The sequence below is a fragment of the Macadamia integrifolia genome, chromosome 5 (genome assembly GCF_013358625.1).
Source record: "Macadamia integrifolia cultivar HAES 741 chromosome 5, SCU_Mint_v3, whole genome shotgun sequence".
Lineage (NCBI taxonomy): Eukaryota > Viridiplantae > Streptophyta > Magnoliopsida > Proteales > Proteaceae > Macadamia > Macadamia integrifolia.
The window spans coordinates 30,738,722-30,848,625 of NC_056561.1; the positions used below are offsets into that span (position 1 = coordinate 30,738,722).

General features: G+C 39.2%; 2 protein-coding genes, 1 long non-coding RNA gene and 2 pseudogenes across 5 annotated transcripts; 1 reads left to right on the forward strand and 4 right to left on the reverse strand.

Annotated features, from left to right (window-relative positions):
- Window positions 1-4,661: 4,661 nt before the first annotated feature.
- Window positions 4,662-5,411, reverse strand: LOC122078002 (uncharacterized mitochondrial protein AtMg00810-like). Its single transcript, XM_042643881.1, has 2 exons — window positions 4,864-5,411; window positions 4,662-4,779 (listed from the first exon to the last, which is right to left on the reverse strand). Exons 1-2 carry the CDS (start codon window positions 5,409-5,411, stop codon window positions 4,662-4,664), a joined length of 666 nt encoding a protein of 221 aa, XP_042499815.1.
- Window positions 5,412-29,975: 24,564 nt separating this feature from the next.
- On the reverse strand, window positions 29,976-73,728 carry LOC122079777 (annotated as a pseudogene).
- LOC122079776 lies at window positions 68,489-69,662 on the reverse strand (annotated as a pseudogene).
- Window positions 73,729-77,405: 3,677 nt separating the features above from the next.
- On the forward strand, window positions 77,406-83,523 carry LOC122079639. 3 transcript variants are annotated; one of them, XR_006140479.1, is made up of 2 exons: window positions 77,406-77,994; window positions 78,099-83,523. It is a non-coding gene; the product is annotated as an uncharacterized LOC122079639 (long non-coding RNA). The 3 variants fall into 3 exon arrangements; XR_006140478.1 differs by having other exon boundaries at window positions 77,406-77,708; window positions 77,887-83,523; XR_006140477.1 differs by having other exon boundaries at window positions 77,406-77,708.
- A 23,205-nt stretch (window positions 83,524-106,728) lies between these two features.
- Window positions 106,729-109,676, reverse strand: LOC122078003 (sodium/calcium exchanger NCL2-like). Its single transcript, XM_042643882.1, has 7 exons — window positions 109,277-109,676; window positions 108,962-109,180; window positions 108,662-108,843; window positions 108,203-108,276; window positions 107,780-108,044; window positions 107,421-107,702; window positions 106,729-106,803 (listed from the first exon to the last, which is right to left on the reverse strand). The coding sequence occupies exons 1-7, from the start codon at window positions 109,674-109,676 to the stop codon at window positions 106,780-106,782; spliced, it is 1,446 nt and encodes a 481-aa protein (XP_042499816.1). The 3' UTR covers window positions 106,729-106,779.
- Window positions 109,677-109,904: the final 228 nt, after the last annotated feature.

Sequence of the window (109,904 nt, forward strand, 5' to 3'; positions counted from 1 at the left end):
CTTGTCTAAGTTTTAATGTAAACAAAATTGTTCACATTGGCAAAACAAAGCATTGAACAAATTCAAGTGGATGCTAGGACTACAGGGTTGCATAGATACATGGGAAATATGCCTTTTTTATGGGAGAGTATGTTATTAAATTTGAATATAAAATTTGGCATATGATCAAAGCATAATATTTTCTTAATATACAATAGGCGGAATTACCACATCATTTCTTTATATGATAAACTTAAAGGTGCTCACATTTCGTGAATGTATACTTTTCATCATCCCCAAGTTAAAAATGCTCCATCTTCTTGGGATTGTGTCATCCGCCTCACACCTTCGGCAAAATTGGGAGGCTCAAAACAGCACCATCTTCATTCCTATACACTCAAATGTATCTTATGTAGAAACGTAACCCTAAAACGATGCAAAAGATAATGGAAAAACAAGAACAAGAGATGCACACAGATTTTACGAGGTTCGGCAAGATTGCCTACGTCCCTAGTGAGATGAGATCTTGCTTCACTATCAATGGAGAATAGCGCTCAACCCTCACACTTCTCAGTATTGCTTGCATTACAGAAAAAGGAACCCTTACTACAAATATATAGCGAAAAGTCCTAATCCAGAAAGTACACAACTGCCCTCAAATAAAAAATTCGAGCGGGGGGCTGAGCCCCCTACACCCCCTGTTATGTAGGGGGCCTCCTGCCCCCCTTGCAACCCCCACGGCCCGCTAACCGGCTAGAGGGATTGCTATCCTGCCTATCGAGGTGTTGCACCAGTACTTCCTATAGATTAAACTGTGACGGAATACAAGACATCGTACACCAACATCTTCTACCATGCGAGCATTTCATCATACAATGATAGATGAGTGAACTGGTTAGTGGACATCTTTTGAACACCTATCTTACTCTCTTGTGCACTCAAGCCCTTTTTCTCCTGTCAAGACCTTGAGAGTTCTGACAAGACTAGAAGAGCTTTCTAGGAGTTGGAGATTGATTCACAAGAACACTTTGCACCATAGGGTTGAATACAATCTTAATGACAGTGATCGGTTGCACAACTCAGTTCCACCCTCACTTTGATATCCTTAGTTTTTGTTTCAATGATAAATTGAAAATCAATTTCAATTGTTCATCAAGTGGAGCCTTCACTTTCATTATATCAATAAATGTTTCAACTACTTTGTTTGGTCTACTGTTTTACTAGTTTCTCAAAACATCTAATTTTCTATTATAATCTACTAAGGACATATACTTTTTCCCCTTCTGTCCCTTTTGGTTCATTAAATTTGAATATAAAATTTGGCATATGATCAAAGCATAATATTTTCTTAATATACAATAGTCGGAATTACCACATCATTTCTTTATATGATAAACTTAAAGGTGCTCACATTTCATGAATGTATGCTTTTCATCATCCCCAAGTTAAAAATGCTCCATCTTCTTGGGACTGTGACATCCGCCTCACACCTTCGGCCAAATTGGGAGGCTCAAAACAACACCATCTTCATTTATATACACTCAAATGTATCTTATGTAGAAACGTAACCCTAAAACGATGCAAAAGATAATGGAAAAACAAGAACAAACGATACACACAGATTTTACGAGGTTCGGCAAGATTGCCTACGTCCCTAGTGAGATGAGATCTTGCTTCACTATCAATGGAGAATAGGGTTACAACGCTCATCCCTCACACTTCTCAGTATTGCTTGCATTACAGAGAAAGGAACCCTTGCTACAAATATATAGCGAAAAATCCTAATCCAGAAAGTACACAACTGCCCTCAAATAAAAAATTCGAGCGGGGGCTGAGCCCCCTACACCCCTGTTATGCAGGGGGCCTCTTGCCCCCTTGCAACCCCCACGGCCCGCTAACCGGCTAGAGGGATCGCTATCCTGCCTATCGAGGTGCTGCACCAGTACTTCCTATAGATTAAACTGTGACGGAATACAAGACATCGTACACCAACATCTTCTACCATGCGAGCATTTCATCATACAATGATAGATGAGTGAACTGGTTAGTGGACATCTTTTGAACACCTATCTTACTCTCTTGTGCACTCAAGCCCTTTTTCTCCTGTCAAGACCTTGAGAGTTCTAACAAGACTAGAAGGGCTTTCTAGGAGTTGGAGATTGATTCACAAGAACACTTTGCACCATAGGGTTGAATACAATCTTAATGACAGTGATCGGTTGCACAAATCAGCTCCACCCTCACTTTGATATCCTTTGTTTTTGTTACAATGATAAATTGAAAATCAATTTCAATTTTTCATCAAGTGGAGCCTTCACTTTCACTATATCAATAAATGTTTCAACTACTTTGTTTGGTCTACTGTTTTACTAGTTTCTCAAAACATCTAATTTTCTATTATAATCTACTAAGGACACATACTTTTTCCCCTTCTGTCCCTTTTGGTTCATTATCGGTAACACCTTTATGCTTTGAGGTTCCATCAGATATGTTTCAATATTTACCGATGATGCTTGGAAGATGAAGTACATGATTGGAGGTCAGGGAGAGATCATCAACGATAACAATGGTGTCTTTTGTTGGATAGTTAGACATTTGATGTGTGTCAATCAAGTCCGATTTAATTTGATTAAAAAATTAATTACAATTTATAATTTAATGGTCGTGTTTATAATCATGTCATGTGCAACAGCCTATTACTTACAGTTTATTTGTTCACAACTATGGACAAACTTGGGCAATATGTTTTAGGGTTGCCACATTTTATATTTCCCCAATAAAAAATTGGCTTTCAGAATATATGCAGTTACTTTTGTGTGCGGAAGGTTAATCTGTAGAGTTTCCTAAATGGTTGACAGCTAGTTGTATTTACCAACATGAATCTCTAGGTTTTTCTTATACTCGAGAGGCACCCACTATTGGATTTATGTCTTGTGCATCTGTGAAGTATCAATGGTTGATGCATATTGACAAGACTAGCTCTATATCAGGTGCTCGGTGTTCAGGGTATGAATGTGAGAGGGTGGTACTCAATAAGGTTTCCCTTGCCCTTTTCGAGAGAGTGCACAATTGAGTGAGTTGTCGACTATGTTTGGTCCAAATCAAGAGCCTGGTACTTGTGTTTGTGAAAGAATTATATTGAGCAATCTTCTTTTGAAAAGTGTTTTCAATGGTATTATGTCCAGTCATTGCTCTTGATACTCCCATATTTATGTACAATGGATTGGGTTTATGGAAACCTATGTCTACAAAGTCCATTTTGGATGTTGTGTGCGGGAGGGAAAATGTAATGAAAGTTTTTACCACTAGGGAGTTTTCGGGCTATGCCTTTAGTAAGATCATTCTTTAGTGAGATTAAGGACTACTTAAATACTATCTTTTAGGATCACACCACTTGGGTAGATCATGTCATTTGGAATGTGATATCCATTGATAAATTTTATTACAAAAGAGCTAAAGGCTGAAACCTTATTTGCACAACACATTATTAAATTATATTGAGATTGGAGAGGAGAGGATAATCTCTTCATTTTCAACCTTGGGGTTTAGCCATAGGGAAAGGAGCACGCCATCAATGTGTTATACGTGACCACCACTCCCAGTTATTAATTCATGTGGTTGCGTTCGTCAAGCTCCACTATTGGAATTTTTTCATGCTATGCTTGGCCGGCTAATATGTCCCCTACTATTTTGAAAGGGCCAAATTGCCTCTCATTTCCACCTCTGATTGGTTCTCTCTCTCTCTCTCTCTCTCTCTCTCTCTCTCTCTCTCTTGATTTTTTTTCTTTACTCAACAACAATATTTTTAAGTTTTATTCATTCCTCCTCCTCTTCTTCTTGTTCTTATTCTTTCTTAGTAAAACACAGTTGCTCATGGGAACCATCCCCTCTTTTGGTTGTGCCCCCACCCCACCCTTGTTGCAACCCCTCGACCACACCCCACTCACCCTAGCTACAAATCCCGCAACCCCACCCTATCATCCTCTACCCCCTCTATAAACCATCTCCTCCCTCTTTGTTCAATTTCTCTCTCTCTCTCTCTGGCTGTATAAGAAGCCCTTATTTGGATACTTGAGACTCATATTCATGATCCTCTATTGATTGGGAGAGTAGGAGACAAACATTATTGATGAATGTAGAACTAGATATCTTACTTCTCATTATCTTGCCAACAGTATATATACAAGTGCATAAACCCTAACCGACTCTAGTGTTTGGATTACAATGAATTACAATGAGATAGTGATAGTGAGGTCTTTGAATTACACTCAAGTACATCTCATGTATATCCTAAGCGTTAGAGTTCAGGTATGTTAAAGTTATATCACAAGCTAGATAGAGTCCCATAAGCTGGTGTCACATGAGATATAGAGTCCTATGCTCAATGCACCCCTTCAAGTGGAAGGTGGAGGCTTGCAAACCTTCAACTTTCCTTGAGGAACTAGAAGCGTGTAGTGGACAGTGCCTTTGTTAGAGCATTTGCAAATTGATCAGTGGTGGAGATGAACTGGATGGACAATTGACAGTTGGCAACCCATTCACGAACAAAATGAATGTCTATCTTTGCATGCTTGGTGTGTGCATAAAAGACAGGGTTGGCGGAGAGGTAAGTGGCACCAATGTTATCACACCATAAGATGGGAGGAACCATGGATTGGAAACCCTAACTCACGAAAGCGCGACTATAGCCAAATGAACTTAGCAGATGCATCAGCAAGGGCTTTGTACTCGGATTCAGTAGAAGAGTAGGCAACTGTATTTTGCTTGCGTGATGAACGCATATCTGTGGAGTTGCCAGCCCTGTTAGCGTCAGAGAAGGCTTAAAGGGATACATTGGCAGAACGTTCTACAAGGAGGCCATGAGTGCAGCTGTGCTTGAGGTACCGAAGGATCCTTTTGACGAGGATCCAGTGGTCATCTGTGGGATCATGCATGTGTTGACATGCCCTATTAACAGTGAATGAAACATCAGGGTGTGTGAGAGTGGCATATTGGAGTGGCCCAGTAATAGATTTGTAGCGAGGTGGATCATCAAATGGAGCATCCCCTGAAGAAGACGTTGATGGAGTGGGGGCTATGGGAGTGCAGACAGGGTTATAGTCAGTCATACCAAAGCAAGCCAGTAGGTCTGTGATGTAGAGTGACTGAGAGAGGAGAACACCCTTGGGATGGGGAACCACTTCAATGCCCAAAAAGAAATGCAATGGACTAAGATCTTTAATGGAGAATTTAGCTGCAAGTTTAATTAGTAAGCCTTGAACCTGGATGGCAAAATCATCTGTGATAAGAATATCATCAACATACATAAGTATGTAAACATTTTGACCACCCTGGTTGAAGATGAATAGGGATGGATCAGGTCGTAAATCCCAATTGGAGTAAAAGGGATGAGAGTCTATGAAACCACGCCCTTGGAGCCTATTTGAGGCCATAAAGAGAGCGGTGAAGGCATGGTCAGGGCAAGGGGATCAGTAAAACCCTGTGGCTGAGCCATAAAAACCTCCTCATGAAGGATCCCATGCAAAAAGGCATTGTGCACGTCAAGCTAATGAATGGACCATCTGTGAGAGATAGAAATAGCAAGGATGGACCTAATTATAGTTGGCTTGACAACATGACTGAAAGTGTCAGTGTAGTCTACACCCTCTTGTTGATGAAACCCTTTGACCACTAATCTGGCCTTATATCGCTCAAGAAAGCCATCGACCTTCCATTTAATACGATAAACCCATTTGCAGCCAATAAGATTCATATGTGATGATCATGAGACAAGCTACTAGGTGCCATTTTTTTTTTATCAAGGCATTGAATTCCTCGGTCATGGTAGTAGAAAAATAGGTAGGTTCAAGGGATGGGGAGGCGGTGATGGTAAAGGCATGAGGAGTGTCTGAGGGAGGTGGTGCAGTCTTCACGTGGGATCGAAGTTGCATGGGGTGTAGGCAAGGAGGGGGGTGCGATGGAATTGGTTGAGGGTTGGGTGGTTGAGGTTGGTTACTCAGTGGTGGGGGCTGTGGTGGTAATGGAGATGAGAGGATGTCCTAAAGAGAGGGTGTGTGCGAAGTGGAGGGGATCGCGAGATGGATAAGGGTAAAGAGGATGAGGTGGAGGGCGGTGAGGGCTATGAGGGTGGAGACGATGACAGTGGCAGCAATGGGGAAGGGGGTTGGTTGGCGGTGAATGGAAGGATGGTGAAGGCAGAGGAACTGGTTGAGGATGGGAGGGAGAAAGTTTAGTAGGAACAGCCGGGATGGGGAGGGGGTAGGGGAGGTGGGGGAAGGGATGGTGGGAGAGGAGAGGAGAAAGGAAAAACTGTCTCATCAAAGTGAACATGACGAGCCACATAGAGTTAGTTGGCAGAAACGTCAAGACACCGATAACTGGTGTGAGAGGGGAAATAACCAAGGAAGACAAGGAGTGGACCAAAAATCCATCTTGTGTTGGTTGTAGGGACGTAAATAGGTGAAGCACATGCAACCAAATACCCTAAGGAACGAGTAGTCAGGGGGCTTGTGATGGACAAGCAGAAAAGGAGTGACACAATGAGAGACCCGTGCAGACATTTTGTTAGTGAGATAACGAAAGTCTCATAGGCAAAGTGCCAATAACGTGGAGGGATGGAACCCTGAGCTAATAATGTGAGGCCTGTTTCAACAATATGCCGATGACAGCGTTCAACAAAACCCTATTGTTCATGAGTGTGGGGGCAGGATACCCTATGAGAGATACCCAATTTTTTAAAAACGAGAGGTAATGTATGATATTTTCCACCCAAATCATTTTGGACAACCTTGATCTTATGAGAAAATTGATGTTCAACATGTACTTGGAAGTTGTGAAAAGTTGAAAATACATCAGATTTAGAATGCATTGGATAAAACCAAACAAATCTATTATTATCATCAACGAAAATTACAAAATAACGATGGCCAACAATGGATGGAGTTGCAGATGGCCCCCATACATCATTGTGAATCAAGACCAATGAAAATAAACTTCTAGAAAATGTCTGATGTAAAGGTAAATGACTAGGCTTGCCTAATTGGCAGTAGGACACAAAGACTGATTTTTAGTAGAATGACATGGTAGTTGATTAACTCCTATCATGAATTTGAGAAGACCTTCATAGGGATGGCCTAGCCTTTGATGCCAACCATCAATGGAGGTACGCTCAGTGATGTGGACACTGGGGGAAAAGGATGGTGGATAGGAGAGAGTGTAGAGACCCCTGCTACTTGGTCTAGAAAGAAATATTTTCTTGGTTTCCAATTCCTTCACAAAGAAATGAGAGGGGTGAAATTAAAAAAATATGTTATTATCACGAGCAAAATGCTGGACAGAGAGAAGATGTTTAGTAATGGAGAGAACATAGAGAATATCACAAAGATTAAAGGAGTGAGAAGGAGAAGAGCTAGATGAAATAGTAGAAGAGCCAGTATGTAACACCCCAGCTCCATTAACATTGCACAATATTATCCTCTTTGACACATGGGCCTCAAGGCTTTAAAATGCGTTGTGCCATGTTAAGAAGGTTAGAGGTTATTAACTAGTCTAGAAATTTCTCCCTAGACGATGTGGGACTAAAGTTTACACATCCTCACTAATCTCCCAAACCCTCTGGTACTTGTTGTATTCTTGGTGGAGACAAATCACCGATCTCCCAGGCGGGTCCGATACTTATTGTATTCTTGGGTCTTACAAATTTTCTCTCTTTGGCACAACATCCCCATTGTGGCCCCACACGCTGTCGGGGTTTGCTCTGATACCATTTGTTATGCCCTGGCCCCATTAACCTTACACAATATTGTTTTCTTTGGCCTATGGGCCCCAAGACTTTAAAACGTATTGTGTCATGTTAAAGAGGCTAGAGGTTATTAACTAGTCTAGGTATCTCCCTAAGCGATGTGGGACTAAAGTTTGCACACCTTCATCGATCTCCTAAATCCCCTGGTACTTACCATATTCTTGGTGGGGACACCTCACCGATCTCCCAAGCGGGTCCGGTACTTGCCGTATTCTTGGGTCTCACACAGTACGTGAGATGGGAAGACCCTCACCATAACTGACATAAAGTTGATCAGTGCCACTGTAGTCGTTATAGGATGAGAGGGAATGGATATTAAGGCTTACATGATGGGTTCTGCCTATGTTTGGATACCACGTGAGAGATGTAGAGGGATTATAGTAAGGGGGTGAGGTGGGGTGGGTAGGAGAGGGGGAGTGTTAAAGTGGGTTGTTGGTTGCATAGCTGATGGAAGGACACTGTATGGGGGATTAGGGTAGCCAGGGTAGGATGGGGGACGGTAGAAACATGTGTTGGCATTGTGATTGGTTTTGTTAAAAATAGAGCACCACAAGCGATTATCTTATTGATTTCGATCACCACGACCACGACCACGGCCACCACGACCCCCCTTACTCGACTGTGAGAAGGTAGGAGAGGTAGAGGAGTCTCGTTGGGCATTATTAGTAGATGGAGCATCACTGGAGGCAGCCTTGTCAGTCAGCCAAGGTATGTTCAACAACTTTGTTTATGAATTCATGGCTGAGAAGGATGCCGAGAAGATCATAGTATGTTAAGGGCTCAAGGTGAGCCAACAAGGTGGGTACAATACCACGGAGGTCCTTGCGTAGAGCACGCAGTACGTGAAGACACAGATCAACTTGCTTGAGAGGAGAACCAACTGCAGCAAGTTCATCAACTATTGATTTGCCACAATGCATCAGGGCAGCAACAGGTTCATCAGGTTTTTGAGAGAGCTCTTGAAGAATAAGGATAAAAGACATAATGTGGGTGTTGGAGGCAAACCCGTAAGTGGAAGTGAGGGAGTCACATATGTCTTTATTAGTTTCTTTGTCAATAATAAGAGGAAGAGCTTCATCGGACAGGGAAGAGATCAATAGACTCATGATCATAGCATCCTGGTCTTCCCAGTCAGAGGTAGCAAGGGATAGTGCCAGTGGGATAGCCAATGAGTTTCTGGCCTTTGAGGAATGGCTTGGTCTGAGCGCGTCAAAATAAGAAGTTTTTGGATGTGAGTTTGAGGAGACAAAGTGACACGCACCCATAATGTTAGGATGTGTCGACTTGGCTGGTGCAGAGGCCGGTGTGATCACAGTAGGTGAATCTTGTGACATGGTGAGATGCGTTGGGAGAGAGAGAGTCGACTAGGGTTGAAGAGAAGACGAGAAAGAAAGAGGGGCATCGGCCCTTTGGGTCACTGATACCATGTAGAACTAGATATCTTACTTCTCATTATCTTGTCAAGAGTATATAGACAAGTGTATAAACCCTAACCGACTCTAGTGTTTGGATTACAATGAATTACAATGAGATAGTGATAGTGAGGTCTTTGAATTACTCTCAAGTACATCTCATCTATCTCCTAAGCGTTAGAGTTCAGATTAACAAAGGTTATATCACATGCGAGATAGAGTCCCATAAGTTGGTGTCACATGCAATATAGAGTCCTACGCTCAATAAGGAACATGAAGATGGTGTCGTTGACAATGATGAAAACTGATGAGGTTTACATCGGAAAATCGAACTATATGGGAAGATGTTTTGAGAAATGCATCTTCTATGACAAAGGAAGGATTTCTTGATTCTGTGTGTAGAACATGGAAATTAAATTAAGGCTTTAATTGCTGCAATGGGTTCTTATTGTTTGGTTGAAGTTATTCGGAGAGGAGTTGATTTGCGTGATTCTTGGGCTATAGTTTATTTAGGTGGGCCAAGCAAATTGTCATAGAGCAATTAATTAGAGATCATCTCTTGCCTTGGTAATTTTCTCGATTATGCTATTGTATTTCCCAGCACTTGGCAATTTCAATTTTGTTTGATCATAAGTTCGTTGATGTCAAGACTTTCACAAAGACAATTGAGGGGGCAGAATGAGAATGTGTAACAAGGGTGGGTTGGGGGGAGCTAGGGTGGAGGGGGTTAGGTGAGCATGGTGGGGTGGGTGAGAGGGAGAGAGAGGGGGATGGTTTGTGAAGAGGGTACAGAAGGGTGGGACGGGTAGTGGTATTTGCAAGGTAGGTGGGGTGATCACAAAGAGGGTATAAGTAGGGTAGGATTTGCAAGGTGAGTGTGGGCAATTGTGGGATTGCAGTATGGATGGGGTGCCGGCACAGTTAGAAGAGGAGGGGATGGTTTTATCAAGCAATTGCATTCTACAACGAAAAATGAAAAATAAGAAGAGAAGGAAGAAGGCATAAAATAATTTAAAAAAAATATTGCTATTGAACAAAGAAACAAAATCAAGAAGAAAAAGAAAGAGTGGGAATCGTTTAATTTGACCATTTCAATACAGCAAGGGAGAAGGGGAGGTAAGCTCACTTTTTTAGGGGATGAAACTTCTGACCGAAATTTTTTAATAAATTGGAAATAAGTTTAAGAGAGTAAGAGAAATTTTCCTTTCCTTTATAAAAGTTTTATAAATTACGTAGCACTGTTGATAGATTCATCATATCGATTAATTTGACCATTTCAAAACAGGAGGGGAGAAGGAGAGGAAAGTTCACATTTTTTAGGGGATGAAACTTCTGTCCGGAAAATTTGAGTAAATAGGGAATAAGTTTAAGAGGGTAAGAGAAATTTTCCTTTCCTTTATGAAAGTTTTATAAATTACATAGCATTGTTGATGGATTTATCATATCACACTCTTTCTATTTTCCATCCTCATTTTGTAGGGACCCATATATGCCAAACAGAGTTTGAACCAGAAAAAAATGGTAAAAAAAAAAATAATAATAATTCAGAAGCAATTAAGTTAGTTTGTATGTCGGCAATCTTCTTTTTTGGTCGGTCAAGGTGGTTACACCAAACATGCTTTGATTTTGAAAGGCAGTTGGAAACTTCGGATGGAAAAATGATAGAGAGGTCTAGCGGAAAAAGAAGGGAGAAGAAAAAGGATATAGTGTTGTGGTTTGCTGTGCACCACGTAACGCATCAACAGCCGAATCTTACATATATTTTGTATCATCGAGAGTTTGGATTGGTATGATCACCTAGAGATACATGTGAACATTCAATATTGGTCACATTTTCTGTCATTACAAGGGTGAAGAGGGATATATTCGAAAACAAAAAGAATAGGTATTGGATGCTCACATGTAAAGCCAGATACTCATATGAGAAGCAGATCCAAATTCTATCATTCGAAGGATATTTTCCATGCCAAATCAGTAGTGTAAGAGGAAGGCATCCCTCATAAAGTCACACTTTGTATATAAAGGAGGCCCACTTTGTCAAGCAAAAGAGAGAGTAGGGTTGCAACAGGTTGGGTTGGGCCAGGATTTTAATTATCCCAGCTCAATCCTGAGTCCCTTTAATTGATTAGCTCAAGTTAAAAAAAGGTTTGAAAAATACAACCCCGTCTCATCTTTAGGGCCGAGCCAGGTTGACCCTGATTGGCTCTCATCTTTGAAAATGGGAAGAAAGATACAAGGGCTAGAAAATCATCTGCATGTTGTGAGGCTAAAGCAAGCGGTTCTGTCGTAGTCTTTTGAAGGTTAATCAAGCAACCTGGAGCTGAGCAATCTATAACGAAAGTTACAAACAAGAAGGTTAGCTTGAAATTGGTAAAAGACGGGAGACAATTAAAAATATGCAAGCTAGTTCAGGTGCTCGTATTCAATTGATACCATTGCATTTGCCTCCCAAAGATACATCAACAGAGAAAACTGTTCAGATAGATGGCACAAAAGAACAGACTGTATCTGCAAAGCAATGGAACACTGAAGTGACCAGTGAGTTATGGCTTGTAGCCCTTAGTATATCTTGGGTTTGCTTCAAATAGAACTTACTGAAGTAGATGTTACGGGGTAAAAGAGGGGTAAAAGTGGAGCTATGCCAGGGTTTCTTGTTAAAATTTGTTATTTTTCCTGTACTGATCCGTATGCTAGATGTAAACTGTTTTTACTTTCTTAGTTGCATTTTTAAATTCACGCTGCACTTCTAGTTGTAAGACTTCTTCTTACTTTATTAGTTGTAACAAACTGTGTTGTCTAATACCATGGTCACTGTATTTCCTTTCAATTGTATCACACGCACTCCTAATTCACTAATTATGAACTGCCCAGATATTTATGGATATGCAGATAATTTCTAGTCCCGCTTTGCAAGCAGGATTAGATGCAGTTATTATATGGTCCCGGTCTGACCCTGACTATGGGCCAGAAATTTTTAGCTCTCACCCGCACTCAAAGCCAAAGTATCACAGACCAGGCCTTGTTAGGGTTCAAGGCGGATGGTTCGATAGGACCAAAGTTGCACCCCTAAGAGAGAGTGCGAGAGCACGCATGCATTACCGGTAGCATGTACATCACTTCCCCCAAATTATTTTTAAAAAAATAATAGAAAAATCTCTTATATAAGTTCGGTTATTCTATTTTCCTTCGTTCATCTCGAACAGGGTTTTAAATATCGGCTGCATCGTATTGGTATCGACTTGAATTGGGTATTAATGTCGTAACAAGAGTAAATTCCTTAAAACCCCTTTTTTTCATGAAACATAAAAATAAAATCGATATATTCAAATCAATATTTGATTGATATTAGCTTAGACCAATACTGATCCAATTCCCAAGATGTAAATCTCTACTCTCAACGCACTTGGAGGTCTCATCATCCCAAAACAATTCTTATCAATCGTTTGTACTCGGGCAACTATCAAGTTCTGTCTGGTCCAGTTTCAGGTTTACATGTATGCATAAGGAAATTAAAGAGAAAATATTAACTTCTTCTAATATTGCTATTGGGCTCTAGCAATTTGACTATGGGAAGTACTCAATCTCTTAATGGGCTGGATTTGCCAAAATCAGAAAAAGACTTTGGGCCCCCCTCAAACACCCCTGGTACCTTACCACCTGGGCTGAACATTAATACTTCTCCTTTTCGGGCCTCAACTGGGATTATGAAGCATTTAGTTGAAAACCTAGGCTTATCAACCGTTCCAGATGAGAGTCTTGGGGCCCGTTTGATAACGTTTCTGCTGTTTCTGTTTCAAGAAACGGTAGAAACATAAATTTCCGTTTCTAAAAACAGAAACGGAATTGAAGGTGTTTGATAAGTCATGTTTTTAGAAGTCGATAGTAACCAATGAAAGAATGGCCACAAGTCGTTTTCAGAAACGGCGAAACAAGTTCAACTTGTTTCGCCTAGGTCGTTTCTTGAACCATAAATAAGTAAAAATTTCTATTTCTATTTTTGAAAATAAGTGAAACGAAACAGTTTTATCAAACGCTTTTTACTCCGTTTCTACTGTTTCTAGAAACAGAAACGGCAGAAACGCGTTTCTTGAAACGTTATCAAACGGCCCTTGCTTACCCTAAAGACCTCAACCCTAAGAGACTTTCCCCTCTTTGTTCTGAAAGAGGATTGCAGAATGTTAGTGAGAGTTCATCTCGAACTGCGGTTGATTATGGAGATGAGAATTCTGAGAGTTTACCATTGGCAAAGGCCTCAAAGATTATTTTGGTTGCTACTGAGGTAAATTCCTTTCATGCAGACACAACTTCTTCTGTAGTGATTGAGGAACTACCATCACCACCCAGATCTCCGGCTGCTATGCTATTAAAACGACCAGCAAGAGAGATCCCTAGTCCTGTGCTACATCAATTCAAGAGACTACACATATCTAATGTGTTGGGGGAGAGCCCTGTGAATAGATCAGCCATTCTGGGATGGCATCCTCGCCAACATACTAAAGGTCGTGCTCGAAGGAAACATCTTAATTTCTCTGGGAATTCAGTTTCCTCTTCTGAAAGGGTGTGGGTGGCTGCCCTTCCACAGCCCCCCAAGGGGCAATGAGTCTTCTTTGCTAGAATTGTCAGAGATGTGGTCGGCCCCTGACAGTTCAATACTTAAGCAAATTATGCTTAAGTGTTCAACCTACTGTGGTTTTCTTAATTGAAACAAAACAGCAAGAGGGGTACATGCGAAATCTCCAACAATGGTTAGGCGTTACAAACTCTTTCTTTGTTAATCCTTTGGGCTTATCTGGTGGTTTAGCTTTATTTTGGGATAATTGTGTATCTCCAACCATTTTATCTTCCTCTCGCAGATTGGTGGATGTTACTATCAAAACCTTTTTTATTGTTTCCTCTTTATGTTTGACCTTTGTCTATGATGATCCGAAAACAGAACTCCGGCCTGCACTTTGGCAGGAATTAATTCAACTAAGCCACTTTGTATCCACCCCTTGGCTTTGTCTAGGGGATTTTAATGAAATTCTATCTGTGGAAGAGAAAGCGGGAGGACGTAGCAAGAGTTTGTTCCAGATCTCAGAGTTTCTTTCTGCCATAAATGACTGTAATCTAATAGAGCTTCCATTTTCAGGTCCTAGATTCTCATGGTCCAACAAACGCTAAGGAAATAATCTCATAATGGCCAGCATTGATAAGGTGTTCGGTAATGCTGCTTTTCTTCGGGATCAGGGCCTCATAGCTGTATATCGACATGCCATGGTGGCTTCTGACCACACTCCAATTTCGGTGAGATTTCTATCCTACTTTAAACCAAGCAAAAACAGTTTTATTTTGAATTAAAATGGGTGGGGCACCCAGAATTAAGCCAAGTTGTGTCCTAAGCTTGGAATGCCTCTTTTTTTGGATCGGTTTCTTACCAATTATTTCAAAAGCTTAAAACTTGTGGGTTTAAACTTTGGGTTTGGGGTTCACATACTTTTAAGAATGGGCAGAAGGAATTGGAACGCTTAACTCAAGAGCTTGAGAAAATCCAGCAACATTCTCAGCGTATATCCCTCCAAAATGATGAAACCAAACCCGAGGTCAGCTTGAGGTTATCTTTAATCAAGAGGAGCAGCATTGGGCCTAAAGATCTTGGGTCCAATGGTTGAAAGAGGGAGATAGGAATACAGGTTTTTTTCATCTATCTGCAGTGAGGCATAGGTAGTTTAATAACATTTCTAAACTTCGAAATCCTAATGGAGATTGGATATCAACAAACTCAGGTATGTCTCAACTTGTTATTTCTCATTATAAAAATTTGTTTACATCATCAAATCCTGATAACATTCCTGATTTCATTGATTGCATTGATACTAGAATATCAGATTCTCAAAACCAGAATTTATGTCATCCTTTTTCTTTTAATGAAATTAAAAGCGCAATGTTTCAAATTGGGGCTTTTAAGGCTCTAGGAATTGATGGATTGCCTGCAAAAATTTTTCAATTACATTGGAATGTTATTGGTATGGATGTAGTTAATGTGGTGCAATGGTTTTCAATTCTGGACATATGTTGTGTAGCTTTAATAGAATTGTTATTGTTTTGATTTCCAAAAATAATCACCCCAATGAGATGAACCACTTTAGGCCTATCAGCCTATGCACTGTTATATACAAGATTATAGCCAAATGTCTTGTAAATAGGCTTAAACCCATTTTGAGTTCTTTAATAAGCCCTTTCCAAAGTGCTTTTATCCTTCCATGAGCCATTTTTGATAATGTTTATGTGGCCCATGAAGTTCTTCACAAAATGAAGGGTTCTAAAAATAAGGATGGGTTTATGGCACTTAAACTTGATCTTAGTAAAACATATGATAAGGTAGAGTGGCCTTCTCTTAGGCTTGTTCGATCAAATTTGGGTTTCATCCTACATGGGTGAATTGGGTTATGCAATGTGTGTCCATAGCCTCCTTCCATATAAAGCTTAATGGAGTCCTTCTTGATCCAATTACCCCTCAAAGGGGGCACCGACAAGGCTGCCCCCTTAGTCCCTATCTCTTCATCCTTTGTCAAGAGGCTTTCTCTTCTTATTTCTTAAGAGCTGAGCATCTTAGAATAATTTCTGGAGTGAAAATATGTAGAAATGGACCTTCTATTTCCTACCTCCTATTTGCTGATGATTGTTTAATGTTTTCAAAGGCTGGGAAAGAGGAAGGGCAAACTATTATTCAATTTATTGGAAATTACTGTTTAGTTTCTGATAAAAATCTTAATATGAATAAATCAAACATTTGGTTCAGCCCATGTACCCCTATTTCCATTCAGAATGAAACTTCTCTAGCTACAGGTTTTCAACCTGTTTCTGATTTGGGGAAATACTTGGGCTTACCGACCAGCTTTGGGCGATCTAAAAAGACTCTGTTTTCTTATATTACTGAAAGGGTTCAATCTAAGCTTTCAGGGTGCAAGGGGAACCTCCTTAGTGCTGCTGGTAAGGAAATTTTGATTAAATTTGTAGCTTTCCCACTTATACAATGTCAATGTTACTTCTACCCACTGGGTTATGCAAAGACTTGAACAAAGTGATTAAACAAATCTGGTGGAAGGATAATAATGGGAAAGGGGTTTTCTGGGTTAGTTGGGAAAAGCTCTGTCAAAATAAGAAGTGGGGGGGGGGGGGGGTCTTTGGTTTCCGTGATTTTAACTACTTTAATAATGCTCTTCAAATAATAGTGATGCTTTATGGGTTAAGGTACTAAAAGGGAAGTATTTCCCTAACTCAACTTTTCCTGGAGCCAGCCTTAAGAGCAACTGTTCTTGGGGCTGGAGTGAAAGAAAGTATCCACGGAAGCGATTTAGATGGTCTTACCGGTAGTATCGACCATTCAATATTTAATTAATTTGAGGGTTCCGATCATTACCTAGAACTCCATAAGTACAGAGCTTCTACGCGATATTAGTCTTTTCACAGTGAGTCCTTCTCATACGTACAACTTTGCGTTCCCTTGGATCCAAGCTCCTCTACAATAGTTAGAGTTTTCATAAAACCCTAATCATCATATTCGATCACTAAAAGAGGAAGAGGCATTTTTAGAGGAGGGTGAGAACCGTGAGAACTGTTCTTTCGTCTCACTTTGTTTTGGTTTAGTCAATCTAATATATTCTTGGTCAATCAGAATCCCCTATTAGTTAATGTTTTAGTAACATCCAACTAAGTAATGAGTTTCCTATTTAGAGCCAATAACTAAAACCAAACCAATCTTATCATATAAGATAAGATTAATTTATTAGGAAAATAAATAATATAAAATTCTTTTCCTACCATTAGGAAGATAAATAATATAAAATTCTTTTCCTACCATTAAGAAAATAAATAATATAAAATTCTTTTTCCTAACAATCTCCTCCATCCTAATATGAGATCTCATCTCTTATGAGGATTCAAAATCTTAGATCACAAAAAGAATTCATGACCATTAAAATGTTGTACATGTAGGTTAAATTTATAGGAAAGGGGTAGGATCCCATTGGGATTCCACCTAACATGCTATGCATCTTAACAATACTATATTCATAATACAGTCTTAATCAACATATGTGATGTCTTGTAGAAGTAACAATTATTACCCAATTTAAGTAGATCATTATGCACAAGTCCCTCCACAATACAATATCACATTATAGACTATAAGGCATGTGTATACTGTCATATCCTAGTCTATAGAAATTTTTTCAGAGATTCTGTAATTCTGATTGGACTAAAGAAAATATTTTTCAAAATATTTTACCAAAATAAATATTAATAAATAATATTAATTTTAAAAACTTTGCAAACTATTTACAAAAATGCCATCGGTACCGGATTTATGTCCAATCAAGTACAGTAATTCTCTCTCATTGATATTCTCCCAATAAGGGTAGTGGATTCATTGTTAGGAATTTCTTTCGAATACGATCAAAAAACATGAATCCAGTACACCGATATATAGTTAGGATGACATTAACCTTTGGTGCACCAAAATTCATAATGTGTGATCGCATCGATAAGAACCCCTCAGGTAAAAGGACCGACCATACACTACTCACGAGAATTTCATTTCAAATCAATAGACAGTGACACACACTTGAAATTTTCTCGTATGATTCGGTTCAATGTACACACTGTATGTACACTCGCACTTATGCACTGGAATCTCCATTCCTAGGTACCCAAAATACGACGACCATTTACACAAGATGTCCAGTCCCATCCCTAGTCGTGAACAGTTTTAGGTTAAAACGTAAGGACCTACCAAAGCCCGTTGTTAAATTATGCAAATTAATTAGACTTACCAAAGCCCGTTATTAAATTATGCAAATTAATTTATATAATTTCCATATAAATATGGATTGAAGATGAAACATTTCCAACAAACTCACACTTGTACATCAAAGTCATCAAGTTGTCTTACATGTTCTCAACATAGTCACATCTTACATCAATCCCTTAGTAAAGAGATTTGGAAAAACTATTCCTCTGAGCTAATCTCATCAGCTGCCTAGAATCTTTCTACAGGATGCAACTTGAATTCTTTATTCAAGTGTAAAACATTCTCATTATCACATATCTGGACAATAAGTAGTTTTACAAGCTTATAAATAGTCTCTTATTTAGTTAAGGACTTTTATCAACCAAACAACTTGACTAATTGCCAAACATTCCACTACTATAGTAAAATTCAAGATAAATTACTCTTTGGAACTATTCTAAAATATAACACCATCACTTAAATGCAAAATCCTAAATATTATAGATTATCTGTCACACTTGTCAAATTTTTAAATAATCAAATATTACTTAAATTGACATATAGTAATATTACGAACTTAGGTCCATTTCTTAGCAATGCTCAATTACTAAAGCTTGACAACAATCCAACTATTTTATCCTGAAAAATATTTGTATTCTCACTGACCATTTGGTCCATTCAAAAATTGATCCAAATAAACAATTTGTTATTTGATCAAATGTGAATGTTTTAGATAATAGAAACTTTGAAAAGATCGATTAGATCTCAATGAAATGCACTCTTCTCCTATTAACAGTTGAATTTGTGACTATCACAGTGTACATCTGTCAACAATGAAACCTTGAGTGTATATCATTCGTCAACAATCATGCTTTGAATTTTTCCTTTATTTCAATATTTTCTTTCATCTTTATATATATCCACTTACATTCATTGGACATACGCCTTATAGTGGATCTATAAAAATCCAGACTTGGTAAGAATGAAAAGAGATTATTTCAAAGCTCAATATTCTATTATCTTTTGTGTCTACATCCTATACAACATTAACAAAAGTCTGTTTGATTTTAAAGAACCACACGTATTTGTAGAACTTTTCTACATAATCATCATCCTTTATATAGAATGTATAGTTAATACGAAGTAAAATTATCCTTATATAATATTGAGACATTCAAAGATATTACACAAAACATGTGAGTTACAAATATTGATTTAGTTAGTATACATAGAACTATTCTATGCCCTCAGAAATATATCACAATGTAATATAATTCTCTTAAAGAAAAATCAGCCAAATAGGATTATCAAACCCTATGCTATTCATTGTTGTATTTCATCTCATCTGTCAACTGCTTTTGTATTTAGGCTAAACGATTTCTATACTTTAAGAAATTGTAGAATAAGTTTTCACACATGCTATTATTCATAAGGCACCTTAGGTACAAATTTAGATAATACTTATTCAAAATAAATACTGCTATTTTAAAAGTACAATGCTAATAAAACAGCTGTCAAACATTGTCTTACAATGTCCAATTCAATCTTTTTATTACATCATACAATATGATGTCTCCGGATATCTCAATTAGAGATCTTACACTGTTTTAGATAATTCAAAGAATATATGATAAATACTCTCACTTGATTTAATCAAGAGTTAACACTCATACCTTTATCATGTAGAGTATTTACTGGATGATCTACATTAGTATAAATTAACTCTAAAACACAAATAACTCTACAGTCTTTTTTAGAAAAAGACTTGGTCATATGTCCTCATAAATAAGACTTATAAGTTGACATAAGATTTTCCGTCAGACATTTTAGATGCTTATCCCTTTCAACTTATAAATTCTATTAATTATATACAACCTTACAACAAGTGCCAAAAGTGTGAAATTAACTAGAGCACACATAAAAACTTTTTTTTTTCATTACCGTATCATGGTAACTGCTCTAGTCCCAGTTAAAAGATGATTCTTAGTTTTCATAAAACATTCTTATCATATTTGAACTATACAATTAGTTTATAAACATGCATGAGGAACCGGAGTCCATACATATCATGCAATTGTCGATCATACCAACACAGTATATTCAAATAGGACAAGTGTTTTATAAAAAATTTTCATCCAACTACTTTCATAAGGTGGCTAGATAAAGCTGACAATTCTTTGTATCATTCTTTCCCATATTACTTGACACATGGGTTACACCCACGCATTCCTTCTTTTTGTTTTAACCATTAGGCATTGAACATGAAGAGAAAACTTCAAACGTCATTACTATTGCCCTGACTTTTCATAAGCAAAAGATTTCACCAATTACATTAGATGTAGTTGGTGACATGATTAAGTCATTAAAATAAGTATCCATAATTAACTTAAGGAATTCCAATCTCATAGAGTGACCTATCAGTATTATGACATAGTCAAGAATTTGAGAACCTTAAGCCATTTTGGGTAATATAATAGACCTTAGTTGACGATCAATGAGCATCTTTAGTTTACTCATCAAAACATCTCCTTAACATCCTCATCAAGTCTATAACCCTTGGCAATTATAAAGAGTATCATAGAGTCAATTAGGGAAAGAATATTATCTCTTAGGATAAACCAATTTACTCAAATAGCATGAGTAAATAGTTTTGTCTATTCCAAACAATTAGATCAGACAAAGGGTCAACATTATAATAATTTGTGGGTTAGTAATGAAAAAATGAACAATGATGTACAATTAATTTACAGATACATACCATTGAATATAAGTGGATGAAGCTCAATCAATGGTTTTTTACACCTTAAGCTTCCCTCAAAGCTTTGGGGTGTGAATTGAAATAATTCAACTCTTACATGCACAACTTAGCTTATCGGAGTTCATTGTACACGTGTTGATTGATTGGACTGATTCTATCCATCATAAAGACTTTCAATTACTTTGACCACCTAAGTACCATGTCCATTCCTATCGGCTGACACATACTCAAGTCAAGTGTATACCCATCGTCTCAGAGTGAATCATGGCATCATGAGCTAGTGTCTACTATCGCAGTACACCTTTCACTGACCATATCCTTTACTTATCACATAGGAGATAAGTATAGACCGTTCATTGATCAATCACAAGCATTATCCTATCGACATTTGTCAGAACTGACCTATGAAACTTCTACCTTCACCGACCATGGGAGGCCATGAGAATCTCATCAGTTAGGGTTTCCCATATCACACTTGTTTTATAATGAGGGGAACAAGAATGCATATACATAGATAAACATACATTCAATGCATTGTCATACATTCCATTATATGTATTTAAACTAACTTCATATCACATGTAATAAAGCAAGCATTTATGTTAAACAATTGATATAAGGATCACATGTAAATTATTAACTATAGTGGTTACGGAATGGCATTCGGAGTCAAATTGACTTTACATCTCATGCAAGTTAGCTTGATTCCAAGATGTGTGAGAATAATATAGTCTTATTAGCTACTCCCACTCTACCTAAGTTAAGTGATAATGTAAATGCAAATTACATAAAAATAACTATTACATTGGAAATAATAAAATAAAAATTTTTTATCTTGATGTTGGCCGCTTCCTTCAAGCAATCAACACCTCCGATCAACCCTTGACCAACTTCTCCGATCGTCATCAATTTTTTCTCGATCATCACATGATAAAATAAAATCTTAATTCTATTTTATATTTTCTTTATTAAAGAAACCTTGGGAAACCAACCCACTAATTGGGCTGCCCAAGGGGAGTACATTACTTTAAAAAAAAGAACGGAGGAGAGAGAGAGAGTAAACAGATAATAGGAGACAAATTTCAAAACTACAGATATACATGTTATCCACATAAAAATCCATCAACATGGTTCATTTTAAATCTCATAACCACTAAAGAATGCATGCATTTGATCCTTTCATTTCATTTATGTGGAAATAAAGATTTACAAAACCATATTTTAAATTACCAACTTTTGACAATTCTTTCGCATATTGTTTTTCTTTTAATCCACTCTTTTACATTAAGATGTTTAATGTTTTGGATTTGTTTAAGTGTTTTAAGAGTTAAAACCCATATTAAACATGTGAAGGTTGTGGGTCCTATTATTAGTGCCCACCCACTTCTATTTTATTTTAAAATTTTACATTAAAGCATTTAATGTTGTGTGGACTATAGAGATAACATTTCAAAAGATGAAATGGTGTTTTTCATGAATTATAGTAAGATGAGTGTGCCTGTGTGAGGTGGATTGCACCATGGGCCAAGAATATTATATTATACATAGAGCCCAAATAGGCTTATAACTTAAAGTGTTAAGTACTATCTTCAGAAAATAGTGCCCATTAAGCTAATTTGTACATTTATATATTCTTTGAGTTTCTTAAAACTTTAGTGGACCCATGGGCCCTTAAACCCGTATAATTAAATATGATTTAATATTTGGTTTTAGGGGTGTAATATTTTAATGTACAAATGGGTTTAAATTAAAACACTTTTTAAGTCAATGTTCAATTTTGAAGCCCATGTGGATTTTAAGAAAAAACATTTTTAACTAAACCCACATAGCTATGCAAATTTCTAAAATAAAACACATTTTATTTTAAAGACCTATATGTATATACATAACGTTGGTTTTTTGATAGGGACAATATAAATCATTACGTAGCTTCTTAATTAACAGGGCTTATTTGGGCTTATCGTTAAAATAAGCAACTAAGCCCAACAACCAAATGGTTTTCTATGTAAAATCAATCCAAGCCCAAAACTTTAAAAAAAGATTTCCTTAAAAAAAAAAAAAAAAAAATAAGCTCAATTTGGGCTTCAACTATAAAGCCCAAGAAGCAAATCATAGCATGACTTAACTCCAAGGGCATATCATTTGAGGTTTAAAAAAAAAAAACAAAAAAAAAAACAAACCTACATCAAATGCCTTCATCTTCCTCGTGAATCCATCCATCTGCCAGCCGCCAAGCCTGCAACTCCTTGCGGCTTGGCCTCTCTCCTTCATTTTTTTTTTTTTTTTTAAATTTAATATCGAAGATTCACTTGAGTCACATGAGGAGGCCAAGAAAGTCCCCGGGCCCAATACCGCAGAGATGCTGCCTCGGAAACAAGGGAACTTTGGATGGGTGAAATCGGTTCGCCTATGGCGGCGAAGGGGCTGAGACAGGTGTGGAGCCTTCGATTTACCACGAAGATATTTGGTAAATGGTGTAACAGTTAATCACTCGATCCAACGGATCACTTGAAGGAGCACCAGGCATCTCATGCCAAGGCGCAGGGTGGAAAAACTAACGAAACTTCTCAAGTTTCAGTTATTTTATTATATATATATTTTTTTAAATAAAATTTTAGGATCAAAAGATGCAGTAATCATTATAATAAGTGAAGGTCCTCCCACTGGTAGGGAGGCTCAGATACCACTGAAAGAGAGTATTCATGGAAGCAATTTGGATCGTCCTACCGGTAGGATCGACCATTCAATATTTAATTAATACGAGGGTTCCATTCAATATTTAATTAATACGAGGGTTTCGATCATTACCTGGAACTCCACAAGTGCAGAACATCCACATGATCTTAACTCTTTCACAGTGAGTCCATCCCACACGTACAACTTTACATTCACTTGGATCCAAGCTCCTCCACAATAGTTAGGATTTTCATAAGACCCTAATCATCATACTCGATCACTCAAAGAGGAAGAGAGAGATGGTAGAGGCGTTTTCTAGAGGAGGGTGAGAACCGTGAGAACTGTTCTCTCATCTCACTTTGTTTTAGTTTAGTCAATCTAATATATTCTTAGTCAATCAGAATAACTTATTAGTTAGTGTTTTAATAACATTCAACTAAGTAATGGGTTTCTTATTTAGAGCCAACAACTAAACTGAAACCAATCTTATCATATAAGATAAGATCAAATTTATTCAGAAAATAAATAATATAAAATTCTTTTTCCTAACATGGAGAAGTTTGTTGGATGGTAGAGAGATCTTGATCAAGGGACTTAGAAGGAAAATAGGTAATGGTGCTACAACTTGTATTTTTACTGATCAGTGGGTTCCCTCATTACCTGGAGGGACTATTTCTAGTATTTCTTCTCACCCATTTGTAAATAAAGTGGCTGATCTTATTATTCCTTCATCCAAACAATGGAATGTTCCTTTAATACGATCCTTATTTTCTCATTTGGAGACTTTGGCTATTACTCAAATTCTCCTTTGCATCAATGATAAAGAGGACAATTGGTATTGGGGCTTTACTAGGTCTGGTTTGTTTACAGTTAAATCTGCTTATTATTGCTCTCTTTCTCCAGCTGGTCCTTCTACTTCTACCCCTGACCCTTTTTGGAGTGTTTTATGGAAGTTGCCTTTAATCCCAAAAGTTAAATTGTTCATTTGGAGGTGTTGTGTGAACTCAATAGCAGTTAGACAACAATTGTTTAAAAGGAAATTGTTGTCTCATGCTCTGTGTCCTATTTGTGCAAATGTTGAGGAGTCTATTATTCATGCATTATTTCAATGCTCATTTGCCTCTACTGTTTGGCTTGCTTCTGCGCTGCATTTTAACACTGCTGATTTCAATGGCAGGGATATTAAGGACTAGCTTAATTTCCTCTTTGTACGATATAAAGATGTTCCTTGTCTAATGGATTTCCACATTGCCTGGTCCTCTACAATTTGGCAGATCTGGAAGGCTAGAAACAATGTGGTATTCAACCATGGGGATCCCAACCTTCATAGTACAATGTCTTGCATTGCTGCTTCTATTGTAGAGGGGAACATCTGTCTAGCATCTCAAAGTTCAACTGTTGGGTGTCCTCCTGCTGATAATTTGCCTTTTTGAACTCCGGAAGTTCATTTTGTTATATCCGCAGATGGTGCTTGGTGATCTACAACTCACAATGGGGGGACGTGGTGTTGTGATTAGAGACCATGAGGGCAGGTTTATTATAGCCAAAAGCAAGACTGGGACTAGCGCTTCTACTGCAGCTATGGAAGCTAAGGCTTTGCAGGATGGAATTCTTCTTGCCCATATGTTACATCTTCCTGCTTTAGTTGTTCTAAGTGACTGTCAATCTATCATCAAGGGTTTGACTTGTAATATCTCCTCCCTTGACTGGGCAACGAGAGTAATAGTTGAGGACATCATGTCTTTGATGTCTTTCTTTAGTTTTGTTGATTTTCTTTTCTTTCCCCGATCAAATAATTGAGAAGCTCATACTTTAGCCAGGGGTGCTTCTTTGTTGGGAATTTCCCGGGTTTGGTGACTCAATCCACTAATCTGTCTTGTAAATAACTGTACTCCTAGAAGGACTTTGTCCTCCCTTGATTTTCTCTAATAAATAGTGTTTCTTTCTTGTTAAAAAAAAAAAAAAAAAGAGAAAATATTGATTTTTTTTGGGTTTTCTATTTCTTATCGAGTTAGTATCGATCTGATCTTGGTTTTCTTACGGGGCTTGGTAATTGAATTTGGTTAGACCGGTTCAATTTCTACTGGTTCCATAAAATCCCAACCTAAAATCAAATCAATAAGAGGTTAGTCTGGCTGAATTGGTCGGTTTTGATCAATCCAACTGATTTGGGCTGAATTTTTACCCTTCACCTCTCTTTTCCCCTAACCCGGATCAAGAGATGATGGCTTTGTGGTGTGGTGTGGTGTGGTGTGGTGTGGGGTGGGGTGGGGTGGGGTGAACTCATTCAAGCCATATCCAGGCTTTAAAAACTGCTTCTAGGCAGTCTTTATGCCCTGCAAAGAGTAACAAACATAAGAGAGTGAGCGCCGAGCTGATCCGACGGGGACTCTTCGATGCCTAAGTCAAACTCTTCACAAACATATAGTTTCAGTAAGAATGAAAAAATATCGGTCCCCTGGAAAGAGGTTTACCTGGGTTTTATAACCGAAGATGATGGTCATTGGTTGAGAGTCCTGCTTTGGTAGTATTTTGTCTGGATATAGCAGGAATTATAGTAAGAAAGTGAATATTATAGGCATTGCCACTATGGGAATTTCTTTTATGACCATATCCCGGAGAATATGGTAAGATTTTCTTCCTTCGAGGGAAGATTAGATGCTCTAGTGAGAGTCCTACTAGGATTCGTCCCATAACTTGTGGCCTGTGGGTTAAGTTTGGCCAGCTCCCTGTGGGGCATATCTTGACGGCGGTCTATCAAGGTTTTGGGCCGAACGGCCAGGGATAAATGGCGCAGTTACCAAACTACTTGCACCAAGTGACAGATTGTAAAGGGGGTTTCATATCGGGATAGAGGATCTAAAGAAGGAAGGGACATGTGGATCGGGTTGTATGGGATCGAAATCCGATTTGTAGGAGTGTCTTCTCTCTTTGAATTTGAGCCGTCCACGTCAACGACGTCACATGTCGCTTTTTGCAGGTAGAAATGCAAAGAATTGTAGACGATCTCGGTCCATCATATTGTCTCTGAGCCGCATCTCCACCCCGGCAACTGTAGTTCGAAATGATATAAACAAAAAATTTCAATTCGATCTAATGAATTGAATCCCACGCAATATAGGGTATTTGAATCAAAACATTTTTTTGAAAAAAAAAAATCAAACATTTTAAATAGAGTTTATTTTATCTCTTCCGTACTACAAATGAGCACCTTTAATGATTCACAACACCAATCTGTACTTAATCCTTGATGAAGAAAAACAAAGTAGAATCTTCCCCTGAACTTGAACTAGGGGTGTCAACCGATTAGGCTGGTCTGGTTTTGGTCGGGCTTAATCGGGCTTGAAGATTTTCAAAGGCTACACCGTGTCCGCCCATTTAACTAATCGGGCTTAGTTATTGAGGGCATGGTACACTTTATATTCGGTCGGTCGGCCTCGGGCTATAATTGGGCTACCTTAATCGGGCTTTAGTCGGGCCTTAATCGGGCTACGGACATGTTTAATGTTAAACGGGCTTTAACCGGTTTTTAAACGGGCCCTCTTTAAAATGTGCTCTTATATTCCGGCCCACTCATGTAAGCCCAAAAAAATGACAATAAATGATACCAAATATAACCAATATTTAAAATGTGAACATGTCTTTACCTTTTAGTTTTTATTCTTTAATTTGGGGGGTAAAATAGGTATTCTACAATCATTAAAGGGTCGGGCCAAGTAGGTGCACAATAGGCCGGCCTCGGTCGGACGTTATTCGGTCGGTCTAGGTCTGGCGCCCGATAGTCCAAGTAGCAAAACCGAGACCGACCATTTATAAACGGGCCGGGCTCAAGCTCGACACGTTTAATAAATGGTCCGAGCCGGGCCGGTCTATAAACGATCGGTCCCGATCGGTTTAGTCAGGTCGGGCCACGAATTGACACCCCTACCCTGAACCGATCGGTTTAATCGGGTCGGGCCACGAATTGACACCCCTACCCTGAACAATGGTTACCCAGAGAGAGAGAGAGAGAGAGAGAGAGAGAGTAATGACTTGAGTCTTATTTCTCTCTCCTTAAAGCTATTATTATATAAGGAAACAAAGATTCCTTTCCTTCTTAAGATTGTCAGTGCCAAGTAGTTAAGCATCTCATTTACTAAAAAAAAAAAAAAAAAAATTTAATATCTCACTCGTACAATTTTAGCTTATAATGAGTAGTGGAAATATCTAAAATTACAAAATATGTCGGTTCTTATTATATATTCATCTTCAATTTTGGTAATTTTACTAAAGCTTTAAATCAAAGTTTGAGTAACTTTCATTCCTTTCTTAGACTCAATTTTTTCCAATGAGATATATGTAAAGGTCCTCCATCACATGGCCTAACCTATAAATGTATGACCTGGTGGAAAATAGTGAAGCGTTATACTTCACTAAGCATAGTGATAGCCAGAAAGACCTATAATACAAGCATGGTATCCTACACCCTTTCATGTTGTTGTTTTTTATTTTGTTTTGTTTTTGTTTTTTTTGTTTTTTTATAAATTATTGTTCCTCTCTTCTTAAAATAATTAATATAATAATGAATTTTAGGAGGCACAATGTATGCCTTAGGTTCAGAGAGCCTTAGAGATGGCTTGGTATTGTGTAAGGATCTGGGTCTCTCTGACTTTTTTTTATTAATTCTGAGTCCTTCCTGATTGTGGGACTTATCTCTCAAAGATCATGTACCTTGTAGAGTTGCTGGTATTGGTTTCAAGAAGTAATCAACCTCTGCGATTCCCTGAGAGCTCGTATATACTTTTCATTTTGGGAAAGCAACCACGCAGCGGATTGGTTAACTAACTTTGCATGTGAATCTACTATAAATTTGGTTTTCCATGATGATAATGCTTTCTCATCTAATATTAGTTACATCATTCAGGAGGATAAAGTGGGATTACCAATTTTTAGAATGTAATCTTTCCTCTTTCGCAGGTTTTTCTTTTGGGTTTTATTAGTATTAGAGTGATTTGTATCTCATGGGTTGGGGTTAGGCAGGTTATGTCCCCCCTTTTGTTTCTTCATTATTCTATTTCTATTATTTAATAAATTTTTAGAGACTTTCCCGATCCCAGATAATATTCGAGTATGACAAAAAAAAAAAAAAAAAAGGTTCAGAGAGCCTTTTTCCATATGTTACTGTATATTGGAATATCTGAACTGATCGAAAAACCTTATTTATTTATTTTAATTCAAATCTTGTAGATCATGTAGAATGACTTGCATAGTTAGAATAACGTCCAAGAAGGCCGATGTTGATGGTGATGTAGCAACCTGAATGCTCCAGATGGGTCGTACTAGTTTGTTTTTTAGTTTGGAAAATTTTCATTTGATAAAATTTTACAAGAGGTCTACCCTTTATGGAAAGTTGAATGAAAAATTTACACTAAAATTTGTTGGTAAAACAACTTTGGAAAATCTATGGGGGGCTGAGAGACTTCAGACTCAGCTTTCTCATCTCCTCCTTCCATCTTCCTTGCCGATCATCTGTAGACTCTCGTTCTCATCTCAGAGTCGATCTCAAACTCTTCTTCTTTATTATCTGAGAGCTGATCTCCTTCTCATTGCAGAGTGGAGAACTCTCGACTGGGATCCCAAGTGATGTCGATGCGACCTGTGAATTTCCATGCAGATCAATGATTGGGTCTTCTCATTTTGTGCATTCCATAATCCATCTTTGCAATGTATCGAGTGAAAGTTTTGGTTTCGATCTTCGATGTTCTAAGGTTTATTAGTTTCATTAAATGCGTGGATCAAGTGTGAGAGAGCTTTATTAGCGTTTGTGGAAAATAAGAGTAAGAGGATTAGCCAATTAGGACCGAATGGGGATATAGACCTTACTTTTTTAATATAAAAAAATATTGTTAGATTGGCAAAAAAATCGAAAAAGAATATAGAATGTTATACATAAAATGAAAATGTTTTTGAATTTCAAATTCAAAATCAGGTACTTCAGACTAGACATGTGGTGAAGGAAAATTCTGTGATTGGGTTATGGCCCATGCCCTATTGGTTATTGAAATGAGGTCGAAATATACTTATGGCATCAGATTAAGCTTTAGAAACCTTTTGAGATTTTTTAAATATAAACATATGGGTTCACCTTTTTGCCTTTTATTAAAATTATCCAAACATGAGCCTGTCATATGGATATTGTTAGGTTAATTCTTGCGGGTTGTGATGCAATTTTTGTGCATATTTCCCAGTCCTTTGATAGAGAGGCTCATTACCTGGCCATTCCACATGGGTGTAACGAGTGGAACTTTCTCATGTTCGGTGGCTATCTTCGAATCAGGTTCTTCTCCTTTGCAGATAATCACCACATCTAATCTCACACCGTCCACCAGGTGTGGGGCGCAGGTTCTTCTCCCCTGTAGGTAACCAACCCACCTAATCTCGCACATCCACAAGGTGTGGTCTCTGCACCCCAAAGGTGTCCCCACACCCCATGGACAGTGTGAGATGGGATGGAGTGGTTACCACCACTCCTTTTGTATCTCCTTTTGTTGCTGGGTAGAGGTTTGCCTCTCCCATGCTAATGAATAAAAAGCTTGTCAATTGGACAATTGAAAATAGATTAAGCTGTTTCGTACCAAGGTCAGTTACAACTAGAAAAACCCAAATTAAAAAGCATTGATAGTTGTCCGATGTGCCCTAATTCCTTGAGGAGGAGATATGCATCTGCTTCTTTCGTGACTTTACGTTCACAACTGTCTATGACCAACCGATAACATAGGCAAGAAAATAAACCAGCACTAGGCTGATTGGGAAAAGCGCATAGGCCACTAAGCATGTCCATAGAGGGAAGGTGGTGTGAAAGCTGGCAAAGAGACCCATCACAAGACAAACAATAAGAATGATTAGCACTTCAGATGAGAAGTCCCATGTCAACTCCCTCACATAAACAAGGGCTAGGATGACAATCAGAGAAACGATGTTCATGGTCACTACACCATATATCTGCAGAAGGGAAAAAAGAAGAACAGAGATAAGTATCACATTGGCAATGCATGTCCCACAAACAGTGTTACATGCTAGTATTATAATTTATACTTATATTTTCAACACTTCACTACATAGAGCCTAAAGCCTAGCATTGGAATACCCCAAATATGCATATCAGTAATTCACCCAAAAAAAAAACATATCAGTAGATCACTATAATTAGATAGATGTCGTCAAGGGATAATCAATTGAGAAGCAACAAATTATATGAGATGTTTAGGAGGAGAGACACCATCAAGTTATAGCATATGATATGATCCTTAGAATGCTTAAATCTTTCTTAAAATATTGGTGGAACCTATCATAAAAGAGTTTATGGAATGAAAACATCATTCCATGGGTGACAATATATGTCGTGTTGGGTTTTTGTCTTTTATTATTAGGTTTGTATATGTTTTGAGTCGGATTTTGGGTTCATCATACATGTTAAAATTATACTTGCGTGGGGATCAGGTTATGAGGGTTTCCTATATATTGTTTGAGATGCATAAAAATGACCCACCTATAAGCGGTCAACATGTGGCACAGGATCAGTCGAGAAGAAGAGACTAAGTTGAGGTGACCCGTTCATAAATGAACTCCTTGTTGGTAGAGCCACAATAAGACTTGGACTCTCTGTGGAGATTAAACTCCTCGATAGCTGTCACATTGGGAATAGACTGTTCGTTGTTGTATGCATAGTAGTCAAGGCGTCGCCTAGGCGACGACTAGGAGTCCAGGCAGTTTGCTTGGGGCCTAGGCGACAGCCGCCTTGTTGCACTGCATGTCGCCTTGTGTTTCGGCACTTATTTATGCCAAATATCATTCAAGTAAATGTTTTTAATATTCATTTACTTAAGATATTATTCATAAATAAACAAATACCCCCTATTTGAATCCAATAAAAATAGTTTAAAAATCAAATTCCAAAAGGATAAAAGTCAACCCCCCAGTCCAAGAACAAAAACTGGATTTTGGTTATAGGGACGATTTTCAACTTTTAAATGCTAGGGTTTTTCTCAATTATGAAAATTTTATAAATTCTATCATATTAAAACATTGCTAAAAATCAAAAGTCCGGTAAAAAAATATTTTGTTTTGATATTCATAAAATTATTTTCATTCAGACGATTTTAACAGTATTCGCGCACTTAAAAATAAGTTTGACTGAAGCATAACTTTGTCATTGCAACTCAGATTTAAATAATATTAAACTTGTTAGAAAGTTGGTTTTATGTTATAGCTAATACAAAAAGTCTCATGTAAAAATAAGATCATTTGACCAGTCAAACTTATTATAGAATAAGAGCATTTATCTAAATGTTGATTTTTTATAACTTAATATGACTTAATGTTAATTTTTTATGATTTGATGTGGCTAAATGTTGATTTTTAATGACTTGATGTGGCTTAATCTTGATTTTTTATGATACAAGGTATATATAACTTACTAAATAATGTTAGAAAATAGGAAAAATAAAAAATAACACTTGTTCGCCTTGTTCGCCTTAAGGCGGACGCCTTCTCGCCTAAACGCTTAGACAACCCTCCACCGCCTTTGTTCGCCTTGGCGCCGTGACAACTATGGTTGTATGGATAAGGGGCGTGTGACTTAACACCCTATCTGGGAAGAATTCCGCTATTCAAGCCGGAGTCTACCTCATCCCTTTCTTTAAATAATGAGGTAGGGCCCTAGGCATGGACACTTCACCATCTCATATTCTATTGCTCTCTCCACACCCTCATCTTACTGCTATTGCTTGGATCTGACTTAAGCATCAGAGAGTCCCCCCTCGGAGTCTACTCCAAGTCTCTATACTTAGCTCTTGGTGTGCAGGGCATCCATCCAATTGCAACAGATTGGCCTTGTCTATGGGAAAAGAGAGAGCCATGGAAGCTACCAAAGGAGAGACATCATTAGCTAAAAATCCCACCGTATTTGTCAAACCCCAGTAGCTAGCAAACCCACCGCAGGATCCCAAAATTGGAACCTTATGAACAATTAGATGCCACTCTCTCCTTTGAAGAGGGATTACCTCCATCTCCTCATCATAATTCGTGCTACCGACCTGTAGACACCTCATATTTCACCCCTAGAAGCTGCTTGGACAATGATATCCTTTGAAGCATAAGGATCCTATATCTATAGACTTGACACTCTGAAAAAGCATCCATGTTAAATGACAAAAAAACTCCTGAGTGGGAAATCTTATCTGAGATGTGGTTCTCAATCTGCAGAGTTGCTGGGATGCACTAATGTCAGATTTTTTTTTTGTCATACCCTCCCAATTTGGCAAGGAATTGAGTTCATTTGCCCACTATCTAAGAAAAGATTCTATTTTGATGATCAAGATTTTTCCTTGGAAGCAGTCCCTGTTGGCCATTACCATCCCTAATCCCTGTGCCCAGTCGAGGTATATAAAATATGTGAAAAAATGATTTTTGAATCATTCAATCCGACTCAGCCTCATTGATCTCTCTCCCCTGGCATGGATGTAAATTTACTTGGTCTAATAATAGGAGACTGGGCAATGTTAGGGCCGTCTTGGATAGAAGTCTTGGCAATGAGGAGTGGTTGAATTCTTTCCCTGGCTGTTCTCAATGGGTTCTTACCTGTAGCTACTCTGATCATTCTCCGATTATAATTGCTTGTGCTGGTATCCCTCGCCCTGTTAATACTCCATTTAGAATGCACCGTTTTTGGGCAGAGCACCCAAATTTTCTTGAGGTGGTATGGCTCCTATTCGTGGAACTCCTATTTATGTGGTTGCAAGAAAGCTCAAAAGATTGAAATATCATCTATGAAATTGGGCATCTACTGCTTTCCCTTATGCAGATGAGGAAGTTCATAAAACCAAGCTGATTTTGGATGAGATTCAAGGTTGTATTGAGGCTGAGGGTTTCTCAGAGGATCTATTTGATAAGGAGTTGGCGGCAAAAGACAATTATTCAAATGCTTTAGAGTTGCAGGAGAAGGTTTGGTTGGAAAAATCTAGGATTTGATGGCTGCGGGATGGCGATCGAAATTCTAAATTTTTCCACATGACTACTAAAATAAAAAGAGGAAGGAATGTGATTCGTTCAATTCAAGGTGATGATGGTATTATGATTATGGATCCAGGTGAAATCGGTCTTCATGCTTCTCATTTTGAAACTTTTCGTAAGAAAGATGATACATTTGCTTGGCCAGAGAATCTTTCATGTATTCTTGAGATCATCACTTCTGATGCCAATGTCATGCTATCTGCGTTCCCCTCAGCGGTGGAAATTAAAGCGACGGTCTTCGACTTAGACCCTTCTAGTGCCCCAGGCCCTGATCGCTTCCCAGGTACATTCTATCGTTGTTGTTGGGACATTGTGGGTGGAGAGGTATGCTTAGCCATTCCGAATTTTTTTAAAGAAGGAATTATCACAAAAGGGATAAATTCTAATTTTCTCACTCTTATTCCAAAAGTGGAATCAACCTCCAAGGTTACTCAAGTTAGACCAATATGTCTTGGGAATTTCTTTTTTAAGCTAATCCAAAAGGCTTAGCTTCCCGTGTTTCTACTATTTTGCCTAGATTGATTTCAGGAAAGCAAGGGGCTTTTCAATAGGGAAAGATTATTTTTTAAAATATTTGTGTTGCATCGGAGCTAACGAACATGATGCATGTTAAATCTTTTGGAGGTAGCCTGGGTTTAAAGTTGGATATTCAAAAGGCTTTTGATACGTTTGATTGGAATTTTCTGTTTGATGTTCACCACAAATTTGGTTTCGCTCAAGTCTGGATCGACCGTGTTCACCAAATTCTCAAATCAACCAAGCTCTCGGTCCTAATCAATGGTGGGCCGGTAGGTTTCTTCGGAGTTGAGCGAGGGTTGCGACAAGGGGACCTTTTATCTCCTCTTCTTTTTATCATTGCAGAGGAGGTGTTGTGTCGTGGTATTAGAGATCTTATTGATAAGAGGTTGATTAAACCTTTATCTGGTCCAAGGAATGTCACCACTCCTTCCCATCTGTTATATGCAAATGATATATTGATTTTTATGAATGCTGATATAAGAGGGATTCGCAAGCTAAAATATTTTCTAGATCATTATCAATCTTATTCTGGTCAAATGATTAATTTAGACAAGTCTAAGATTTTTCTGGGAAATTTTGCAGCTCCTAGAAAGAGGAAAATTAAGGATATTCTGAACATCCCTGAATGTAGCTTCCCAATCCAATATCTTGGTGTGGATAAATTCAAATCGAGATTGGCAGGCTGGAAGGGTAAGCTTCTCTTTATGGCAGGAAGAATTGAGCTGGTTAAATCTGTGATGTGCAGCATTCCAATTCATAATTTCTCAGTTTATCTCTGGCCAGCCTCTGCTATCTCTATTATGGAGAGATGGATTAGGAATTTTATATGGAGTGGTGAAGCTGAGAACTCTAAGGCTGTTACTGTAAGGTGGGATGTGTTATGTAAGCCTAAGAGGGAAGGAGGCCTTGGTGTTCGAAGACTGAAGGATTTAAATCTGGCTTTACTTGCCAAATTATGTTCGTATGTAAAGAATGATGGCTCTCAATTCTCTGCTTTCTTGCGAGGTCGGTTTCTGACAGGCAATGGTCTTCTGAAGTCTTCCCCAATCTCTTCTTCCATATTGCCGGGCATAAGGAAGGTTTGGGATTTTGTGAATCTCCATGAGAGATGTTTGGTTGGTAATAGTAGAAATATTAGTTTTTGGAGGGATAGGTGGTTGTATGATGATCCAATTTCTCATATCATTTCTATTGATCCTCATCTTGTGTCATCTCTATTGGCACCTGTATCTGATTTCATAGATGGTGGAAGGTAGTGCTTTCCAGAAGTTCAGTCATTGATCATGCAGAATGTCTGTGAAAAAGCTCGTGCTTACCTATTACCTTTGATCAATCTAGAAGACAGGAGGGTGTGGTCTCTCTCCCAATCGGGTAATTTTACTATGAGGTCGGCTTGGGAAGGATTTCGTCAGAAATCCACTATTGTTCAATGGGCTAATATGGTCTGGTCAAAGGGCCTATCGCCTAGAACTTCTTCTTTTGCTTGGCGTCTCATCCATGGTGGTCTTCCAACAGATGAGAAGGTGTGCAAAAGAGCTGTGCCTTTGGCATCTCAGTGCAACTTATGTTATGCTAATGGTGGGACTTCAAATCATATTTTCTTTGATTGCAATTTCTCGCAGTAGGTGTGGTTGGCCTTCTTAAATTTTTTCGATCTTAGGTGGTCTAGTTTCCCTTCCATTTAAGAACTTTTCTCTTGGTGGAAGAGGAAGGCAATTATGGTCCCAATTAAATCTGTTTAGCAGGTAGCAACTATCATTATCCCTTATTAGCTCTGGAGGGAGAGGAATCTGTGCAGGATCGAGAATATTTGTAGAGATGTGAAGATGGTGAGTCGAGCTATTGTGAATGAGATTCAAGGATTTTCTTCTTGTAATATGATTCATATAAGATCCATGGCTGACCTTCTCTTATCCAGGAAGTTGTGGCTTTCTTGTTCTTCGCAACCCCACAAAGGTATTTTTGAAGTTCGTTGGGCTCATCTGGAAGAGGGTTGTATTAAGATCAATTTTGATGGATATTCTAGGGGTAATCCAGGTCATTCGGGAGTGGGTGGTGTCCTAAGGAATCATTCGGGAAGTCCTCTTCGATGCTTTGCAATTTATGAAGTTATTGCTACCAACTTTTGGGTAGAGTTTGCTGCGTTCTTTGAAGGAATCAAATTGGCAATGAACATGAATTTGGATGTTATTTGGGTGGAAGGGGATTCAGAGCATTAGGAATGGTAATATCCCATGGTGTTTCTAACAAAGATGGATCCACTACAAAAGCTATCTAGATCGAATCTCATGGAGAATTACTCATAATTTTCGGGAAGCAAATTCAGTTGCGGATGGTTTAGCAAATCATGCAGCGGCAACAAGAACCTCAATGACTTGGATGAATCCTCCTCGTTTTTCTTTGGAGAATCTTAGTTGGGATGCTCAAGACCATCTGAAATTTAGATTCAACTGATCTATTTTTTATTTTCTCTGCTAGTTGATTTAGATTGTTAGTTTGCTGATGGCCATGCCGAAGGTGGACTGCAATCTAAATTTGTTTTCTTCTATGGTATCATTATGTATTGCATTCATTCTTTTAATAATATTCTTTACTGATCTTTAGCAAAAAAAAAAGCCTAAGTCATAGGCATTCCAAGTTTATAATCCTTATGCTAGATAGGCTACCCTAGCCCAGTTCTCCTTAGAACTAGCCTAGTTAAGAAGTGAATTGACTAAAGCGGGAAAAAGTGCATAAAGAGACACCCTACTAGAATTGACACAGAGATGGGACCATGTTAATATCGAGGATTAGGTCTATCGATGTCAACTCCTTGCAGTGCGAGTATCAACCAAAACCTTGTGAATGTCAACTGAAATCAATTCTCTAATCGACACTTAGAAGCCTTTGTTAGACAAAGACAGAGCATCTGTCGATATCGATGCACCCTCACCTTGATGTGAACATAAGCCATATCAATGTTGATTATTTGGGTAATTCCAGATGTACAAGTACTCTTTTTCCTTGGATTTGATGAAGCATAAGCAGTTTCAACCTCTTTTCTAAGGTTGGGAACTCATCTAAGTTCATTCCTAAGTCTTCATGTGTCTCATGGGCATGATAAACACCCCCACTAATTGGATAGAATTTTATCAAGTGTGTTGCTCTATTTTGCACCATTGGTGAGATGATTCTCTCTTGGATACTCCATGGATGGTTTCCCTAAACCCTAAAATGTGTGAAGAGGGTTGTGATCGCTCTAAAGTCTATAAATATAGGGTTATTCAAGTTGAGATGGATCCTTTCGACTAAAATTTGGTACATGGAGTCTCTCCTTGACTAGAGTGTGTTCAAAAGAGCAAGTTTTGAAGCCCTAAGTGCTTGGGCAAGTGGAACTTTTTGTGTTGAAGCTTTTCTCACGAGTCTAGAGCAGCCTTTAACTTTCTTTTATATCTTCTTTACTTATTATTGGCTCTTCTTTACAAGGTATGTCTTCTTCACTTGTTTATTGTTTTCACTATTGTTTTCTTTGCTTGATTTTGGATATTTTTAAAGGGTGTGTGATCCTACCTTTTTGGGTGGTGGTCATACAGTCACATAAAATGTTGTTTAGGTTTTATTTCAAAATTTTGATCTTCATATGTTCATCGTTTCCATGTTATGAGTCTGTTGGTGTCTTCTCGTAAAATATATCATCTTTCTTCTTCTCTTTCACATGATAGGGATATAATAGTATGCTCGTGATATGTTTCATGGTGTTCTATTATTATTTTCCCCATGGGACTATTTTTCTTTTTTTCTTTTTGGTATTTTTAGGGATTTCTCTAGATTTCTAGGTTTTTTTGGGACCTAGGGAATTTTTGTAAATTTTTATATATTAATAGGCACGAATTTTCATGATTATTTTATCGTATTTTCATAATGATAAGTATGATTTTTTTCATCTTGTATGATCCTTTAACATTGTTAGAATTTGCCAAGTTAGGATTTATGGCTTCCCTCACTATTTTTTTCGCTAGAAGATCAGATTGTATTAAAGGAATAGAAAAATAAAAATATATTACAAGAGCAAGCTAAGAGGCACCACCTTCGGCAATGCCATCAACAGAGACTCAGAGCTGCTACCTCAAAGTGTTTAGGAATCTAAATCTAGAACGACCATCAATGTTTAATTGCAGCTCTCTAGCAGCGTGAGAGGGGAGCTGCACATCATCGCTGTTGATCCCTGCCTTTGCCGCATCCTTGGCCAAAATATCAGCCACGGGGTTTGCTTCTCTGAAGCAGTGGGATTTCTTCCATTTAATGGAGTTAAGGAACTTTGAAAGTGTAGACCATTCCTGAAGGATAACCCAGGGAATGAGTCTATGCTGAAAAATGAAGACCGCTGCCGAAGAGTCTGACTCAATCCACAAACGATTGATGTTCATCTCACATGCCAATCACATACCCTTGATGATACTCCAAATCTCTGCTAAGAAACTGGTTGAAATTCCCAAGTAGAAACTGCAGCAGCGAATTTTCCTGCCATTATGATCTCTAAAAATTCCGCCTCCACCAACTCTGCCTCATTGCCAAGCGAGCATCCGTCCACGTTTAACTTTATTCGGGAAGGGAAAGGCTTGCACCAGTGCACCTCCAATATAGATCACTCTCTGTGAGGGGAAGAGGAGAGGTTGAACTTTTTGCAAATTAACAAATCAGCTGCATTTCTAAGAGAGACTTTCATATGGGAGCATATGAAGCTAATTTCCCCTTGGATGGCACAAATGATCCTCACATGACTGCGAGCATTCCCCTCAGATCTTCTTTGTTTTCTTTCGAACCAGATAGCATCGATTACCAAGAAAAGATTGATCTCCCAGAGGTTTTTCAAGCACCAACCATGAACTTTATTCTTCCACCAGGCAATAAGAGCATTCGAGGAGTTGCAACTTGGCCAGGAAAAATTAAAAAAATCCAGAACACCTTTTCAAACTCCAATAGAGAGATCACACTCAAAGAAGAGATGGGCAAAGGATTCAGATGGCGCACCACACAACTCGCATCTGGAAGAGAGAGGGATACCTTTAGCTTGAATCATGTCGTCAGTAGGGAATTTGCCGTAGACCCATCACCATCCCAGCAGGGAGAGTCTCGGGGGAAGGAATTTACTCCAAACCAGCCCCGCCCCAGGGACCTGTAGGAGACCGAGATCTGAGGCCTCCCAGGCAGATTTCACAGAGAACACCCCCATAGTATGAAGACCCCATAGGCAACGATCATTTGAATTTGAGGAGGGTAGCTTAATTTCTTTAATAATTACAAAAGTATCCTTCAGCGTAGTAGAATCAACATGAGGAAGACACCACTGGTCATTCTTTATGAAATCAGCTACAGATTGGTTGAGAGACGAGAAAACCTCATCTGGCAGCTCTGCAAGCTCTCTAATAGACTTTTTGCCCCACCAGTTATCACGCCAAAAATCAATGCTATGCCCATTGCCAATAAACCATTTTTCATTATCTGTCACAAAAGACCATAGTCTCTTCACTCCCGACCAGATTGAGGATTTTTTATAGCCACTTTTAAACGCTCCAGAACTAGAGATAAATCTAGCTCTGATCAGAGAACTCAGCTGCGAACTTTCATTTTTTATTTTCCAAGCGAGCTTCGAAATCAAGGCCATGTTCACATCCCTAAGTCTTCTCAGACCAAGACCGCCTTCCTTCTTTGGTTTGCATACCTGATCCCATCTGACAGAAATGGCTTTGGAGGTGTCTATCTCCCCAGTCCAGATGAAGTTTCGCATCCATTGTTCTAGCCGTTTAATCAAGGGGGAAGGCCACCAGTAGACAGAGAAGCTATGCAGGGGTATTCCACAGATAACAGATTTTACTAATTCAACCCAACCAGCCATTGAAAGAAGCTTACCCTTCCAACCTTTACGCTTGCTTTTAATTCTATCCATCATCGGGATAAGAGGATCGTGCTTAACTCTGCCATGAAAGATTTCCACGCCCAAATATTTGGTTGGAAAATTACATATGGGAATATTTAATTCCTCTACTAGCCATTGCTTCATAATTGGAGGAATTCGACCCAAGAAAAGTTTGCTCTTTTCAAGATTGAAAAATTGCCCAGAACAATTTTGGTAACAATCTAGAAAGATCTTCAAGTTTCTAATGTATTTCTTGGATGCATTCGAGAAAATGAATACATAATCAGCAAATAAAAGATGAGTCGGAATGTCTGCACCCCGAGGACCAGCAATGGACTTAATAAAGCCTTTGGTAGCTAACTCCTTAAGACCATGACACAATACCTCTTTCGCAATAATAAAGAGAATTAGGGATACAGGATCTCCCTGCCGTAGGCCTCTACTGACTGGAAAGAAACCAATAGGCCCCCCATTTAGAAGCACTGAAATACGAGGAGATTCTAACAGGGTGTGGATCCAACCAATCATAGTGTCAGAGAATCCAAACTTGTACAGAACTTGATATAAAAGGCCCCTCCTCTAGCATAATTACTCATGAGGTTAGCTAGCTCAGAAGCTAAACCAATATTCGTCTGAATAAATTTTCCTTTCTAGAAGGCTCCTTGCTCAGGAGAAATAAGCATAGGGAGAAGAGTAGAGATACGAGAGGCCATAATTTTTACAGAACCTTGCAGAAAAAATTCCCCATGCAGAGAGGGTGAAATTTCCCAAGGGTCCTGCCTCCATCTACCTTAGGGATTAAAATCAAAAAATTGTTATTAATTCCTTTGGGAAGAATACTTGAAGAGAAGAAGCCCCTGACAGCTCTACAAACATCGAAGCCTATAATCTCCTAGCATGTCCTGAAGAATATTCTTGAAAAACCATCTGGACCTGGAGAGCTATCAGGGTCAAGATCCCAAACCGCTCTCTTAATTTCATCTTCCAGAGGAATAGAATCCAAAACCAAGCGATCAAAGTCCTGAAGAATTCTAGGGATGCAATTAAATAAATCTGGATGGCTGGCTAGGTCCACGCACCTATGAATTCCTTTATAATACTGAGCAATATGGTTACCCAGATGATCCTGATCAGAAATAGTCTCACCATCTTCCTTAACAATGCTAGAGATGTAATTCTTAGCCCTCTTCACTTTGGCCATGACATGAAAAAATCTCGAGCATTTATCGCCATCTTATTCTAGATTTTTTCCTGCATAGCTTCTCCTGGTATTCAGAGGCTTTTAAGAGTCTTGTTTTGGCCTCAAGATCAAACAACTCCTCAGAATGCCCCTCTTCCTCAATTATTTTCAAAATTTGATCTGGCTAAGACTGAGAGATGGCAACCTCATGGTCTAAGTGAGGGAAGGTCTCTTGCGACCACGATTTCATAGCAAATTTTAATCTTTTGAGCTTTTGGGCTAGAATAAAAGTGTATGATGCAGTTATGCTAGGCCTCCAAGAGTTACGAACCATATCAAAAAAAGTAGGATGATCCATCCAGAAGTTATTGATGCAAAAGGGGCGGTTCTGAGGCTTTGTTGTCATACCTAAACATATAAGCAAAGGCGCATGGTCAGAGGCCACTAGCTGGAGAACTTGCTGAGTACTGTTATCAAATATCTCTAGCCAAACTTCCTTCATAAAAGTCCTATCCAGGATAGCTGATACATTCCCTCTTCTTCTATTATTGGACCAGGTGAATTTTCTACCAGTAGATGGAGCCTGAATCATTGAAGTAGCATCAACCATAGCTCCGAATTCAGTAGCCGCCCTTAAGCAGAATCTTCTCGGCCCCCTCTCATGATCAACTAGGACTGCATTGAAGTCACCAATGATCATTCTTGAATTCCCTGTCAAACCTGTCACCAAGTCCGTCCATAACGATCTGCGCTTAGCTCTCAAGCATTTGGCATGAACCACAGAGAGCTTAAGAACTAATCCCTTCCAATCCAATAGCAGAGAAATCTATTGATCAGACATGGAAGTAACCCATGGAGTAATTGTGCCCTGTCTCCAAATCACCCATAGATTTGGGTTCATATTACGCTTATCGTTGGAAATAACATCAGCAGCAAATCTAAGACTGTTAAAAAACATCTTTGGAAACTTAGAAACTGGAAGCATGGGTTCAGCCAGACAAATCAAGTCTGGGAGATGAACATACACTAAATTGCTTAAGGCCACCTGAGCAGCAGCCTTCTTCAACCCGCGAATGTTCCAAAACAACACATGCATGATCACATGTGGGAATTTTGGTGATCAACGCTCGACTGATCCTTCTTACTCCCCTGCTTCCCCTTTTTTTTTCGCGCTTGGGTCGACCTATTCTGAGCTTCCTCTCTGCACGCCGTCGCAGTGTCAACTCTCCCAACACCTTCCATTGCAAAAATTGGAGGAATAAGGCCACGCCGATCAGGTTGGGTAGCACTTGGTTGGCTCGCCCTATGGATAGGGACGATGGTTAGATGTAGAGTGGGTTGCACCATGATCCAGGTCCCCCACTTGATTGGAGCCATCGCTAGCACCTAGGAGCACTTCTAACCAAGGTTGGATTTGAAGATTTGAATTTGAGTTTGATATTGAGTCAATCTCTCTATTATTGGCAGTTACATTCCTAGCTGCTCCAAAAGGGGAAGGCCTCCTTGACTGAGGCGTACAAGATCTCTCAACGGACTGATTCTCAATCGAATTCAAATCCTTGATAGCATCTCCTTCCAAATCAGGAATATTTCCGTAAGAATCTCTCCTCCTTCCTGATTTGGCTCTCCACCACCGTTTCTGGCTTCACCACCGTGAGTTGGCTGGTCTCCTTCCTGATCATGGTCGCCCCTTGTAGCAAGAATAGGGGATTTGTCGGCGTAAACGGCTCCTGGGATACCTCCAACCTCTTACGGCGCATCTCTCAGATCATCGGCTTTTTTTTTCTCTGCAATCTCCAATCACGTGTCCAATTTTTTTGCAGTATCCGCACTTACCTAATGAATCTTCATAAACAATGGGTTGCGTGAACCAGAAGAGATTAGTGGAACCAGGTTGACGGCATTCGACCTGGATCTCTTCTAGTCGTTCCCCTCCCATCTTAATCTCCACTAGAACTCTAGCATAATTTCCAAAGACCACGTTCTTGACGTGTTGATCGAGCGCAATAGGGTGACCAGCAGCCTTTGCCATCGTCAAGAGCACCTTTTCGTGCCAGTATTCGAGTGGTAGATCAGGGAAGCGAACCCAGACCAATGATTTGTTAACATATTTTTCGTTCACATTGAAGTCTGGATGCCATCTCTAGAAGCGTAGGTATTGCTTTCCCACACGGACAGGGCTTCTTCTCCACATAGAAGCCATATCACCATCAGAATCAAACTAGAAAATTGTGAAACCTTTGCCCATAGGCACCATCTTCACATTCCCCTTTAAGTTCCATGATTCCTTTGCTTGCCGTCGCACCTCATCTAATGATAAATATCTGAAGTTTAATTTTCCAATCAAGGCAAAACGATATATAGATAATCTATCCTCGTATTCATCCTAAGGAATAATGACTTTGGTGAATCTCCCTGCATTTATCGGCTCAGGTAGGTCACTCACTTCAGGGAGCACCGAGCCAACGGCCCTTGCATAAGTTTTCCTCAGAGCAGGATGAATTGAAGGCTCTCCACCTTCGCGGACAACAACCACTGATTCATCCGCAAGAGGTTCATCCACCCGCACAGGGAAACCTCCACCTGGATCTTGGCCATCCCCCAAAACGCCAACCTCCTTAGCATCCCTATCTCCCTCTCCTCTCCCAATGCTCTCCATCAGGAAATCTCTCTCTATCGACCATGAGATTCGATCTTCTAGCTTCCCTCACTATTATCTTGTTTATATTCAGTATACTAACCATTGTTCTGCAACCGAACCTCTAAGTATGTGATTCTGAACCCTATCTCTTTTATTTTAAGTATTTTATTCCTTCATAGTTTAAGAGTACTTATCATGTATTAGATATATATTTTAGCCACGTAATAGGAAGACCGATTCATATCGAGCAGACCTGGGTGCCTAACACCTTCCCTGGACCGTAACTTAGACCCTTACTCAGATTGATGGTTCGACCAATTCCCCATTGGGTGGTTGTAGATTCAATCTTTGGTTTAGTGGATCTTAAACCCTAACTCTAGGTGGTGACTCTTATTTGGTCATCTCTCTCTTTTCCCAAGAGATGAAATGGAGGAGAAGCACTTTTTTCGCTAGAAAATCATGTATATTAAATATAAAGGAGAAAAATTACAAATATAATACATCAAGAAGAGGAAGAGCAGAACAACCCAAGCCTCTCAAAAACAGGAAGAGAAGGGAAAGTACAAGTTCCACCTACGGCATTGCCATCAGTAGAACAAGACAAACCACAGACTCAACCACCCAAAAGCAAACAGTAAAATCACCTAACTAGATCTATAGCGAGGACAACCAGATGCATCCATGTCTAAATCCATCTTCTTCAGCGATGGCCAGACTGAGACCGATGAAGAGACTTCAAAACGAGCCGCTGATTTTGACAAGTAATCATCGACAAAATTCACTTCCCAATGGCAGTGGGTAATTTTCCACTCCACCGCTTCCAAAAAAGACAAACAATTTAACCATCTTTGACGAGCTTTCCACAGAGGTTTCCTCTTAAGAAAAAGAATAACAGTTGTAACAGAGGCACACTCTATCCACAAGCGTTGAATTCTCAGATTCTGAGCAACCTCAATCCCAATCATCAATGCCAAAAACTCTGCCTCAAAATTTGTTTGGCCGCTGAGAAAATTTCTGAAGTTAGCAACTACCTCAACCTTATCATTCCTGAGGACAAGCACGTATACCCTTTCTCATTGGGCTGGGATATACCTATATGTTCCTTATAGGACCTTTAGTTCCAATACCTACTTCTCTTCTTAGTTCTTTGATTGGCAAACGTCTGCCCTGTGACCATAGCGGCAATTTGTAGCGCATTTGATAGGAGGACTTTCAAAAACTATAGGTTGTTTGGAAATAAATGATTCTATAGAGCCATACTGATCACTCTCAACATACAGTTCCTCCACCCTTGGAATGGAGTCATCAATGTCAACACACACACACAAGCAAAATAGATGAATAGAGACTCACGAATCTTCCAGTCAAATAGAAATAGGACTTCCCACTACCTTCGTCAAAGAGAGAATAATCTCCTCATCTTAATATTCCTGAGGAAAATTAGGAAAAAAAAAAATCCATGTAAGCTCATGTGTCCTATCTTGATTATTAACATTAAAAGTTGTCCATCCACTAGCATAGGATCATTCTTCCAAATTGAATCTATACATGTCTCAGTCTTAAATTGAAATAAGATAAACCTTTGCCAAGTGATTATAGATTTTCCAGATGCTCAAGAACCCAGCAATCCTTTACATACGTCCGCAAAACATTCATAGAGATAGAATGAAAGTTAACTCGACCTAACAAAGAATATCGATGCTTTACCAATTGTTTATCATAAGCCATAGTGGAATCTTAATGCACGTAAATGTACAATCCTTAACTGTAATAGTAAGGCTATCCACAACCGAGAGAGTGCCCCCCCCCCCACTGAAGCAAAAGAACTCCCCATAGGAGTGTTGAAACACAACCCTAAAATGATGCAGAAAAATAAATGGAAATAGCAGACAACAGTTACACAAAGAATGCAAATATTTATGTGGTTTGGCCAGATTGCCTACATCTATGGTGAGATGAGATCTTGTTTTATTATCAATGAAGAATAGGGTTACAACCACTCATCCTCACAGCTCTCTTAGATTGCTTACAGAGAAAGAATCCTCACTACAAATCTATAGCGAACCCTATACAGGAAATTTACCGAAATACCCATATAGCTCCTGAAAGTCCAAAATTGCTTGAAGTAAACGATTCCCAAAAACTATTTCAGGCAGAGGGCTTCAACCTCCTACACCCTCATTATTTAGGAAAAATCACTAGTACTTCCTAAATTAAATTGAGATAAGGAATAAGCCCACTTTTGCAAGCGACTGAATACAACACATCATACCTCAACAAGGAGGAACTGTAGCTATTTACCGAACATCCAAGTTTCCTTCCCCCAATGAAGATGGGGAAAATGATGCCTTTGTTTGTCTCACTGGAATCGAATGATTTTCCCCCCATCAAGAAAGGATCAAAAATCCAACGATCAAGCACCTCCAGTAGCCTCCAACCCTTGCGCGTTAGAAACACTACCCACTTCCAGTTCTGGATAGGGGAAACCTTATCCACACTCACACTCATGGTCCTCTCTCTCATTCACATACCCATCGGTTGATCTCTCAAGCATAAAACCAAGTTGGTTATCTATAATACTAGTATCTTGTCTCAAGTGAACTTTAATTATTGTCTTCTATAAATTCATAGAATGACTATATTCCTCTATAAATATTACAACTTTGAATATCACCTTTACTTTTATAAATCGATACCACATTGCTTCTTCTCCATTCATCCATTTTTTTTAGGTGCTAAAAATCTTATCGAATAACCTAGTTAACCACGATAATCCACAAATTCCTACACTCTTCCAATCTTTATCAGGATACCATCTAGACCTACTACTTTACCTATTTTAATATTTTTTAAGGCTTTTTTACTTCAACCACCCTAATTGTTCATATATATCAAGATTTGTAGTTTCTTAGTGGTTAGTATAGCCTTCTAAGATATTGTTACCTGTATTGTTTTCATTTAATAAACTATATAAATAGCTATTCCACTTCTCATTAATCTCCTCATCGTTTATTATTACCATCCTCACTTTTTTTCCCTAAAGATCCAAGAAAATTTATTGAAAATCAGAAAAAAAGGAAAAAAGATGCAAGAGTGGATCTGGAAATTCCCCACCTTCGGCATTGCCATCAACAGGGAAAACCCACGCACTAATTATGGAATCTAAATCGAAGTCTAGATAAAGCAACATGCATCATCTCATCCCTGATATATGAGGGGAAGGAGATGAAAATACCCGAGGAATCATTTTTAGTCGCATTCTTAGCAAGGAAGTCAGCAATGACATTTGCTTCCCTGAAGCAATGAGAGACCTTCCACTGAATTGAGTCAAGATAGTGATTAATACGAATCCATTCTTGCAGATTGAACCAAGTAATGTAATTTCTCTAAACTGCCACCACCAAAGCTTTAGAGTCAGCTTCTATCCAAAGTCTCAAAATGCCAAGGGATTTCACTCTATAAAGACCTTCCATAAAACCACGAAACTCAGCATAATAGTTAGTTTGAACACACAATGAAATGTTAAAAGCTTCAATGGAATGGCCAGTGTTGTCCCTGAACAGACTCCCAGCGCCAACCTTTCCTGGGTTGCCAAGTGAGCAACATCTACATTGAGTTTCACCCATCCAACGGATGGCTTACACCCGAAAACTTCCAGAATGGATTGGCGATTTTCGGGAATACCCTGAAGACCAAGAGTTCTGCATATAATAAGATCTGAAATACAATTCACTACTCTCTGCAAGTTTAGAGAAGACTCATTGAGGTCTCTCTTAACCATATTGAATATATAGCTAGGATTTTTAAACTCATTTTGAAATCGCCTAGTGTTCCTTTCCCTCCATATGTGATCTGTAATTAGCACAAAACCAGCTAACCATGGGTACTTAACAGAGATCAACCTGCATTTTCTGAGCCACCATTTTACCAGGTCTGATATACTTGACTGGTAGCACCAAGTCATACCAAAGCAAGAGAGAAACCTATTCCGAACTTCCTTCGAGAAGCTACAATCTAAGAATAAATGATTAAGCGATCCTCAAACTTCAGGCAAAAGGAGCACTGGGAAGAAAGAGGGATGCCCTTGGCTTTAATCTGATCATCAGTGGGCATCTTACCATTCATAAGCAGCCACCCAAAAGTTTTTTGCCTTGGCTGCAAATGAGTTTCCCTTCTTTTGGCTGCAAATTACCACCCTCACTTTTAATGCATCTAATATGGTTTAAATATCTACTCTTCCTTTTCCTCAATTTGGTTAGTTTATAAATATCTTGTTCCCCTTCATTTTGCCCTTTGTGCCTCACATGGTATAGAGATTGTCATAATTTGTAGCCTTTGCATTCGCTATTATTTTCCTAACTTCATTTCTATTGAATTTATACATTTTGAATTCCTGTTCATCATTTGTACTTTGGAAAGTTTTAAATTGGATTTTTTAGCCTTAACTATTGTTTGAACTTCCTCACCCACTACCAAGTCTTCCTAGATAAGGTCATATTCGTTCAAATTCACCTAGAATATCAATAGTCATATTTCTAAGCATGCAACAGTAACTCGAGTTTCTACGATCTGAGAGGTGATACCTAAATTTATTTTATATGATATAAGTTGGGATGCCCAAATATGGTCTTGGTATAGATTTAGTTAATTGGGGGGGGGGGGGGGCACTATGAGCCCTCTCCCATTTCTTTGGTCTTTCAAATTATGTTTTGTTGGGTTGCTTATCTAATGATGGCCAAACCAAAGGTGGATTAGTAGCCCAATTTTACTTTATTTTTTATTTGGTCCTATCTCATAGTCTTTTAATTCTTTTTAATAATTCCTTTTGCTGATTTCTAATAAAAAAAAAAAATTATAGTTGTATTTCTAATATAAGTAACCATCTCATCCCACAATATTAGGGCCATCATCTAAATCCCATATTCTTTATGATACTAATTTATCAGTATATGTCGACCACCATATCCTAGGGAAAATAATCTCACAACTCTTACAATTTGAATTTTAAAAAACATATTTAAGGTCATTAATCTATGTTACGTGGCTAAGCTCTCCCTTGGTATAGTCTTACAATCTTTACATGATAACCTATCGTCTTGTCTAGTTAGAAAGAAAGAAAGAAATATATTTGTCTACTAGTTGTCCATTTTTTAAAGTTGTTAGATGCTCTTCATTTTTTTCGAAGCATATGTTTACTATATTGATATATCGTAGGCAACCACAAAATCTAAAACCAAAATCCCCTCCTTCAAAATCAAATCCTCTAATATAAGTTTGATGGATACCATCCTATCACTAATCCATTTAAAATCTATGGCACTATTTTTTAAATATTTATCTACTATTATTTCTACTTCATTTTTATTATTTGCATCCCTATTATACCAAAGTTTATAGTCATCTAAATCCTTAGCCTTTTTACTCTTCCATTTTGTCTCTACAAGCTATGTTAATTCTTCTTTTCATTACATCTACCAATTCTAGAATCTTTCCCATTAAAATTCATAAGTTCTTAGATGTAAATCTAATCCTACGCTCTTGGGATAGATTTTTAACTCATCCATGGTGCAAAAACCATTGGTCCTTGTAAGTGCTCCCTTGTCATAATACAATGCGTGATTTCCTGGGAATGCACTAGCATAAGGTCGATAGACATAATTCCTAGTTATTACTGATCAAGATCCATGCAAATGGTGATTCCTAATTTTTTTACAGTGTTGGATGCCTACTTGACACAACAAAACAATAAAATTTGAACTACCTAAGCAAGAGACAATCCACGGCAATCATACATGACCAATCTAAACACAGAAAGTACCAAATTCGAGAACACAACACATTCAGACTCGAAAGGACAAATTGATTTAAAAAAACACAAATAGGAGGAATGACAAACAAAAGAACAACAAATAGATAGAAATGACAAATAGATGAACATTAATTATATAAACCATATAATTAGATGAACAATAAATATATGAAACTAGATGAAACATCAAATAGCAGTAAGAAATCATAGAAAAACAACTGAGTTCTTCCTTCTGCCGGAGAAGAACGAGGAATTCTTCTCTTGAAAGAATTTGTTTAAGGGAAAGCTTCTTGCTCTTCACACTTCTATGGAAATTAAACAAGGAGGAGAGCAATAAAAGTGATATAATGGTTGTGAGGGCTTATCACTGGGGATGATAGTACAACAGATAGGAGAGATGGCAGTGAAACACTAGCAAGAAATGGTTCTGTTCCCTTGATCAGTTCTTATTAACTGATAACCTTTTTTTTTTTTGTGAAATTGATAATGCTTTTATACTAACAGTTCCTAATGGCAGGTTGAGAGTCCCAACAGATGCAGTTTAATATAACCATGTTCAATGTACTCGGGGACTACTGAGGCAACATAATCCTTTGGAGATGACTGCACTCTGTAATACTGGACATATCTCTCTCTCTCTCTCTCTCTCTCTCTCTCTCTCTCTCTCTCTCTCTCTCTCTCTCTATATATATATATATATATATATAAGATAATAATTGAAAAGTAGAGAATTACAAACCTCAGAGAAGACCAAAGAAGCATGTCTCTGCTTCTTCTGGCTAGCAGAAATGAATAATGACACTGCCTCTCTTGACTTAGTAGCAAAAGGCAAAGCTATGAATGAGACGAAGAACGAAGGTATAGTTGTAGCAGTGGAGAAGTTCTCAACAACATCAATAAGGGGTTCTGAAAATGTAGCTGCAATAACAGTTCCCACTAGCAACATAAATACTGCTTTAACGTAAATCCACTTGGGTTTATTCTCCACATCACTCACTTCTCCTATTAGATAATATTCTTCCTTGGTTTTCTGCATGCATGCATATGCAAAGTTTGCATTATTGAAGGTATCAAACTTTTATATATAGGTTAGGATAAGTTCAAGGCATACCATAACAAAAGTTACCTGATGAAAGCCATCTAAAACCTTTTCTGTGCGAGAACCTTGATTCCCAGTCAAAACAACAGATCTCTCGGCCACCTTAATCCATCTTGAGATTCCATTCAAGAACTCTTCCTCATTAACATGACAATCATAAGATGTATCAAAATCTTCTAATAATATTTTAATGGCATCATTCATGTCAATATCTATCTCATCAAAGTGAATTCCTAAAAGCAATGCTCCTAGCTCTGAGCCTGACAATTTCCTATCTGAATCCAGATCGATTGTCTTGAATAACCTGTTATTAGATTTAATTGAAAAAAATATTTGATTAAACAGAAAATAGTACTTAATAACAGAAGCTATAGTAAGTACGATATGGACTAACTTGTTGATAGCTTCAGCATTAGGTTGACCTTCATCTGTAAGGAGCCTTCCTAGCGCATGCCGTTTGAAATGTTTCAAAATTCCTGATATTACATGTTTATGCTTTGCATATGCAATCCTTCTCTTCTGAATCCAAGGTTGAAAGACCTGCACCATTCTTTTTTCTTTTAATAAGTCAAAGGTAGGTTTGTGGTGAAGCAACATCTTCAATCACAAAACGAAAAATAACCATATTGTCTATAACAATGAGGCTTGGCAATGAGCAGCTCTACACCAGAGTCCAGGAAAGATACCAAAGTCGATACAGGAAGGAGTTAGTGATACATACTATAAACCACAAGATGCTGAAGTCATCACAAAAATTCTCTTCCATATGCTTTGTTCACCCTCCAAAAAACACAACTAACATATCATACGATATAAAGCCTTACATGAGCTAACACTGTCACCTGGAATGTTTCATTGAACTCATCTCCATCCTATGTGAATTGAATCCAGTCCAAACAAAAGTTCAAATCCAATAATTTTAGATACAACAGCTTAGTTTCAGATTCTACGAGAACTTTAGAAAAAAATTTATCAAATTGTAATATTGAGTTTATACCTACATTGAATTTGAAGAAGACTCTGCTTATATCCCTAGTTACCATGGACAACAAAGTTGGCAAATGGTTAGCAGATTCCTCAGCAAGTTGTACCACCAGATCAGATGTGGGTGTGGGTGTTGATTGGAAACAAGAGAAGAAATTTTGGATTAAAATAGGGGTATATATATAGATAGATAGATATATATTAGATAACAGGATTGATCTAACCAAAATCCAGGGAAATAGGGATCTCCTGGTTCTGTATGGTAAGAAGGATGAGATAGGTGCAATACCTTACTCCGATCCAGCAGGGAGACTAACACTTAGATAGGTGCGATACCTTACTAAGAACTTAAATCGTGCAGAATTAAAATAAACAAGTAAATAAAGAACAAGACTATGAACTTAAAATAAAGATATGGAATTGCAGAAAATTAAAAGCTGCTTAACCGGATCTATTTTTCACAGTCGAGAGGCGCTACTGTAGGCTTCTTTGTGAAGATAAAACAAAAAGCTACTGTATGCAGATGCAGGAAGCTAATAATGCAATCAAAAATAATTTGAGAATTTAAAGTATACAATATTTGGAGATTTTGATCCAGAGTTCTTGGGTCTTTGGGCAGGCTTGGGTTGGAGGGTTTGAGAAAAAGAAGGGTGTTTGGTCTTCAGAAGTCTTTGAGCTGTAGGTGGCTAACCTTTGAAGGACGATCAGACTTGTGATGATCGGAGCCTGTTGTTGAAGACCGGCGGAGCACTTGGAGGTCCGGCGGAGCACTTTGAGATCTTGGAAGAACTTGGGAAGACGAGGCTTGCCTCGGAGCTTCTCTCTCTAAGTTCTAAGTTTACAAGGTTGAGAATTTTTCCAAGTGGTTTGGGAAGTGAGGGTGTGCTCCTTTTATAATGTAAGGAGGCTCATTTGAATTACATGTGGGTTTTGGTTTATTTGAGTTTCATTTGGTACTGTACCAAATTAGGTACTATTTGACATTTCATTTTGGCACTGTTTGGAACTGTGCACTTGAATTTGTATTTTAAAGTGAACAGTTGCTGCCGACAGTTTGGAGAACTATTGGCGCCGAAAGTTGGAGTTGCTGTCGATCTCTGATTTGAAATCTTCAATGATCTCACCACGACATTCCACGTGTCAGAGACACTGTTCTCCGTATTGGTTTGATCAAGACTTTTGTATCCTATTTGTTTGAGCCGGATATTGGCCGGACTGTCCTTTAACCTGGGACAGTAACAGTACCTCTTTTCCTTAACAGGTTGTCCGAGGTTATTTGACTAGGTGGTTTTACGACTACACCAGTCGGCTAGTTAATAACCGTCCTAGCAGACGTTGGGGACCAAATCATGGTTTGGTCGAAGAGGATTTTGATTTTGTAGCCCGACGAGATCTTCGAGAGGTGACTTCTTTGAATTTGCTTGAGGAAGATGCCTTGGAGCTGGCGGGCTCATAGATAGGATCATCTTCATATGGATCTTGGCCATAGCATTGGACTGACAAAGATCCTTTGATGGAGTTGAGGCTGTAGGCACCATCGCTAGAGCCTTCATCGTTGTCTGAGTCGGAACCGAGCTCAGCTAATCTGGCAAGAAGGGCTTCCTTCTCACTTTTGACGCTTGATTTTGATGTACTTTGAAGGGTTGGAATTGATTTGAGACCTGTGAGGCTTTTGATGAGTGACGACTTTTCACATTTGGAGACGTCACAGTTGTCCCACCATTTGACGTTGAAGGTCCAGAAAAGGACTGGAGTAATCTAGTCAGGTGTCTGGAAATCATAAATTTGGTATTCCCAGAAAAGTATCCATGCTAAGCGGTAGTGGAGGAAGAACCGGAGGATGTCAGGTTGGTGCAGTTGTGAGGTTGAATTTTGGTAAAATGTTTGGAAGGAATCTTGTATTTGTGGTGGGAGGATTTCAACCATAGGATCGTATCGATCCCACCATTTTGGAAACCACAGGGGTGTTTGATTGTTAAATCTGTACTCAAAACAGAAGAACCAAGAGTGGCGGTTAATCCTATTTTGAAAACAGAAGGCTTTAAACCAGGCTTCCTGGTAATCATAATATGTATAGGTTTGTGGACTGAAAGTATTTGAAAAACTTCTTATATTAAGGGGATGACTACCCCAGTCTTGGAGAGTAAGAATTTTGCAGATGGTTACAGTTGTATGTGTAACCAAAGTTTGATCACTTCTGTCATAGTTGAGTTTGAATCTGACAGAGTCAGTTTCTACGAGGATATACTCGTAAAACTCTTGGGTTTTTGCAACCGAGGAGGAGTGGTGGTGCCATCCTTTGTAGAAGATTTGCCGTGCCAAATTGATGGGTGAGTTGGTAAATTTGAATAAGGGTTCTTCAATAGTGAAGAGATCTTCTTTGTATGGTTTTTCATGGTATTGGCTTTTGAGTTTAGAACCTTGGGCTGTTTGGAGAGGTTTGGCTTGAGTAGTTTGTAGGCTGGAGCTTGCCTTGTTTGTGGTTTGGAGGGGACCAGCAGCCGAGGATAAAACCACAGTGTGGGAGTAGGGTTTATTTGAGGAGGCCAATTGGGATTGGCTTCTAGTGACTATTTTGTTTGAAGGGGCAGCAGAGGCACCATAGCTGGATTTGGTTTTAACAAGGGAATTTAAGGAGGTGGACTCCTTAGGGGGAGCCATCCCGATAAGGTTGATTTGTAAAGTCTGGCCCTGTAGGAATTCACGGGTAAGAAAGTCAGGGATAGAATTTGATTCTCCTTTAATATATTCTATTTGAAATTCAAAAATTGATAATAAAGCTTGCCATCGGGCAAAAATTTGTTTTGATGCAAGATTTGAAACATCATTTTGTAAAACGTATTTAGCTGCGCTACAATCAACACGAACTAAAAATGGTTTATTTAATAATTCATTTTGAAATTTTTGTATGCAGAGAACAATTGATAAAATTTCTTTTTTGATAGTACTGTAATTCTTTTGGGCAGAATTCCAGATACCAGAAGTGAATTAGACTAATTGTTCTTTGTTGTCATTGAGAAGTCTCTGTTTAAGAATTCCTCCGTATCCAATATTTGAGGCATCAGTTTCAATGATTTTAAAAGCCTCAGGGTTAGGGATAAATAAACAGGGAATTTCTTTGACTAATTTTTTGATGGTTTGGATGGCCGTAGTTTGGGCCGAAGTCCAGGGGGTTGGTTTCTTTTTAAGCCGAAGGTATAAGGGTTCGGCGATTTTGCTGATTTGGGGAAGAAAATCACGAACGTAATTTAGACTTCCTAAAAACCTTTATAGTTGGGTTTTGTCGAGAATTTGATCGGGGAATTTTTCACCAAAAGTAATGGCCCGATCGATGGGGGTAAGAGTACCCTTTTCAATCAAATGACCAAGGAATCTAACTTTGGTGAGGAAGAATTCCATTTTTCTTTTGGATAACACAAGACCATTTGTTTTAATGATTTGGTAGAATGTTCTTAAATGTTTGAAATGTTGTTCAATAGAATTTGAGAATACTAAGACATCATCAATGTAGACAATAGTGAATTGTCTGTGAGAATTGAAGATATCATTCATAATCTTCTAAAATTCACTGGGAGCATTTTTGAGGCCGAATGGCTTGACGTTCCATTTATATAGGCCAAAAGGAGTTGTGAAAGCAGTTTTGTAACGATCTTTTTCATGAATCTGGATTTGCCAGAAACCAGTCTTCACATCGAATTTGGAAGAGATCTTTGCTTGATAAATTCTTTGTAAAAGATTCTTTTGGTTTGGAATTGGGTATCTGACCCATTGGAGGGCATCATTTAGAGGTTTATAATTAACAACTAACCTGGGAGTTCCACGTTCTATTTTGGCAGCTTTATTAACATTGAAAGCTGTACAACTCCAAGGAGAAGTACTAGGCCGACTGAGGATTTTAGCCAGGAGGTCGTTAATTTCTTCTTTGCATGTCTCTAAAAGACTTTGATTCATTTGGGCTGATCGTGCTTTAGTTGGTATTTGAAGGTCTGAGAACCCAAAAGCATAAGGTAGGGAAACCATATGCTGTTTTCGATGCCAAAAAGCATCAAGAACATCAGAACAGAGATTAACCTCAAACTTGGATTTGATCTGATTAATTTGATGAATGGTTTTGAGATTCTTAAGGTGTTCAGAGATTCTTTCATGGAGAAGCTCTGTTTTGAGGAAGTTTAATTGTTTAATTTTGTTTACGCTTTGATTGTCAGAATTTTGGGCTTGTAGGAATGGAAAGACAATTTTTTGTCCTTGAAATTTTGTAGAAATCCCATCTTGGGTTATTTTGAAAGGTTTGATTTTTTCTAAGAAGGGTTGACCAAGGATTATGGTTTGGTCAAGGTCTTTTGCGAGGATGAAAGTTTGAGGAAGGCAGAGGCCTTGGTTATAAACATGGGTATTTGAAAGTTTGTATTGGACATTCAACCCATATCCATTAGCCGTGTTAAGGCGTTGGGTTGTTCGTTCATAGAACTGGGTTGGAATAGCACCTTCGTTGATGCAATTGGCATTTGCACCAGAATCAACTAGGGCAATGGCAGAGAATTTGAATGAGGCATTAATAACTAGGGTTATGCGTACATACCAGTTTTGGCAAGTTATGGTAGTCACAAACCCAGGGGCAGTAGGGTTAGGTTCAGAAGGAACCTGATTTGCAAAGGGATTAGTTAATGGTTCAGTGTTTGAAGTTGAGGCTTGTTGGTTTTGCCGATTAAGGAAGGATAATTGTTGTTTAATATGTTTTATTTCATACTACAAAGATGCAGTAGTAGTTTCAAGAGATTTGATCCGTCCAGAATGGTCGGGAATATGCGGTTTTGATATTTTGTCGAACTTTTGCATAATTTGTTGGAGATTGTATGGTTGGGGAGAATTTTGGGTGGCAACATTGTTTTTGAGATGTTCAAGACAGGACTTTTTATGTTCAGGGTTTGTCAGATTATCAATATAATCAAAGATATTTGAATTAGGTGATGCACGAAGCATCCGGACGGATCTAGGAACACAATCTTCATAGCTAAGACCAATAATGCATGAATCACAAGCACAGGCTTGAAAATTCTCATTATTAGATGAACTGGAAGTAGTATGTTCAGATGCTTGGATTTGATTAAGTTTGTAATTTTCATCTTCAGAGGAGGATGAAGAGGTTTCTTGAAATAGGGCAAGAATTTGAGTTTTATCTTGCTCGGAGATTTGTAAGGAATTAATTTTATTTGAGACTCTACAAAATTTGGCAATATGGCCAGGTTTACCACATCGAAAACATCCTTGAGAGGACTTCTCTGGTTTTGGATCTTTGAAATTTTTAGGTGCCTTAAAAGGCTTCCTGTATTTATTATACTTAGGCTTTGGAGGAGTTTTGTGATAAAATTCAGGGGTTGTGAATGGTCTGTGGGACATATGCTTCTTGGATTTGTTAAAATTTTTATAGTATTTGCGAGAGGACTTGTGTTTATGTTTTGTTGGAGGCCTAAGGGGAGGAAAACCAAATTTTCCGTAAAAACCTCCTAATTCACGTTTGTAAAATTTGTTTTCCTTATGAATTTGTTTCTTTAGTCTAATGTCTGTGCAGAGGGCGAGGCCTTCTTCATGAATTAGACTAACGATTTGGCCATAGGTCATTTGATCATAGGGAATAATCCCTTCATTTTCTTTCCTAAGGCGTTGTTTGATTTTCTCAGAAAATAAAGTTAGTAATCCTGTAAGGAATTTCTCTTTCCAACAGGGAAGGTTTGCGTCTGGTCTAGTTAAGACTTTGGTTAAGAAGGTGTCTTTGTACCACTTGAAATCATGTAGTTTTTTACATCGAAGGTTTGATAATTGTTTGGCCGTTCTATCTAGACGAGAAGAATTTCCTAAAAAGTAATTAGCAATGCTGAAAATAAGGGTATTAACAGCATCCTCAATAGGAATACTTTCACCATCAAGAAGGGGGGTTCTTTCCGGTGTAATTTGGACAGCCATGAGGATTTCAGTTTTTTGGACATCGGTCAGGACATAATGCCACCAACCTTTGAGTTGGCCAGTAAAGCCAGAAACAAGCAAGGTAGCCACAACACTATTAGGTGTATTCTTGATACGATGTGCATTGCTAACCATGGTCATTTCTTGGAGTTTGTTCATGAGATTATGTTTAGACAATCCATCTATGTTCCATTCATAGATGATGCCACTTTGGTAGGAAGCCTGACGAGTAGTTCCTCTAGCTTCAATTTGAAGGTCGGGGAAGACCGGATGTTGGGTTGAATTTTGACCAATTTGATTAATTTGTGGAAAATCTTCTTCTTCGGAACTTGAAGAAGAATCCAAAGAACGTCCTATAATGGTGCGAACACCTCTATTATTTGATTCAGCCGAGGGTTCAGCTGAGGGCTGGTTTTGAACTGGTGTATGTGGATCGTTTAAATTTGCTTCTACATGTGCTTCAGCAACATTTAGAATAGTAAGGCACTGATTGATTTGGTCTAGGACAAATGATTTGTTAAGAGCATTTTGTTGTTGTTTTGGAATATTATAGGGTTTGAATAGAGGAACGGAAGTTGGAACTGGAGCTGGTGTCATAGATGAAGAGGCTTTTGGTTTTGGTTGGACAGGGTTTTCAACTCTGGATAGTTGACTACCTATGGTTTGAAGACTTAGATTTACAAAATTTAATTGTTCAATTTGTCTTCTATTTGGATCCTCTTGTTCAGAAACTTTGAATGGAGAGGCCGTTATTTCATTGTTTTTGTAGTTATGTTTGATGCTTTCCACCGGGGGATGGATAGCAGTTGTTGTTGGGCCGACGCAAAGGGTCCAAGATTTGTGAGAAGCAGTTTGAGTACATATCTGATTATGCCAGGGATAGTAGATATTGTTATCCTGGGCATAAATATCAAAATATGTAAAGAAGAAAACATTTGTTTTAAGATTTGTCATAAAATTATACCAGTTTGTTCGAATTTGTGCTTGTTGTTCAAGGTTGAAAGTTTTAAGAACCAGTCACGTTTTTGTTTGTTTTTAAGTGACTCAAAATCGGTTCTAAGTAAAGGTTTATCAATTTGGTAATCTGTGGCTATTTGAATCATGTAAACTCCGGGATTCTTTGGATCACGAGGAGGTAGAGCAACCTCAGAATGAGTAGGAGACTGCTGGTCAGGAGCCTCAGAAGGATTTGACTCAAGGAAAGTAGTTTCATAAGTTCCCTGGGCAATATTTTGATTGGTCTAAACTCCAGCAAGGTTTGGGATAGGTGGAGTCCTAGTTTGGGGTAACCATCCACCTATGTTGGAAGAAGTCGATGCATCAGAGCATGAACTTCGGGAACTTTGGTAATTAGGAGGGGGTATTTGCTAGTTAAACCGAATGGAAACTAGTCCGTCGGAATCCTGGGAGATAGAACGGATACTAATATTGGAAACTTGAGGGGGAATTGCAGTCGTTTGCAGCTGCCATTCCTCAGGGAAAGTGATGTCTTTCCACTGACAAAGTTTTGGGTAGACAATTTGACCCTGAATACAGTCGGTTTCAAGGTAAAGGCTTTGACCCTTAGGTGAAGTCCTACGGGCACGGGGTTGGACCGATTTCATGGCTTTGTATTTGATGCGGTGGATAATAGAAATTGGGATGGTTCCATGCATAAGTTTGTATCCATGAGTTTTGAGATTAAGTTTGAGAGAATGTAAAATATTTGGGTCTTCTAGGGCTATGGACATATTTGGGTATACATTGAAATGGACGGATCCATAACAAAGGCTTGTTTCAATGGCTCCTAGAAGGAAATCATTGAACTCAAGAAATCTTTGGTCGCGAAGGGCTAACAACATAGAGTTGTTAAGTCCTTCTCGGCGAAGTGGTTTGATGGCCACTTGGACTAAACCAATATGGACATAATTAAATTTATGATCTTTATATAATTCTTGTAAAGTATTTGGATCAAAAAGTTGAATTTCTTGTGTTTGAGGGGTGAAATTTATGGTTTGTTCGATAGTTTTGACAGTCTCGAGACCAAACCAGTCTCGATCATAGATATCATTTCTTGAGATTTTTGGCATATTCTAGGTTTGAAGTTGACGGTCAAGTCTTGTAGTTTGTTCATCATAATTGAGCACATTAGAACTTGTGCTTGCCTCACCTGCCGATCTCATCGACATGGAGCGGGATAGACGATTCATGTTTTGAGATAACTTAAACTTGGGGTAACCTCCTAGATCTAGTCATTTGATGGTGTATATCCAACTTAATTTGGGCACAAACGTGGTCTTACATTCTCATCTGCCACTCTTCCCAAAAGTCCAAAGGCTTCCACACCGTAAAAAACTAAAAATAATATGATTACTCAAAAGAAAAGAAATCTACAAAAAGTAAAATGAATCCACCACCATCGTGGCTCTGATACCATATACTTTAAATTCTCAAATTATGGTTGTAACGTCATGCCATTCGGCCTCAAAAATGCTCCCAGTGAATTTTAGAAGATTATGAATGATATCTTCAATTTTCATGGACAATTCACTATTGTCTACATTGATGATGTCTTAGTATTCTCAAATTCTATTGAATAGCATTTCAAACATTTAAGAACATTCTACCAAATCATTAAAACAAATGGTCTTGTGTTATCCAAAAGAAAAATGGAATTCTTCCTCACCAAAGTTAGATTCCTTGGTCATTTGATTGAAAATGGTACTCTTACCCCCATCGATCGGGCCATTACTTTTGGTGAAAAATTTTCCGATCAAATTCTCGATAAAACCCAACTACAAAGGTTTTTAGGAAGTCTAAATAACGTTCTTGATTTTCTTCCCCAAATCAGCAAAATCGTTGAACCCTTATACCTTCGGCTTAAAAAGAAACCAACCCCTTGGACTTCGGCCCAAACCGCGGCCGTCCAAACCATAAAAAAATTAGTCAAAGAAATTCCCTGTTTATTTATCCCTAACCCTGAGGCTTTTAAAATCATTGAAACCGACGCCTCAGATATTGGATACAGAGGAATTCTTAAACAGAGACTTCTCAATGACAACAAAGAACAATTAGTCCAATTCACTTCTGGTATCTGGAATTCTACCCAAAAGAATTACAGTACTATCAAAAAAGAAATTTTATCAATTGTTCTCTACATACAAAAATTTCAAAATGCATTATTAAATAAATCATTTTTAGTTCGTGTTGATTGTAGCACAGCTAAATACGTTTTACAAAATGATGTTTCAAATGTTGCATCAAAACAAATTTTTGCCCGATGGCAAGCTTTATTATCAATTTTTGAATTTCAAATATAATATATTAAAGAAGAATCAAATTTTGTCTTTGACTTTCTTACCCGTGAATTCCTACAGGGCTAGGCTTTACAAATCAACCTTATCAAGATGGCTCCCCCTAAGGAGTCCACCTCCTCAAATTCCCTTGTCAAAACCAAATCCAGTTATGGTGCCTCTGCTGCCCCTTCAAACCAAATAGTCACTAGAAGCCAGTCCCAATTGGCCTCCTCAAATAAACCTTACTCCCACGCTGTGGTTTTATCCTCGGCTGCTGGTCCCCTCCAAACCACAAACAAGGCAAGCTCCAGCCTACAAACTACTCAAGCCAAACCTCTCCAAACAGCCCAAGGTTCTAAACTCAAAAGCCAATACAATGAAAAACCATGCAAAGAAGATCTCTTCACTATTGAAGAACCCTTATTCAAATTTACCGACTCACCCATCAATTTGGCACAACAAATTTTCTACAAAGGATGGCACCACCACTCCTCCTCGGCTGTAAAAACCCAAGAGTTTTACGAGTATATCCTCGTAGAAACTGACTCTGTCAGATTCAAACTCAACTGTGACAGAAGTGATCAAACTTTGGTTACACATACAACTGTAACCATCTGCAAAACTCTTACTCTCCAAGACTGGGGTAGTCATCCCCTTAATACAAGAAGTTTTTCAAACACTTTCAGTCCACAAACCTATACATATTATGATTACCAGTAAGCCTGGTTCAAAGCCTTCTGTTTTCAAAATAGGATTAACCGCCACTCTTGGTTCTTCTATTTTGAGTAAAAATTTAACAATCAAACACCCCTATGGTTTCCAAAATGGTGGGATCGATACGGTCCTATGATTGAAATCCTCCCACCACAAATACAAGATTCCTTCCAAACATTTTACCAAAATTCAACCCCACAACCGCACCAACCTGACCTCCTCCGGTTCTTCCTCCACTGTTGCTTGGCATGGATACTTTTCTAGGAATACCAAATTTATGATTTCCAGACACCTGACTGGATTACTCCAGTCCTTTGCCGGACCTTCAACGTCAAATGGTGGGACAACTGTAACATCTCCAAATGTGAAAAGTCGTCACTCATCAAAAGCTTCATAGGTCTCAAACCAATTCCAACCCTTCAAAGTACATCAAAATCAAGCGTCAAAAGTGAGAAGGAAGCCCTTCTTGCCAGATTAGCTGAGCTCGGTTCCGACTCAGACAACGAACCCAGATCCATTAGCCGTGTTAAGGCGTTGGGTTGTTCGTTCATAGTTGAAGATTCCAAATTAACTAGGGTTATGCGTACATACCAGTTTTGGCAAGTTATGGTAGTCACAAACCCAGGGACAGTAGGGTTAGGTTCAGAAGGAACCTGATTTGTAAAGGGATTAGTTAATGATGCACGAAGCATCCGGACGGATCTGGGAACACAATCTTCACAGCTAAGACCAATAATGCATGAATCATAAGCACAGGCTTGAAAATTCTCATTATTAGATGAACTGGAAGTAGTATGTTCAGAAGCTTGGATTTGATTAAGTTTGTAATTTTCATCTTCAGAGGAGGATGAAGAGGTTTCTTGAAATAGGGCAAGAATTTGAGTTTTATCTTGCTCGGAGATTTTTAAGGAATTAATTTTATTTGAGAGTCTACAAAATTTGGTGATATGGCTAGGTTTGCCACATCGAAAACATCCTTGAGATGACTTGTCTGGTTTTGGATCTTTGAAATTTTTAGGTGCCTTGAAAGGCTTCCTGTATTTATTAACAGTCGGAGAGGAAATATATATATACCAAGCAATGATGAGAGTGCATCATTAACTTTCGGCGCCAATAGTTCTCCAAACTGTCGGCAGCAATTGTTCACTTCAAAATTTTGGCAACTTTATTAACATAGAAAGCTGTACAACTCTAAGGAGAAGTACTAGGCCGAATGAGGTTTTTAGCCAGGAGGTCGTTAATTTCTTCTTTGTATGTCTCTAAAATACTTTGATTCATTTGGGCCGGTCGTGCTTTAGTTGGTATTTGAAGGTCTGAGAACCCAGAAGCATAAGGTAGGGAAATCATATGCTGTTTTCGATGCCAAAAAGCATCAGGAACATCATAACAGAAATTAACCTCAAATTTGGATTTGATCTAATTAATTTGATGAATTGTTTTGGGATTTTTAAGGTGTTCAGAGATTCTTTCATGGAGAAGCTTTGTTTTGAGGAAGTTTAATTGTTTAATTTTGTTAACGCTTTGATTGTCAGAATTTTGGGCTTGTAGGAATGGAAAGACAATTTTTTGTCATTGAAATTTTGTAGAAATCCCATCTTGGGTTATTTTGAAAGGTTTGATTTTTTCTAAGAAGGGTTGACCAAGGATTATGGTTTGGTCAAGGTCTTTTGCGAGGATGAAAGTTTGAGGAAGGCAGAGGCCTTGGTTACAAACATGGGTATTTGAAAGTTTGTATTGGACATTCAACCCATATCCATTAGCCGTGTTAAGGCGTTGGGTTGTTCGTTCATTCACTTCAAAATACAAATTCAAGTGCACAGTTCCAAACAGTGCCAAAATGAAATGTCAAATAGTACCTAATTTGGTACAGTACCAAATGAAACTCAAATAAACCAAAACCCACATGTAATTCAAATGAGCCTCCTTACATTATAAAAGGAGCACACCCTCACTTCCCAAACCACTTGGAAAAATTCTCAACCTTGTAAACTTAGAACTTAGAGAGAGAAGCTCCGAGGCAAGCCTCGTCTTCCCAAGTTCTTCCAAGATCTCAAAGTGCTCCGCCGGACCTCCAAGTGCTCCGCCGGTCTTCAACAATAGGCTCCGATCATCACAAGTCTAATCGTCCTTCAAAGGTTAGCCACCTATAGCTCAAAGACTCCTCAAGACCAAACACCCTTCTTCTTCTCAAACCCTCCAACCCAAGCCTGCCCAAAGACCCAAGAACTCTGGATTAAAATCTCCAAATATTGTATACTTTAAATTCTCAAATTATTTAGCCGTGTTAAGGCATTGGGTTGTTCATTCATAGAACTAGGTTGGAATAGCACCTTCGTTGATGCAATTGACATTTGCACCAGAATCAACTAGGGCAATGGCAGAGAATTTGAATGAGGCATTAATAACTAGGGTTATGCGTACATACCAGTTTTGGCAAGTTATGACAGTCACAATCCCAGGGGCAGTAGGGTTAGGTTCAGAAGGAGCATGATTTGCAAAGGGATTAGTTAATGGTTCAGTGTTTGAAGTTGAGGCTTGTTTGCCGATTAAGGAAGTATAATTGTTGTTTAATATGTTTTATTTCATACTGCAAAGATGCAGTGGTAGTTTCAAGAGATTTGATCCGTCCAGAATGGTCGGGAATATGCGGTTTTGATATTTTGTCAAACTTTTGCATAATTTGTTGGAGATTGTATGGTTGGGGAGAATTTTGGGTGGCAACATTATTTTTGAGATGTTCAAGACAGGCCGCCTCAACCCCATCAAAGGATCTTTGTCAGTCCAATGCTATGGCCAAGATCCATATGAAGATGATCCTATCTATGAGCCCGCCAGCTCCAAGGCATCTTCCTCAAGAAAATTCAAAGAAGTCACCTCCTGAAGATCGCGTCGGGCTACAAAATTAAAATCCTCTTCGACCAAACCATGATTTGGTCCCCAACGTCTGTTAGGATGGTTCTAAACTAGCCGACTGGTGTAGTTGTAAAACCACCTAGTCAAATAACCTCGGATAACCTGTTAAGGAAAAGAGGTACTGTTACTGTCCCAGGTTAAAGGACAGTCCAGCCAATATCCGGCTCAAACAAATAGGATACAAAAGTCTTGATCAAACCGATACGGAGAACAGTGTCTCTGACACGTGGAATGCCATGGTGAGATCATGGAAGATTCCAAATCAGAGATCGACAGCAACTCCAACTTTCGGTGCCAATAGTTCTCCAAACTGTCGGCAGCAACTGTTCACTTCAAAATACAAATTCAAGTGCACAGTTCCAAATAGTGCCAAAATGAAATGTCAAATAGTACCTAATTTGGTACAGTACCAAATGAAACTCAAATAAACCAAAACCCACATGTAATTCAAATGAGCCTCCTTACATTATAAAAGGAGCACACCCTCACTTCCCAAACCACTTGGAAAAATTCTCAACCTTGTAAACTTAGAACTTAGAGAGAGAAGCTCCGAGGCAAGCCTTGTCTTCCCAAGTTCTTCCAAGATCTCAAAGTGCTCCGCTGGACCTCCAAGTGCTCCGTCGGTCTTCAACAACAGGCTCCGATCATCACAAGTCTGATCGTCCTTCAAAGGTTAGCCACCTATAGCTCAAAGACTCCTCAAGACCAAACACCCTTCTTCTTCTCAAACCCTCCAACCCAAGCCTGCCCAAAGACCCAAGAACTCTGAATCAAAATCTCCAAATATTGTATACTTTAAATTCTCAAATTATATTTCAAATTATTTTTGATTGCATTATTAGCTTCCTGCATCTGCATACATCAGCTTCTTGTTCTATCTTCACAGAGAAGCCTACAGTGGAGCCTCTTGACTGTGAAAAATAGATCCGGTTGGAGGAGTTACATATATATATATATATATATATCTATATAAATACCAAGTAAACCTACACATGCAAATGTAAGTAGCATTTGTTAACTGACGGAGAGGAAATATCTGAAACAATTGTGAAAATTTCCTTAAAACTAAATAATTATTCATGAGTTAGGTGCTCTAAATTGGAGTGGAAATTTTCAAAGGGAGTCAGAAAAAATCACTTGCTCCCAATGCAAAATTAAATCCAAGTTAATGGGTTGGAAGGGAAAATTGCTGTCTTTGGCGGGCAGAGTTGAGCAAGTCAGGTCTGTGATCTTAGGAATTCCGATTCAAAACTTTGTTGTGTATTGGTGGCCCCAATCATTCATTAAAATAGCAGAGAGGTGGATGTGAAACGTCACTTGGTCTGGTGATGTGGAGAAGCAGAAGAAAATAATGGTAAAATGGGAGAACGCTTGTAAGCCTAAGAAGGAGGGGGGGGGGCTTGTTATAAGAAAGCTGAGAGAAGTGAATACTGCATGTTTGTGCAAGGTTGCTTGGCAAATTAAGCATGAGAAATCAATTATGAGCTCTTTTTTTTTATAGAGCTCTATTTGTAAATCCAAATGGCTCGCTGAAAGATGGTTATAAAGCTTCCTCCATTCTTCCTGGGTTGAATAAATTATGGAATAAAGTCTCTGATTTGGAGCGGTAGACAGTTGGGAATGGAGAGAAAATTCGTTTTGGACTGATAAATGGCTTGATGGGAAATCGCTGGTTGAAACCTCAGGCCTTGATCAAAATTTTTTCAATAACAAACTCTCAAAGGTAGCAGATTTTATCTCTAAGAAGAGGTGGAATTTCTCAAAAGTGAATTCAATTTTCCCAAAGGAGTCTCTTGCAAAAGCAAGTAATATTTTGGTTTCAGGTCTTGAGGATATATGACACTGGATGCCTACTCCCTCTGGTATATTCACAATGTCCTCAGCATGGGACTCTATTAGGAAAAAGCATGCAGCAGTGTCCTGGTACTCTCTTGTCTGGAAAAATTTTACTCAGCCCCGTCAAGCGGTGTTTGGTTGGAGGCTAGCTCATAATTTTTTACCAACGGATGATGCGGTGAGCAAATGGGGTATTTAGATGTCATACCGTTGTGATCTATGTGATAAAGATGAATAATCGAAGGTTCATGTTTTTTTGACATGCAGTTACATTGTCTAGCTTTGGCGGCGGTCCTTTTGTGCTCTCTTCAATGTTTATTGGCCTTCATTCGATAATATTGAAGCCCTGTTTAAATGGTGCAAAAGGAAGGCTAGAAGCATTACCCTTAAAAAGGTACAGAATAGTGGAGCGATTTTTGTTCTATAATTTTTGGGGATGGAAAGAAATGCCAGACGTCATGATGGTATCTCCAGGTCTCCCAGTCAGTGCTTTGATTCGATAAAAAGAGATATCACTTCCTCTTCTATGGTGCTAACAGGGAATTCCATTTCCATTTCGGATTTTCTTTGTGCAAGAAGTATTGGTTTATGTTTTTTTCAGGCCAAAATGTCTGGCCCAATGGAGATTTTCTGGTCTCCTCCTTCCATGGGATGGTTGAAGATGAATATGGATGGATGTTTCTTAGGAAATCCAGGAAAGGCAGAAATTGATGGGATCTTAAGGAATGAGAGAGCTGAGGTAATCTTCTCAGAATCCAATGGAAGATTATCCATTGCCACCGTGAAGTCAACACTATTGCAAACCACCTTTCTGGGTCTATTGCGAATTTTGATGCATCTGAGCCTGTTTTCACTTGGTCCCCTTTGATTAGTATGGAGTTGGACAAGGATGCATCTTTGCATCCTCAATATAGATTTTTGTAATTTTCCTTCTCTGTGATAGGTTCATTTGCTTAAGGCTTTTGTCCTACTGATGGCAATGCCGAAGGTGTGTTATTTGTCCTTGGATTCACTTCTTATGTATTTGGAGTCCTTTTCCCTTGTACATTATTTTTCTTATTTTTAATATACATCTTTGGATCTTCTAGCAAAAAAAAAGAAGCTATAGTGAGTACAACATGGACTAACTTCTTGATTACTTCAGTATTAGGTTTGACCTTCATATGTGAGGAGCCTTCCTAGCGAATACTCTTTCAAATGTTTCAAAATTCCTGATATTACAAGTTTATGCTTTACATATGCAATCCTTCTCTTCTGAATCGAAGGTTGAAAGGCCTGCACCATTCTTTTTTTTCTTATAGAGCTTTATTTGTGCTGAAGCAACATAATCAGAAAATAAAACAACCATCTTGACTCTAATATTCAAGGCCTGTCAACAAGGTAGCATTACACCGGGAAAAGTACAGACACATACCAAAGTCAATAAAAGAAGATTTAATAATATAGTACACACCACAAGAACAAGATGCCGACGTCATCACAAAAATTCTTTCTCGTACATATGCTTAATTTGTATACAAAATAGTCTAACATATCCTATTATTTTGGTAAGAGTGTCTAAGGGCCCGTTTGATAACGTTTCTGTCGTTTCTGTTTCAAGAAACGGTAGAAACATAAATTTTCGTTTCTAGAAACAGAAACGGAATTGAAGGTGTTTGATAAGTCATGTTTTTAGAAGTCGATGGTAACCAGTGAAAAAATTGCCACAAGTCGTTTCCAGAAACGACAAAACAAGTTGAACTTGTTTCGCCTGGGTCGTTTCTTGAACCATAAATAAGTAAAAATTTCTATTTCTATTTCTAAAAATAAATGAAACGAAACAGTTTTATCAAACGTTTTTTGCACCGTTTCTGCTGTTTCTGGAAACAGAAACAACAGAAACGCGTTTTTGAAACGTTATCAAACGGGCGCTAACATATCGCATAATATAAAATCCCTTTTTTTTTTTTATAGCAATATAAAATCTTTAGATGACCGTATTTTAGAATCTTGTCTATCTAGAAGGTTTCCTTGAACTCATCTGCATCTTGTGTGAGTTGAATCTATCCACCATGTCGCAGGACTCTCCAACTATTGAATCTCCTTCTCCTCCCACTCCTCCTCCAAAGCCCTCTTAACATGCGATCATGGGTGCTCATCACTTTGTCTCAATCTTCCTCAAACTGCTATTGAATCACGCTCAGGGAAGTAAATGAACATGGATCAGCTCCCAGTAAGATTAAAATTCCCAAGGTCCACTAATCAATCAAATGTTGAGGTCACCTGCTGCCTCTCTTTGCAGGCACAGTCTACAAATGATTTCACAACTTGGGCACATTTAAGAGGATCCTTCACATTTACCTTGTAACATTCCAAGCAAGCATCTTTCTCAGCTAAACAAGGCAGAGGCTTCTGCTAGGGAAGCTTGAACTCTTTATTCATCCAATTGAAATATCTTGCATCTTTACTCTAACAGAAAGAAAAATCAACCAATTCCATTAAAAATCAGAAAGGAAAAAAGAAAAATATGAATCCGACGGGAGAGTCATCAATGGCAAGAGAGAAGTATTCCATAAAAATCCAAAACTCCACATGCTGCAAAATATTTTCTCTACTAGAAGTTGTTAATCAGACAAATATTCCATGTGTTTCTCCCAATCCTCCCTCTACCTTGGACCAATCTGTAACTTCAATCTTTTTATCGAGGCATGCTGATACCTAATTAGATACGAATAAAAAATGGAACTCAAACTCCAGGGTTTGCAAGGCAGAGCATACCTTGAGATAGCGATCTCGAGCTACTCGAGTCAATGCCGAGACAAGACGTGAGAGCACCGAAGAAACTGCGCTGTGTAACGGAAGGAGTGATTGGACATAACGCACCTCGGAAGGTAACCTTGAAAAGGTAAGAAACGAGAAACAAGTTCGCGTTGAAGGAACAAGCTTGTTGTTGGGTTTATTCATGTCCGATTTCAGGAAATTGAGAGCAGGTCTTGAGAAAGATCGACATCTAGACGCCATGAAAGCTGGAGAGGGGCCCCGTGGGCTGGAGAGGCCATCCAGCAACACCTGAACTATCAATGGCTGCAATCGTCATTGCCTCGGCAACAGTCGGCCGCCGCTGCAATCGCCGCTGCCCTGCAACCGTCGGCTACGGCTGCAATCGCCCTCTCTCTCTTTTTTGTTCGTTTAAGTTTAAAAAAATAAATTTTTTAACGGATCAGGTCGGATCGGTATCAGATACCTAGGATGATACCGATGCCCGTCTCAGGATAGGTCAAGTATCGGGATCGGGATCGGTCTCAGCCGATACCGATTCGATACGTCCGATCCGATACCGATACTTGGTTCCATGGTATGACCACACCATTTTTCTTTTATTCACTTTTCATGATTTTTTATATTTTTCAAGATTTTTGTACTTTATATGTTTTTTTCTGCATTATCTATATTTTTTACATTTCTATGCATTTTTTATTTATTTTTCAGAATTTTTAAAATTTTTGGATATTTCTGTAGTTTTTTTTTTTTTTGCATTTTCTATATATATAAATTTTTTTTTGGTATTTTCATGATTTTTCAAAATTTTAATTTTTTTTTACTTTCTATGCATATTCAAAAGTTTGGATTTTCATTTTTCGTCTTCTCAACATTTTCTATGCACAAAAAAATAAATTTTATATGTTTTTTTTTTCAAAATTTTTTAACTTTTCTACATTTTTTGAAATATTTTTTTTGGAATTTTCTGCATTTTCTATGTATTTTTTTTCCCAATAGTTAGAATTTCCAAATAACCCCTTTCACGTGGTAACAAAAATAAAAAAAAGTGCTGATCTACTTTTGGGAGAGACATATTGCAAAAAAAATTATATTTTTTGAAATTTCACCAACCTAGTTCACAAGAAATCAATAATTTTCTTTTATTCGAAGAAATCAGTAAATAGTTTCGTCATTTTCTAAAACATCGTTTACTCATGGATAGTGGATACAGGATAATGTAAAGGAAAATATTGTCCAATAGAGAGAAATGATTACCCGATAAAGGCCGTAAGTGAGTAATAGTGTAACAGAGACAATAAGTGCAACCAAGATGGCTATATCGCTTCCAGAACTTAAATGGAGAATTTGTGGTAGTTAGACAATGATAAAGGGCAAAACAGAAATAACCATTATCCTTGCAGCGTAACAAGTCCATATATCAGTGGTAACACCAGATCCTACAAAGATAAATAATTTATGGTTATCAATATATTTTCTTACACCCTTAACTTGAATATTTCTTAAACTGTAATTGGTTTCTTTTTATTTATTAATTTATTTAATTTTTGGTAAAGTAATTGGTCTTCTATATACAGGGAATATTGTTTGTCTAGCCATTTCAAAATTAAGGAATAAATAAATAAATAAAGTTCACCTTTGGGTAAAAGTTATATATTGTGCACTATGAGTTACATATAAGTAGTGATTAACAAGTTAATGTATAAGTGTGTACCTGTTAAGCTTAAACCTTCTGTGTCTTTTGAATTTATTGCAATCGAATCCTCAATATCACACTTGCCAATAAGTACACAAGATCCCCACAGTAATGTCAGAAGCATGAGAGTTGACCCAGCTATCAAGCCCATTCCATCGAGGATCTGATTTTGAACAGTTTCTCTACTTCGAGAAAGACCAGATACTGTGGAAATATGCAAAAATTCATTAGAACCAAACCATAATACAAACAAATACTGATGAAATTAACAACCAACGAATTAATAATAATTCTTAGCTTATTCAAATTGTCAACGCGCAACTGTTTTCAATAATATTTTTCAGTACACCTACAATTGTAGAGGATGAGAAATACATAAATATAAGGAGCCCGAGGAGTGCGCGTGGTCCAACGGGTACAATTTTTTTTTTTTTTTTTTTAAGGTAAGGTATGAATATTGCGATTTGGTGGTTAAGTGGTCGGAACAACCCCTCGACATTCTCGGGGTAAGGCTACATAATTCTTGTCGCCCGGAGCTCGCACTCTCTCTCTCTCTCTCTCTCTCTCTCTCTCTCTGGCAAGGTTTTTAAAACTAGGATTTCTTTCTCTCGGGAAATTCCTTCCTCTCCCATAAACCTTGGTCACTGTTTATAGAAAATGGCAAATATTCGTGGAAATCCTTATTGGGGTCTCCTTGGAAGAAAATCTAAAGGATTAAGATTCGTGGAAGCTTAAAGGGAAATGGTAAGGCTTACATGGAGATGGTAGGGGGTTACAGGGAGATGATAAGGCTTACACGGAGATTGTAAGGCTTAAAGGGACATTGTAAGGCTTGCACAGAGATGGTAAGGCTTAAAGGGAGATGGTAAGACTTACCATCTCAGTGGAAGCAATTCCCTATGATCTGTTAGAGACCTAGGGTGGGCGGCTACCTAGTAGCTTGGCAACTAAATCCTATTAGCTGAGGGGAAGGCAGGATTTGATAGGTTTAGTTTGGTTCGGTTTGGGTTTTGTCTAGTTTGGTTTTAGTTTGGTTCAGGTTTGGTCTTGTTTGATTTGATTCAGGTTTGGTCTGGTTTATTGGGTTCAAAGTTTAGGTAGACAATACAACACATTTGGGTATCCATTCTTTTCGTGCAAGATATCAATATGATCGTATTTCCGAGCATTCTCCAATGGTACAAGAATCGAGCACATGCTAGGCTCGATTGTTGTATTCTGGAGTTATCAATGACCACTTTTGGTCACCCTCCGCGCACCATTTAACAATATCGGGCTGAACTCTTGACTGGTCTTGCACTCAACCGTACCCTGCAAAATCTTGCATAGCGGATTTAGGTTGGGATAACTAGAATTAGCTGCGATAGACTAGATTTGTGCCGAGAGAGTGAATGCTTCATCATTTTCAAGGGGGGGACAAAATTAGTTGTCTACACCATCTTACTATTTCATCCATAACAACAATATCATTGGGAAAAAGCATACACATGGAACATCACCTTGGATGTTCTTGATTAAGTCATCCATGATAAATATAAATAAATAAGAGCTTAAAGCTGAACTTTAATGCAACTCAATAGTAATTAAAAATTGGCTAATCACCCAATTTGTAAAATTCAAATTCAAAATTATTCGGCAAATTAAACAGAAAGGGGTAAGACATCAGAAAACCCTTGATTTTGACCTCCTTGTCTTGGAACCAGATCCACAAAATAAAACTTTTCAACGGAGCACTGATGCTTTATGTAGCTCTAACTCTGCATTAGTCATCCTTACCAAAAAAAAAAAAAACTCTACATTAGTCATAAAAGAGTCCACTCCATGAATTTTTTAAACTTATTGTTCAGAATTCCTGTGTTCAACGGGTTATCATCATTAAAATTCTTATTATTTAAAAAAAAAAAAAAAAAAAAAAACTCATACGGCACTATTATCCCCTGGGTTGAAATCGTCTGTAATTCCGATCTCGTACAATTCCGTGCAATATCACCTTTAGGGAGTGACACGTGTATTGATACCAATACAATGGTCCAGATCTAGTACAACTAATAAAACATTAAATCAGTGAAGAGGTATTTAAATCAGATCTGGACCATTGCATTGGTATCAATACACGTGTCACCCCCTGAAGGTGGTATTGCACGGAATTGTACAAGATTGGAATTGCAGACGATTTTTTTCCATTATCCCCCAGAACAAGTCGGGTTGAAATCGTCTGCAATTCCGATCTCGTACAATTCCGTGAAATACCACATTTGGGGGGTGACACGTGTATTGATACCAATACAATGGTTCAGATCTGGTATAACTAATAAAACCTTAAATCAGTGAAGAGACATTTAAATCAGATCTGGACCATTACATTGGTATCAATACACGTGTCACCCCTTGAAGGTGGTATTTCATGGAATTGTACAAGATCGGAATTGCAGATGATTTTTTTCCGAACAAGTCACTTTAATAAACAAAAATTAAGAGGGGAGGGGAGACATGAAAAGTACAAAAGGAAGGTTGGTTTTCTCACCAAGTATGAGCATGGCATCGGGAATCGCACCTAACAAGGGGAGGATAAGACCACCAATAATTCCAGGGCCAAGTATCTCAAGCAGAAGATCACTTCCATTGGAGAGGAGCATGGCAGCCTCATACATCGGGAACCCATAGGCTGCGAAAAGGAAAAGGTTCCCAACGATGGTAGAGGTGCAGGGCAAGACTCCGTACGTTTGCTCGCAGGTATCCTCCGATGAAAACACCCGCTTGAGTCCGATGACGGATGGTTTTTGGGCATTGTCGATCCCATCCGCTTGAGCAGATACATGTCCGAAACCAGAGGTCGCAACGACTACAATGATCAGAACCAACAAAATTGAGAGAAAAACTTTCTTCTCCATAGTTTCTATCCTCCCTTTTTCTATTTCTATGTGACTGCAACTACATACTTTATCTGTGGAAGAACCTCATCCACACTCGCCATTGCACTGTTGAAAGTCCAGGTCAATAGCTGGGCCATTCCCCTTCAATTATATTTTTGATTTTTTGGTGCGGGCCATCCCCCTTCACTTCACCATTGGTTCTCTAGGTTTTGAATTATTGCTTTCACGATTAAGGGTTTGAATGATTTGGATGTTATAGATTAATGGCATTGGCTTTTAAGGGAAAATGGTTTCAATGAAATAGTGTGGACCTTACATTCAGACACAGGGGGAATGAGCAGTCTGCTCCCAGGCAACGGAAATTGGCACCTCTATTGATGCTTCCTTGCGTACCCTCATTGGCCCTCATGTAGGAGATTCACCCCGATAGGAAAAAGACCCATATGGCCCAAAAAGGAGAGGGAAAAAAAAATCATACAAGAAACAATAGTACTTCTTAATGACACTCAATCACAAACTAAATAAACAACATTTCAACTCTTTTCCGCTTTGGTCATTGGACAACTAGATTTAGATCCTCTCTAGTGATGGAGGGAGCCCAGTGCATATCCAACGGCTAAGAAACTCTTGAGGTGTGTGTCTAGATGTTGGGATGCATTCCCAGGGTGTTTCCAATCGTTGGATGTCGCTAGCACTCTCCATCTCGGGAGAGGATCAAATTCCATGGACACCTTATGCATGTCAGCAAATGCAGTAACTTAATGGAAGCCTTCTATTTACCAAACAAATATGAGGCATTCTATTATTGTTATGGATATTTTATACAAGGCTCAATAAAGCCCCCATGTGAACTTGTCACGTTGTAATAGCTTGAAACGTGCAGTTGTGGTAGTACTCTAAATTTGAATACCATTTATCATCCCGAGGTGTTCCTAGTCGTTGGATGTGGCTAAGCTCTTTCTAGCTTGGGAGAAATCAAAATCCATGGACACCCTATGAATGTCAGCAAATGCGATAACTATGTAAAAGCCTTCTATTTACCAAAAAATTATGAGGCTATCAATTATTGTTATGGATATTTAATACAAGGCTCATTGAAGCCCCCATGTAAACTTATTGTCACGTTGAAATGGCTTCAAGCTAGTACTCTAAATTTGAACACCATATGATCATCCCATGTTGGATTTACTGCTTTTGTAGTTAAAGTTTTAAAATATTTCTAGTGCCGAGCTGGGCCACATGACTGAGAATGGGTCTGGTCGTGAGTGTGGGTGTGGGTCTACAATTGTATACAAGTGTAAAGTCACATTCGTATGTATACAGGGACACTTGTGCATGTATGGATGCATATGTATAAGGATACACATATAGACACATCTGTTTATGACAGATACACCCATACTTGAAAAGAGTACATTGTCTATATATTCTATAGAAGGTTTGAAAATTTAAAATAGGAATTAAGAACAAAAATAGCGGGTGCTTTTGTTCTTCTAAGTCTTTGTATTATGTTCTTTTGAGTCACTATATATCTAGTATTTTGAATGTCTAAGTAAAAAATATAACCTTCACACTTATTCCTTGTGTAATCACATATTGGAATGCACCTTATGTGATTGAAATGTAGTTTTATCTTGGAGTTATAAACGCATTGGTCAACTTGGTTGCACAATTAGGGAGCAGTTAAAAACCTCAAGGATAATATCATTTTGATACCACTCGACTCCAATCCTTTTTGTTCCCGATTCAAGAAGAATTATTATGCTGCTGTGAATTCTTACATCATCTAGCACAAAATATGTCTTGTGATATACTGCTACAATATATTTCAAATAAGTCTTATACTACTCTGCCAATTATTATTTTTTTACATCCCATGTACCGATGAATTTCCAATGTACACAACAACTCTTGCACACATGACACGATCAACTATTGGATTCTAATCCTCTCGAGCGTTGGGGTCTCTCCAGCCACATATGACTGCTGGGAGCAACCCAACACCTAGGCCCATAGCCCAAGGGGCTCCCAACCACGAGATGTATGCTAGGCTCTCTCCCATGTTGGAGAGGATCTAAATCCTACTATTACCTAAGGGGTGTGAATCCTTCGATTTGATCTGATTTTGATTAGATAATAAATGAGTCTAAAATTTGATCCAATAAGGGTCCATTGGTTGTGGTTTCCCTTGTTAGTTTACTATCTGTTTGATTTCAGTTTAGTATGTAAGTATATTTTAAAGTTTTTTTAATGAATTTCTGGGTTGGTTTCAATTCTTATCGGATTATATTGATTTCAGTGTGACCTAGTTTGGTTTCAATCTCAAAAAACCTAGTCCAAAACATGACCCAGTGAGCTCATATCGATTTTAGTTCAATTCGATTTCATCCATTTAAGTTATGTTTTGAAACCTGTATGATAATCGCCTCCACGCCATCTTTCACTGCTCATAAGGTGTTAGACCACGAGTTAAAAGTGTGTCACACATAAGGTTTAAAGTATCAGTATCGCATATATATCATATCGTACTCATTGATATCGATACGATACGATACGTTACAGACCGATATTTTAAACCTATCATATACTAACCTTTTGAAAGATTATGAGACATATCGATACCCATCAATACCGATACCAACACGATACCAATACTTTACGAATGGCTACTTTAAATCCTGCTGACACCCATGGATGGTAGAAGATTGGGTGGTCCCCATTTTGCTATCACTCCCTTGAATTGGATTTGGATGGAGAAGAGGTCATTGATTCATCATTCCATCGGATGGTGGTAGAGATTTCAAAGCCAGTTCACGAATTCCAACAATATCTACCAAAGAGAGAGGCCAATGGATTAGTACATCATATAGGTTAGTATCATTTGCATCACTGACAATCATGTACGAGAGAAGTCTCTTTAACCATGTAGTAGAGGATTAACGTAGGAATGAGCTTCTAGCTCAGTGGATGACAAGTTCAAAGAAGGTCCACTCGTGCAATATTTGCCCCCACCGACCTTCTTGAAATATCATAATAAATTAATAGTCTAATAAATGTGAATTAGTGGTCATCTCACCGACTCTCTTGCAACTCTATCTGTCCATTGTAGGTCTTGCTAAAAAATCAAAATCTGGTTATAATCTATTAAATGTATAACAGATCATCTTGATTGGCCAAATATTAAAGCTTCAATTGATTGGCCACAAATTAAAGGTTCATTCTACACTTCAGTCACTGGCCACATATATTCGTGACCTCTTGGATTTTAGGGGAAAAATTTCTACTAAGGAGAAGACGACTTTGAAAAGTAAGTTTTGAGAAACAGTAGAGGATTGGTATCCAAGGCGAATCCAGCTCGTGACGGAAGCTATATTACATCATTTGTTGTCGTCATTTCCATCAAAAGAAAAAGAACATCAGGGTACGTTGGTCAGTGAATTTAAAAAAAAAAAAAAATTTGTTAGTGATTAGTACATAATAAAATTTAACATTTACTTAACGTAGTTGGTGAGTACCGAATTTGATATGAGTCATAAACTTGGATGTCTTAAGTTCAACTCTCACTAAGCACACCTTGGGCCAATCACACGGGGTATTTAGTGCTCTTCACTGCTTTAAGTATAAAAAAGGGGTTAGGGTTTTCTGGACAATCAACACATTTAAAAATCTTGTATGGGGTACTTCTTAAAGTGATCGATTAAAAGTGCAAGAGTTGCATTGATGTGGAATATTCTATTATAGTAAAATAATTATACCAAAAATAAGATTGGTATATATGAGCTACAATCACGAATACCCTATTTTGTGTTTAGTTCCATAGCACCCCATTCCTTGTTTCATTTTCTTTCCTCACGTCTCTTGCCAAGCCCATTCGTCCCATTTTCGTCAGTCAAGGAAGCACACCTATGTACAACTGTGTTCGCCATCTCTCTCCTTCAAAATCACGGTACGAAAAACAGAGCCGAAGGAAATATATGGTATAATGAAAACCCTCCATTCTGTTTTCCGCCTTTCAGCGCGCCAAATCCCATTCCTGATCACGAAGGTGTTTTAATCTTGTTGTGTTCTCCCCTTTAAATATCTTCGACAAACTGTTAGAGAAAAAAGAAAAGGTACTCTCTCTCTCTCTCATGTGCTCTAAACCCCTACCCTCCCTCATGTTCTCTATAGTCGTTTTGCATCTGAGGCCAATACCAACGATTCTTTAGGTTTTTTAAGAATCAGAATCGAGTTTTCATATTTGAATGAGTTTATTGGAAAAAGGAAAATCGTTGTTTTAACTGTTTTCAGAATAAGAAGGCATCGACTGGACTGGTGAGGCATCTGTGCCCAAAGACTATGTGATATCTTACATTATAGTATCATCTGGATCTACTAATTATTGGCGTTCTGCTAGGTGTAGGTGATTTTTTGTGTAAATCTTTTACGATTCCTTGTCTTTTATGTTTTTCTATGAAGTTTGTGTTTTTTTTTTCTAATAGAAATTTCTCTTCATGCTATAGGGGACTTAGATTGAGCGACAACCTTAAGCAGGTTTGTGAAGGTTTTATGACTATTTCTTTTTAGTAGGTTACAAGCATCTGCGCTCTTTGGTAAGCGAGTGTTCTGGTGCTATACCATTTGCTTAATTCTCTTAAAATTTTAAGTTGTCTTTGGTATTTGGTTATTTTTCATGACTTTTTATTTTTGTCTGAAATTTCAACCATCAATTCATGCATAACTCATCCTTGTTTGGAATTGAGGATAAGGATTCTATTCTTTATTTCTAAATTCTTCTCATATGGCTTCTATTACAAAAAAAATTTAGATCTTAATAAGCAACTTTAACTACATTGAACAAGATCTCTAACATTTAACTTCTACTTCCTGACCAAGATATTTAGATGGACTTTCTAAGACCATAATATTTTGAATGACATCAGATTGCTTGAATCTTTTTTTTTTTTTTTTTGTTCCATGTCCCTTTCTATGAGTGTTTTCATTTGCCAACCTGATTATAACTGCAGGAAGAGAAATCTTAGGATGATTATGTTTCTTCCCTACGCTTCATATTGAGACTATATTGCATATGTATTAACTAAGGATCATGTTGTGTACCACTAATTTCTTGATTTTCATTTGAACTTGAGTATCTTGTTAAAATAATTGATTAGTCATATAAGTATTTATAACTACAACCACAAATCATTGTAATTAAAGGCAAGAGTTGGTGACAGTTATGTATTTAAGTTACATTATTCCTAAGAGGCGGGGGAGTTATCATTTCATGCATTCGATATTCAGTGGTGATTAACTGCATGTAAACAACTAAATTAATTTGTAAATTTAAACTAAAGAGATTAATATTTATTGCCCTGTTCTACCATAGGTTAATGCATTCATCATTTATATAAGGGGTGGTGATATTGACTACCTTGAAGTATGTTATGCCTTTTATCTCTGCTGTAGTGTTGCTAGTATGTGATACCTCACAAGCCCAACTATTCAATTCGACTGTATTTCCAGCAAGACTGGGAATCCCTTTAGAATTTCAAGCTGTAGGCTGGGCTGGTTGTGGGCCAGATTAATGTTCACAATACATTGTACTATCTAGTCTAGCATATCTAATTTCTTTTCTATTAGACACTCAACCCTTAATTTACATAAATTTCTTGCTTCAACATTGATTTCCTACTAAGCATTTAAACATTTCCCGGAACCTGAAGATATAGAGTCATACATAGTTAAAACGGACTCGTACCCTCTTTATCCATGAGGAGCAGCTTAATTATCTAAGGTCATAGGTCTTTATTGATAACTGTACTTATGCATGGGGAACCTAGTATATAATTTATTTCTTTGGAAGGACTTCAATTTAAGAATTTTTGAAAAGCTTACACATGTGAGTGGGGTGTTTTTGTTAGACTATTGTTGTATAACTATATGTTTTATATGGAGTAATGTTATGCCTCCAAACTGCTACTTGTATCCCTTTTACACATTATACTGAAGAAGCTATTCTCATATTTGAATATTTTGTTGACACAATTATAATAGTGCCTCTGTGTATTCTTTTTGAGAATCTGGGTTATGAAGCAGTAATTTTCTGTCCTACTAACAATAACCTTATTTCATGCTACTTTGTTTTGTCATTGTTGTTTATTTTTTCCTTACTTGATAATTTTTACTTTGCGAATTCCATAATATTTTTTTCGTTTCTAGTCTTCCCTCTCTTAAACAAATAGCTACACAAACTTCCAGAATAATAGTATGAAATCAAAACCCCAACTCATAAGAAAACTTTGTTATATTTTACATCTACTTCTTGTTGGTTTAGTACTTTAGTCTTTGGCAGCCCATTACGGTGTTTGAGGCTAACATTTTTACTAACACTGGATTCTTGGCAGTCCACTCACAACATTAAGTTCAAGTTTATGGCTTGGCTTGTTGTCCCTTGTCAGTGAACTTCATGTGGCAGTCAATTGTTGGATGTTCAGCATTTCTTTGTTCCACTAATACAAGCTCAATTTCTTTTGTTAAGAGTATTGTTTAATGCTTTACGTGTCCTCTCTTTTATACCTTTTTGTATATTTCTTTGATTATTCTTCCCTGTTTTCTTATTGTGTTGCATCAGGTAAGTAGTTAGCACCTTAATATACCTAGCCAACCACTTTTATATGGATCCTTTTGTTTTCTGGTCTTTTTTCTTTATAACCAACTCCATTAAGTTGGGATAAGGCTTAATTTTTTATAGTTTGTTGTATCACCATTTTCATTACAAGGATCTAAGGAACAAATAGCTTGCGCAAGATGAAAAGAAATATGAAAGGCTTAAGAGATGTTAGGTGTGACCCAATTGTTGGGATATAAGTAAAAGATAAATTAAATATAATTTTACTGGGCAAAAGAGCTGATTTGAAAATCATGTAAGTTTTTGATAAATTAGTTTTTATTTTTTAGGTTGAACTGAATCCCTCTGAGGGTTCATAATTCTCCAAGGATGGTTCAGGAGGTTGCCGGGGGGGGGGGTGACGCAGGTGAAGAAATTATTGTTTCTAACTCGACAGTGGTGGGGAATTCTTCTCTCCCTGCCATTGATAAGTTGCATTGTGCTATTAAGGATGGTTCTCTAACTCGCATCAAAATTCCTCAGTCAGCGTATGAAAAACAATTGGAACTGCATCAGTTTACACTGCTGGGGCGTTTGAATTTCAGATCGTTGTCCATGAATGATTTACGTGATTTTGTTAATAAATCGTTGACGTTAAAGGAGCAGGTCGTGCTCAAATCGATGGGTAAAGGATTTGTTATGTTTCAGTTCCAGAATGAAGCAGATATGGCGGCAATTTGGAAACATGGTCCTGTACGTGTGGAGGGACTATATGTGGAACGACAGGTTGGTTAGGCAGATTCGTTTATTTTTAAACAAAAGGTGATTTTTGAAGATCCTCCTGTTCGATGTGTGGTGTGTAGCAAGTATGGCCATAGGCCAGATTATTGTCCATCACGAAAGGGGAAAGAGAAGATGTCAGCAACTTCAAGTGATGTAGAGAGACCGGTGGTTCAGTGCCGTCGGCAGGAATGGAGGCCACGGGAAGTTCAAATGCAGCAGGGAGAGGGGTGTTCCAATCTTGGAAGGTAGGATACTATGGGATCTCCTACAGCTAGAGGAGGTGAGGTGGTTGCACCAAATCGGGAAGATAATGAGGACACGTCTCTTCCCATTAATTTCTCCCCTAGTGGATTGGTGAATGGGGCGGCAGGTGGGTTGGACCCATTGGATGTGGGTGATAACCATAGTGATTTGCATGGAGCAGTGGGTGAAGGAATTATTGTTGTAGTTCTTGAGGGTAGTCCACAGGAAGTTGCCAATGCTGGTCATGTGCGGTGCTCTTCTCCTTTGGTTGATTGTCACGATAATGGGAGGTTGGAAATTATCCATTATGATCCATTAGAGGATGGGGAGGATCAAGGAGTTGGAAATTTTATTCTAGTTACTCGTAAGAGGTCAAAGAATGCTCAAGGTGTTGCTGTGGAGAATTTACAGGGTACTCTTCGACGTAGTAATCGGGTTATGGAGATGACTTTAGTTGACAATGCGGTTCAAGGGAATTGCAGAGCAGGGGCGAGTTCAAATCGGTCCCTGGTTGTGCACAACTCTCATTTGTTTTTTAAGAAGCTCCTCTTTTGGAATATACAAGGTGTAGGTAATTGCAGAGCGACAGCTGCTTTGCGCTTGATCATAAAGGATCATAATCCAATGGTGGTTTGTCTGGCAGAACCAAAATGTAGTTTGGACAGGTGTCCTAAATTATTTTGTAATTCTTTGGGATATTGTTGTGATTTTATTCATAACTCTGGAGCTGACAAAGTCCCAAATATTTGGGTCCTATGGAAGACTTAGATATGGAAATTGGTGGTGGTTCTCTCTTCAGATCAACAGGTTTCTATGTTTGTTGAAGCGTGGGGATGCAAATTCTTCCTATCGATGGTGCATGCGAGCTCATTCAAGGTGAATAGATGGCAGCTTTGGTGTGATTTATGTACCATCTCAAGGTCATCAATCCCCTAGATGGTTTTTGGTGATTTCAATGCTTGTCTGTTTTTCTCATGAGAAACAGGGACCTGGTTCGTTCAGTGTTGGGTCGGCAGAGGAATTTTTGGCTATGATGGATATGGCTTTGCTGATTTCTATCCCGTTGCATGGCTGTAAATTCACTTGGTCGAATAATAGGCGTGTTGGAAATGTAAGGCTGCTTTGGACCAGAGTATGTGAAATGAGGAGTGGTTGGATGCCTTTTCTCGTTGTTCACAACACGTGTTGACTCATAATTATTCTGATCACTCTCCTATTATGATCTCTTGTGATGACATTCCTTGTCCAGCAAATAACCCTTTTAGGATGCAACGATTTTGGGTGGAGCATTCAGATTTTTTGAAGGTGGTTCGTGAGTCGTGGGAGGTCCCAATTAGTGGGACACCAATCTATGTGGTTGCGGGAAAATTAAAGAGAATGAAGAATCAGTTGAGAAGTTGGGCGGCCTATGCTTCCCTCATGCAGATGTTGAGGTTCAAAAAACCATAAAAGCTCTTGATGAGATTCAAGAAAATATTGAGTCAGAGGGTTTTTCTGATAGTTTGTTTGATAAGGAATTGGTAGCCAGGAGTGATTACTCAAAGGCCTTAGAGCTGCAAGAGAAGATATGGTTAGAAAAATCAAGGATTCGATGGTTTCGGGAGGGTGATCGAAATTCCAAGTTTTTCCATGTCCACTAAATCAAGAGAGGTAGGAATGTTATTCGTTCTATTCAAGGAAGTGATGGCAATTTGATTTCAGATCCTGTAGCTATTGGTCATCAAATTGCATCCCATTTTGAGAATTTTCAGAAAAAAGATTCAACAGTTGGCAGGGCAGAGATTCTCTCGTGTATTCCTGAGATTGTTACTTCTAGAGATAATACAATGCTCTTGGCAATCCCTACAGCTGAGGAAGTTAGAGCGGCGGTGTTTGACTTGGATCCTTCAAGTGCCCCTGATCCAGATGGTTTTTCAGGTACATTTTATCGCAATTGTTGGGATATAGTGGGTGGAGAGGTATGTTTGGCAATTCAAAATTTCTTTAGGGAAGGGATTATTACAAAAGGGGTTAACTCCAATTTTATTTCTCTTATTCCTAAAGTGGAATCAGCCTCCAAGGTGACTCAGTTTAGACCCATTTTTCTTGGGAATTTCTTTTTTAAGTTAATTCCTAAGATTATTGCTACTCGTGTTTCAACAATATTACCTAAGTTGATTTCAGGAGAACAGGGAGCTTTTCAGAAAGGAAAGATTATCTTCCCTAATATATGTGTCGCCTCAGAGTTAGCAAATATGATGCATGTAAAATCTTTTAGAGGCAGTCTGGGGTTGACGTTGGACATATAGAAAGCATATGATACTTTGGATCGAGTTTTTTATTTTATGTGCTTCGTAAATTTGGGTTTGCTCAAGTTTGGATTGATCGTATTCATCAGATTCTTAAATCTACTAAACTCTCGGTTCTAATCAATGGTGGACCTGTGGGATTTTTTGTTGTTAAGCGTGGGCTGAGGCAAGGAGATCCTTTGTCATACCCCAATTTTAGTAGACCCAACTTACCATTAGGAATACCGGTGGTGTGAGTAAGACACGTACTTGTCTTACGAACCTATCAGGATCTTTGATAGTGATACCTTAACATTTCACAATCTCACATCACAAACCAACCATAAGTAGCGGAATCAAAGTATAATAACGGAATCATCAGAAATAAATGGGCAAATTATCTAATGATAAACATAATATCAATAACCAAGTTATTCTATTTGCAATCCTTCAAGACTTACATATATCAAGTTTAAAACATAATATTCACAGACCTATATCAACATAATCAAAAATACGCCATACGCCGAACGCCTCATGGCGCTGCGTATGCACAGAAATCACAAGCACAGTTTGGGCCATGCTCCTCCACATCTGGCATCCACCAATCGCTCACTCCATACTTTGGTCCGTACTAAAAAGAGTCACTAGCCACAGGCACGATCACACCTACATCATTATTTAAAAAGTACGTGGGGTGAGCTTTCCAACTCGTTCAGTGAGGGGTGGGGGGGTCAAGCACATCCAAGCAAGAAAATAATATTAATAATTCCTGATGCATGGTAGCGAAAATTAAACACATAGTCCATGATGCTTGTGATGCAGTTCATTTATTTATTATCCACCTAACAATACAAACTAAGTCTGGTAAAATGCTACTACGGCGCATTAGGCTATATCATTCGTCTCGAAACCGCCATCGACTACGCAAGGATATAAACTCTAGCCGTGAATAGAAGCTTGTCGGTCCCCATATGCATCCATGGGTCATCTAGCAAACCCCTGGAACCCCCTCTTGGCTGTCATGGCACCGGTACCAATCATCGGCCACGCCTGACAAGTTCCTGCCTCCGGTAACAATCACATCGTACCGTGGGTGTGGCATTCCGAAAAGGCACATCGAACATACTACAATGGGTTATCCAACACCTCAACCCCTGTTGGCAAGGGTTTGTAGCACAGGGAGTGATACCTAACAACATATATGCTATATGCCTTCATAGTGATACAGTTAGTATAAATTACACGATACTGGCAAGGCCTTGGCCACAAAGTGTAATCTATCTCCAAATACAGTCTCGGGTACACGATACCAACGAGATCTTGGCCATAAAGTGAAACCCGAGATCGTTTACCTAATCTAGCATGCATATCACAATTGAGTATGGACTACGCAACATTGGTACCAATCATCGGCCACAAAGCGTATCCATTTCCAAATGCAGTCTCGGGGTACACGATACCAGTGAGACCTTGGTCACAAAGTGTAACCCGCGACTACAACTAACGCTAATGCACATAATCAATGCATGAATGCAACATACATATGGCAATCACGGCACCAGTACCACCTCGGCCACATTGGATTCCGTCTCACACACAACCAACCACAAGGCAACCATGGTACTGGTACCACCTCGGCCACATCGGATCCTGTCATACATCTCCATACCACTCATATCATAATCATAAAATGATAATTGTAACATATCATCATTGTATTTGAGAAATTACAATTAAACATGTAATTTCTAAGCATGTGAGTAATTTAATCAAAAATAATCACAGTCCATCCCTCGCCTGGTTTATGTTCGAGTGTGTTAGGGTTCAAGTACGGCCACTGGTCGATCAACTCAATTCTAATTTCGAGGTTCATGTGCGTTACTTTCCTAGACACAAAGGAATCGAACATCAATACATGCTGGGAACATCAGGAGGGACCCACTTGGTTCAACCCAAAAAGGTACAGTCAGGGTTTCCCAGTGACAATAATGGCACCAGAAACACCCATCAGAAACAGGATATTTCCACTAGAAATATCATTACTGTTTCTGGTGGTGGTGACAGAGAGCTCACAAGCCTCTGTGATCCACAGTAAATATGCCACCCGAAGCAGACCTAGTGGATCTGGTGGGCTGTTTCCGGTGGTGGTTTAGAACAATCCACTCATTTTGGGGTTTTCGGCTCGGGCCCGATCTCTAGGATTTGTTTCATAGAGTTTGTAGGGGATGTTCCTAGCATCTTTCTAAGCCAATAAAATCCTGATTCCACCGATCCATTTGGGAGATACGTCGATCGAACAATCAAAACCCTAGTTGGTCTTTGGCAATACTTGTTGTTGGAGCTCATTGGGCTTGGTTTGAGCTTGACAACAACACCAGGAGGGTAGAACACGCATTCTACGACCTCAAAATGGTTTGTGCACTAAGATTCCATTCATACCTAGCTTTGTCTAGGTTAGAATGAAGAGAGAGAGTCGTATGGCATGTTGCACCTACCTCCGACAATGATTCTGACAACTAGGCGGCAACAGGCAACAAGGTAAACCCCTTCTCCCTTTTCCTTCTTCTTCTTCTTCCTCTTTTCTTCCTTCCTCTCCTCTCTTACATTTGGGCAAAGAAGATTTCCTCATTTCTTACTTATAAGTTAAAGTGGACCTTAGGGTCTGTTTGGTTGGACCCTATTCAGACCGATTAGGTTAATACGACTTTTGGAACCCGAGAACCCAACCACTTAGGTCCGAAATGCGTTCACCTCATGAGAAAAATGTGGGGGATGATTTGGGATCATCCGAGACTGTTTACAACATGAGCGATGGGACCCACGGGCATCGATACCATGACAGCTGCCTGTTATGCTCACCAGAAATAGCCCACCGGATTCAGGCCTAGTGGATCTGGTGGCACATTTTCGGTGGCTGACTGATTGTTGTCCTACAGTTGGTCTTACATGGGTGGTTGCCCTCAGCAATGCTCAAGGCCTTTCGGTAACACCAATACGTGCCGGGATTCGTACTTGAGGAGTCGGGTCACTTATCGTCTGGGATCAGTAGATAAGAATCCCCTCCAGTTAGACTGGCACGTGACACAAGAACACTTGGGGTCATCTCTCCCTGATGCAGTTTAGTTTCCTAAATAGGCTTGTTTTATTAGGAATAAGCTTAGGGTTGGGTTCCATACATGTTGGGCCTTTGATCCCATGTGTTTTGAGTGTAATAGGCCACTTTTATGGGTCTAAAAGGGAGGGTCTAAGATTGAATACGGGATTACTAGTTAGTTTCCATTTTCATTAGTTTCCTTTTTAGTTGGGCTTGATTTGAGTTATATTTGTTTCCTTAGGAGTCAAGTTATTAATTGAGTCAAGTCATTAGTAGTTAGTTTCCTTTTTCAACTAGTTTCTAATTTCAGTTAGTTTCCAATTTCAGCTTTTAGTAACTATTGTATTAGGAGAATATTTAGTTTCCTTTTTGAGGAACCTTCTATTTTGTAATTCCCTCCCCCATTAACATTATAAATAAAGAAGAGGAGGCTCCTAAAAGCCTAGAATGATTTTGATAAAAAATAATGGTTGTTGCTATTGTCTTCTTCATGAAGAGTTGTCTTGTGTTTGATCAAGGCTGATGGAATTGGTGTTTGAGCCAATTGACTCTTTGCGGCGAGAAGTCCAAGAGGTTCATCTTCAAGTGTTCTTTTTCTTCTTCAAGTTTTCTTCTTCTTATTCTACAAGGCCCTTTGATTCAGGTAAGAGATCTGTTGGTTTTCTTTTCCAAATTCTGGGTTTAGAATTTCAGATTTCCATCCTGTCACCCTTCTCTGTTCTGAGAGTTGCAGCCATCTGATGGTCTTGAATTTTGGATCGAGTGATAGTCTCATCTATAAGGAGGCTCAATACTAATCTGAGCATAATCAGACCAGCCGATTGTGAAATCTGGAAAGTCTCCTATTCTGGCCGATTTTGTTTCCTGCCCAGAATTCTGATTCTCTTGATACTGTGTGTTGTTACTGGTTGCTGATCATATACTTCACTGTTTATGCTTGATAGTTGATGAGTTCAGCCCCTAAACCCTTGGCTGTTATTCTGTTTCAGAATTTCTGAGTTGTTGAAATCGATTGCAAGCGTCATATTCTGTTATCTCGGTTTTTACCACCATACTGTGCTTGATTTATTTGGGTAATTTTGGTTGTTCTTTGGTTTACAAGATCCTGTTGTTTGGGTCTAGTTTGGCTTGTCAAACCTAGTCCTACATCACTCCCCCTTTGGCAATGGGCGGCCGCAAGCCAAAACCTGATCGTGCTTCCGATCTTCGATCCAAGACCTACCACAACAATTCAAATTAGACTGAGTCAGGGCATGGGTGTAACATCCTTTATCTCCAATGCTTTTCATTATTGTAGAAGAGGTGTTATGTCAAGGAATTAGAGAGCTTGCTGATAAGGGTATGATTAAGTCTTTATCTGGTCTGAGGAATGTCTCTACTCCTACTTATTTGCTGTATACAGACGACATTATGATTTCTAAGGCTGAAGTTCGTGGTGTGCGGAGGTTCAAATATTTTTTGGACTACTACCTGATGCGGTAAAAATTGACCGGGTGATCTTCCCTGTAGTTCCTGGTGCTTTGGCTGACCTGCACAGAAAAGATGTCAGGGGAGAGCCGGGCTGACCCGACGGGGGACTTTTCGATACCTAAGTCAGATCTTTCCACAGCAGATGCTCAAGAGAGATTTTCCAGTAAAAGAAGTGATTGATCGCTCTCCAATGATGGAGGCTTACCTTGGTATTTATAAGCTGCTGATGGAGTGAGAAGGAGGGGCATTTGTGGAGAGTCTTGTTTAGGCATAGAGTCCTTGAGGGGAGTGCCACTGTGATTCTGGAAATATTCTGGGTTCCAGGGTATATTCTGGGAATATTCTCCATTGATCTCGGAGGTGCAAGTCGTGAGAGGGGTGGATGCCTCTGATGACGTGTAGTGGATAAAGTCCTACCCCTATGATCAAGGATCACATCCCTTGAATATAGGAGTGGATGTGTGCATGTTTCTAGGTGTATTACTTGACTATGCCGAGCCGATGTGACAGGTTGGTCTAGCTAAGGTGACTGGTAGCACAGTCTGATGGAGGGCCAAGGTGGCAGCACGACCTGATGGAGGGCTGAGGTGGTAGCACGACTTGATGGTGGGACGAGGTGGCATCACGGCCTGATGGAGGGCCGAGGTGGAAGTACGACCTGATAAAGGGCCGATGTGGTAGCACGGTCTATTGGAGGGTCGAGATAGCAGCACGACCTAATGGAGGGCTGAGGTGGCAACACGGACTGATGGAGGCCCGAGGTGGCAGAACAGCCTGATGGAGGGCCAAAGTGGCAGCACGGCCTGTTGGAGGGCCGAGGTAGCAGCATGGCCTGATGGAGGGCCGAGGCGGCAACACGGCCTGATGGAAGGCTAAGGCGACAGAACGGCCTAATGGAGGGCTGAGGTAGTGGGTCAGTCCTATTCAGGTTTGTATACATGCTTCAGCCATACTGAGGAAGGGGACATATTTTGCCTCATCACTAGCCCCCCGCTCTAGCAGTTCGAATCGATCTACTAGAGCATTTAATTTAATGCGAAAGGCGCTGCTTCATTTTCTCAGCTGAGGCTGCTCAACAATTTGAGGACATTGTTGTCGCTTGTTCAAAGGCGAAGGAGGCAAAGCGCCTTCATGGGGAGTCACACAAAATCACAGGCCAACTGGAGGTTGAGAAGAAAATGGCCCGATCTGAGGACATCCATACCAATGATGTTAGGTTGATAACTGGAGAGCTGGAACAGGAGGTTGCTAAGCAGCTCAATGCCAACAGCAACTTGATGAAGGAGAATGATGCTCTATAGGATGAGTTGTCTGAGACTCAGGGTGCTCGCAAGGAGGAAGAGCTTGCAGCTAGGGTTGGCGAGCTGGAAAGGCAACATCGGGTCGAGCTAGAGGTCAAAGAGGTGGCTGAACCCCTAGGTCTGTCAAAAGTTGGTTGACATTAACATTGCTTCGTTTCAGGTCGGCTCGGACGATGCCATCCGATTCATCCTGAGTAAGATTCTTGGCTATGATCTGACAGACTATAAGTAGCACGTTCCCATCCCTGCTACTTTGGTGCAGCTCTGCGGTTCGATCGACGTTGGTGAAGAGGTGATCCAACTCGAAGGATAGCCAAGTGAAGAGCTAGGCTCGTGGATTAGCCCCACGAGATTAGCCTTGTATATATATATATATTTTATGTAGATGTCTCCTTCGGGAGTGATGTACTTTGAGGGCTTTTTCCTCTTTTTTTGATGAATGAAAATTTTGTTTTGATGTCATCTCTCAGCATTCTTGTGCTTCTTTCTTTATTTTCTTATACTTTGAGCCGACTCGAAATGAGTAACTTTTGGAAGAATAAGGACCAGTACAACTGTCTGAGTGTGGCTCCATTCCCTATTTGAGTTCGGAATTGATCTTCCATGTCTAGCTTATGAGCTCTTGAGGTGCCAAGCCTGGGACTAGCCATAGAGGTGCTGAGCTGGGGCTCGATCTTTTGATGTGCCTTGCGTTAAGGTCTTTTGTGGTGCCAAGTTGGGGCTGGGGCTTGCATGCTTTATTGCATAAGGTCTTGAGGTGTCGAGCCATGCTCGGGCTCACATGCCTTAATGCATAAGGTCTTGAAGTGCCAAGCCGGGGCTTGGGCTTACATAAATTAATGTATAAGGTCTTGAAGTGTTGCGTGCCTTAATGGGTAAGGACTTGAGGTGTCGAGCCATGCTCGGACTTGCGTGCCTTAGTGCGTAAGGGCTTGAGGTGTCGATCTGTGCTCAGCCTGCATGCCTTAGTGCATGTCGAGTTGGGCTCGAGCTTGCATACCTTAGTGCGTAAGGGCTTAAGGTGCCGAACTGGGGCTTGGGCTTGCATGCCTTGGTGCGTAAGGGCTTAAGGTGCCAAACTGGGGCTCAAGCTTGCATGCCTTAGTGCGTAAGGGCTTGAGGTACCGAGCTGGGCTTGAGCTTGCATGCCTTAGTGCGTAAGGGCATAAGGTGCCAAGCCGGGGCTCGGGCTTGAATGTCTTAATGCATAAGGGCTTGATGTGTCGAGTCGGGGCTCGAGCTTGAGCTTACGTGCCTTAGTACGTAAGGGCTTAAGGTGCCCAGCCGGGGCTCGGGTTTGAATGCCTTAATGCGTAAGGGCTTGATGTGCCAAGCCGGGGCTCGAGCTTGCGTGCCTTAGTGCGTAAGGGCTTAAGGTGCCCAGCCGGGGCTCGGGCTTGAATGCCTTAATGCGTAAGGGCCTGATGTGCCAAGCCAGGGCTCGGGCTTGCGTACCTTAATACGTAAGGGCTTAAGGTGCCGAGCTGGGGCTCGGGCTTGAATGCCTTAATGCGTAAGGGCTTGATGTGCCGAGCCGGGGCTCAGGCTTGCGTCCTTAATGTGTAAGGGCTTAAGGTGCCGAGCTGGGGCTCGGGCTTGAATGCCTTAATGCGTAAGGGCTTGATGTGCCGAGTTGGGGCTCAGGCTTGCGCCCTTAATGTGTAAGGGTTTGGGGTGCCGAGCCGGGTCTTAGGCTTAAATGCCTTAATACGTAAGGGCTTGATGTGTCGAGCCGGGGCTCGGGCTTGCATGCCTTAATGCATAAGGGCTTGAGGTGTTGAGCAGTGCTCTGGCTTGCATGCCTTAGTGCGTAAGGGCTTGGGGTGCCGAGCTGGGTCTCGGGCTTAAATGCCTTAATACGTAAGGGCTTGATGTGTCGAGCCGGGGCTTGGGCTTGCATGTCTTAGTGCGTAAGGGCTTGAGGTGCGAGGTGCCGAGCTGGGCTTGGGTTACATGCCTTAGTACGTAAGAGCTTAAGGTGCCGAGCTGGGGCTTGGGCTTGCATGCTTTAGTGCTTAAGGGCTTCAGGTGCCGAGCTAGGGCTCGGGCTTGCATCCTTTAGTGCATAAGGGCTTGAGGTGCCGAGCTAGGTTTGGGCTTGCATGCCTTAGTGCATAAGGGCTTGAGGTGTCGAGCAGGGGCTCGGGCTTACATGCCTTAGTGTGTAAGGACTTGAGGTGCCGAGCTGGGGGCTCGGGCTTGATAGTGCCAAGCTTGAGCACGGTCTTAGATGCTTCCGAGCTTATACCTCGGTCTTAGATGATGCTGAGCTGTAGCTTGATCTCAGATGCTGCCGAGTTGTTGCCTGTCTTTATGCCTTAGTTGTTAAGGACTTTGTTTCCTTAGAAGAGATAGATATTTGGAAGAAGCTTCATAGTATATTGATGTGTGGTATGAACTTGGGAGAAATACATTGCTTCGAAATAGAATCTAATCCGCTCCATGAATGAAATTAAATAACTAAGATATGGAAGTTAAGGTGCTAACAATATAAAATCTATAAGGCTAACACCCAATCGATGGGATTTCAATGCAATCTACTGATAAAAGTATATACTGACCTCAGTGATTGGGACAGTAAGCAGCTGTTCTACTGGCTCGGCTCGGGTCAGGAGGCTTTCATCTCGGCAATCAATAATTTCTGTCGTACATGCTAGGCCCGAGCATGGTTTCTTGACATATTTTATGAAGTTTGCATAGCATTCCCGGGATTCCTTCTGGCTGGACTTGCATTCACCAACTCCATTGCTGGCGGGGAATTTAACTTTCATGTGCTTAGTGGACACAATCGTCCCAAGGCCATTGAGACCAGGTCGGCCAAGGATTGCGTTGTAAGGTGAAGCGATCTTGGCAACCATAAAAGAAACCATGGTAGTGGCTGTCTGAGCTCTCTGTCCGATGGTTACAGGCAAGTCTACAACTCCTTCCAACTTTGCTGGTGTGCCTAAAAATTCGTACAAGGGTCCTAGAGCTGGCTTTAGGGTCCCAGTGCTAAGCCCTAGTTTTGTGAAGGCTTCGTAGGACATGAGATTAATGGAGGCTCCTGTGTCCATTAGGATCCTATGGAAGGGGTGGTTTGCCACCACTAATTGAACTACGACAACATCATTATGAGGTCAGTTAAACTCTTCCAGATATCTATCAGAGAACGTAATGAGTGGATCCGTTCTGAGGGCTTTGACAGGTTGTTCCGTGATGCATACGAACCGTGCGTGGGTCCGCCCATGATTGTTAGAATAGCTGGACCCATGGGCTGGTTATCGTAAGCGTCAGCTCGGTTCGTGGCTGGTTCCTTGGATGGCTCGGCCCTATCTCGGCTCGGCCTAGCATCATCTCTCCTTGGCTCGGGCTAGTTCCCACCATATTTCTACTTCAAATACTTGTTGAGGTATCCACCCTTGATGAGCTCATCAATTTCTCTTTTTAGAGACTTGCAGTCTTTAGTGTCATGTCCATGGTCTCGGTGGTATCTACAATACCGGTTGAGGTTCCTCTCCTCTGGTTTAGTTGTCATTGACCTGAGCCAGCGAAAATACTTATGATCTTGGATCTCTAAGAGCAGGTTTGGTCGGGAATGATCAAGTTCATTTGTGTCAAGTGGCCGATCTGTTCTGTTCTTCTTCGGCTCGCGAGAATCTTCCCTAGGTCTCAAAGTACTTTTATTCTCCTTCTCCGATTGATCACCTATCCCTCTGGCAGCCAGGATTTCCTCCATGTTGGCATATTGATTGCATCGTCTCAACAACTCGGGCATTGTTTCTGGCAAGTTAAGGGCCAAAGATTGGACTAGATCAAGGTGCATTACCCCGTTACACAACGTACTATACGCCACTCGTATCGCCCTTAGTGAATAGGGCAAGGAACTCTCTTATAGTCTCTCTCGCTCCCTGCCTCATGTTCATCAAGTTTTGTGTAGTTTGCTTCTGCTTTATACTTGCTTGGAAACATGTGAGGAATGCTCTTATCAGCTTTTCATAGCTACGGATGGACTGTGGCCGTAAGTTTGACATCCATACCAGTGCAACTCCTTTTAATAAGGCTGTGAAGGCTCGGTAGAGAATGACATCTAACCTACCATGAACCGTCATGGCCAAGCTATAGTACAACAGATGATCATAGGGATCTGTGGTGCCATCATATCCATTGAAGACGGGTATCATGAAATTTAGAGGTAGCTCGGCATCTATCAGTTCGTTGGATAGTGCATTATAGGCCAGAGTTACAGTAATGTCGGCCGGGTGCCTTTGCCTCTGCATTCCTTCTACTTGCTCACTGAGGCGCTAGATGTGGCCCTCCAGGTCATCCCTTCTCACCTCGGCTCGGTGCTCCGGGGATCGTTGTGCCCTTTCACCTCTTCTAGGGCTTCTTCCTCGGCCTTGGTGGCCACCAGACTGATCCTGGCCTTGCCATGGTGTGTCACTGGTAGGCCTGATGGGCGAGGTTTTACCCCTATGGGGTTGATCTTGCCATTCTTCTCCATGCGAATGCGCACCTCTAGTGAGTCTTTGAGGTGACAGCTGGCGTCTTCTCACCTGGGGTGGGGATCTATGGGCATCATATGTCTCTAGACTCCGGTGACGAGCGGAACGACGAGCTCTTCTGTTTTGAGCAGGAACGGGACCTTACCTGTGCCCCTCGGTAGGAAAGAGGGGTGGTACCGATTAGTGTGTGACGTCCTGGCCGACCCCCTCCTTGTTGTTGATTGAGGGGTGACACTGTTGTCAAGAGATTTGTTGTTGAGTTGTCTGCCCGGAACAGGCCTAGGCGGCTGAGCTGAACTAGTCCGTGGCACTAGAAGTGCCGAGCGGAACTGACGTATGAAGTCCCGCACCAGTGCGTTTGTCACTAATGCCTATAGCTACAGGCTATGCATCTGCTCTTCCATGTTTGGGTGAGTTACCCGGGATGATGGGACATGACGAGATCACTGAGGGTTCTGCTCGCGTTGATCCCCCTCTCTCGGGGCAACTTGCACATCAGGCCTGGTTTACTGGGGTCCTTGTGGAGGGGTCTCTACTGGGACATTCTCCTGCTCTGCCATTGGTGGTGAATGGGGACATCCAAGTGGTAATTCGTGGGTGGATCTTACTCGTGTTGTCGTAGAAGAAACAACCTTCTCACTCCTTAATTGCATTGGTCCAAGGTGACTTTTTGTAATTGTTTTCCACGGACGATGACAATCTGATGCGGTAAAAATTGATCGGGTGATCTTCCCTGCAGTTCCTGGTGTTTTGGCTAACCCGCACAGAAGAGATGACAAGGGAGAGTCGAGCTGACCCGACGGGGGACTCTCCGATGCCTAAGTTAGATCTTTCCACAACAGATGCTCAAGAGAGCTTTTCCAGTAAAAGAAGTGATTGATCGCTCTCCAATGATGGAGGCTTGCCTTGGTATTTATAGGCTGCTGATGGAGTGAGAAGGAGGGGCATTTGTTGAGAGTCCTATTTAGGTGTACAGTCCTTGAGGGGAGTGGCATTGTGATTCTGAGAATATTCCGAGTTCTAGGGCATATTCTGAGAATATTCTCCATTGATCTTGGAGGTGCAAGTCGTGAGAGGGGTGGACGCCTCTGATGACGTGTAGTGGATAGAGTCCTACCCCCATGATCAGGGATCACGTCCCTTGAATGTAGAAGTGGATGTGTGCACATTTTTGGATGCATTACTTGACTATGCCGAGCTGAGGTGACTGGCAGAACAGCCTAATGGAGGGCCAAGGGGGCAACACGGCCTAATGGAGGGCCGAGGTGGTAGCACGGCCTGATGGTGGGCCGAGGTGGTAACACGGCCTGATGGAGGGCCGAGGTGGTAGCACGGCCTGATGGTGGGCCGAGGTGGCAGCACGGCCTGATGGAGGGCTGAGGTGGAAGCACGACCTGATGAAGGGCCGATGTGGCAGCACAGCCTGATGGAGGGCCGAGGTGGCAGCACGGCCTGTTGGAGGGACGACGTGGCAGCACGGCTTAATGGAGGGCCGAGGTGGCAGCACGGACTGATGGAGGGCCGAGGCGACAACACGGTCTGATGGAGGGCCGAGGTGGCAGCACGGCCTGATAGAGGGCAAAGTTAGTGGGTCAGTCCTGTTCAGGTTAGCATACAAGCTTTAGCCGTGCTGAGGAAGGGGACATATTTTGCCTCATCACTACCAATCTTACTCGAGACAAAAAATCAACTTAGATAAGTCTAAGATTTTTCTTGGTAATATTGAAGCTACTAGAAGAAGGAGAATAAAGGATATTTTGAATATTCCGGAATGTAAGTTTCCTACTTGATATCTCAATGTGGAGATTTTCAAAGGAAGGGTGAAAAATGATCATATTATGCCTTTGGTGGATAAATTTAAGTCACGATAGGCGGGATGGAAGGGTAAGCTCCTCTCTATGGCTGGTCGAATTGAGTTGGTTAAGCCCATGATGTGTAGCATTCCAACACATAATTTTTGTGTATCTCAGGCCTGCCTCTTCCATTTCTCTGATGGAGAGATGGATTCGAAACTTCATTTGGAGTGGTGAAACAGAGATCTCCAAGGCTATTACTGTAAGATGGGATGTGGTTTGCAAGCCAAAGAGGGAAGGGGGTCTAGGCGTTCGGAGATTGAAAGATGTAAATTTGGCGCTCCTAGCTAAATTATGCTGGTACATGAAGAATGATAGCTCTCCCTTTGTTGGTTTTTTGCGAGGTCGGTTCATAGCAGGTAATGGCTCCTTGAAGTCTTCCCCTCTCTCTTCTTCTATTTTACTTGGTTTAAAGAAGGTCTGGCATTTTGTGGGGCTGCATGAAAGATTTTTAGTGGGGAATGGGAATAATATCTCTTTTTAGAGGGATCGTTTATGGTGTCCCTATTTTGAGCGCTATTCCATTAGGTGCTTAATTAGAGACATCGTTTATGGCTCTTGTGGCTGATTTTATAGTCGATGGGAGGTGGTGTTTTCCTGAAGTTAGATCCCTGATATTGAAGAATATTTGTGATAAAGCTTATGACTATCCGTTACCCTTAGTCAGTGCAGTTGATAGAAAGGGTATGGTCTTTATCTCAATAAATTTACAGTGAAATCTGCGTGGGAAGGGCTGCGAAAGAAAAATAACATTTTTGAATGGTTTTCTATGGTATGGGCAAAGGGCTTAACACCTAGAGTCTCTACCTTTGTTTGGCGTCTATTAAATGGTGGTCTTTCAACGGATGAGAAGGTGTGTATAAGGGAAGTGCAACTGACCTCTCGGTGTGATTTATGTCATGCTGACAGTGAGTCTCAAAATCACATTTTCATTGAATGCAAGTTCTCCCATCATGTATGGTTAGGTGTTTTGCAGTTTTTTGATATCAGATGGATTGGTTTCCCCTCTATTCAAGAGCTTTTCTCTTGGTGGAAGAGAAAGGAGAGTTCTGTCCCGATTAAGGCAGTGTGGTTGGTTGTTGCTTCTATTATCCCATATCAGATTTGGCGAGAGAGAAATCAACGTAGATTTGATAATAACAGTAGGGATGTGAAGATGATTGTTCGAGCCGTGTTGAATGAGATTCATGATCTCACATCTGGTGTCAAAGTTCACATTAAATCTATGGCTGATCTACTACTAGCAAAGAAGGTGGGGATTTCTTACTTTTCTCTGCCCACCAGTGTCATTACTGAGGTCCAATGGATTCATCCAGAAGAGGGGTGCATCAAAATCAATATTGATGGCTGCTCTCAAGGTAATCCACAGCATTCGAGGGAGGGTGGTGTTCTTCGGAATCATTTGGGAAATCCTTTGTGTTGTCTTGCAATTTATGAAGGTGTGGCATCCAACTTTTAGGAAAAATTTGCTTTCTTCTTTGAAGGGATCAAGCTGGCTATGATGATGAATCTAGAATCCATATGGGTAGAAGGGGATTCTGAGGCAATGATTTTGTGTATTAGGAATGGTAATATTCAATGGTGTTTCCGTCAAAGATGGCTTTTCTACAAAGGATACTTAGACCGAATATCATGGAGAATTACTCATATTTATCGTGAAGCAAACTCGGTTGCTAATGTGTTAGCAAAGCATACGGCTGCAACGAGATCTTCAATGACTTGGTCAGTGCTTCCTCAGTTTGCTCTAGAGAATATCAGTTGGGATGCTCAAGATCGTCCGAGATACAGATTTAATTGACATTTCATTTTTATCTCTTTTGTTGTTATGTTGATTTAGATTGTTAGTCTGCTGATGGTCATACCGAAGGTGGACAACAACCTGAATTTCTATTTCTTTTTCTTCTTTGGTTCCCCTGTACTACATTCATTCTTTATAATATTATTCTTTGCTGACCTTTAGCAAAAAAAAAAAGGTAGATAATCTAATACTCTCATAATAAAAGATTCACATTCAAGAACAATAAAAAAGAATTTCATTTCATAAGTCCTTGATTCCCGTATCTCAAATATCTAAATTACTATTGTCACAATTTGAATTCACTTTCTAAAGAACTAAATAAAATCTGAAATCAAATCTTAATCATAAATTTACCATTGATGAAATGATTACAGCTTCTTTACTGTACTTAAAGGCTAAAAATAAATATTTTCAGTTTTAGTGTTGTCAATGAGAAGAGTTTTGTTCAAAATAACTACTTTAGAAAGTCGCTAACAAGTTCACAAGTAGTTGGCTACGACTCCATTACATGCAACCACTTAAAATTCAAGCAGACAAATATTCCATGGATTTAATGTAAGAAAAAATAAAAAAATAAAAAAATAAAAAAATAAAAAAATAAAAACATAAATACTTTATTACACTTCAGGAACAATATACCAATCTCGATTTTTAATCACTTCTTACTACTCCGTTATTCTTTATACAATCATCAGACCATACTTACCAGTCAACCACTTGTGTTTTTTTCTACTTCCATTGATGTTGAATATCCAACTCAGAATGAAGGACTATTTCAAAATTCGTAAGTTATATATTAATGTTTCTCTTACTTGAATAACTGTCTTCCAAACTATTCTCATCGTTACGATCAATGTTTCACTACCCATTGTACATTAAATATACAATAGGCATATCATAACCAAGTGTATAATGCATGGGAAGATATACATTTTAAGTTATATGCCCTCAGAAATAAGTAAATCTTATAGAAGTATAACATCTACATGATTAGAGATAACACTTCTTGTCTGTGATTTTTTCCCACTAGCTAAATGAACTCCAATTGAATGAACACACATACATAATTGTATGAGGACTAATATGAGACTTTATCAGAACATACTATAAAGTATTGTGAGACCTATTTAAGTTCTCGTGATCATGTGAACTACAATTGGTAGAATTTGATGTTGACTATGCATTGCTCATTATGATTCTATGTAAAATTTATGTCATTTACTCGTTTTATGTAGCTTTTAATTATGATATGTTTGTATACTTGGAGAGTAATAGGGGGATAAAAAAATGGAATATGACAATGAAATATCAAATACTATTGCCGATGGATTTATGGTAGAGAATATTATACCATATAGGGAGTTAGGTGAGTTTTCCCTCGAAACATTTTTTATATGACAAAGGATATGAAGTAATGTTGCATTTAATTATGTATTTTGTTTTGTAGAGGATGTGTGTGTTAGGAAAAGTCTCACTGATTTAGAGGAAATCATTTGATTTGATGTAGAAGCTATTGAAAATGAATTAATAGCAGTGGTGTGGTAGTTGATGATAAAAATGGGGGAACCAATGAAAATATAGGAGATAGTTTGTTCTATGTTTTGGTTTTCATTTCCATATAAATAAAGTCAAAGTTAAAGAAAAAATATATTTTTAATGAATTTCAAGTTGCTATCAGTTTCAATCCATTTTTTAAAGTTTAATTGGATGTCTTATCGATTTCAATGCATACCAGTTTGGTTTCAATCTCACAAACTACTAGCCCAAAACGTGATCCAATAAGTTCATATCAATTTCGGTGTGAACCTAGCTCAATTGGTTCAGAGGGGATGATGTGACCAAGCTGATTCGTTAACCTATAAAGCTATAAAATAATTGAGATGTGAATGGTATTTTCAAGGGCTTTTAATGGACACAACATTAAATGATAACTAATCTTTGTGAGAGATCTCTTTCCTTTCCATGGCTATGTGCAATTTCATTTTGTAAGAGAAGCATGAATGTTTATTTATGTATTGCTGTAAAATGGAATAGTTGATGTGCTAACCAAAATATATTTTCTTGTGACAGATTTTGTTGAACTGTGGGTTCTTTGTATTCTTGTTATTCATTTTATATGTTGTATTCCTTAGTAGACTTGGGATGACAACTTCTTTTGTGCAGTCAAAATGGCTAGAGCAGGCAATGTGAGTGCCTCACTTTTTTTTTTTCGGAGGTCTGTGGTTTGAGGACTGGAAGAACATTGAAAGCATGAATATTATTATATTCAAGTCTTGATTTTATCATATCCTCTCTCAATCTGTATTCTTTTTTAAGTGCCATTATAATGTCATGTTCACTGTATATTATGTGATTGACACTGCAAAATCAGTATTGGGTTTTGTCTTTGATCTGGCTTTTCTGCCCATTCACAGTGGGTCTAGTGTAGGGTGTTCGCTACATAGAGATCCAATTTATGAGTTAATTGACTACAGTACACCCAATTCCAACAGAAATTTCAGAATTAATTAGGGATTCAATTAAATCTGCAAAACAATTGACTTTCTGGGAAGAATAAGCAAACAACATATCCCAAAACTCGATTTTAAACCAACTAAAATTCTGCTTTTACTCTATTGCAGAATTCAAGCCATATTCAGCCGTAATTCAACTTTCAATTTACTTAATTTCTCATAAAACCTTAAAGCCCCTTGTTCCAAGGTTATAGGGATGGACTTAATGCAAATTGGGTCCCAAAACCCTTACTAAAATTAGGGATTCTGCCTTAGGGTAGTGAATTCAGTCCATAGGGACTAAATTACAGTCCCTAATCTAATGAAATCCCTAACCCTAACTACCTACTACTACTAACTGAACTATAATCATCAAATAAATAGGCAGAATCCTGACCTAGATGCAGTCAGCCTCCCAAAACACATGGACAACAGCATTCTTCTTCTTCTTCTTCTCTGTTTGGCCTTGCACTTTAAGAAAAACTCAATTTTTATAAATATTTAAAATTTAATAACTAATTATATGGTGTATGGTTGACATGCAATTTGGTGCATTAAAACCCATAAACATGCCCTTACATATGGTATGAATACATGGAATCACACCGCAAAGTGGTAGAGCCCACAGAGGAAAACGCAATTTCTGGGCATTCTGTTATCCGAATCGGCTGGCCGGTTGGTAGCATGGTATCCCGCCAGTTTGCCTTTTTTAGTCCATTTGCTGTCCTATCTCTTGGGCTTGTGAGTCTACTCAATATAAGACTGATCCCACTTATATTTGACTATTTTACGCTTCTTCCTTAGTCAATAAAGCAGCCAAATTCTCTCTTATAATGTACCTATGGATCCATAGTAGAACAGCCAACTCTCTTTCGCCAACTGGCCTATAACACTGGGATCAGCTGCTTCAAGTTTAGGGTGTTACAACATTGTTTTACATATTATTGGCTAATGGCTTGACTATGCTGCGTTATGTACGAGTATGTCATTATTGAATATATCACTACTCTACATATACTAGAAACAGAACTTTGTCAGGAAATTTCAACAATTCCAGGGTGACTTTCAAGGCGTTTGATTTGTTGAATTTCCACTGAAATTCTGCACACAACTATTTTGATTTTATTTTTGAAAGAGGAAGACATGGATTTAGTTCTTAACAATCTTCCTTGGATAGAAAATCGTGGCCTTGCTGGCACCCAAAGAATGACCACCAGTTGAGTCTCTATTGTATATCTGATCCACAATGCCCAATCCATATAAACCATAAAAAATGATCAATAAAATCTATTGCTGAAGCTTCCCATGGAGTTCATCAACCCATCCTCCCATCTTCTTCTTCTTTGTTGAACCCAAGGTACTCACCCTTGCATAAGTTGGACTTAAACTGTAGGAATAGAGTGACAGATTGAACAATGACCTGAAACCCTTACCAGTGTTTCTTTAACACAGAGTTTCGTACCCAAGAACTCAAAAAATCCCATATTATTGCAATACTGGTTAAACTACTGGAAAATCAGCAAAAAACGAAAGATCGATGGATGCATATCGGATCTAACTACTGGGGAGGGAGAGAGAGAGAGAGAGAGCAATATCCAATTTACCTTAAAAAAACGGCAAGCCAGCAGACGATCGTTTGTTTCTGGTTGCCGGTTGCCAGCTGCCAGCTGCTTGCTGCTTGCTGCCGGCACGCACATGCCTCCAAAGCAGGGTGTATCTCACAAGTAGAAGACACAAACCATAGTTGGAGCGAAGTCTAAGTTTGAAACAAGAAAGAGTTGGGGACGGAGTATTGCTCAGAAACAATGAAATACTCGTAATACGTATTGGGAAATGTTTCATAGATTGCATGATTCCGTATGAAAGGTTCAGATGACTCCCGACCCCAAATCCCCTGTTTTTTTGCTAGAAGATCAAGATTTTATTAAAAGAGAAAAAAAAAATCAAAATGGAATACAAGATAACACAAATAAAGCCGAAAAGAGCCTACACCTCGGCATTAAAAGGTCCCTTGCCAACATGATTAATATATAATAATAATGCAAGAGAACACAACGGTGTCAATCGATCAGGCCGAGCAGGGCTTGGTAGGCCTATACCCTTGGACTGTGACCTACCTATTAAAGGATTGAGCGATCTCGGTCGGTCTCGCTTCGGGCTCGATCGGGTTCCAAACTTTAACCAGTCTTCTTCTAATTGGGCTATAATCAGACCTTAAATAAGGTAATGTACCAATAAAGCCTTAAACGGTCTTTAATTGTCTAAGATTTAAGATATTTTTATATATTTTATTAAATCATCAATAATTTAGAAAATATATTACAGTTATTAATTCAATAATTGATAAAAGTATCAATATATACCATATTCTATCAAAAATAAATAAATAAATAAATAAAGATAAACATATAAACGGTCGGGCTGAACGTGTTGGGTGAGTCGGGCTTGTAAACGGGCTAGGCCGGTCTAGCGCCCGTCGGGCTTACCCCTTGCACCGTGTACTACCTATTTATAAATGGGCCGGGCTCAGGCTTAACATGTTTAATAATCGATGTATGTGGGGCTAGTCTTTAAACTATTGGGCCGGTTAGTCAAACCAATGCGGGCTTGAGATTGACATCCCTATGAGAACGCCACCTCCTAGTGCAAGTACACATTAGTGGATGCGATCAATGGGAGGATGCGTACGACCATCTTCAATGTGTGGCAACATAAAGCGTAGACACACTTCAGGAGGTAGCGTTCTTTCTTCCATAATAGAGTGGATTTTTTTCCTTTTTATTTGATGATATAATATGATCGATAGTTGAATGTGGTAATAATTATTCTTGGTCTTGACCCTGGACATAGTGGACGAAATGATCCAGTTGCTTCTCGTTGTGCGCTATAGATACTCTCGTGCACGTTCTGATTGGTCAGTGTGTTTAACGTTTTCAACGTCAAAGAGATATGGTTCTTTCTCCCTTATATCTAACAATATGAGGATAAACTTAACCTGCCCCCACCCACAGCCCACTGCCCACCGCCCACCGCCCACCGCCCACCGCCCACTCCCCTACCCCCACAACCCCCCACAGCAAAAAAAAAAAAAAAAGAAAAAAACACACAAATAACAATATAAGAGGGCCATTCCTATACACTTCGCTGGTTCTATTGGGTGGATTGTTGATCTTGTCAATTTAATCGATGGATATATTCAAGATTTCTTCAATAGGCCACCTTTGATTTTTGGAGGGCTACTTAAATCAGATAGCCCATCTTATATGGAACTTTTTTTCCTTATTCAAAATTTGTATTCGTCTTCGTTCTTTTAGGGAATTAAGTTTTTAAATAATTTGAACTTAAATAAAAAAAAATTGGTTACATAAACAATATAATCACAAAGTTGAAGTTCCAAAATATATATATATATATATATATATTATGAAAAAAGAATATCTTTAAAGCTAATCACAAAATAACACATACTCAAGTGACGAGTTGCATAGGGTGAGGCGGAGGAAGAAGGGGGTGCATGGATTTGCAGAGTGGGCATCGAGGCTAGTGGGGTAGGAGGAGGGGGATGGCAAGGAAGGAGGAGAGAGATAGATGTGGGACTTGGGATGGGATGGGATGGGATGGGATGGGATGGGATGGGATGGGAGGGGAGGGGAAGGGGTGGGGTTTGACTAGAGGTGGGGTTAGGGGATGGGAGGGGTTAGGGTTGGGACTGATTGGTGGCAAGGGTGGACAACGGTGGGTTACCAAAGCCTCTGAGGGTGCTGGAGGGGAGGAGACCAAGGGTGATTCATCATTCATGTATATTAAATTATCAAGAGAAAAGGAGAGGAATTTTCTTTTCTGAGAACAAAGAAATAAAAAAAAAAAAAAAAAAATTAACATACCAGAGTTTGAGTAAATATAGGACAAATATAGATGACTGATAGTTATCAGCGCACCAAATTATAGCAATATTTTTAGGCATACTGTTGAGCTAAACTGTCAGCTTATAGGCTGATCTTTGGCCCAACAATTTTACGCTTGACCATTGCTTAAGAGTTTTATGGTATGGGGTTATTTGGACTACAAGATCAAACCAGATTTTAGAATAAGATTTGATAAGTAATGGTCAACATTTTGCGATTCATTTATCAACAAAATTTTATTCTTCCATTTGAACTTATTTCTGTAGTTCTTTTTTTTTTTAATTCAAATTTCTATAATTCTTTTAGTTGCTTTAATAAGTTCAACTGCTATGATGCGTCAGTGATTAAAAGAATATAGAAGTCAACCCATGAAGTAGAACATGGCCCATACTTGAACTTCCACCTCACAGAAATTTACTTGTCACATAATTCATATGATCGAGTTTTCTTGAGGTCGTGATGAATGCAAATCAGTTCATTTACGTACGCTCAGAGCCACTCAGTAGGAGGCAGAAGAATCTCTGACCCTTGGATCACCAGATGAACCTCAACGCGATCAAGGAAAGCTTTATCCTAATTCATATATAGCTTTTCTCCCATAAGAAAATGGAAATCATAGCTTTATTTCTAAATTCAGTCGTAATCAATAATCTGAAGCTCATATGACTGGAGTTAGTAGAATAAATGAACTCTTGCACAAGCATCAACAACTTTTAGGCACAAGTCCTGCAACAAGAGCTTGCTACACACATTAACAAGGGTCACAACCTGGTGCGGCAACGGTGGTTTGGGTTTGGAACTGATATACCATAGTATGATCAACCAATGGAAAGTTGACATGTGTCTGAAATTCTGACCAAGAGGTTGCCAAGATCCAACGAACAGGCGATCAAGAGATCCAAGGGTTCAGGCCGAACTCATAAGGACTTGAACCCTTAAGACGAATAGAAGATCAGACAAGCGAACGACCAAATGAGTAGGTAGCCTAGCTATCAGAATGACTGATAGCGCGAGAGTCGATTACCATGACCAAACGAACAGACAACAAGACGAGCAGGTAATCTAGTGATCAGAGGGCCCATAACACGAGGTTCGGCTACAAGTGACGAACATACTAATGGCTTCCCAACCGATCAGATCACCCTACACCATAGAGAAAACTTCTCACCCCCGGCCTATCTATCACAAATATCTAGCTGTGACATTTGCAACCACCCTTAGGCTTGGCCCCCAAGCTAACAAACTTAACTAGGGTCAGGCGGTTAACACACTCAAGATTGACCATATTTGGGTTAACCGTTATAGCTCTAATTATTTAACCCGAGTATAACCAAGGTTTAACTGTTAGGATCAGGAGTGGTCATGAGGAGATCAACCACCTCAACACGAATAAAGACAAATGAACCACACTTTGATAGGGCCAGAGGACAGGGGAAAGGGACACATAGGCCAACGAGGAAGCTCACCCATACGATATAAAAAGGGGCCCGAGTAAGGAAGGAAAGTAAGAAAGCTTGAACCCTTAGTGCTCAGAACTGATTTTTCTCTTCTCATCACCAGTTCCAACTTGAGCTTTGGAAAACCTTTCCCAGAAATCGGCTCTGTGATCAATTCTTCGTCTGTGACCTGTAGGTAGCGAGGAGGCAAGATTCTACAGTATTAAGTACTAACATTATTTCGACATTTTCTTGCAAAATTAAACTGGCCACCACCATTAGACTCTAAAAGCCACATCTCCACTCTGGCAGCTTGCATAGAAATGGAGATGTTCTCTGATAGGCAAGGATTGAGTTCTCGAGTATTGGATCGGTATTGGTAAATGAAATTGATCTCAGATTGGCACGTATCAGTCTAGATTGGTCAATTTTACATTTAATTTTCACTTAAAAAAAAAAAAAATGATTATACCCTTGCTCTGATACGGATACCCAATTCTGGATTGGCCACCTATTGAGATCGGTCTCAGCCGTTATCAATATGATATAGCCGATCCAATATTAATACCAAAAACCATCGTGATAGGTGTGTCAATCGACCGGGCTGAGCGAGTTTCAGTTGGGCCTAATCGGGCTATCCCATTTTAGGACCTTGCATCATGATTGGCCCATTTAAATAATCGGTCCTCATGTGCTAGGCAATGTCCCATTTGTAAATGGTTGGTCGGGAATTGATCTTTATTGGTCTACCAATAAAAATCGGGATTTGAACGGCTAATGACACATTTATCTCTAAACAGGTTTTACGCATGCTATAATCAGACTTTAAACGGCCTTTAAACCTGTCAGCCATAGTAAACATGCTTTTAGCAAGCTATAAATGGGCTTTAAACATGTTGGGCTGAGTCGGACTATTAATCAGTCGGCTTGGATGCTTGCTGGAAACACCCTTGCACCAGAAATGATCGATTAATAAATGTATCGGGCTTTAAATGGTCAAGCTGCCTGGCCTGAAATTGACACCGCTACTCTGTGAGTCTGTTATAACACATTTGGATAGAAATTGTCTAAAACAAAGTTCTGCTTAAATTAATTGTCATCTGATTCGCCATGTTTTCTGAACATCACCTTGGGATAGATTTGTACAAAAAATCAAAAAGACTAATGACCTAGGATATGGATTGCTCCCTATACGATATCCATAGGCATTCATTCCCCTTATGAGCGTTCTATACATTACTTAAAGACCAACTCAACTTATAATTTAAGAGATAAACCAGTATCAAAGAGAAAGGGTAGAGAAGATAAGCGACCAAAGATGTCCAAAGGGGGAAGGTATGACGGAAACTTGCAAGAAGACCCATTACCATGCAAACGATGAAAACAACTAGCACTTCAGCTGAGAAGTTCCATGTCAAGCCCCGAGCATAAACAATCGTTAGAAATACAGATAAGCCGATGAGATTATTCATGAAGATATATCACTGTAAATCTGCACAAGCAGCTCCAAAATTAGCTAAAGTTACACATTGATAGACTTCTTTTAGTTTATCAACTAAGGAAACAACTTAAGTAAATGGATCAAAGCAAATAACAAAAACTGATTATAATTGATCCTATTTATGCGTAAGTAATGTAATGTTTTCATCATGTACGAGTTAGCATCCAGTCATTGTATGGGTATGCATTATTAAATGTGTGTTGATTAGTAAACTTAATTAGAGGAAGCCTAATTGGGAGTATACATTGTTTCAGGATTGGTCCTTGCTCCCTGTCTATATAAAGAAAGCAATGCCCATTAATTACTGCTACTGACAAATTATGCAGAAAGGGGAAGCAGAGAAAACTAAGAAAGGAGTGAAGTGAAGATCTGATTAGTTCTTCAACAAACAGTATGGATCAGGGTATGTTCCTAATTGAAGATCGATTATGTCGTGTTCTTTGATCCGTCATATTGATCCTACGAAAAATTCTATCAAGTGAGTTAAACAGTCTCTGCAACTGATAAGATGGTCTCAGTATATCAGATTACATTGGTCCTTATTATTCTAACTCCGTAAATGGATTTATTGGAAATGAATCACCATCCAGTGGTAGGAAGAAGCTCACCTCAGACAAAGTTAAAGAACAAGTTCTTGGTGTCTTGCGGCTAGCAGTGCTAATTGCTGAGAGTGCCTCTCTTGAGTTAGTAGCCAAGGGGACAACCACAAATGCGACGAAAAAAGGTGGGATATTTGCAGCAGTTGAGAAGCCTTGAACAGCATCCACAAGAGGTTCAGAAAGCAAAGCTAAGATGATCATTCCAAACAATAATTGTAACACAGCTTTTATCCAAGTCCATGTTTGGTTCTTTTCCACTAACTCATCAGTCTCAACTTCATGCCAAATTTCCTGAAAGAGGATTTCATAATTACATAGGAATTGAATAGGATCTAACAAAAAATAAAATTATGAGTCTAATTAATCACCTGGTAAGCCTTGTCATCTGGAAGATCTTCTGGGGCAGAGTACTTATCTTCAACCATATTCCTTGCTGTTTCCATCATTTTCTTGAGTCCATTTATAAACTCTGTTTCATCAATCTTATTATCACCATCTGCATCAAATTCCTTCATTAGCTTCTCTATTGCTTTCTTAGTGTCCATATCTCCAATCTTAAGTCCTTTGAGCACTTCTTGGAATTCAGTGATTGATATTGCCTCGTCGTTATCTTGGTCGACTGCCCGAATTAGCCTGTGGTTAAGAAAAAAAATTTTTGATCAAACAATAGAATTCGAAATTTAAAATATCGCAAGGAGTGCATTGGAAAACATGATTATCTTCTTATAGCAGATACATTAGGTGCACCCTCACTAGTGAGGAGATTTCCTAGGGCATTATTTTGCATATGCTTCAAAATATCTCTCACTAGATATATTTGCTTCACATATTCTACTTTCCTCATTTGAATCCAGGGTGTGATTTCCTGTGGCAATATTCAAAATAGAATTAAGGAAGTTTAGTAACAAAATAAGCATAGGGAAAATGCTCTTGATAAAATTAGTGATATCTCCCAAGATATAACCCAGAAGGTATAGAGCTTTGTTCTTGGGTTCCTAATGGCCCTAGTTGAATTTTCTTCTTTTCTTTTATGCAATTTTCAAGGGTGATATGATGACATAAAACACTACTGTGGACAACATGTTGACCAAATCTGGAGGTATTTGAACTGCGACGTGTGGTTATACTGTTATATGGCAGGATAAAAGGATTATGTGGGTCATGGTGTAATGAAACCCTGCCCCCTTAAGTATAACACTACAACAGAAAGAACTCAATTAATGCTAAAACTTATGAAATGATCTGAATACCTGATAGATGAAGTAGGAAAGAAGGAAGGCAATGCTAGTAATAAGAGCAATCAAGATCACAGTATTTCCAGAGGGAATTGACTTAAAAATTTCCGGTAGTTGCACGATAATAAATGGGACCATAGATAGAACCATGATTGCTGCTAGCTTACTGGTTTCCTTATCAGTAGTCACAGTACAACCTGTAGAATGGAAATTTGTCAATTATCTAGGTTTTATTCCAAGATAAAATTGCCACAAGCAATTAGGGTTAGCATACCAAATAGAATGTAATAAATTGATGGTAAAGAAAACATATACTAGTCAAAAAGGATCTTATTTGTCTTCCATTCTGTGAGTTTTGAGGAGATGAAGCTTCTGATTGATTAGAAGTAGAAGAGGAAGTTTTATCATTTCTAGCCACAAGAATGCAAGTCCCCCATATTAAAGTCAGAAGGGTGATGGTTGAACCAGCCAGCAAGCCCACACCAGTGAATACCCTTTCTTGAGCCTCCTCTTTACTCTTAAAAAGCCCAGAGACTGTATCAACCAAATAAGATAACAAATCAAAATCATCTTCATATTCAAGTTTTTGATGATAATTAAATTAAACTACAAGAAGCTAATAGATCTTACAAAGAATGACAGTGGCCTCAGGTAGAACACCAAAAATGTGGAAGAGGCTAGAACCATACCAACCATTGCCAATGATCATGTAAAGTGATTCTCTTCCACTAGTGACATGACTCTCACCTATGAATAGCATGTATCCATAGAGTGCGACGAGGAACAAACCAGTTTCGACGGTATCAGTACAGGGAAGGAAGCTGAATAAGCGCTCACATGGTTGATTATCATCAGAATGATAGTATAGGAAAGGAGGAGATGGATGGGATTGATGATCATCAATGCCATTGGAAACTAGTTGATCATCTGATGATGATGAACTAATGTCATTTATAAGAGGGCGGCTTTGTCCCTCTCCCACAAACAGTGGTACAAGTAAAATAAGACAGATAACACCACGACAGATCATTTTGGCCTTTGCTATCTTCCTCCAATTTTAGCAGCTCCTCCTCTTGTGGTGTGATCAGGGACTTGTGTTACAGAGAGGGAGGCAGAGAGATTATTATTGTTTGGCATTCTCATAGATGCAATTCAATATATAATACCCAAAGTCAAGGTCTTCTAGTTTTATTCTTAAATCAAGTCTATGGAATTTTAACTGTATTATTATTATTAAAAAAAAAAAAAAAAAAAAAAA

Bases quoted from the DNA above. Each gene is read 5' to 3' on its own strand.
- LOC122078003 (XM_042643882.1), bottom strand. From the start codon at position 109,676: ATGATCTGTCGTGGTGTTATCTGTCTTATTTTACTTGTACCACTGTTT. The intron at 107,703-107,779 runs GTGATTAATTAG...ATCCTCTTTCAG, and splicing joins CAGATGACAAGGCTTACCAG to GAAATTTGGCATGAAGTTGA. The intron at 106,804-107,420 runs GTGAGCTTCTTC...CTGCTTGTGCAG, and splicing joins GTTCTTTAACTTTGTCTGAG to ATTTACAGTGATATATCTTC.
- LOC122078002 (XM_042643881.1), bottom strand. From the start codon at position 5,411: ATGGCCTCAAATAGGCTCCAAGGGCGTGGTTTCATAGACTCTCATCCC. The intron at 4,780-4,863 runs GTACCTCAAGCA...TGACGCTAACAG, and splicing joins CTCGTCAAAAGGATCCTTCG to GGCTGGCAACTCCACAGATA.